The sequence below is a fragment of the Panthera tigris genome, chromosome F3, assembly GCF_018350195.1.
Source record: "Panthera tigris isolate Pti1 chromosome F3, P.tigris_Pti1_mat1.1, whole genome shotgun sequence".
Taxonomy (NCBI): Eukaryota; Metazoa; Chordata; class Mammalia; order Carnivora; family Felidae; genus Panthera; species Panthera tigris.
Genome location: NC_056678.1, coordinates 48,311,853 through 48,456,031, shown reverse-complemented (window position 1 = coordinate 48,456,031; position 144,179 = coordinate 48,311,853). Strand labels below are relative to the sequence as shown.

General features: G+C 37.8%; 3 protein-coding genes across 13 annotated transcripts; 1 reads left to right on the top strand and 2 right to left on the bottom strand.

Annotated features, from left to right (window-relative positions):
- Positions 1-64,597: 64,597 nt before the first annotated feature.
- On the bottom strand, positions 64,598-103,966 carry UCHL5 (ubiquitin C-terminal hydrolase L5). 5 transcript variants are annotated; one of them, XM_042977011.1, is made up of 11 exons: positions 103,528-103,966; positions 94,785-94,848; positions 93,733-93,838; positions 80,499-80,624; positions 80,346-80,407; positions 80,140-80,270; positions 79,268-79,331; positions 74,357-74,459; positions 73,144-73,257; positions 70,290-70,388; positions 64,598-64,850 (listed from the first exon to the last, which is right to left on the bottom strand). In XM_042977011.1, the coding sequence occupies exons 1-11, from the start codon at positions 103,946-103,948 to the stop codon at positions 64,806-64,808; spliced, it is 1,335 nt and encodes a 444-aa protein (XP_042832945.1). In that variant the 5' UTR covers positions 103,949-103,966; the 3' UTR covers positions 64,598-64,805. The 5 variants fall into 5 exon arrangements, with proteins under 5 accessions (XP_042832945.1, XP_042832946.1, XP_007072901.1 ...); XM_042977012.1 differs by having other exon boundaries at positions 73,144-73,254; XM_007072839.2 differs by lacking the exon at positions 103,528-103,966 and adding an exon at positions 103,079-103,272.
- On the top strand, positions 103,425-129,212 carry RO60 (Ro60, Y RNA binding protein). Of its 4 annotated transcripts, XM_042977010.1 has the most exons (11): positions 103,558-103,661; positions 108,149-108,222; positions 113,299-113,898; positions 118,375-118,595; positions 119,094-119,240; positions 119,495-119,632; positions 120,421-120,537; positions 120,846-120,959; positions 121,239-121,385; positions 122,937-123,015; positions 123,732-129,212. In XM_042977010.1, the coding sequence occupies exons 2-11, from the start codon at positions 108,216-108,218 to the stop codon at positions 123,782-123,784; spliced, it is 1,623 nt and encodes a 540-aa protein (XP_042832944.1). In that variant the 5' UTR covers positions 103,558-103,661; positions 108,149-108,215; the 3' UTR covers positions 123,785-129,212. The 4 variants fall into 4 exon arrangements, with proteins under 4 accessions (XP_042832943.1, XP_042832944.1, XP_007072899.2 ...); XM_042977009.1 differs by lacking the exons at positions 103,558-103,661; positions 123,732-129,212 and adding an exon at positions 103,425-103,447 and having other exon boundaries at positions 122,937-123,374; XM_007072837.3 differs by lacking the exon at positions 123,732-129,212 and having other exon boundaries at positions 103,561-103,661; positions 122,937-123,374.
- Positions 121,281-141,409, bottom strand: GLRX2 (glutaredoxin 2). 4 transcript variants are annotated; one of them, XM_007072836.3, is made up of 5 exons: positions 141,043-141,409; positions 137,274-137,337; positions 134,480-134,656; positions 133,461-133,572; positions 121,281-121,367 (listed from the first exon to the last, which is right to left on the bottom strand). In XM_007072836.3, exons 1-5 carry the CDS (start codon positions 141,162-141,164, stop codon positions 121,321-121,323), a joined length of 522 nt encoding a protein of 173 aa, XP_007072898.2. In that variant the 5' UTR covers positions 141,165-141,409; the 3' UTR covers positions 121,281-121,320. The 4 variants fall into 4 exon arrangements, with proteins under 4 accessions (XP_007072898.2, XP_042832948.1, XP_042832950.1 ...); XM_042977014.1 differs by lacking the exon at positions 141,043-141,409 and adding an exon at positions 140,596-140,906; XM_042977016.1 differs by lacking the exons at positions 121,281-121,367; positions 141,043-141,409 and adding exons at positions 126,260-126,294; positions 140,596-140,906.
- Positions 141,410-144,179: the final 2,770 nt, after the last annotated feature.

Genomic DNA, 144,179 nt, shown 5'->3' with positions numbered 1-144,179 from the left:
TTATGCCAATTTCCTTTGCCTCAGAAGTCTTGGAATGAAAAATTCTGCTTGTGGAAGCACATATTTTTAGATAATTTTAAAATAAATTGTACTTTTATTTATTTTTTTTATTTCAGAGAGAGAAAGCAAGCAGAGAAAGGGCAGACAGAGAGGAGAAAGAGAATCTTAAGCAGATTTCACACTCAGTATGAAGCCACATGTGGGGCTCAATCTCACAACCCCAAGATCATAACTCTGATATCACGACCCTGAGCTGAAATCAAGAGTCAGACGCTTAACCAACTGAGCCACCCAGGCACCCCTGTAAAGTTGTACTTTTAAATAGTACTGGTCTCCATCACTTGAGGCATTTCATCAAGAACATAACCACTAAATAAATTTGTTGTTCTGAAATGCAAATGTACTTTTACCAATTTCATTCATTGACAAAGGAAATTTTGCAACCAAACAATATGAATCCAGCCTATTTATTCATGATTCTTTGTTTGGCACTATGCATAATTAAAATCAAGATGTTACTGTCCCGCAGAAGACATATACAGACATTTCTCCAAGAAGACATACAGATGGCCAACGGACATGTGAAAAGATGTTCAGCATCACTTATGATCAGGGAAATACAAATCAAAAACTATAAGGAGATACCACCTCACACCTGTCAGAATGGCTAAAATTAAAAACACTAGAAACAACAAGCATTGGCAAGGATGTGCATACAAAGGAATGCTTGTGGGGGTAATGCAAACTGGTGTGGCCACTGTGAAAAACAGTATGGAGGTTCCTCAAAAAATTAAAAATAGAACTACCCTGGGGCGCCTGGGTGGTTCAGTCGGCTGGGAGTCCAACTTCGCCTCAGGTCATGATCTTGTAGTCTGGGCTCAGTGCTGGCAGCTCAGAGCCTGGAGCCTGCTTCCGATTCTGTGTCTCCCTGTGTCTCTGCTCCTCCCCCACTCACACTCTATCTCTCTTTCTCTCTCTCAAAAATAAATAAAACATTAAAAAAAATTCTTTTTTAAATAGAACTACCCTATGAATGAACTCTTTCTATTTTCAGGGACATGGATGGATCTAGAGGGTATAATGCTAAATGAAATAAGTCAGTCAGAGAAAAACAAATATCATATGATTTCACTAATATGTGGAATTTAAGAAGCAAAACAAGTGAACAAAAGAGAGAGAGAGAGAGGAAAAAAACAAAAAAACAAAAAAACAGACTTAACTATAGAGAACAAACTAGTGGTTACCAGAAGGAAGGTGGGTAGGAGGATGGGTGGAATAGGTGAAGGAGATTAAAAGTATACTTACCATGAGAAGCACTGAATTATGCATAGAATTGCTCAATTACTGTGTTGTACACTGAAACTAACGTGACACTGTACATTAACTATACTGGAATTGGGGGCGCCTAGGTGGCTCAGTCAGTTAAGTGGCCAACTTTCGCTCAGGTCATGATCTCACAGTTCATGAGTTTGAGCCCCACTTCAAGGCTCTGTGCTGACAGCTCAGAGCCTGGAGCCTGCTTTGGATTCTGTCTCCCTCTCTCTTTGCCCTTCTCCTGCTTGCGCTCTGTCTCTTTCTGTCTCTCAAAAATAAATAAACTTTAAAAATACTATACTGGAATTAAAAAAATTAAAACTAAAAGATAAAAGTTTATTCCATCAACTAAAGTAAAAAAAAAAAAAAAAAAAAAAAGTCACTGTCCTGTCCTGAAATATTCAGTAGAGAATTAATTGAACACACTGTGACACATTCATAAAATGGAAGACTGTCTATTTAAAAATATATTTTAGAAAATAATATATATTTTTATAAATGACAATGTTCATTATTAATTAAAAAAACAGGTAACAAGCTTTTTGCACCCTATGATCCCCATTTTCTAAATCTGTGTATAAAATTCTAAAAATAGATTACATGAGAAAATTCAAGTCAATTTTGAGCAAAATGTTTTGCCAAAAATTTTTTTAATATGACATTGTTTTTTCCTTCATCTGGAAAAATTCATTCCTGTCATTCTCTTTCCCCATTTTATTTCCACCCACTCTACAAAAGTCACCACTTCCTTTATCCTCATCACAATTGATAAGAATTTAAAACTGCATCTTTCCATTTTTTTTACACTTAAATTTAAAAGCTTCAGGGTTCAATTACAGTAAGAGAATCTGAGAGTCTAAAGTAGATTTGTTGCTGGTTTGTTTTTCCACTTAATAAGGAAGTATGAGGTTCTGATAATATAAAAATGATTCAATATGAATCAATTTTCAAAATACCATAAATCATAGATATTGCAGCTTCAAAGCCAATGTTACTTTCTTGTATAACTGGAAGAGCGGAAACCTTACACACAGTCTGTCCCAATTCCTGACCCCTGGGGCTGTTGTGTACTGAAGAAATCATAATCACTTTGCTGGGCTTACAGAAAATGGTGTTGGGACATCCTGACTAGCCTAGAAAAGCCAGCAGGAAGGAAAGGAAAAGAAATGTCAAAGTTCTGGCCTTGTCTTTGTGCCTCTAACAATAGAAGGTTTTGTGATGGGCCCTGGTTTCTTGTGTTAGATGGACCTTGGGACCCGATCTGGGCCCAGGTAGGTTGGGCAGGATGAAGAGTGACTTCGAAATGCATAAGAATCAAAGTCCCTGTATAAATATTGTGTTAGATGCTGTGGGGTGCCTACCCAGCTCTGCTCACAGTTCTACCCAGAACTGCTACCCAGTTCTACTGGGCTTATTCATCCTTTACCCACAGCTAGGAGTGCTGGCTCCCCATGGTTCACAAGTGCTCCCCTCCTTCAAGTCCTCTGCTGACCAGAGCCAAGCCTAGGAGCTCACTCTGTTTTCTCCTCCCACCAGAGCCTGTAGCCCAGATCTGACAAAAACCACCTCCCCATTTCAAGGAAGGACACTGTGCAGTGCCGTCTCATGCTCCACAACCCAGTCCCATCATTCCACTGCATCCCCAGACGGGACCAGGGCCACACATCACCATGGATCCCATTTTTTTTCCCCGCTTCATCCCTCCTCTGCCTTGTGTATTCAATCACTGTGAGGTTTCTCCTGAAGAGCAGAGAACAGATCACAGGAACCCCAATCCCTGGCTCAAGCTCTGCCTCTAGGGAGCGCAGCCTAAGACAGAGATTTTGGTTTGAGGAAATGATTTTATTTCCTGACCAAGTATCTGGATTCTTGCTGTAGATGATCAGCAGAGACACAAGGATTGGAGTTATTCATTTTAGACTACTACCTACCTGTTGGGGACTTGTTTCTGCCCGACCCTCCAGGGTGGCCTGCACTGTTTATGGATTGCACTATATCCAAGAACGAAGGTTGACCTTTGGATCTGTGTATCTGAGCATACCCGTGTCTGCAAATGGCTGTGGGTGACTCACTAGTGGGGTGACCCACTAGTTGTCATGGTAGGTGACAAATTGTCTTTCTGTCTTGCATATTTGAAGGTATGCCAAAGGCCAGGCTGGAGAGTCCAGCAAAACCCCCCATCGTGGTAGCAGTCTAAAGTGAATAATAATAATCACTCTCCCTGCTGATCATCTACAGAAGGAATGACACCCAGGGCTAGACTAAACTCATGGCAAGGAGCTGGGAGTTCTTTAAAATAAAACTGGACAGGGGCGCCTGGGTGGCGCAGTCGGTTGAGCGTCCGACTTCAGCCAGGTCACGATCTCGCGGTCCGTGAGTTCGAGCCCCGCGTCAGGCTCTGGGCTGATGGCTCGGAGCCTGGAGCCTGTTTCCGATTCTGTGTCTCCCTCTCTCTCTGCCCCTCCCCCGTTCATGCTCTGTCTCTCTCTCTGTCCCAAAAATAAATAAAAAACGTTGAAAAAAAAAATTTAAAAAAAAAAAAATAAAACTGGACAAAGATTCTGTGTGTTGTGGAATATTCCTCAAATACCATGGGCAATCTGAACTCCCCTCATTTATTTATTTCCCTCTCTGAAAAGCATTTCCTCCTACATCTTCTCTAAATCACACACACTTCAAGGCACCGCTGTGTTCTATGTCCCCATGCTCTACGTCATCCCAAAACTCTGCCACAGCGATCTCTCCTCTCTCCTGCTTTATACAGCCCTTGTTGTTTATACCATCCTTTTAGTGTATATTTTCGTGCACCGTTCCTGTTATCTTTATGTTTATGTTGCTTCTCTCCAACTTACTTAAAAGTCCTTGAGGATAAAGACTAGACCCTATGCAGAATCTCCCTAAATATTATGCACATTACAGGATACTAAGTAACTATTTATTAATGATGTTGACATGTATCTTCATTGCCGGGCCTGGAAAATGATATGTCTTAACGTGGATAACAGGATTTTGTGAGGTCTGCTAATTAAGATCTTTTCCTGCCCTAAGAGATTACCAAATGATTGCGGGGTTGAAGAGGAGTTAGTGTTTTGTCGAAGGTAGAGATAGTAAATTTAAGTTCAAAGAGGGCTCAGTTCTTACAAGTAGCCCCCTGTTCTGCCCCAGATGCAAGAGAAAATGAACTGGTTTGACAGCCTTTACTCACAAGAGATGTAAGTGGGAATTCTGTGTCCCCAAAACAGGGTGTTTTGAGGGGGTGGAGTAGGAATACTGTGCTCGTAAGGAGAGGACATCCTTTTCCATTAACATCCTTTTTTGACTGGTTTCTGTCTCAAAAACTATAGTTCTAAATTCAAGAGACTTGCTTTTGAAGTTTTTGCATAACCAAGAGGTGGTGACAATGGTACTTGGTTCCCATCCCAGTTGGATGTCCTCTGAGCCACCAGAATGGCCAGTCTGCCCCAGTGCTATTAAAGCATAGGGGAGAACTAATATGGCAGAGAGGCACCAAGTAATCTTGTAGAGGTACTTGCCTCTGCCTTTAGGGTCCAGAGTTTGGACCACAGAGGACAGACTGGGGGCCTTGGTTGATAAACACAGTGCTGCCTGCTTCAGATGAATGCTTTGCATAACTACCAACCAGACATCAATAAATGTGATAGCCAGGTCCTGGAAGAGACTACTACTACCTAGAAAAGCTCCTTGAGGCTGAGTCCCTTCTCAGCAGTATTGCAAGAGCCTCTGCTTGCCCACCCCAAGTGGACAAGTTGCTAAAGCAATTACAGTAGTTCCCCTTATCCATGGGGGATATGTTCCAAGACCCCCAGTGGATGCTTAAAACTGCAGATAGTACCAAACCCGCTATACACTGTATACATCCATAGTTATGATAAATTTTAACTTAAAAGTTAGGCACACTAAGAGGTTAACAACAGCAACAAATAATAAAACAGAACAATTACAATAATGCACTGTAATAAAAATTAAGTGAATGTGGTCTCTCTCAAAATGTCTTTTGTACTCTACTCACCCTTCCTCTTGTAATGATGTGAGATAACAAAATGCCTATGTGATGAAGTGAGGTGAACGACATAGGTATTGTGATGTGGCATTAGGCTGCTATTGACCTTCTGACCATACGTCAGAAGGAGGGTCACCTGCTTCAGGACTGCAGTTGACCCTGGGTAACAGAAACCACGGATCAGTGTAACAGTGGATAAGGGGAAACTACCACACAATGGAAAACAGAGAGCAAACAGAAACCTCACCATCACTGACATGGGACTGTCCCACCACACCCACCAGATACACCTTGCCCTTCTCCATCCCAACACTAGAAGAGCAAGCATGGGAGAGACTGCCGGGGGGGGGGGGGGGGGGGCGGGTGGGTAGTGGAAGCACTCTGAGTTGAACATGACATTGGAGTTAGTACAAGATTAAGATGATTAAAGCACAATAACCAGTACTGGTTACATAATTTTCAGGACCCAGTGCAAAATGCAAATGAGAAGCTCCATGTCCTAAAGCAAGAAAATTCACCCTTGGAGATACTCACATTTAAAACTTTTTTCCTTTCACTCGTGGTGTCTCAACTGGTCATTCAGGTTTTTTATTCTTGTCTAATGTCACTCTCCCTCAGGCACAGGCATACGTGTGGCCAAGTGTGGACCCCTGCAGCCTTTGGCGGACCCCACAGGAGTGCATGCTGCACCTGGGCCTGATAGGTCCCAGATTCCCCTTCCCACGAGCTGCTAGATCTATAAGGATATTGTAACCTCAGCTCTGGTATGCACTTGGCACCTGAATTGGGGGTAGTGAGAGGCCCACTCCAGCCATGGTGCCGCCCAAAAACAGCACGGTGCTTCTAATGCAGGCAGCTATGCTCTGCAGAGACTGTGGGGGTGCGACTCCTCAAGGCCCCCACTGGGGACAGGGTCAGCAGTGGTCACAGGGCAGAGACAGAGAAGGGAGTATTTGTGTGGAGCTAGGACTCTAAGGAGTGGGGTCCCTGTCCCAGGGAACTAACAGGAGATCCAGCACGAGATCCTCAGTGGGACTGAGCCTCCAAACCCCTACTGCCTGCTCCATTGTCTCTTCAGACTTCACTTACAAAGCAGGAACCCAAAGAGAACATTGTTAAGAATTTCAAGATGGCAACTGCAGAGTATTCAACTCTAAGCCCTGGGCCCTTCTGAGAATGAGGCCCTGGATAGCCATGCTGGGCCCTGCACACCGCCTGCAAAGCCAGCCCAGACAGTAAGTGAAATGAGATTTTGCTGACTCTAAAACTGACAGAAAACTTACTGACTAGGCCAGATGTTGAAGGAACCTGTTAGCCAGCAGGAAATGCTGGTTTAATGTTGGTAGCTTTGGGAAAAAAATAAAAGTTTCTATTTATACAGCAAAGAGGTAAGACTCCTCAGGCAAATCAGTAACATTTACATTTCTTCACAGCAAATTTTAATGTGTAGTAATTTGATTCTTCCCTTCCTTCATCCCCTTTCCCACTTTGTTGCCAAGCTCTGATATTTTTGCTTTTATTTTTTTTTTGTAAGTTTATTTATTTATTTTTGAGAGGGGTGTGGCAAGGAGCAGAGAGAGGGAGAGAAAGAATCCCAAGCAGGCTCTGCGCTGTCAGCACAGAGCCCCATGAGGAGCTCAGACCCTCCAACCGTGAGATCATGACCTGAGCCGAAATCAAGAGTCAGACGCTTAAGCAACTGAGCCACCCAGGCGCCCCTAATATTTTCTCTTTTAAACTGTCTCTGTAGTTCTTTCTGCCTTCCACCTCCATCACATTGCCCCATGGCACCATGCTAGAGTAGACTAGCCCTGGAACAGGGCACCAGATAGCAGACCTTCCCCAACCTGCCCACATTCCACTGCTGGGAAGATCTGTGCTCTAGCAGTTAACTTCAGCTCCTGCCTCTGCCCCTTACTGGATTTTTCATTTCAGGGAAGTTACATAGCCCTTTTGTGCCTTATGTTACTCACCATATAAGCTTATTTGAGGATTAAATGCGGTAATATGTATAAACTGGACTTTACCCTCCTCTTTGCAAATCTAGGCAGGCCAGGCTCCTCTCTGCCAGGATATAAGGAATAGGGCATTTTATAATTGAGTATAATTTAGTAATTTTCCTAAAGTGCAGATTGCCTGGACCTAATAGATGGTTTCTCCAGCAGTGCTGCCTGCTAAGATTTAGTCTCATCCCTCTTATATGGGAATATAATGTTTATCCACCAAGAAGGCTTTGGGCTGGGGCCCAGAAGTGCTGTAACGGGCCAGAGAAGGACCTTAAAAGGACAAGAATGGAGAAGCCCAGGAGATAGATAAAATCAGAATTGTACCCAGTGAGAGACTTTCATAATGTCCAAGGACACATAAGGCAAGCCACTATTATTTTAGATACATATATATATTAGATAATATATGATGTATTTTATAATATAAAAAAATATGAGTACAGTACAGAGTTGCTCTTATAAGACAGGTTTCTCTTTTTACTTAATAAAGTACCCAACAGAAAATCTTATTTAAAGGACATTCTTAATATATTCGAGCATTTACACCAAGGACACTCAATACATGTTAGAATGCAGAATATTTGAACACATATTTGGAGTCACAGATAGCTATAACAACAACAAAACAGAAGTCCTTAAATCAGTCCTTTTTTAAGACTTTGAAGGAAATTTGTAAAGTAATTCAAGCCTATTATTCTATTAAAGTGGTTATTAAGGGTTAGTGAGATAAGTAACTTGCCTAAACTAGGTTATGATAGAAGCAACTATCACTGAGTCTGCTGCCTCTGGAGAGAGTCCACATTCACTACCCCCAAAGTGTGTCAATTGATGTAGACAACTATTTGACATGATTGCTAAATTTATACATAAATTCTATATATAGCTGACAACTATTGAACAACATGCATTGACCCCACAAGCAGTCTAAAATCCATGTGTAACTTTTGACTCCCCAAAAAACTTACCTACTAATAGCCTACTATTGACCAGAGCCTTAATGATAACATAAACAGTCAATTCACACGTACATATTTGTATGTTATATATGTTATATACTGACTTACAATAAAGTAAGCTAGAGAAAAGAAAATGTTAAGAAAATTATAAGGAAGAAAAATATATTTACAGCACTGTATGGGAATTATTGAAAAAGTCTGCATAAAAAAAAAAAGAAAGGAAAAGTCTACATATAAGTGGACCCATGCAGTTCAAAATGATGTTGTTTAGTGATCAACTGTATATATCTCTTAGGGATGTGAATGTTTAATATATTGTATGTGCATAGTCTTCACATGTATCCTTTTATATTTGTTTTATGTTGTATATAACAATTGCAAAGAAATAAAAATTTTCTGCCTCTGTATTGTAAGAATATATATACTACATATACAATATATAGAATAATATAGACATACCTGTTCATGAAAGACATATGATGTAATTTACTTACAGCACTTAGCAGGACACCTTACACAAATGACATACTTGATAAATTTAAGAAGTCAGTAAATTAAAGTTAACCCTCTTTCACAGATTTACTGCTTAGAGGAACACCAAAGAAGTAGCAGAGGGCTCTCCAGTCTCCACACAGGCCCTACTCCACTTCTGTATGCTCTGATAAAAAAATGGAAATCCAGGGACCCCGAATGGCATGGCCATTGTTACATGGCATGTTAGTGCTAGGACTACAGCTAGGGCACAGGTTCCCTCACTTTAAACACAATTTATCATTTGGAACTTTTTACTTCAAAGACATTCTTGATTATCTTTTCTTAGGAAAGCATTACCTTTTCTAACTAGATTGTAATCTCCCTGAGGGCAGAGATAGTCTTTTCTCTTTTTGTACACCTGCTTCCCCCACCAACACGCATACAAGACTTTGCTCATGTTATTAATTAATAAAGAGGTTATGAGGCTTGGAGAGCATGACGGTTTTGAAACCTTCCATAAAAAGTTGGAGGCTAATTCCTTCCTTGAATACAGGCGACCATAGTGACTTGCCTCTAATGAACATAACACAGCAGAAACTATGCTGTATGCCTTCTGAGTCTGGGCTGGGAGAGGGGATATGGCTTCTGCCTGGCTCTCACTCTCAAGACACATGCCTTAGGCACCTCACTGAAATGCAAGAAGACCATAAATCTCACTTAAATCTTGACAACACCTCTAGAAGTTTAATGGTACTATTATCCCCACTTTGGAAAGAAAGAAACTGAGTTAAAGAAACAGTCAGTTCTCTAGGGTCACACATCAGACCAGTTATATCTGACCCTTCATCACATACATACTTCCTCTAATGTTAACCTCAATCATCCAATTAAGTACTCTAAATCTCAGTTTGGTCATTTGTAAAGTAAAGTGATTATAAATAATCTGCTTGCATCACAGGATTCTCACAAGCACCAAAGAGGAAGATAGGCAAAGTTATACATTATAAACTAATCTACAGTTAGCACTTAAATTCAGCTAAATTTATAATCATGGTTGTCAAAAAGGCTTTCAAATTAATAAGTATGTAGTCTGTTATTATTTCTGACCTATTTCTTATAAAACTCATAAAAGCAAATTAATTTCAAAGATCTATGTGCTATGTTTAAATGAACTTGTCAGAAAATACTATTTCTTGAAGCATGATGAAAAAGCATCTTTAGTTTCTGATGAAGGCTTTAATTATTCAAACCCTCTGCAAGCAAGAAATAACTCAGAGCAGTAGTTTCCAAAATTCTATCTATGGAGACCTAGAAGTTCTGCCCCTGGAGCTGTTCTCTTTATATCTATATTGTACATTGATTGCAGAAGTGAATGGTATCAATGTATGTTTGTTTCCGGAATAGAGCTGATAACTTTTATTAGAGTCTAAAAAGAATTCAAGACCCACAGAAGGTCAAAAGCCACTATCCTATAACATAGAGAAATAGAAGATATGTGAAATGTCATCTTCTCCAATTATCCAACTGGGAATTAAACCTGTCCAGCCTATGCTGGCACACCTTCAGAAACTGTGTGTGCCCTTTCCTCAGAACTCCAATTCTGTCCCTGGGGGATTCAGACATTTGGAAAGAAATCATTCTTCTGCAACTTCATGCAACCTTAGGTCTGAACTTCTGCACTTTCCAGCAATGACACTTGGTCCAAATTTTACCACTTGACATTTATCACAAAGCCAAACTCTTGTCCTTCATCCTCACCCTTAAAATATTTGAAAGCAGGTATCATGTTCTCTCCTCTTCCTGATTTCTCTGACTTTCCCAAGAGAAGTCTCACAGGAGGAAAACTATACTCACAGGAGGAAAAAATATACTCTGCATATTACCAAGTCTACATGGAGAGGATGATTATAGTCCTCCCCATAGGCCCCATTCATGTATTAATACAACTTAAAATTTAATTTGGATGGAAGTTCTCTGCTTCTCTCATCCCTGAAATGCAGCTAGATCAGCATCAAACCATTTTGCACACCTAGAAAACTGATCTGAGGATTAACACAACAATCTGCATAACTTGAGCCACAGAACTCAGCAGGTATGCAACGAAGAGAGATGAACTGGGGGAGAGAGAAGTCACAGAGGATAGGGAGCAGTATTTGAGGAGAAAGGACAGAGAAAGGGGGGAGAATACAGGAAAAGCACTCCCCCCAAAATTAGTTACAGAGAAAGAGTGGGAACACCCACAAGTGACTGAACAAGAAAGAGAAAGGGAGAAAGGAGAGGGTTTCAAAACCATTAGGACTCTATAAAAAGGGGAGAGCAGCATCAGAAATTCCACAGCTCTATACCTGGCAGTGCTCTGGTGGTAAGGGTGAATCCCCAGCAGCAGGGAGCAAGGTTTGAGGGGTCCCTGGGACACAGAAGCAGTTCCCTTGATAGGAGGGCATTCAGTAGAGGCCTGACGACCTCCCCACAGGCAAAGGTCCCAGCAGATGCCAGAGAACATGATTGCTGGTATTAGAACAAAGACACCAGGGTGCAGTGGAACCTGGAGCTGGTTGTGTTGTGATTTACCATAGTCCATGAACCACTGCCGCTATTCAATCACATGAACTTATTCTGGGGCAAGCCAGCATCTGGCCATTGCTCAGAGAGACCCTCCCCTAGAAGGCCCCCTGAGGGACAGAGTGGATCCAAGCCTCAGGACCCTCAGAAGTTTGGAAGGGGTTTGGAAACACAGCTCCATCTGAAATAAAATTCAGGAGGGAGGTGCTGCCTGGGAGGCTGATAGCTTGGACATGGACAGTGTAGAAGTGGGGAGTAGACAGAAGCCAGAGACAAAGAAGGGGAGCTTGATTGTGGTTGGTGAGAGTACAGAGTTCTGATGCTAGGGACTGGGAAGCTGGGTGATGCCACTTTCACCTCTCTTGCACCTGTGCATACACGCACCATAGGGATCCACCCCAGTAAGCTAAGCAGCGCCACCTAGTGGAGAACAGAGCTGTTATACCAAGCCCATCCAACTGTGCCAACAAAGCCCAGAGGATGACCACAAGTCTCTCCACCTGCTTAGGGTACCAACTATAAAGTGCTTCAGTTTGACTTTTAGGGGAAACTGTATGTAATTTCATTAGGATTTCATTCTGTTTGCTGGTCCACCTGGTCCACCTATTCATTTTATATTTTTTCTTTTTCTTTTCTTTTCTTATTCTTGATACAGAAAGAGAAAAATATTATTTTTATTTTCCATTTTTATACAATTTTTTTGAATTTTTTAGTATATTTTAATATTTTTGTATATTTATTTTTATTATATTTTACCTATTTCATTTCATTTTACTCTATTTTATTGTATACCTTTTTTTAATTTCTAAATGTTTTCTTACTTTTTTTTCTTTCTTTTATTTCCCTTTTTTTCTCTTTTCTAACAAGCTTCTTTCAACAACCAGACCAAAACATACCTAGGATCTAGCTTCCTTTATTTTGTGTGTGTGTGTGTGTGTGTGTTTGTGTGTGTTTCTTTAAATCTTTTTAATTTTCTTCTTTTATGTTATTAATTTTTTCTTCCTCCAAAATGACAAAATGAAGGAATTTACCCCAAAGAAAAAAACAGGAAGAAATGACAGCCAGGGACTTAACACAGATATAAGCAATATGTCTGAACTAGAATTTAGAATCACGATAATGAGAATACTATCTGGGGTTGAAAAAAGCATAGAATCCCTTTCTGTGGAGATAAAAGTAGTAAAATCTAGTCAGGACAAAATTAAAAACACTATAAATAAGATGCAATCTCAAATTGATGCCACAGTGGCAAGTATGGATGAAGCAGAACAGTGAATCACAGATACAGAAAACAAAACTATGGAGAATAATGAAGCAGAAAAAAAGAGGGAAACTAAGGCAAAAAAGCATGATATAAGAATTAGAGAACTCAGTGACTCACTAAAAAGGAATAACATCCAAATCATAAGAGTCTCAGAAGATGAAGAGAGATAAAAAAGGGGTAAGAGGTTTATGTGAGCAAATCATAGCAGAAAACTTTCCTAACCTGGAGAAAGAAACAGACATTAAAATCCAAGAAGCACAGAGAACTCCCATTAGATTCAACAAAAACTGACCATCAACGAGGCATATCATGGTCAAATTCACAAAATACACAGACAAGGAAAGAATCATGAAAGCAGCAAGGGAAAAAAAGTCCTTAACCTATAAGGGAAGACAGATCAGGTTCACAGTAGGCCTATCCACAGAAACTTGGCAGGCCAGAAATGAATGGTATAATATATATTCAATGTGCTGAATTGGAAAAATATGCAGCCAAGAATTCTTTATCCAACAAGGCTGTCATTAAAAATAGGAGAGATAAAGAATTTCCCAAACAAAAACTAAAGGAGTTCATGACCACTGAACCAGCCCTGCAAGAAATTTTAAGTGGGACTCTCTAAGGGGAGAAAAGATGAAACAAAAAAAAAAAAGACCAAAAGCAACAAAGGACCAGAGAACACCACCAGAAACTCCAACTCTACAGGCAACACAATGGCAATAAATTCATATATTTTAGCATTCACTTTAATGTCAATGGACTAAACGCTCCAATCAAAAGACATAGGGTAAGAGAATGGATAAGAAAACAACATCCATCTATATGCTGTTTACAAGAGACCCATTTTAGACCTAAAGATACCTTCAGATTGGAAGTAAGGGAATGGGAAACCATCCATCATGGTAATGGTCACCAAAAGAAAGCTAGAGTAGCCACACTTCTATCAGACAGTTTAGATTTTAAAATAAAGACTGTAACAAGAGACCAAAAAAAAAAAAAAAAAGCACATTATATCATAATTAAAGGGTCTATCCACGAAGAATATCTAATAATTATGCCTCCAACACGAGAGCACCCAAATATATAAATCAATTAATCACAAACATATAGAAACTCATTGATAATAACACCATAATAGTAGGGAACTTCCACACCCCACTTACAGCAATGGACAGATTATCTAAACAGAAAATCAACAAGGAAACAATGGCTTCAAATGACACACTGGCCTGGATGGATTTAACAGATATATTTAGACCATTTCATGGTAAAGCAGCAGAATACACATTCTTTTTGAGTGCACATGGAATATTCTCCAGAGTAGACCACATACTGGGACACAAATCAGCCCTCAATGAGTACAAAAAGATCAAGATTGTACCATGCTTGTTTTCAGACCACAACGCTATGAAACTTGAAATCAACCACAAGAAAAAATTTGGAAAGACAACAAATACTTGGATATTAAAGAACATTCTACCAAAAAATGAATGGGTTAACAAAGAAATTAAAAAAGAAATTAAAAAGTGCATAGAAGCCAATGAAAATGATAACACCACCGCTCAAAACCTCTTGGATGTAGCAAAGGCAGTCATAAAAGGGAAATATATAGCAATCCAGGCCTTCCTAAAGTAGGAAGAAAGGTCTCAGATTCACAACCTAACCTTATACCTTAAAGAGCTAGAAAAAAAACAGCAGATGGGAAATAATAAATATTATTAGATAATATATAAATAAATAATAAATAAATATTAATAAATAAATAAATAATAAATAAATATTAGAGCAGAAATTAATGCTATGGAAAAAAAAAAAGAACAGATCAAATGAAACAAGAAGCTGGTTCTTTGAAAGAATTAACAAAACTGATAAACCCCTAGCCAGTCTGATCAAAAAGAAAAAGGAAAGGACACAAATAAATAAAATTTAATTTGCTTTCACAAATCTATAGATATGAACCAGGTACTCTCACATTCTCGGTATTAAAATATGACATTTCCTCAAACTCCTCACCACCTAGATACTAAATAAATAAATGAAAGAGTGAACAAAAATTAAAAGATCCTGAGGATTTACAGTTAGCAAAAAGGGCTCTAGATAAATGAGGAAATGGCCATTTTATTCTCATATCCCTGAAGTCAAAAAATGGAATCAATAGAAGGATAATTTGGAGGGCTGGAAGAGGGGAAGTAAATATTTGTGTAGAACCAAATAAGAAAAGAACTTCCCATGACTCATATAGACATTTAGTAATTTTTTTAAAAACAATTTCCACCTGTACCACACACACACACACACACACACACACACACACACACACACACACTGCATACCACACACACACACACACACACTCCACACATATACATTCACCTTAATACCACCACCGTCATCATTTCCATAATAGAAAACACTACTGAAGCATTTAAATGTATCTGTTTTTGTGAGTTAAAACAGAACGTTTTAGGGGCACCTGGATGGCTCAGTCAGTTGAGTGTCAGACTTCGGCTCAGATCATGATCTCACAGTCTGTGAGTTCGAGTCCAGCATCGGGCTCTGTGCTGACAACTCAGAGCCTGGAGCCTGCTTTGGATTCTGTGTCTCCCTCTCTCTCTTCCCCTCCCCCCCTTCTCTCCCCCAACCCCTCAAAACTACACAAACATTAAAAAAAAATTTTAGGGGTGCCTGGGTAGCTCAGTTAAATGTCCAGCTTCAGCTGGGGTCATGATCTCACAGTTTGTGAGCTCGAGCCCAGCATTAGGTTCTGTGCTGACAGCTCAGAGCCTGAAGCCTGCTTCAGATTCTGTGTCTCCCTCTCTCTCTGCCCCTCCCCCCACCTCTCTCTCTCTCTCAAAAATAAATAAACATTAAAAACATTTTTTTAATTTTTAATAATTTTTTTAAAAACTATGTTTTAGCTGGGAAATAAGGGACAAAAATTGACAGTTTATGGGCAACAAATAATAGAAATATTGTGCCTTTATAAAACTCTTAAATACAACTCTTGGCAATAATAACACTGACTCCTAGGGGAAATTTTTTTAATTAAAAATTAGTATGCCCCCCAAGGTTTCTTGCAATTGCATCTTAATCAAACTGTTCTATCTTCTTTTTCCTTCTTAGGTGGATTTTTCTCCTTCTTCTTTTCATTTCTCTGGTATTACAACACTTTGAGGACTATGTCAAGTTCGTGACCTCCTCTTGCTATATTAATTCTGTCTTATGTGTTTTTTCCCATAAGCAGTAAGGGATTTGTGAGCATTGTTTCCCTTTGACATTGTTTTACTAATAAATTAAATTGTTTCATTGGCCCTGTTCCCAAAAATATATTCCAGAAATCTCCGTGCCATTGTCCAGGGACAGGAGAGCACTGAGGATGTCAGAGGGCTCTGTGGCTCCAGCCACCTAGTGACTCCAGCCAAGAGGTTAGTGGCACCAGATACTTGGAGCAGCTACAAATTTGTCACTAGTTCTGGCAACCAATTCATATGATATGTTTTGTGCTTTTAATTTAATTTATTTTGAACATAGTCACATGGCAAAAAATTCAAAATATTTGTTTACAGAAACAGTAGCACTATGGACACAGTCACTTGTACATCCCTTTTATGCATTTAATTTTTGGATATCTGTATCATGAAGTAGGAAAGTGGTAGAGAATGGTATCCTGAAAACCATTTAAAAGCAGTATTTGAAAGAGGAGGGTGTTCTCAGCTGTGTGAAATGCTTAACTAAGATGAGGATTGAGAATTGACCACTGGGTTTGGCAAAAAAGGAGGCCATTTACGACTTTGGCAAGAACTGTTACTAGGGAATGGTGGGGACAATACCTAATGAAGTGGATTCAAGGGAGAATGGAGGAAAGGAAGTGTAGACAACTCTGTGAGACAAATTCACCATTGAAAATTCCTAAGGAATTTTGCTAAAATGGAATGGAAAATCGTGGAGGTGTAGCTGGGGACACAAAAGGAATGTTTTTAAGATGGGAGAAATTATAGCTTGTTTGCACGAAATGAGGAATGATCCTCTAGAGTAGGAAGATTGAATGATGGAGGATACAAAAGAGATGGTAATAGGAGCACTGTCCTTCAGCATGTGAAGGAAAGGGATTCAGGGTGACCTAAGGGAGCGCTGGCCTGTGATGGGCGTGCAGAAGACTCATCCACAGGGACAGGCAGGCAAGCAGAATGTGTGGGCAGGGAAAATGGCAGATGTGGTCATGGGAGCATGTGAAGGCCATCCAGCACTTACTTCTGCAGTCTCACTTAAAAAGTGGAGAGAAAGGGATACAGGAGTGCTGATGCATAGGGGCACTTGTACCCCAACGTTTATAGCAGCACTTTCAATAGCCAAGCTATGGAAAGAGCCTAAATGTCCATCAACTGATGAATGGGTAAAGAAATTGTGGTTTATATACACAATGGAATACTACATGGCAATGAGAAAGAATGAAATATGGCCTTTTGTAGCAACGTGGAAGGAACTGGAGAGTGTTATGCTAAGTGAAATAAGTCATACAGAGAAAGACAGATACCATATGTTTTCACTCTTCTGTGGATCCTGAGAAACTTAACAGAAGACCATGGGGGAGAGGAAGGGGGAAAAAAAAGTTAGAGAGGGAGGGAGCCAAACCATAAGAGACTCTTAAAAACTGAGAATAAACTGAGGTTTGATGGGGGGTGGGAGGGAGGGGAAAGTGAGTGATGGGCATTGAGGAGGGCACCTGTTGGGATGAGCCTGCGTGTTGTATGGAAACCAACTTGACAATAAATTTCCTATTAAAAAAATAATGATAATAAAAAAGCAGGGAGAAGGTAATAGAAAGTTAGTGGGGTGGGGGGAGGGTTCATCTAGAGGAGGAAGAGAACAACTAGACCAGATAACTGGAAACCCTGAAGGCCCAATTGAAGTTAGTGGTTGTTTGTGGTTAAGAATTTAAAGTGAGATCGATCAGTGTGTTTGTGTTTTCCTCAACCATGTAAATATATATATTCAGGTGAAATGTTAAATATAACTAGGGGCTGGTGTTCCAGTGGAAGTGGACAACAGTGTGATGGACAGAATAACATGGCTCCCAAGATTCCCTGCCTCCAGGTGTACATGCCTTTTGTGGCAGTGCTTGTGGGTATGATGGGTTACCACTCTCATGATTACATATGTTATGTTCAGAAGGAAGAGATTTTTCAGGTCCCTCATCAGTAGACTTAGAGTTCTTCAAAAGGGATTATCCAGGGTGGGCCTGACTAATCAAGCCTTTGGAGAAGGGTTAGGTCTTCCCTGAGCTCAGAGGCTTTTAAGAAGCAAATCCTCTTAGGAGTGCCCAGGTGGCTTAGTCAGTTAAACATCTAAGTTTGGCTCAAGTCATGATCTCATGGGTCATGATTTCAAGTCCTGTGTTGAGCTCTGTGCTGACACCTTGGAGTCTACTTTGGATTCTGTGTCTCCCTCTCTCTCTGCCCCTCCCCTGCTCTCACTCTGTATCTCTCTCAGAAATAAATAAATTTTTAAAAAAGAATCAAATCATTTTAGGGGTGCTCAGTCAGTTAAGCATCCGACTCTTCACAATCTGTGAGATCAAGCCTTATGTCGGGCTCAATGCTGACAGTGCAGAGATTGCTTGGGATTCTCTCTCTCTCTCTCTCCCTCTCTCTCTGCCCCTCCCCTTTTTGCATTCTAAATAAATAAATATATAAATAAATAAGGAAATGTTAACACTTTTTTTAATAAAAGCAAATCATTTTAAGAAGTAAACCATTGTGAGTGCTACAGATGCAAGAAATGAATTCTGTGACTTTGGAAGAGGACTCCATGCCTCAGATGAGAAAGCAGCCCGTTGATATCTTGGCTGATTGCAGTGTTGTAGGACCTGAGGAAAGGATTTGGCTAAAATGTGATTGGACTCCTGACCTTCAGAGATAGTGTGATACCAAATAGGTGTTGCCTTGAGCCACTAAGTCTGTGACCATTTGTTACTGCCACTTACAAATCTGAAACAGATGACAACTGATTATAATGAAGGATCACAGAAACTAAGCTGAGTGGGGAGGGAAATGGGAACATCAGGAGGGTAAGGTACAGTCAAAGAGTGTGAGCATCAGTACATTTACTGTTTGAATATCAGTTGAGGGTCTAAAACATGCTATGTGGCACGATAAGGGAAAGCCTGCTATACACGATGTTGCGGCAATTCTTACTGGCCTGAACAGCAGGCTCCATGTGGCTGTAGAGACATCCTGCAGTCTTGTGTGGTTTCGAGCCACCAAACATGGAGGTGAGGGGGTGGTTCCCCAGAGACGCAGGTCCCGTGCCATGACACTGGCCAGAATGTTAACAGGTTTGCTGGGCCTCCCTGCAGGGACCTCAACTCAGGTCCCAGAGCCACAGGAAAGCCTAACTATTTGACTTGATGCTCCTTACTCTGACCAATTATTTCAGCTGCCAGTGAGGAAGCATCCTTTGCAAAGGCCCTGAGGAAGGAAATTGGACGGCACTTCAAAAAGACTGCTGGAATGCAGAGACCCAGGAAAAGAGAGGTGTCAGACAGAGCTAGAATGAGAATCTATGTATTTGGGGCAAGACAGACTTCCCTATATCATAGTCTAGGACGGGGCAAGAATACTGTTCTGAAACCCTTAATTAAGAGATGAGGCTTCAAAGTGATTCAAATGGCACCAAATCCTAAGAAGTGCTCTCAAGTTGGAATGGATCACAGGCCCCACTGTGCACTTCTTTTTCCTCTGAGCCCAGCTATTCCCTTTTGCGGTTTCACAACACCGCGACTATCTTCAATAATCTTAAGTGGCGTCAGAATGTTCAAAACAAAATTATATTTAATTCAAACAGTAAAACTATCCCATTACAGCTTTTATGAGAAAGACTAGAGAGTGACAGATGAAAAAAAAAAAAAAATCAAAGGCTGTCACAACACCAAAAGGTTAGAAACCATTTGCTCAAACCTCTAGTTAATAAATGCATAATGAAGTTTCCGATCTCACCACTGTGCAATTGTTTGTGCCCTATAATGTGGGATTTTATTGTCATTTCATGATGTCATTTTATAATGGAAATGATGCAGACCAGGCAGGGTACTTTAGTAAACAGTATTTTCCTTAGCTGTACCGAGGTATCATCTTTTGTTAAACCCTTGCTGTTGTCTTTCAAGAGCTATCCCTTACACAAGGATAAAAAAGAGTCCATTTAGTGTTGACTGGTCTTCACTGTCTATACAACCTGTGATTACAAGGGAACCAGCAAGAACAAAGAGGAAAGACATTCCAAGTAAGAAAAAAAGAAACTGCACAGCTGCAATATTGCAGCTAAGGTATTGTTTCTAAGTAATCAAGGGAACTAAATTAATACAACTATCATTTTAGAGAGTTTTCTATAAGAGCTAACCCTTGTGGCTGAATGTTACCTCTAAACTTTGTTCACACAAGACTTAGAGGAAGGCTTTCTGACAAGTGCCATCCCGGCCTCCTCGAAGCATGCTCTTCTCTTGGCATGCGGGACATGCACCTCTAATGTTCTCTCCCGCCTCTGGCTGCTCTTTCTCAGTATCCTTTGTCAGTTTGTCCTTCTCTCCCAGAACGGATGGGCCCAGACTTTCTGCCTGCACACTGTGCCAGGATGAGCTTATCCGATCCTGCAGCTACAGTACTAACTGTATCCTGACTAACGCCTCGAGCTTTGACCTCTCCTCTGAGCTCCAAACTAAAACTAAACAACCACAATGAGTTTTTCTATTTAAGTTAATTTAAGTTATGCCTCTGTTTACATCTTTCCAAGACTTCCTCCTGCATTTAGGATGAAATGCAAACATCTTGAGTGACCTCGAAAACACTTGAATCATTCCGGTGCATTGTCATCTCCACCCCCCCCCCGCCCCCCCACCTCGTCTCCACCCAGCTGCACTGGCCTTCCTGGAAGTTCCTGTCCCAGCCAAAGGAAGCACCACAGGATGTGTCATTTCCTCCCTGGGAAGTGCTTCCAGCCGATCTTCACTGGGCTGGCACCTCCTCCAGGTCTCTGCTCAAGTGTCCTTCTGCAAAGAGTCCCTGAACACCCCTGTAGCATAGACCTGCCTGCCCACACCCACTCACACTCTCTCATCTCTTGATCTGTTTTATTTCTCCACAGAACTTTGTACTACTTTAAAATCTTTTCTTACTTGTTTTCTGTCTATCCACTATAATGTAAGCTCCCTCGTGGCACAGACTTTGTATTATTCAGTGCTATATCTTCCAAGCCTAAAGTAATACCAGACATAATAAGTATTTGTTATATAGCATTATTACTGTAGAGATAAGAAACTAGAGCTTGAGGTATGTATTGGTTTCCTACTACTGCTGTAACCAATTACCACAAACTTAGTAGCTTCAGACAACATTTGTTGGCAGGGCTGTGCTCCTGGAGGGAGGCTTCAAGGGAGAACCCATTGCCTCTGCCTTTTCCAGCTTCTAGAGCTGCTTGTATTCTTTGGCACGTGGCTCATTTCTCCATCTTCAAAGCTCATCATTCCAAAGTCCAGTTCTCTTGACACATGTCCTTTTTCTGACCCTGACTCCTCCTATGTCCTGCGTATTCAGATGCACGTGATAACATTGAGCCCTCCTGGATAATCCAGAATATTCTCTCCACCTCAACGTCTTTAATCACATCTGTAACCAAAAATCCCTTTTGCTGTGTAAGGTAACATATCCACACATTCCAGGGATTAGAATATGGATATCCTTGGGGGAGAGGGGCATTTTTCTGTCTACCACATGACATTTAAGTAACTTTCTCAAGGTCGATTAGCTAGCAAGTGGCAAAGATGAGCTTTTAACTGGAGGTTTCTTGACTCCACCGTGAAAATTCTATGGCGTGTGCTGTGAAGCCAAGACATAGCATCACCTGTCCAGCAAAACCTGGTAGGAGAACTCAGCCTGGAGTGGTTCCAAGACTCTGAGGGAGAAATCCTGACATTACAGTAAAAGGGACAACACTGGTGTTCTCTCGGATGCTCTTCCCCACCGAAGTATCTTTACAAAATGTGACAAACGATTCCTGTCACTCTGGAAGAGTTTAACATAACAAGTCAGCTCTAAATGTACAAGTTATACACACTGATAAATACGTCCCAAGGTTTGCTGAAGAGAATTACTTTTATGATTCTGAACTGTATGGAAAAATAATAATACTGATCATAACTACTATTTTCTGAGCACTGTTATTTCCCAGATACCTTCACATGTTCGTTATCTCATTTAATTCTTACTACAACCACTAATGATAGGTATTATCATTTTTGTTGATAAAGAAATTGATGTTTATAGGTATGGAGGAAATTACCATATGGTTTCAAGTGTTAAGAAGAAATTCAAAGACTGATCTTCCTGCCTCCGAAGTTCATACTCTTCCAAAAACCCAAATATCTTCCAAGAAGAATGAGAGGTTTCCTGCTGAATTCTTCATTCACTATCAATAACCAGAGGGGGGAAACTTGAAATGCAGGGCACTAGTGGATTTCTTTCTGGAAATTTTTTCTTGGGAACTTCAAAGGCAAGATAGTGGCTGTGTGAATTTTGCAAGTTACAGCATCCTTTACCCCTCATGTGGGTTAGCATAGTGCCCAGAACATTATAAATACCTCGTAAATATGGGTGAACGTTACTGAATAAACTTAGACGCAAATTTGCAACTGTTTTCAAAGGATGAGCTATTGCTCGTTTCTTCCATGAGATCACACGGGATTTGGTTGGGAGAAGAGAAGATAACCCCAGGTAGTGTACTAATAGCAGGATCCCTAGACACAGAAGGGAAGGGATGCTGTCAGTGCAGCACTCCACACCCTGATGGGAATGATAGTTTTCAAAGAGTTGGTTGCAGGGTGGTAACTACCAATGCACGCGCTACCAGGTTAAGCTTTAAAATCCTTTAACTCTTGCCAATTTATTTTCGGAACCTCTCCCCCGCACTCCTCTTGATTCATTTATTTACTCATTGAGCCAGCATACATTGAATCCCTACAATGAGACAGCCTCTCTGCTGAATTACAGGGATATAAAGATAATTAGGAATCAGCCCCTGGCCTAAAGAGGGCAAAAACAGTAACAGGATAAAGATATATAAAATAAGTGCACGAAAGGGGCCCCTGGGTGGCTCAGTCTATTAAGCGCCCAATTTCAGCTCAGGTCATGATCTTGCCTTTCATGAGGTCGAGCGCACCCATCAGGCTTTCTGCTGCCATCAGGGAATCCAGTTCAGATCCTCTTGTCTCCCTCTCTCTGCCCTCCCCCCTCTCAAAAATAAACAAACATTTTTTTAAAAGTGCACTAAAGTGTTACAGGGGCTATACATATTTACCATGCACAGTGAGAAGCTCAAAAAGCATATTGGTAAATTCTCCCTAGTGACAGGTTGATGTGGGATCACGAAAGACTTCAGACAAAGGAAGCCTTTAAGGACTGCTTAGGCGCTCCTAAATTTAGAGGAAAAAGTAGCATTCTCATGGGGAAAAAGAACGTTTCCGAGTAAAAGGAATAACATGAGCAAAGGTGTAGCGATATTGAGCCACTGTGTTTTAAAGAAACTCAAAACTAAAGGCTGGTTTAGTGGCTACTTTTCATTGTGAAACAATGGCCATCAGTCAAAACCAGAAGTCGGTGTAAGCCAACAAGCATTCATGGGTGCTTTCCACTTCTGCAGCGTGTACTTGTTTGTCCCGAGCTGCAGGCGGCCTGCCGAATTCCCCTGCCACGCCTGCTTCTACCCAAGCACACGGGCATTCTGCTTCAGCAGTGTCAGCGCTGAGGCCTCCGCTTCCTGTGCCTGGTCAAGGACTAGACAAGCTTCTCGCTCCTACTTTTTTACCTCTTGCAGCAACTTTCATGTTCTTCCTCCTGTTGCTTCCTCCACATCTCGCCTCCATTTCTTCCCTTCAGTGAAACCTTCCAAGTGGCTAATGTGCACCTAGCTACCACGTCTCATGTGAGCCAGTAGACCTAATTGAAGCAGTGGTGGAAAAACAAGCAGAGGTTTTACCCATCATTAAGCTAAAACAAAACACGGAATCTGGAACAAACTCTGGAAGTTTTGCGTGTGTGTCTTTCCTATGTTCATAAACCTTACAGATGAGATGAAGTAGGTAATTAAGGGATAAGTTTTAGTCCTTGAACCTTCCATACTTTTCCCCATCTTGTATTAATTTGTACCCATTACTTAATCTACTCAGAGAGAAGTCCACAGTAGACAAATCTCCTATGAAAGATAATGTTAGCGGATGATTAATACTTTGACTTGATGTACTTTTACATCTGCACTGCAAGCTTATCCAAGGATAAGTATCTTGGAAAAACAAAATTTCCAAATCTAAATGTCAAAGTAAGTTCAAAAATAGCCCATTGGAGTGCTTCCCTTCAGCAAAGCAAATCCCCCTCCAAGCCCAACATGTCAGGGGTGTGCAAAGTTTAAAACAAGGGTGCATAACTCTACCACAAAGCCCAAAATATTGGCAGGCTGTAACAGATCTATGATTGGCCACGTATTATGAGAGACTATTTTTATCACTTTCTTCCCAAACAACGGGACTTTCTGCATTTGCAATTCCGGATAGTCATCCAAAAGTAAATATCATAAGTAAAGATCTCCAAAAATAAAAGGACAGTTTCAAAAACACTAATCTAAAAAGAAAGTGTTTCATCACCACCCACCCTACAGTTTTCTTTCTTTTTCAACTCTCAAATTTCTATATATCTCTAAGAATCATGGTTTCGCTTCCCTTTAGACATCATCAGCACTGTCCCTTAGAGTCAGAAAGGATCCTAAGTATCATTTAATCCAATCCTTTCATTTCACACATGACCAGCTTGACATGGCTACCTAAGCACCTGCTACCTACGAAGCCATGTAGCAGGAGAGATACTAACATGAAAAATGCGTGACTCCTTGAATCATGTAACAAAAATAATTTCATTTATGACTTAAAGAAGTCTTATATTTATTTGAAGAAACTGATACTGTATATACGCAGAAAAGGCTAATTGCAAAAAGATGGATTCAAACAAAGTGCAATATATCAATAGAAGGAAGTTATTTTGGCTGGTAGAATGTGGGAAGTAAATAGGATTTGGACTAAATTTGAAGAATGGGTATAGTTTCACTAGATATAAGTGCAGTAAAAAGCTGTTTCCCATAGATGGAATTGTGTTGGTAAAGATTAATAGTAAAAACAAACAAACAAACAAAAACCATGTGTGGCCCAGGAGCTCTCCAATCTGAGTTGATAGAAGCAATGGAAAAAGTATCCTGGGGCACCTGGGTAGCTCTGTCAGTTAGGTATCTGACCTCAGCTCAGGTGATAGTCTCACAATTCATGGATTCAAGCCCTGCATCATGCTCTGTGCTGACAGCTCAGAGCCTGGAGCCTGCTTCACATTGTGTGTCTCCCTCTCTCTCGCCCCTCCCCTACTCGTGCTCTCTCTCTTTCTCTCTCAAAATAAATAAATAGATAAATAAACTTAAAACAAGAAAAAGAGGGGCGCCTGGGTGGCTCAATCGGTTGAGCGGCCGACTTCAGCTCAGGTCATGATCTCGCAGTCCGTGAGTTCGAGCCCCGCGTCGGGCTCTGTGCTGACAGCTCAGAGCCTGGAGCCTGTTTCAGATTCTGTGTCTCCCTCTCTCTGACCCTCCCCCATTCATACTCTGTCTCTCTCTGTCTCAAAAATAAATAAACATTAAAAAAAAAAAAAGAAAGAAAGAAAAAGAAAAAAACATCCAAAGTTGGGAAGGTACACAATTAGGCCAGGTGGGGAAGTCTAACTACTTTTTCACTATTTTTTGTAGTATTTTGTATTAAGTGGAATTTTTGATTGGAAAAAGGAGAGGGAATAGGTATTATATATGTAATAGCATTGGAGTCAAAAACTGACTGAGTTGCCAAGGGTCCTAAATCAGGATTAGGGCCTCCTAGTGTTGAAAGCTTAGCAGTAAGGACGTTTCTGTCTGCAAGAAGCAGACAACCTCAATTTCAACAAATCAGTCAACTTATTATCTCATGTGCAAAAGAAGTCCAGAGGTAGGTACTTCCAGGATATGTTTATTCAGTGGTTTGTCAAATTTGTCAAGAAATCTTGTTTTTTCCATTTTTCTGTGTTCTGCCATCTTGCCATGTTTGGTTGGACCTGTCTTCATGTCACAAGGTGGCCTCTGCAGTTCTTGCCATCACTGCATACACCACAGCATCAATATAAGAAGAGAGACTGCTTCATCCTAGGCCTCCTTTTAAGAACAAGGAGATCTTTCCCATGAGCTGTCCAGCTGTCTTCTCATTTGGCTTGAACTACATCATATAATCATTCCTAAACTAATCTCTGAAGGGGATTAGGATTACCAAAAGCAAACAGGATTTGATCATTGAGTCAAGTGGGGAGAAGTAAACAGCTAAACAAGGCCAGGGCTTCGCCAGCAAGGAAACAAAGAGACTGGCTTTCAGCAGACAACTCATACTTTTAAGCGACCACAGCTATTTTCTAAAACCTCTTTCGGGGAAACGTTAAAGTAAAGGCCCTCCCTCCCTCTTCCCAAAAATGGCTCATCCACAAAGCCTGGAGAAGATGAAGGCTGGGGGTTCCTTGAGGCAGCAGCAGGCTTGGTATGATAAATAATGGTTTGGAACTGGGGCCACAGCGGCTTCACATCCTATTCAAATCACTAGGCAGTCAGGTGCTGAGGAGAGGACCAGAGGGAGGAGGTAGTTCAACGTGTCAAGCAAAGGTTCAAAGAATTTAAGGAAGACATTTGGAGATAAAGTAGGATCTTCTCTGCCCGCCTGATGTTGGGCAAGATTGCCCCATCACCTCATTAACCAGTCTTAACACTTGGAGGCAGGTCCTTCCCAACTGCACGCCTCTAGCCAGTAATATAATGTTCAGTACATATATTTAAAGATGTCTCAAATTAATTTATTATTCTCTCCATTACTTTATTTCATAACATGATGTCAGAATTCTTAACACCTCAGTAAAGGTAATGTTTTGGTTAAGGTAACTGTTGCATCCTGCGTCAAAGGCATACAATCTGAGGACCCAAATCAATTTTCATAATCATACGTTGCTACATTGTCATTTCAGTAAGGAAATGATGATGATGTTTTGTGAAACCACGTCTTTTTTTTTTCCACTGTTTTTTACTTATGATAAGAGAGAACACAAAAACAGAATGAGTCACTCCATGGCTGCCACTTCCCTTTCATTTTCCTTCCGGTTTTCCCATTGGAGGCTGTTTGTAAGGTCACTGATGGGCTCATTAGATTCTCAGATCAGTGTTAAATAAAAGTATTGAACAGACATTTCGTCCTTCATTCAACAAATATTTTTTCCAGACACTGTGCCAGAGAATAAAAAAATCCAAATAAGATACAGACATCTACTTTATGCAGCTACTAAAAACAATAAAATAAAAGCCCATTTCTTGGCATGGAAAGATGTTTACAATAAATGAAAATACATATCTATAAGTATAGTTTACTTTGGTGTGTAAGTGTATAATATCAAGATATTTTTTAGTTCATTATTTATATATATGTGCATATATATATACATATATATGCATATATATATATATACATATATATATGTATAGATACATGTGGAGGTGGAGAATGTTATTTTAAGAAAACAAAAACACTTGACTGTAGTCATTCTGACTTCTAAGGGTTGGTGGGGGTGGTAAGGAGTGGCAGAATTTGAGCGGGGGGGGGGGGGGGGGGGAATAAATCTCTGTTCTAATTCCTTTTGCTTACACAAACCAGTGCAAACCAGTTTTGCCTGAGAAAGATAACAATCAAAAGAAAGATTATAATTTCAAAACACACAGGTAGATTAATTTTGCCTGATACATTTTAACTTTCCAGCAATGTGCACTATTTGTATTACAAGAATCTAAAATAATATAATTTCTATCTTCAAGGAACTCTTCTAGAAAAGAACTTATAAATAAAACATTGCCATACAATATGATAGGGGGCACTGGAGGGGAGATACATATACAGTGTATATTCATGAAAGCCCAGAGGGAGAAGCCACCAGCTCTGCCTGGAGGCTCATAGAAAAGCTTCCCCTAGGATTTGGCTTCTGAATTGGGTTTTAAACCAAAATCTCTCAGAGAGAATACCACATGTTAAAGCACAAAGAAGCCTGACAGCCCAGTAGGACTGGATCACAGATGGGTGTGTATGGAGACTCACATAGGGAGGGAGGAGAAGTGAGAAAAAGGAGAGGCTATAATTGTAGATGGTGACCAGATAATGAAAATACAACCTTTACTTCATGAAGAAGCCATTGAAAATTATATTTTTAACCTTTTTTAAGTTATTTCTTTTTGAGAAGAAGAGTGAGTGAGCACACAGGAGAGGGAGAGAGAGAATCCCAAACAAGTTCCACACTGTCAACACAGAGCCCGTCACAGGGCTCGAACTCACGAACCATGAGATCATAACCTGAGCTGAAACCAAGAGTCAGAAGCTTAACTGACTGAGCCATCCAGGTGCCCCGAAAATTATATACAAAAAAGTAAGCACAGGTTTTAAAGTTTTTTAATGTATATTTTTTTGTAATCATAGAATAAAAAGAGAATTAACTCTTTTCATAACATAAAGCTTTTGATCCTTTAGACTAATTCTTTCAGATTAGAGTAGTATATCCAAAGTGGGTCCCCCGATTAGGATCAGCCAGTGATAAATTTTCATCTGTCTAAGAAGCAATAAGAGAAATAAGTACAATGTAGTGAATTTTGTATACAACTTAATCTCTTCAATTTTTATATCATTCATTAACAACAAAAAAATTTGACAATCCTATGTTAGGGCCCCGAGTTTGTTTTTAGTTTCTCATCCATGAAAGAAAGCTTAAGTTCAGTAAACCACTAGAGTATAGTTGTCTAGTTTCACTAGACACTGAAAATAACCAGAAAAAGGAACATAAGCTGAGCAAAAACACAGGAAAAACAAGAGAGGAATCAAAGAGTTAGAGGAAATTCCAATGGTCTAGGAGAAAGTGTGGAGGGGGAAAAAGAACTAAATTTAATAGCAAATAGAGCAGTTGTTCCCGGCATGGTTGGAATAAATCTTTAATTTTATTTTAAGAGAGACACAGTACATCTTTCTTTTAGATTTTTCATGCCAAAAATCTAGTTTACACATTTGTATTTCTAGGAGAATCATTCGGGGCCTGAAATACAAGGCAGCGGTATAAATTTCCTCTTTAGGAGATATGTGTCTTCTGCACAACTGGCTATCAGGAAAATTTTTTACCACATGAATCTTTATTTGCCCATTTTTTTAATGCTGAAAAACCTGCCTCAGTAGATTGTGTTGACAGGTCTCACAGGAAGGAATTGTTCTGGCTTGTGGAGTGCAGCAGAATGGCAGGGTATTTGCTGGGAGTTTCACCCTATAATTCACTTTTCCTCTGCATGGTCTTTTTTCAATGTTGTTCGTGTTCTTCATTCTGTAGTCCATCTACTTGTAAGGGCTGGTTTGTTCTTGACTGGTTGTATTCTGCCTGCTACTGGCAGGTAAACCCCTTGAGGCCACTTACCTCCTCTTCTGTTTGTATCCCTGCAGGGCACCCAGGTCCACAGACTCGTGTAAGTCTGTTTGCCTTTTTCTTCCCACAGAGAGCAATAAAGACAATGACCTTAGCTCCATAATCCTCATCCCTGATTTACAGACTGAGGTTAAACCATGAGTGGTTTTAATTTCAATCCTATCAATCAATGTGTTTTGGCAGGATATCTCAAAGTCAAACATCATAAAGATAGATTTAATGTTAATTTATTGTTATATAAATGGAAATATCCTTTTCATATTTCACTTTCCATTTATGTTAGATCATAATAAAAATTAAATCCATCTGTCCCTAGCATATGCATGGTATGTTTAGTTAGAGACAAGAAGAATAGAAATTAGAAGGGTAGATTTGAAGACAGGTTTGAAAAAGACAAACAGATTTTCAAATTAGATTTAGCCTTTTTTAATATCTTTTTTTTTAATGTTTACTTATTTTTGAGAGAAATAGAGACAGAGCGTGAGTGGGGGAGGGGCAGAGAGAGGGGGAGACACAGAATCTGAAGCAGGCTCCAGGCTCTGAGCTATCAGCACAGAGCCCGACGCAGGGCTCGAACTCACAAACTGTGAGATCATGACCTGAGCCAAAGTTGGGTGCTTAACCAACTAAGCCACTCAGCCACCCCACCAATATCACTACTTCTTAAGATTAGTAATAACTACCATTTAATGAGTACTTACCATACAGAGGGCACTATGCTAAAAACTTCACAGACACATATTCATACATACATAACAGACATATGTAATTGTGTTTATTCTTTATAATGACACTATAAGACAGGTGCTTTTAATGCCCCCATATTACAGATAAGGAAACTGAGGCTTATTGAATGGAGGCACTGGTTAGTAAGAGACAAAGCCAAAAATGAAATCCAGGTCTGTGTGTGTAACTCTGAAATCCGTAGGAATAGCCTGGATAATTATAAAACATGTAGGCCTACCTATTGGTAGCCCTAGAACTCGTGGTCACTCAACTCATATAATACCAACACTGTCTGACAACCTTATTATAAATTCTTTAGTAAGAAAACACCCTTACCCCTTGCAAAGACCATTTCATACTTCCTCAATGTTTGGCACACTGGAGCCTCTCTCAATAAATAGTTGTTTAATAATAATAGTAGTAGTAGGGACGCCTGGGTGGCTCAGTTGGTTGAGCGTCCGACTTCGGCTCAGGTCCATGATCTCATGGTTCGTGAGTTCAAGGCCCACGTTGGGCTCTGTGCTGACAGCCCAGAGCCTGGAGCCTGCTTCGGATTCTGTGTCTCCCTCTCTCTCTGCCCTTCCCCCACTTGCACTCTGTCTCTCTCACTCAAAAATAAACATTAAAAAAATTAAATAATAATAATAGAAGTAGTAGTGATAATAATAGCAAGCACTTCGATAGCACCATACTCCAAGGACTTTTCTAATTTCATGTATTTTAACTATTTAATCCTCACAACAAACTTACAAGGTAGGAACTGTTGCTATCCCCATTTTACAGATGAGGAAAATGAGGCACAAACAAGTTAGAAAACATGTTTTGGGTCATATAAGTAGAACGTGGCAGAATTAGACTTCAAGCCCAGCAGTCTAGCAGTCTCTGTTCCATAGATCCATAATCTATAGCCTAACTAAATAGATGAATGAACCAGAATGATTTCTGTCAACATAAATGAAATTATATCATTGCTTGCTTTAAACCCTTCAGAGACTCCCCATTGTATGTGTAATACAAATGTTAACTTCTTAGCCCAGCCTGTAAGGTGTTGCATGATCTCCTAACTTCATCTTTTGCCTCACTTGTTAGGCCCCTCATTCTCTTCAGTCAGAGACAACAGATTTCATTCAGTACTTTCTTCCCAATTCAGGCACTTCACACATGCTGTTTTTCTTCTCTCTTGGAAGCTCATCCCCATACTCTTAACTGGTTCATTTCTGCTCATTATTCAAGGCTCCATCTAACTTCTTATGAGAGGCTTCTCTAATACACCAATATAACACAGATGTACACTTTTGTTATATAATCTGAGAGCATTTAAAACAATTTCAAGTTGTATGTGTGTGAGGGTGTGTGTGTATAGATCTGATTGTCTTTCTCTTTTGACAGCCTATAAATTTGATGAGGGCAAATACCATGATTCTTTTTTTCTATATATGGCCTATACTAGGTATTTGATAAAGGGTGATGGAAGTAAGAATGAATTCATGAGTGAGTGAATGAATGAATGAATAGCTCAATGAAGAGCATTATTCACAATGAATTCTCATAATATCGTATGTGTATGTGTGTGACAGCCAACCAAATGTATCTTGCCAAGCACTAACTTAAAAACCAATACATGCTGAAAGAATGTCTACCGTGTGTTTGAGGAGCTAGGATTGAACATGGTGATCAAGTCAAGGATAGAATGAAAACAAAGGCAGATTTACCCCCTCTTCTCTTTCTCACGATGCAAAATATGGTAACTGTCATTTTATCTGCTAAACCTGCAGTAACAGCACACTCCCTCTTCTTGGAGAAAGATCTCTTCCATATCACAGGACTCTGCCCCAGGTGGGAGCAAGGGATCAAGTCAAACCAGTCAGGGTCTCCTATACGTCTAGCAGCAGTGATTCATTCAGAGATGAGCATAAAGTCCCCCCCATGGGCCAATCAGAGCCTTCCATGTGCCTGTTAGGTTAGTTCAAATAAGGCACATTCCTCTTTGTCTTTGGAGTCACAGATATGGGAAGATTTAAATTTCAGCCTGCTTAACTGTCATCTTCCCAAGTCACATGGTGGAAATCTTTCTATATTACAAGAAAAAGAGGCCAACGTGCTAACATAAATAGAAATGAACAGAGATAAGAAACAGAGAGAAGCTGCCAGTGTCATTTAAACCCTTGTACCCAGCTATACCCGAAGTCAGCTGTATCCCAGACTTCCAGGTATGTGAGCAAACAAATATCTCTTTTTTAAGAAATTGATTTGGGAAGTCCTTTCTATTACTTGCAGCCGTGGGCTCTGATTCACACAAAGTCCAACCAACAACAGTTCTAACACTTGAAAGCATAAGACCTTGAAAAGAACTGTTTTCAAGATTTGCAAATAACTTAAAGGTTATTGTTTGGATTCAGGTTTACAGTGAGCTTACACACAGTGTATAAAAACAGAAAATACTGTCCCAATCATAATATCATACCAGGCCATACAAAGGCAGAGAAAGTAGAATATCCTCCCTGGGGAAGGAAGCAAGAAGGAAGAAAGTACCCCTTCCAGAGAAGAGCTTCTGTCTCCCTCTCCACTGAGGGCAGTTGCTAGTGCAAGGAAGGATCCTGGAAATCTGCTAACCATGGAAAGAGTTCAAATGTCCATTGACAGATGAATGGATAAAGAAGATGTGTTATGTATATACAATGAAGTATTACTCAGCAATCAAAAAGAATGAAATCTTGCCATCTGCAACAACACAGATAGAACTAGAGGGTATTATGCTAAGTGAAATTAGTCAGCCAGAGAAAGACAAATATCATATGATTTCACTCGTATGTGGAATTTAACATACAAAACAGATGAACATAGGGAAGGGAAGCAAAAAGAATATAAAAACAGAGGGGGACAAAACGTAAGAGACTCTTAAATACAGAGAACAAACTGAGGGTTGTTGGGGGTATAGTGGGTGGAGGGATGGTCTAAATGGGCAAAGAGCATTAAGGAGGACACTTGTTGGGATGAGTACTGTGTGTTATATGTAGGGGATAAATCACTGGATTCTACTCCTGAAATCATTATCGCACTATATGCTAACAAACTTGGATATAAATTTAAAAAATAAAAGATGAAAAAAAAAAAAAAAAGAGTTATCGTAGGGGTGGCTGGGTGGCTCAGTCAGTTAAATGTCCAACCCCTGGTTTCAGCTCAGGTCATGATCTCCTGGTTCATGAGTTTGAGCCTCACATTGGGCTCTGCACTGACAGCTTGGAGCCTGATTGGGATTCTCTCTCTCCCTCTCTGCTGCTCCCTCACTCTCTCTTTCTCAAAATAAATAAATAAAAACACTTTAAAAAGTAAACAAATAAATAAAATGAGTATTATATAAAATTCGTACCACATATCTGTGAAGGTAGATCTCCATGTCCCTTCTTCCCCACTTTTGACCTCCAATTAACGCAAGACAGACCCTTAAAGAATAATTTAATCAAACCCTTGCAAAAAGGTAGTTTCCCAACTTCTATTTTGTCATTATGTAGCTAGAGGTATGCTGAAAAAGAAATACTCAGTAAATGGTCATCTACCTATATTTCTAACAGACTCAAATCTGCACAATTCAAAACTTGGGACCAGAGTGGGATTAAATGAAATACTCTATGTATAATATGAATTATACATTTGGAGAATAATTTGAATTCACAAATTTGATAATAAGAAAATATTTTTCTTCTTTCTTAAAGGTTTAGTCTGTCTTGGAGGGGTTCATGTGGGTCATTTTGTTTTTTGGGAGGAAGGAGCGGATTCAACAGTTATTTGTGAGACAAGGGAAAGAATAAAGAGAAGACTACAACTCACACTAGTGGAAACCTTAAAGAGGACCAGTCTTGAGTGTCTGATCAGTTCTTCAGGGTTCTGGGGTACTAAGGTATCTGATGCAGCCATTCTCACTCCCAGAGTGCCCTAGGGACTTAGAGAACACCAACATCCACCAAAGACTGTCCTGCATGAGTCCTACCAGATTTTATTCTGAACGGATCCATTCAGATTTGGCCAATGATACTGCTGAGAAGGAAAGTGTAAATCTTGAGGGGAATGTCACTCTCATGATTAAGGACAGAATTACCTAAAACTATATGCAGAGTGATTATGGGTTCATGAATGTATACTATCCCCAAACTCATAGAGTTGCATACACTAAATATGCACTTTAAATATATATATATATATATATATATAATGGAAATAATTCCAAATACATCAAAAATCACACACCCAAAAAAGCACATGGAACACCATGGGCAGACTTAGAAGGTAATGCTCCTGCAAAGAGGGGAAAAGGATTGATGACAAACTCTAAGGTAACTAGTCCATGACAGATTCAATTTTGTACATGCTTTTCCTTTGGACATGAAGAAAAGTCACATTCAGAAAGGTTTTTTTCTCATCCTACCCTATAATTTCCATTCATCACCCAAACTCATCAGTAAAATCTAACATGCCTCCAAAGTCTTCTGTGTGGTATACAGAGAACAAAGGGGCAGGGCAGTAAAGGAAAGTATGATTTGCCACACATCTCATGAGTACCTTTTGGTACTCATAGGAACAGAGCTGCTACTGCTCTAGAAAATTGGGTTAAGAGGCAAAATTTGGCTTGTAATAGAAGTGGAGATGGCAAGAAGGAGAACATGATTTGGAGAATATTTGCTGGACAGAAACCTGAGAATACATATAAAACACTCTCCTTTTTGACCCTCGTATACCAGCATAAGAGGACATTTAAGGAGAAGCAAAAACTGGCACCTGAATTACAGCAGTTATATTGAATGATCTAGAATATGGCATTCTCCCAGTTCTTACTCACCAAGGTACTGGTGATCACAATTAAGTGGTTTGGGTTAAAGGAACTGACTCTGGGCTCAGAGGATCTTTGGTTTCCCTCAAGCTGTTCTGTTAAGATTTTTCTGAGATATTTTAATCCTTCTTTGAGACCCTTTGCAGATTGGTCTTTGCTTATTAGCCCTGGAAGTGACTGTGTAATATTCTGTTTTCCTCCCACTGGAGTGACCTGATTCGTTATCACATGTGCTCTCTTGAGTAATTACCTTCTCTAAGCAGAATTAGCACTCTGATCTGACCCCTTTGTTCTCTTGTTTGTTGTGACAAAGGGAGACATTTCAAAGGTTCTCTGGCTAAAAGAGACTATTCCTGCCTGCAAATGAGTCCAAATGAAATAAAATGAGTCCAAAATGAAAACACATCTAACACTTGCATAGTGCCATTAAATGTCCTTCAGTAGTGGGAACTGTGGTGACCACTTAGGCACTCACTCCAAGACTCAGGCACTCACTCCCTTAACTCCTGGCAGTGCTGTCTGCTCACAGCTGAGAACCTCCCAGGGAACTGGCCTCAGCTGAGGAGGCTGCCTTGACTATGTTTGTCTCCCCACCCCAGATCAACCTGCTTCAAAATAGATACAAAGGCTTGGCCCCCTTGCCTTAATTGGGACAATTTTGAAGGCCACCCCAGTTCCAGAACTCCTGTAGGATGGGCTAAAATCATGGCAGATCAATTTCTTGCTCTCCCTGCCTTTTTTATAAAACTTCTACATGCAACCATTCATCTCTGAGTTGTTCCAGGGAACCCAACCTAAAGACTAATACTACTAAGGTTTAATGATCACTCCATTTTCAGTATCTTATGGGTTAGATAGATCTCTTGAAATTCATTAGACCTATTGAAATGTGGAAACAGAAATTAATAACTGAGGGCAGATTCTGCCATTAGGAAAGAAATACATAATTCATAATTAAATATTCGTCCAAATTATTGGTCATTTTGCATTTAGTAATTTGTATTTACCGACATTTAGCTCTTTTAATAATGAGTTTATAGGAAATATGAATTAGATGAGAAGATCTCACTGACTCGTTTTTTTCAGTTCTGAATATTTCATTTGTCCTAATTTTAGTGCAAAGCATTTCTATATAATTCAAAAAAGCTTGTGCATAACTTACCTTTGTTTTTAGTTTCAAAGCTTTAGCTTCACTGTTAAATATGAAGATTTTTTTTTTAATCTCAAGAGACACTTCAAGTGTACTTCTGATTTTGTCTGTCCAGCATCCCTTCCTATGGAGAAATTCCCCATCCCTACAACTTATGGTCCCGATGGGGTGTCAGTCATGATGCTGCTCTAGCCCAAGGCATAAGCAGTGATCTGGGCTGTGCAATAAGAGTACTCTATCTCCTTAGCAGAGTGAGTTTATGAACTAAATAAGGCAAAAGAGAATCTTCCCTGGGATTGATATACACATGATAGAAAAGAAAAAGGATGTAGCCATGGACCTTCCTGAGCCACTTTTTCCTCCACATGCCAAGATCTTGCCAACAAAATGAAGCCAAAGCCCAGGGAGAAGCAAAGCTGAAACATGATATCATTCAAGCCCCTGGTTACAGAGGGGAGGGTGGAGGGATCCAGCCTGTCTTTTGCACTTCCCAATTATATAAGCCAATAAATTCTATTTTACTTGACAAGTGAGTTGGGTTTTTGTCACTTCAAAAGCCACCTAACACAAAGGTTTTTTTTAATGTTTATTTATTTACTTTTGAGAAAGAGAGAGAGAGAGAGAGAGAGAGAGAGAACAAGCAGGGAAGGCACAGAGAGAGAGAAAGAGAGATAGACCGACTGACAGAATCCAAAGCAGGCTCACAGTGCTCAAAGCCACAAACTGTGAGATCATGACCTGAGCTGAAGTCACTCAATGGATTGAGCCACCCAGGCGCCCCATACATCACCAACTTTACACTCACAATCATCCCTCTGAGGACTCAATTTCCAGAACCTTTTTTCTAAGAACAAAGGCAAGGGCCACTGCATTCCATACTCAACTAGACTTTCCCAGTCTTTTTTCCACCCTCCTCTAGCTATTTTCCTTATGCAGCCATAACACTTGATACTTTTAGTCAGCTGGTGCTTACATTTATTCATAAAGCATTACTTTACCATTTTGCAGCAAAAATCATTCCCCATATTTGAGCACAGACCAGTTTCTGTTCAAGAGACTTAGGTCCTGGTGTGCTACATTTTCTTTGACTTAGTAATTTGTCTGTGTGCAAATGAGCTTTTGGAGTGTGAAACTGCAACCAAAGCGCCGTGGTTTCCCTGATGGCAATTTTTCCCAACTGCTGACATATTGCTTAGCAAAAAAATAGCCTCTGTAGTTGCTAAATTTGCAAACCTCAATCTGTTGAGGCAGCAAATATAACATGCTTCATTAGAATAGTGAAGGGAAGTCAGTCATAGGACAATTAATTATGGAAACCTGCCACTCAAGTGCCTAATACATAAGCATCCCAACGACTGTAGTGCTGGCTTTTTAAACCATTTTAAATCTGTTCAAGAATCATAGTGACAAGATTAGCTCATCAAACAAGTGATTTTTGCAGCTCTAGAGTAAAATTATTCTACAAATGAAAAGCCCACGACTTGGGTTATAAAGTGAGTTTAAGTTGATGTTCAACACATCTGTTAACTGCTGACATTTTCATAGGTGCTCAAGAAGCGTGAATATGGAGGCTCAAATAGAAGCGCAAGCAGAACACACAGAGTAGACATCTCTTTGGTAGTCACAGGGGAGGCTATGGAGCTTATATAAAGCATGATTTGTACCCTATTTGCATAAGCAATTCTCCATGACAGAATCACAGGATGTTAGAATCAGGAAGCACATAACAGATCATCTAGTATAATTCCTTGAAACTGAGACTCAGGGAGGTATAATGCTTCACCTAAGATTTCACAGCTAGTGAATGACACAGCCAGGAGCGAGCAGATCCATTTCCTTACAATTTGTCTGGAGCCACCTTACTACCTCCCTTCCGTAAGCTGTTTCTGCAGCATAAATCACTGGTTTGCTCCAGCCTCTAGCTGTGATTTGGTGGCAAAAGCGTTGGACATCGGGTGAGAGAGCCTGGATGTAAGTCCTGGCCTTGACACTCTAGATTTACGCCCTTGCTCAAATCACGTGACCTTCCTGAGCTTCATTCTCTGCATCTTCGTCTTTTCCTCTATCTTACAGGGCTGTTATTAGAATTAAATAAAATAACACATAAAGGTATACATAGTTCTGGTGAACTATAAGTCACTTAGCAAATATGAGGTATAATCTATAACCAAATTGCAACTGTGGTTAAAAGAAAAAAGTCGTCATAGTAATCATCAATAGCTGTTCAGTCACTGTTCCTGGCATAGCATTGAGCTAATTTTTCCACAAGGAAATTTCCAAGACAGTGAATCCCTATGTACAAGCAGCTGATATTCCAAAGAACAACAAAGGAGCAAATGAGTTTATGTTCTTCGGGTTATGCAAGTCAGAGTATTTTGCCCATTAAACAAAGATATAATGAATCTGGGAGACTGTCACTTAGGAGGCCTTTGGCTGTGAGGACCAGGAAGCCCTGACTCAGAGTATCCAAAAAAATAAAGGTAGGACAACTTCAGCTATAGTTTCTCAGGGCCCCAGTTCAGCTTCTTAGCAATTCTCTTGCTCTGCCCTTCTTCATATGTTGCTTCTTCCTCAGCTGGTAGCAAGATGACTATAACTTTTCTGAGTATCACATCCCAACAGGATAAAGTTGTTGAAAAGGTCTACGTCTTTAGTGTCTCCTACTTAAAAGCAGAGAAGCTTTACCAGAAGCCTCCAGTACCTATATCTCTTTAGCTTGAAATGGATAACACGGAACTACTATGAATGGCTTCGGATAATTAGGATGCGTTTGCCTGAGTGGCAGATGGAGCCACCTTTTCTTTGGGCTTAAGTTGTACGGTGAAGAGTTGGATACTTTAGCAAAATCAGGAAGAAGAGCTGGGAGATTCTGGTGCCATACCTTCCTCATTGTTCTGTGTCTCTGTCATTAGTCATGCCTCCTAGGCAGCAATTATCAATAAAGGTGGTGGCCCTGGCAGAAGCACAGCTTGTCAATTATTAAACAGTGGGGAGTCCCTAGAAACTAAATCAGCTGGAGTTTGGTCAGTATTTTGTTTCTCTGTTTTACGTTGCCTTGCTGGGTGGCATTAGGAGAACCATGCTGAAAACATAAAAGCAAGGTGTAAATACATATAAGTTTAATGGAGAAAACAGATTTTCAGAAATCTAGAAAGAAGAGCAGCATCAGTTTGGAAATTGTGGAAACTTATTATCTGAGGTAGAGAAAATGGCATCAGATGGATCCAAGAATGACATAGGAAATGTGTTTGAACACATGAGGAAGGTCAAGCAAAAAGTGAAAAATCAAAGAGCAAGGTTGTCATGACAGTCCAAATGGAGAAAGACATTCACATTCAAAACAAGCTTGAGAAAACTGCAAAAGCAGGGGCACCTGGGTGGCTCAGTCAGTTAAGCATTGGACTCTTGATTTCGGCTCAGGTAATGATCTTGGGGTTTGTGAGTTAGAGCCCGGAGTCAGGCTCTGTGCTGGCAGCATGGAGACTGCTTGGGATTCCCTCTCTTCCTCGCTCTCTGCCCCTCTCCCTCTTGTGCTCTCTCTCAAAATAAATACACTGAAAGAAAGAAAGAAAGAAAGCTAGCTGTAAAAGCAAAAAGAAAACCACTGGAGAGCCAGATCTGGCTCTTGGGCTGCCAATCTTTGACTATTGGTCGAGAGGACTCATTTGAAGATATCTAATTTCTAATATTCAAATGTAGAAACATTTGCAGAAGCCTAAAGTTTGGTAATTTTTTTTTCTAAAACATTTCCATCCTTTATTGTTTTTATTTAAATTTTTCATATATCCAATTCTTTTCTAAAAAAAATTCTATTTGGTTCTATTTCATTTGTATGGATTTCACATATCATATCAACTGTATGATATGTAACTGTACATACATACATGTATGATATGTAAACTGTAAAGAGTTTATCTAAATTATTATCCCAGACAACTTTATGTTTTGAAGACTGATTCTCAATATAAGTAAAATAGCCCATATTCCTCAGCAGTAAGATTCTTAAATAACCAGGCAATTCAATCATCCTGTCCATTTCTACTCAAGTGGCACTGAATTGAGCAGGAATTTAATGTACTTTTGTTCTATCCAGTGAATCAAAGATGGCTACTTTCCACCTCTCTTTTAAGCATTCTTAGCTCTATGTGCCAAAAGTATTCAAAGAGAGTGGATGTTTCCTACACGATTTTGTACAGGGTTTTGTTTTACAACCATAGTGCTAATAGTCACCCTGCAGCTCAGCTTTGCAATCTTATTTCTTCTCATACTATTCTTCACCCCAAATTGAATTACCATAAAAGACAACTGCAGTCACTTTCTCAACCATGTCAGGAGACCAGGGAGATGACTGCATAAATGTCAAAATAAGTCAGCGTTCATAAATGCATTGAGACAGGGCAAACGTACCTGAATCTATTTTTGGCTGGCGAAAACTCTTACCATTTTTGGCGGTGTGAACAGTCACGCGCCTGCAATCTCAGCTCAATGCAAACGCCGGCAGTAGCTTTGATTTGTTTCTATGGTTTCAAATCACTGCAGATGACACTCATGATGCAGCTTACAGTAATGTCTCCTGCTAAAACTCAGGTTGTGACACCCTCCTTCTCCAGCTCCCTTTAAGAAATACTGCCACAAAACCAGCAATTCTGATTTCTGAGTTGTTTTTGTGTTTTTTTTTAAATCACTACTTTAAGTGCTTGATATTTTGTTAATTATGGTCTACAGAGAAAAAGAGTTTGGGTTGGGTTAATGAAATATCTAAGTGCTAAACAGGAAAAATGTGAGTTTTGAATTTCAAGAATAAAGCACTAAGACTCCTTTTATGTTACCTGGCTGATTCTCCTGACTCAATAATCATCATTGATATTTAATGAGACCTCAATGCACCTGCTCCAATCTTTCATTTGGTTAGTATTTTGTTATGTAACTATTCAGTTTGGTCAGTTGAAAACATTTAAATGGAACATTATCAGATAAGTCAAATACATAAGGGTATCTCTAAGAAATTTAACAAGCCAGGGGCACCTGGGTAGCTCAGCTGGCGAAGCAACCAACTTCAGCTCAGGTCATGATCTCACAGTTCATGAGTTCAAGCCCTGCCTGGGGCTCTGTGCTGACAGCTCAGAGCCTGGAGCCTGCTTTGGATTCTGTGTCTTCTTCTCTCTGCCCTCCCCCTGCTTGCTGCTTGCTCTCTCTCTCTCTCTCTCTCTCTCTCTCAAAAATAAATTAACATTAAAAATTTTTTTAACAAATTTAAGGAGTTGCAATCAAAGTTAGATGTATTCATTATGATGAGGGTAGCAAGAAGAAAAAAGAATTTATTATGATGAGGATAAGAAGAAAAAATTTGGGGGGGATTCTAGACCCACAACCTCCTGCCATAATCAATTTGTGAGAGACATTTGCAGAATGGATACTCTACAAATATATATACTTTATTCTATAGGGCTTAGACTAAAAATTTCTATGAGACTCTCACTCTTAATGCAATGGGTTGAATAGTGTCCCAAAAAACTTCATGTCTGCTCAGAACCTTGGAAGTTCATTCTATTTGGAAATAAAGTCTTTGCAGAGATAATTAGTTAGGATGAGGTCATACTGAAGCATGGTGTTGGGGACCTATATCCAATCACTGTGGTCTTATAAGAAAAGAACAGACACATGAGCAGAAGAAAAGAACAGAGCAACACATGAGGAAGAAGTCTATGTGACAACAGAGGCAGATATTGGAGTTATGTAGCTATATGCCAAAGAACACTGAGGATTACCAGCAACCACCAGTAGCTGGGACAGAGGCATGGAACAGATTCTCCCTCAGAGCCTCCCGAAGACATCAACCTTGATAACCCCGTGATTTCAGACCTCTGGCATCCAAAACTATGAGAAAAGAAATTCCTATTGTTTTAAGTCACCCAGTTTGTTGTACTTTGGTTACAATAGCCCTAGGAAATTAATACACCTTGTAGGGGGCTGAGCTGTATATGCCATAAGAAGTCCCTTTGCCCATTTTCCTAAGTCCTAGACTAAAAGTTGTCCCCGTAGCTCCTTTCTTTAAGCCTACATCCCACTGTTAGCCATCAAAGTCTTCTACCTTCCACAGAAGAATGACCAACTCAAAGAAAAGAGAGTTTTTTCTTAAAGTCTTGAGCATACACAACCTAATAGTCCATCCCATACCTCCATTCCCACTAGATTCCACCTTGACCCTGATAGACAGCTAGAGGATCCCTTCCAAGTCAGAGGCTCCACCCATACCAAGGCCTTCTTATGATATCAGCTAAAGGGGAATTTATTTTTTTTTATTTTTTTTTAACGTTTATTCATCTTTGAGAGACAGAGAGAGACAGAGCATGAGCGGGGAAGGGGCAGAGAGAGAGGGAGACACAGAATCTGAAGCAGGCTCCAGGCTCCGAGCTGTCAGCACAGAGCCCAAGACGGGGCTTGAACTCATGAACTGCAAGATCATGACCTGAGCCAAAGTCAGACACTCAACCGAGCCACCCAGGCACCCCAGCTAAAGGGGAATTTAAAGAGCAGTCCAAGTTAAAGAAAGGATTCTTATCTCTTTGGGTTTTTTTAATTTTATTTTTTAAAGGTATAATTGACATATAACATTATATTGACTTCAGGTGTACAAAAATTGATTTGATATTTGTATATGTTGCAAAGTGATCACCACAATAAATCTAGTTCCTATCTGTCCCCATACAGAGCTAACCTTTAAGATTTACTCTCTTGGGGTGCCCGGGTGGTTCAGTTGGTGAAGTGTCCAACTCTTGATTTTGGCTCAGGTCACGATTGCATGGTTCGTGAGATCCAGCCCTGTGCTGGACTCTGAATGACAGTGCAGAACCTGCTTGGGATTCTCTCCCTCTCTCTGTCTCTGCCTCTCCTCAGCTCTCTCTTTCTCAAAAATAAATAAACTTAAAAAATATTTACTCTCCTGACAACTCTCAAGTATGTACTACAATATTACAGACTATAGTCACCATACTGTATATTATATCCCATGACTTATTTACTCTATAACCAGAAGCTTATACCTTTTGATCCCCTTTACCATTTCACCCATGCCCCAGCCTCCCTCCCCTCTAGCATTTGCCATGCTCTTCTCTACGAGTTTTGTTTTGTTTTTTTTCATTTTTGTTTCTAGATTCCACATATAAGTGAAGTCATACAGTATTTGTCTTTCTCTATCTGACTTATTTTGCTTACCATAATACCTTCAAAGTCCATCCATGTTGTCACAGATAGCAAGATTTCATTATTTTCTACGGCTGAATAGTATTACCACATCTTCTTTATCCATTTATCCATCAATGGATATTTAGGCTGTTTCCATGCCTTGGCTATTATAAGTAATGCTGCAATTAACATAAGGGTACATATACCTTGCCAAATTAGTGTTTTCATTTTCTTTGTATAAATACCCAGAAGTGGAATTTCTGGATCATATGGTAGCTCTATTTTTAATGTTTTGAGGAACCTTCATACACTGTTCCCCAGTGGCTGTACCACTTTACATTCCCACCAACAATAGGCCATTGTACTCTTTTCTCCACATCCTCACCAATACGTATTTCTCGTCTTTTTGATAATAGCCATTCTAACACGTGTGAGGGAACATCACATTGTGGTTTTAATCTGCATTTCCCTAATGATAAGTGATGCTGAGCATCTTGCCATGTGACTATTGGCCATCTGTATTCTTTGGGAAAATGTCTATTCAGCTCCTCTGCCTATTTGTTAATTGAATTATTTGGTTTGTTTGTTGCTTGCTTTGTCTGCTGCTATTGAGTTATGTGAGTTCTTTATACATTTTGGATATTAACCACTGAGGTTAGGTCATCAGTTAACTTGAGAGAACAGTTTCCATGCAGTAATGGCAAGTATCTGTTGCCATGGTTTTAAGAGAAAAGGAAAAGAGAGAAATTGATGACAGCCAGTACAGGCAGTGCTTTTAAGGAAGTTTGCTGCAGAAGGGAGAAAAGAAGCTGAGTGTTAGTTATTGAGGAAACAGAGTCAAGATACTTTTTTTTATAAGCTAATTGGAATGATCTGGTAAAAAAAAAAAAAAGGAAAAAAAATGATGATGTAGGAGAAAGAGGAGAGAATTTCTGGAATGCTGTCCTTGAGTAGAAAAGAGGGGATAGTATCTAAAGACAAGTAAAGAAGCCAGCTTTAGATTGGAATATGGGGAGTTCATCTGCAGGAACAGGTAAGAAGGCAGACAGAAGTGTCAATGCTTTTAAGTAAGTAGATGTGGTGGTGGAAGTCTATGAAAATTTTCTTCTGATTGGTTCCATTTCTCAGTAAAGGATGAAGTATGACCATCAGCTGAGCACAAGAGGGATGATGAGGTTTAAGTAAAATGAAGAAAGCTCCCACATAATCACCTAGAAAAGAGAGATGAAGTAGCCTAGGAATGTATAGAATGTTTACCTGATAGAATTAAGGGCCCACTTGAGGTTCATGATCAGAATTTCAAGAGAGCCGAGGTAACTTGGTTTAGTGTTTTTTTCTTCAGTGGATCAGATGCAGGTTCAGAAAAATAGTGATTTAGACTTAACCAGAATGTAGTTTTGCCAAAAAAAAAAAAAAAAAAGCACAAAGAGAAGGGAAAAAGAATGAAGGATGTATGCAAGAGAGGGCATGTAATAACTGACCATTAAACTTAGGCTGGGAAAGGAGAGAATAAAGATATCAAAAAAAAAAAAAAGGAAAATTGGAAATGTTATGGAATTGATGGAAATGAAGACTCCAGTGGAGTCAAAAGATTGCTGGAATTAAAATGCTGGAAGGAGTGAGATAAGGAATATAAGAGGTGGTGTTGAGAAAGAGGGACATGAAATTCAGGTTAAAGACATGCAATTATTGGTGATAAAAAAAAAATCAAGGGTATGATTACAGCATTGAGTGGCTTGAAGGCAAGAATAGAGAACACCACTGAAGGGAAAGACTTCAAAGCACTGAGATACCAGGCTGCTGTACACTGAAACCATCAAGAATTGAGACAAGAGTTGTGTAGGAGTAAATAACATGATTCAGTAGTTAAAATTACAAAAAAGTGAGGGGTGTTGACAGCAACAATGAGTCATATAATTTGATGACATGAAATTCAAAAAAATCAAGTTTCAAGGAGGAAAGAGGGAGAATGAAAAGAGTCAATGGTGAACAAGGAAGATAAGACCTACTCAATCTCCAGACCAAGTGGAAGGAAGAGATAACCACCACTGTTCAGCACTGGAGAAAGTCACATTTTCATTAGAGAAAGAACGTGCAAGAAATGTTGAAAATCCAGATTGAGGACACAAATGACATAAATCACACTGTGGGCACTATGGGTTTCTGAAGTTGGGGAGGGTGGCAAAAGGACACATAGAATCTAAAGATGATTACAGAGAGGAGGATAGGGAAGCAGGAGTATGTGGAGTTTTATGGTACATAAATAGGTATAAAGAACATCGTGAGCACATGCTTTATTTGCCCATTCTTTTCCAGATCCACATTTGCACGGTCTTTATCAGTTCTCTATATCACAACAAGTGTGATCTTATACAAATGTTAATTTGACCATATCATTCCCTTTCTTAAATCTCTTTAATGGTATCTACTAATTTTAGTATAAAGACTAAACTCCTTATTGTAATTCACAAAAATATGCACAAGCACTGTTAGCTCTCCAAACTCAACACATGCATTTGCTTTGTGCACCCCAGTCACGACATTGCCTTTTTAATATTCTAAAACACTCTAAACTCTTTCCTATCTCACAGACTTTGTACTTCCTTCTGCCTAGAATACTTCCCTTCCCACATAACCCCCAGGTTTGGTCTACTTAATTCCCACTTGTCCTTCAGATTTCAGGTCGAACTCTCACCCAGTATGTCAAGCTCCCCTGTTTGATGATCTCACAGAACTCTTTGCTTTCATAGCACTTATAATGGTTTACAATTATGTATTTGTGATTATCTGGTTCATGTCTGTCAACCTCACTAGATAAATCCCATAAGGACAAAGATAATATCTGTTGTTTTTACCATTACATGCCCAGAACCTCATTAACCTGATGCTTAGTGCATGTTCAATCAATATTTATTAAATGACTTGATCCAGAAGACATTGTCTCTAGGGACACCTGGGTGGCTCAGTTGGTTAAGCGCCAACTTCGGCTCAGGTCATGATCTCACAGTTCATGGGTTTGAGCCCTGCATCGGGCTCTGTGCTGACAGCATGGAGCCGGGAGCCTGCTTCAGATTCTGTGCCTCCCTCTCTCCCTGCCCCTCCCCCACTCACGTTCTGTTTGTGTGTGTCTCTCTCTCTTCCAAAAATAAATAAACATTAAATTTTTTTTTGAAAAAGATATTGTCTCCAGCAGTACAATGACACGAATATCATTAGCCTTAAGCCATCCATGTCAATGTTCCTCCTTCCTATTGATCGAGAAATCAATAGATTTCTATTTCTATTAGCTCCACTAATAATTAAGGAACATGGAATCACAAAGTATGCCATTACTACAGATATAAAACTACATGTTATTTTTATATTTTTATTTGAAACTAATAAAGCTTGATAGTTTTTTTATTTGAAATTAATAAAGCTTGATAGTTTTACATACAGAAATGAAAAGAGAGGGAACTTCTTTGTCTACTAATGCTGTCCTGGGAGTGGCCTAGATCTCCTGCTCACAGTAACTTTAAAGCTAAAAAATGGATGAAATGAACGAAGTACCAACAAAATAGTAAGGAATTACCAGACCAAAAGAAAAAAGAAAAGAACAGTTTAAAAGAGAAAAAAAACAGAGGAGCCAAGATGGTGGAACAGCATGAAAGTTCTTTTGTGTGTCTCGCATCCATGAAATACAGCCAGATCAACTCTAAACCATCCTGCACACCTAGAAAGCTGATCTGAGGATTAACACAACAATCTGCACACATCTGAACCACAGAACTCAGCAGGTACGCGGCACTGAGGGGTGAACTGGGGGAGAGAGAAGCCACGAAGGGCAGAGAGCTGTTTTTGCATCCAGAGAGAGGATGGAGATGGGGGTGGGGGGAGAATACGGGAAAAGCACCCTTCCCTTGGCCAAAAGCAGCTGGAGAGAAAGTGGAAAAGTGGAAACAGCTGCAGGGACTGAACTAAAAAGGGAAAAAGGAGAAAGGAGATGGCTTAAATTCCATTAAGACTCTATAAACAGAGGGGAAAGCAGAGTCTGAAACTCTACAGCTCCATACCTGGTGGTGCTCTGGTGGGAAGGGCAAATCCCCAGGAGCAGAGTGAAGTCCGGGGCTTCGAGCCACAGGAGGAAAAGCGGTTCCCCTGCTGGGAGGACGTCTCATAGAGGCTGTGTGGCTCCCCCAAACGCAAAGGCGCCAGTGGACCCAGGAGAACAACCACATTCGCTGGTGCTGGAACAAGGTCATTGAGGGTGAAGCCTGGTGCCAGATGCGTGTTGTGATTTGCCATAATCCCTGAAACGCTGCTGCCACATGATTGTGTGAACTTTTTCTGGGGTGGACTGGCACCTGGCCGCAGTCTCTGGGCCTCAGCAGCAGCACTGTCCCGTGAATGTTCCTGCGTGCGTCCGGCAGCTGGCCATTGCTCGGTGAGACCCTCCCACAGAGAGGCAGAAAGGGTCAAAGCCGCAGTCCCACAGAAGTAAGGGGTCGGGGGAAAAACAGCCGCATCTGAGACGAAACTCAGGAGAGAGGTGCTGCCTGGGGCTTGGTCACGACAGTGTGAAAGCAGGGAGTGGACGGAAGCCGAAGGCAAAGGACAGGTGCGCGATTGCTGGTCGGGAAGAACAGAGGTTCGATACTAGAGGCTGGTAGGTGGGCGACGCCATTTTAACCGTTCCCGCGCATGCGCATACACACCCACAAGCACCACAACAATCCACCCTAGTAAGCTAAGCAGCTCCATCTAGTGGAGAACGGAGCCATTACACCAAGCCCCGCCAAACTGGGCCCAACTCACTCTTCAGGAACCCAAGTCTCTCTGCCTGCTTAGTTTACAGACTATAAAGCGCTTCATAGTTTGGCTTCTAGGGGAAAACAAAGCAATTTCAATCATATTTCAGTCTGTTCGCTGGTCCATCTAATCAATTTTTTTCCTTTCATTTTTCTCTTTTTCATTTCTTTTCTTTTTCTTGAATACAGAAAGAGAAAAAAAATTTTATTTTCAATTTTTATTAAAAATATTTTTCTTTCATTTTTTCCTATATTTTTTACTTCTGTGTAAATTTTTTCAAATTCTATTTTACTTTCATCTTTTCATTTTACTCTATTTCAGTGTATTCATTTCTTCAAATATTCAATGATTTCTTTTTTTTTCTTTCCCCTTTTTTCTCTAATCTATCAAACCCCTTTCAACACCCAGACCCAAACACACCTAGGATCTAGCATCATTGATTTGATTTTGTGTGTGTGTGTGTGTGTTGTTTTAACTTCTGAATTTTAATTTTTTAAATTTTAATTGTCTTTAATTTTTTTTACCTCAATAATTCCTTTCTCCCTTTAAGATGACAAAACGAAAGAATTCACCCCAAAAGAAAGAGCAGGAAGAAACGACAGCCAGGGACTTAACTAACACAGATACAAGCAAGATATCTGAACCAGAATTTAGAATCACTTAAATAAGAATACTAGCTGGAGTCGAAAATAGATTAGAATCCTTTTCTGCGGTGATAAAAGAAGTAAAACCTAGCCAGAATGAAATAAAAAATGCTATAACAGCTGCAATCTCTAATGGATGCCACGGTGGCAAGGATGGATGAGGCAGAGCAGAGAATCAGCAATATAGAGGACAAACTTCTGGAGAATAATGAAGCAGAAAAAAAGGGGCAGACTAAGGCAAAAGAGCATGATTTAAAAATTAGAGAAATAAGTGATTCATTAAAAAGGAATAACATCAGAATCATAGGGGTCCCAGAAAATGAAAAGAAGAAAAAGGGGTAGAAGGGTTATGTGAGCAAATCATAGCAGAAAACCTTCCTAACCTGGGGGAAGACAAAGACATCAAAATCCAGGAAGCACAGAGGACTCCCATTAGATTCAACAAAAACCGACCATCAACAAGCCATATCATAGTCAAATTCACAAAATACTCAGGCAAGGAAAGTATCATGAAAGCAGCAAGGGAAAAAAAGTCCTTAACCTACAAGGGAAGACAAATCAGGTTCACAGCAGACCTATCCACAGAAACTTGGCAGGCCAGAAAGGAGTGGCAGGATTCAATGTGCTGAATCAGAAAAATAGGCAACCAAGAATTCTTATCCAGCAAGGCTTTCATTCAAAATAGAAGGAGAGATTAAAAGTTTCCCAAACAAAAATTAAAGGAGTTCATGACCACTAAACCAACTCTGCAAGAAATTTTAAGGGGGACTCTCTGAGGGCAGAAAAGATGAAAGGAAAGAAAGAAAGAAAGAAAGAAAGAAAGAAAGAAAGAAAGAAAGAAAGAAAGAAAGAAAGAAAGACTAGAAAGGACCAGAGAACACCACCAGAAACTCCAACTCTACAAGCATCATAATGGCAATAAATTCATATCTTTCAGTACTCACTCTAAATATCAATGGACTCAATGCTCCAATCAAAAGACATAGGGTAACAGAATGGATAAGAAAACAAGATCCATCTATATGCTGTTTAAAAGTGACCCACTTTAGACCTAAAGACATCTTCAAATTGAAAGTGAGGGGATGGAGAACCATCTATCATGATAATGGTCAACAAAAGAAAGCTGGAGTAGCCATACTTATATCACACAATCTAGACTTTAAAATAAAGGCTGTAACTAGAGATGAAGAAGGGCATTATATCATAATTAAGGGGTCTATCCACCAAGAAGACCTAACAATTGTAAATATTTATGCTCCAAATGTGAGAGCACTCAAATATATAAATCAATTAATCACAAACATAAAGAAACTCGTTAATAATAGTACAATAATAGTAGGGGACTTCAACACCCCACTTACAACAATGGACTTATCATCTAATCAGAAAATCAACAAGGAAACAATGGCTTTGAATGACACACTGGACCAGATGGACTTAACAGATATATTCAGAACATTTCATCCTAAAGCAGCGGAATATACATTCTTCTCCAGTGCACATGGAACGTTCTCCAGAATAGACCACATACTGGGACACAAATCAGCCCTCAACAAGTACAAAAAGATCGAGATCATACCATGCATATTTTCAGACCACAACACTATGACACTCGAAAGCAACCACAAGAAAAAATTTGGAAAGGTAACAAATACTTGGAGACTAAAGAACATCCTACTAAAGAATGAATGGGCTAACCAAGAAGTTAAAGAGGAAATTAAAAAGTACATAGAAGCCAATGAAAATGGTACAACACAACCCAAAACTTCTGGGACGCAGCAAAGGCGGTCATAAGAGGGAAGTATATACCAATCCAGGCCTTTCTAAAGGAAGAAAGATCTCAGATACACAACCTAACCTTACACCTTAAAGAGTTGGAAAAAGAACAGCAAATAAAACCCAAAACCAGAAGAAGACAGGAAATCATAAAGATTAGAGCAGAAATCAATGCTATCAAAAACAAAACAAAACAAAAAGTCCAGTAGAACAGATCAATGAAACCAGAAGCTGGTTCTTTGAAAGAATTAAAAAAATTGATAAACCACTAGCCAGTTTGATCAAAAAGAAAAAGGAAAGGACCCAAATAAATAGAATTAAGAATGAAAGAGGAGAGATCACAACCAACACAACAGAAATAAAAACAATAATAAGAGAATATTATGAGCAATTATATGCCAATAAAATGGGCAATCTGGAAGAAATGGACAAATTCCTAGAAACATATACACTACGAAAACTGAAACAGGAAGAAATAGAAAATTTGAACAGATCCATAACCAGTAAAGAAATCAAATTTATAATCAAAAATCTCCCAAAAAACAAGAGTCCAGGGCCAGATGGCTTTCGTGGGGAATTCTACCAAACATTTAAGGAAGAGTTAACACCTATTCTCTTGAAGCTGTTCCAAAAAATAGACATGGAAGGAAAACTTCCAACTCTTTTTATGAAGCCAGCATTACCTTGATTCCAAAACCAGAGACCCCCCACTAAAAAGGAGAACTGTAGACCAATTTCCCTGATGAACAAGGACACAAAAATCCTCAACAAGATATTAGCCAACCGGATCCAACAATACATTAAAAAAATTATTCACCATGACCAAGTGGGATTAATACCTGGGATGCAGGGCTGCTTCAATATCCACAAAACAATTAATGTGATTCATCACTTCAATAAAAGAAAGGACAAGAACCATATGATCCTCTCAATAGATGCAGAGAAAGCATTTGACAAAATACAACATCCTTTCTGGATAAAAACCCTCAAGAAGGATCATACTTCGAGATCATAAAAGCTATATACAGGGGCGCCTGGGTGGCTCAGTCGGTTAAGCGTCTGACTTCAGCTCAGGTCACGATCTCGCGGTCCGTGAGTTCGAGCCCCATGTCGGGCTCTGGGCTGATGGCTCAGAGCCTGGAGCCTGCTTCTGATTCTGTGTCTCCCTCTCTCTCTGCCCCTCCCCCGTTCATGCTCTGTCTCTCTCTGTCTCAAAAATAAATAAACATTAAAAAAATTTTTTTAATTAAAAAAAAAAAGCCATATACAAAAAGACCCAATGCTAATATCATCCTCAATGGGGAAAAACTGAGAGCTTTCCCCCTAAGGTCAGGAACAAGACAGGGATGTCCACTCTCACCACTGTTATTCAACATAGTATTGAAGTCTTAGCTTCAGCAATCAGACAATACAAATAAATAAAAGCATCCAGATCAGCCAGGAAGAAGTCAAACTTTCACTCTGCAGATGACATGATACTCTATATGGAAAACCCAAAAGATTCCACCAAAAAACTGCTAGAACTGATTCATGAATTCAGCAAAGTTGCAAGATATAAAATCAATGCACAGAAGTCAGTTGCATTCCTATACACCAATAATGAAGCAACAGAAAGGGAAATCAAGGAATCTATCCCATTTACAATTGCACCAAAAACCATAAAATACCTAGCAATAAATCTAACCAAAGAGCTGAAAAATCTACACACTGAAAACTATAGAAAGCTTATGAAAGAAATGGAAGACACAAAAAAATGGAAAAATATTCCATGATCCTGAATAGGAAGAACAAATATTGTTAAAATGTCAATACTACCCAAAGCAATCTATATATTCAATGCTGTCCCTATCAAAATAACACCAGCATTCTTCACAGAGCTAGAATAATCCTAAAATTTGGATGGAACCAGAAAAGACCCCAAATAGCCAAAGCGATCTTGAAAAAGAAAACCAAAGCAGGAGGCATCACAATCCCAGACTTCAAGCTATCCTACAAAGCTGTAATCATCAAAAGAGTATGGTACTGGCACAAGAACAGACACTCAGATCAATGGAACAGAATAGAGAACCCAGAAATGGGCCCAGAAACGTATGGCCAACTAATCTTTGACAAAGCAAGAAAGAATATTCAGTGGAACAAAGACAGTCTCTTCAGCAAGTGGTGCTGGGAAAACTGGACAGCAACATGCAGAAGAATGAACCTGGACCACTTTCTTACACCATACACAAAAATAAACTCAAAATGGATGAAAGACCTAAATGTAATATAGGAAGCCATCAAAATCCTTGAGGAGAAAGCAGGCAAAAACCTCTTGATCTTGGCCGCAGCAACTTCTTACTCAGCACGTCTCTGGAGGCAAGAGAAACAAAAGCAAAAATGAACTATTGGGACCTCATCAAAATAAAAAGCTTCTGCACAGTGAAGGAAACAATCAGCAAAGCTAAAAGGCAACCGACGGAATGGGAGAAGATATTTGCAAACAACATATCAGATAAAGGGTTAGTATCCAAAATCTGTAAAGAATTTATCAAACTCAACACCCAGAAGACAAATAATCCAGTGAAGAAATGGGCAAAAGACATGAATTGACACTTCTTCCAAGAAGACATCCAGATGGTGAAAAGAAATTCCAATAAATCTAGATTTTTGGCTCTCTCAAAAAAAAAAAACAAATATTTGGCAATACTAGCCCTATTTTTACCTGGAAATAATCAGCTACAGCTGAGGAATAGCTGTTCCATTTAGATAGAGTGGAACACTCTAGAGTGGAGTACTCTCCTGTTTCCTAGAGTCTCTGCCACCCTGGCCAAGTGTCCCTTGCTATTAATCTGTATATGTTCTTTCTTTCTCCCTCTTAGAGTAAACTTGAAGAAAAATAAAATACTTGTTCTATCTCTCAGATGGAGGAAAACAGTAAATTGGACAAAGAGTGGTCTATATGTTACGAAAAATGGAGGAAAGCACATAACTGGTGGTAATGGCGAGTATCACTTTGTGGTTAGTATGCCAATATCTGGTCAGTTTCACTCCTTTATATTACTCACCTAGCTAGGTAGGTGTTGTTAATGACCTCTCAGTTACAGTCACATCCAAGTGGTTTGGGAGCAGTCTGTCACCTTCTAGGAACTTTCCCAATTCATACTCTGTTATGTGATGACTTTACAATTTAACTTTCAGAATACAATCTTCTCTACTTCCCAAGTTTCTGGGAAGGACCTCAGTAACCCCCGAATGCTAACAGAACTTAAAAGTTGTAATTGCTACTTATTCTATACCTTAAACTTTAACTGAAATTCAGCTAAGACCCCTATTCTATTTTCTCATTTCCTCCTCCCAAAATAAGCTGTTACTGAATCTTAAAAAAGAAAAAAGTTGACAGGAATATTCATACTGTGACCACAAAATATACTCGTAAGTTGATATCTCAAGTGTAAGTCAATCCTCATAAATATTTGTCCAAACATTATTACTGTATATGGGGCAAAATAGACTTAAGATTCTTTTGTCTAATGCCCTGGCAACAGTTACTTACCATAATGTTGTCCCGGCTCTTTGAGGAAGTTATCACCAGTGAGATTTATAATCCTACAAGGCTAAATCCCAGCCTAAACCCACAGGAGCAAGACTATGTCATTTCACCCATGTATCCCCAACCCAGCATTAAAGCTGACTCATTAATGAATGAACAAGCAGACACTGAAGCCTATCTTCAATCTTGCCTCTTCTACTATAACACTCTCATGTGGTATTTATAGTCGGGCTTCTGTCTGTCCTGACATTTACTGATGCTAAAATATATCATTCCAAAGTTCTTAAATGGTAATTCTAGCATAAGACCCCAGAATTGTCTACATTTGTTTAAATATGTTTCCAGAAAGGAGTTGATTTTCCTTTTGTGAATAAAGATTGTGTATACAAATGATTAGATTTAAAATTGGAGATGCTGTGTCAGAGTACATAGTTTATACAGATGTTCCCCAACTAATTAATTCAACTTACAGGTTTTCGACTCTTCCATGGTGCAAAACCAATAAACATTCAGTAAATTTTGAATTTTCAGCTTTTCTTGGGCCAGTTAATACACAATATGATGATCTCTTATGATGCTGGGCTGCTCCCAGTCAGCCACGTGATCACGAGGGCTAGCCCAACCGTAGGCTAATAGAAGTGTTGTGAGCACATTCAGGGTAGGCTAAGCTATAATATTTAGTAGGTTAGGTGTATTAAATGCATTGTAGACTTACAATAATAGGTTTATCAGGACTTAACCCCATCATAAGCTGAGAAGATGTATACTAGCTTACAATCTTCACACCATCTTAGAGATTAAAATTAGCAAAAGAATTGCTTCAAGATAATAATACAAATTAGGTGTGTGAGTTTATAAGGTTGTCAGTGTGGAGAGGCAGAGAGGTCCCCAAAACATAGGGATAAAAGCTTAGGAAACTTTTTCTGAACACCATCTGTGTTTTAAAAGAAAGGCACATAAGCATGATTTCTTTTGTTTAGACTCAACCATGAGAGAGAGCAAGAAGGGCCAGAAGTGTTTGTGTCTAATCCAACAAAGCTTTAATAGAGCAGTATTTGTTTTAGGGGTAGTCGTATAAACATATGTGAATTATGTTTGCTCTTTAAGTGCTACTTAAATATATAAGAAAGGATAAAGTACATTTCTGCAGATAATAGAACATAGGCCAAGATCATACACTGGTTAATAGCATAGCAGGACTAGACCCAGGTCTCCAAAGTCCAAGTCTGGTAGTCTGCCCTCCAACATACTGCACCATTAGGTTACAACTGGAGAACAAATTGGTATGCAGAAAATTCAGTGTTTCACCTGTGACACTGTTGCCAACTTCAAGAAAGTTCTTACACGGGTAGTAGAGGCTAGAGTGACCAAGTCACTCATGGGACATATAATGAGGCTACTTAAGTTGACACACCATTGTTTTGTGTTTTTATTTATTTATTTTGAGTGTGAGAGAGACCGTGTGTGTGTGTGTGAGGGGAAGGGCAGAGAGAGGGAGAGAGAGAGAGAATCACACGCAGGCTCAGCACTGTCAGTGCAGAGCCCGATGTGGGGCTGGATGCCACAAACTGTGCGATCAGGACCGGAGTCAAAATCAAGAGTTGGACACTCAAATGACTGAGTCACCCAGGTGCCCCAACACACCTTTGTTTTTTATCGCCAAGTGTTAATTCAAGTAGATTTTGGCCTAATATCTGAAAGAGTAACTGCATCACCCAAGGCATTCAGTATATTAGCAACACAACTACCCCAATAACGATCCTGTGTGCTCTAAATGAAACACTTCCCATCATTGTAAGGGTGCAAGTCATTCCAAATATGTAAGTGAATTATAAACTAGTTCAGGTGTGCAATATTAAGAAAGGTCGTATTGGCGATATTACAATAGAAACTGATTCCTCACACACAGGTGTTAAACAAGTTTTGGAAAATTATCCCTTTATTTAGAGGCAGTTTAAAAAATTAAATTATGGAGGCTATCCAAATATCACGAAATAAAACTGAAATGAGTATAAACTGAAATTACAGCATTTTAAAAAACCATTTGTTGATATGAGAAGGGGAATAGGAAAATATCAACCAGAAAAGTGGTTGTTAAAATTTTGTCATTATGCCTGTAGCAACATATAGAAGGATATGCAGTAACATTGTGACCAAGGGTGCGTGTAGTGTACGAGGCACATTTGGCTGGTGTGTTGTCTGGCAAAACATCTCATAGGTGGTCACAGCCAGTGTCTCTAAAAAATGAATAATTTCCTTTGGACCAATTCTACAGTTAACCAACCTTCTGGTCTTAATTTGGTTTCCTTGGTAAATTTATCTACCAGGGAGAGAATGTATTGATAGGAGTGTCTGGTCTAATTGTAAAGTAAATTGGTGAAGTCTCTTTCAGGTGTACATTAGTCTACAAGTTTTATTAAGTTGTCTCAACTACCCAGTGTCCTTATCACCTTCCGTGAGTGTACACTCAATGCCTCCAATCATAAGCTGAAAGGGCAGATCCTGGACTTTGGTAACTTCACTAGGAGACACACCCTGGGAGGCCCAACCTGGAGCCTGTTAGTCTCTAATCAAAATCGTAATTACCAGCCCACACAGAACCCCTGGATCCCAGAGCTCACGATTACCACTTACCCTATGTATTCCTTAATAATTCAGCGAAGGTAATTACTGTCTCTTATAAAGCTTTTAATAAATTTTCACTGTATGATTCTGTCCATAATGCAACTTTCACCCCTAAGAATGTGGGGCGGGGGGGGGGGGGGAGGTGGAGGAAGAAGAGAGCGAAGGAGGGAGGAGGAGGGGAAGGGAGAGAGAGGGAGGGAGGGAGGCAGGGTAGGTGAAAGGGGGATGATAGGGAGAGAGAGGAAGGGAGAGAAGAAGGAAAGGAGGAGGGAAGGTAGGAAGGAAGAAAGGGAGGGAGGGAGAAAGGGCTCAGGAGCCAGTTGGTTGAGTTTGAATCCTACGTTTACTGCTTACAAGTTGTGTGAACTTGAATAAAATTACTTCCTGTTTTAGTGCTTTAGTGTCCTCATATGAAAAATGAGGCTAACAGGATCTACTTCACAGCTTATGAGAATTACACAATATGTAAAAATACTTAGAACAGTACCTGGCACATTGTGAATGGTTTTGCATTTTCTTTTTTTTTTTTAATTTAATTTTTTTTTTTTTCACTTAAGTAGGCTCCACACCCAATGTGGGGCTTGAATTCATGACCCTGAGATTAAGAGTCATAAACTCAGGGCAAGTGGGTGGCTTTGTCAGTTGAGCATCTGACTTTGGCTCAGGTCAAGATCTCACAGTTTGTGGGTTTGAGCCCCATGGCAGGCTCTGTGCTCACAGCTCAGAACCTGGAGCCTGCTTTGGATTCTGTGTCTCCCCCTGACCCCGCTTGTGCTCTCTCTGGTTCTCAAAAATAAACATTAAGGGAAATTTAAAGAATCATGTTGTCTACCAAATGAGCCAGGCAGGTCCCCCCCGCCCCGCCGTTTTTTAAAGATTTGTGTCTTAAGTAATCTCTGCACTCAATGTGGGGCTCAAACTTACAACCCTGAGATCAAGAGTCACATGCTCCACTGACTGAGACAGCCAGGCACCTCTTGCATTTTATTTCTAATCAATTTTCTAATCCATTGCGCTTTTGAATTTTGCTACTGAAACTGCAAATATCCTAAAATCAATAAAATCAAGTTCTTAACTGCAGAAAATATAGCACACTGCCCACTGATTATGAAAACATTTCCACAAATATAAAAATAACCAATGAGGCTGTGCTTAAGTCTGAGCACAGAAATTAACTGGGCATCTTGTTAAAATGCAGATTCTAATTCCATTCGCTTGGAATTCTGCATTTCCAACAAGTTCCCAGGTGATGCTGACATTGCTGGTCTAAGAACTACACTTTAAGTAGCCCAGTTATAGACGGTTTGACTCTAAATAAATAAATAATAAATAAAATGAACAAAGTAAAATATTTAAAATGCTAGGCACTGGGTGTTATACGTAAGTGATCAATCACTAAATTCTACTCCTAAAACCATTACTACATTATTTGTTTACTAACTTGGATTTAAATTAAAAAATAAATAAAACAAAATGCTAGGGATGGAGCTAGAGAGTATTATACTAAGTGAAATGAATCAGCTAGGGAAAGACAAACACTATATGATTTCATTCATATGTGGAATTTAAGGGAAAGAAACAAATAAAAATAGAGGAAGGGAAAAAAAGAGGGAGGTAAACCATAAGGCTTGACTATAGAACTGAGGGTTGATAGCGGGGAGGTGGGCAGGGGATGGGTTAAACGGAGGATGGGGATTAAGGAGGGTACTTGTGATGAGCACTGGGTGTTACATGTAAGTGATGAACCACTAAATTCTGCTCCTGAACTAATATTACACTATATGTTAATAACTGGAATTTAAATAAAAACTTGGAACTAAAAAAAATAATAATTAATTAAAAAAATAAAATGCTAGGAGAATGGCTACCAGTGAGGAGTACCCTGTAATCATCAGTATTATTATTGTTAGGAAGACATTATAGGTATGCCTCAGATTGTACAATAAATGTATTACTCAAATGTGTATGTACATATACATATATATATACTGCATTTATTTATGTTTTGTTCATATTTAACTGCATTTTAGGGACATCTTATTAAAAGAAATTATAACAATACTTTCGTCACAAGAATAATTGGCTAGCTTACTGATATGGTTTATTTACTTATTGTTTAGAATACAAAAGTAATATATTCTGGTAGGAAACATTTCAATCATCTCAGGACCCTATAAATTTAAAATGAAAAATTCCCCACTTCAACCTTCCACTTCCCTGGGCCAGTAACTGTTAAGAATCTGGTGTGATACTCTCAAAAAATTTTCTGTTCTTACATACACACATTTAAGTTTTTTCTTCAGAAAATGAAAATGGATTTATACTATACCACTATAGTGCAACTTCCATTTTCCTCAAAAATATATCAGACGTCCTTCCATGTTAACACATAGAAATTTATCTCATTATCTTCAGTGATTTGCATAGTATTCCAACAACATACTATAACTTATCCTCCCATTCCTTTTTTCTAATGCTTTTAGGTTGTCTCTAATTATTTGTATCAAGAATAATCCTATGATGAATTTTCTTACACGTCTGTATATAGTTTATAAATATGTCTTTATATATAGTTTATATAGTTCTGCAAATACAAAGGTAATATGGTTCTTGGAAGTGAAATTACTGTAAGGATATGTACCATCTAAAGTTTGAGAATTGCTGAACTGTTTTTTTAAATTTTTTTAAAGTTTTATTTATTTATTTTGAGAGGGACAGAGACAGCACTACACTTGGGGAAGTGGCAGAAAGAGAGGGAGACAGAGAATCCCAAGCAGGCTCCATGCTGCCTACACAGAGCCCGATGCGGGGCTTAAACTCATGAAACTATGAGATATGACCTGAGCCAAAATCAAGAGTTGGATGCTTAACTGACTGAACCAGCCAGGTAACCAGTTAAACTGCTTTTCAGAAAGACTTCCACCAACTGGGTCATGAGCCTGCCTCTTTATACCCACCCTGTAAAGTGGGAGTTTACAATCACTCTAACTTCTTGATAATCCGACAGGAAAAAGGCATCCCTTTAATATTTTGATTTGCATTTTCTTGATCACTTGACCACAAAAGATTTACCATCTTTTATATTGCCTCTAGCCATTTTAATGTTTTCTATGAATTGCCTGTTCATATCACTTGCCAATTTTTCTCCTGAATTTGGGGGAGGGGGTGGTGGTGGTGAAAGCTCTCTGTATATTAGGTATTAATTATATTTCTAATATATATCTTACATCTTGTTATGATGAAATTTTATTGTCTGGCTTTTAAGTTTTTGTGGATAGAAACTTCTATACAGTCAAGTATTTCTCTTCTGGATTTTATGTCTTATTTCTTGCTTAGGAAGCTTTTCTCTATCCCCAAATAATAAAATATTATCCCATATTTTTTTCTAAAAACTTCAGTGTTTTAGTTTTCATGTTTACTTCTTTAACCATGGTATATATCAAATTGTTTTTAAAATATACTTGCATGAGACTTTTCCCACTGGTTTTATGGCTTATGTAATATTATACTACAATGCTACAAGAAAGTGTCACATAAGTTTATTATGGGGAATATCTGGATAGCCTAAAAAAGCACATAGGCCAGTGGTCCTAGCCTTTTCTATATGCAATTTTTATTCAACCTATTTTCATATTGAAAATCAAATCAATCATCACAAATCAACTTTCATAAACCAGTTAACTATCATGCATTATTAAAAATTAATATTCAAAATTATTGCATGTTGGTTGTATGAAATCCTCTTTCATACTGCTGAGTCAGTACTACAGAGAAAATGCTCTTCATTTAGATCTCTGTTTAAATGTCATCTCTTCAAAGGCATTTTCCATGGCCATCCCATTAAACCTCAGCTCCCTCCATTCTTTTGAGCTGCTTTATTTACAGTTTTGGGGGTTTTTTTTGTCTTTTTTTTTATAGTTTTTTAGTTTTTACAGGGTTTTGTTTTTGTTTTTGTTTTTTATAGTTCTTACTACTACCTGTAGTAGTAGGCTTGCCTATTACCTGCCTCACCACAAGGGCAGGGGCGTGATCTTGTTCGCCAATACATCTTCAGCATCTAGAACAACTCAGATATATGTTGAATACATTATCAAAGAAAGTTCTCAAGACATTAATATAATCAAGTCAAAAATAAAAAGAAGTACTAGTATGCTAGAAGTGGTGAATCCGTCACCTATCAGCCACTGGATTTAGGCCAATTACCCACGAGCTAAGGAAAAGAACAAACTGAAGAACCTGCATGTTTGACTGATCTAGGAATTCATATCAGTTTAAAAAATAAATTCCTGCCCCCAAAATCAAACTATCCAGTTTGCCCATTTTATTTCTATGCTTTATCCCACACTACTGCAAGCCTGTTAAATATAGCATACCTACATAATGGAATACTAAGCAGCTATTTTAAAAAGATGTAATACAAGCATTACTTTTCAACATGAAAGGTTTGTGGGGAGAAAAGCACGCAACGAAATATTTAATTGTAATTCCGCTTTCATAAAAATAAAGTATCTATTATTACACATGTGAGTGTAATAGTGCTGATTATCTCTGGGTAACAGGATTAGACTTGATTTTCACCATTTTTTTCTTCTTAACATTTTCTCATTTCTCCAAAATAAACATCTCACTTCAGTAAAAAGAAAAACTGTTACTGTATAAGAATGTAATAATGTGTGCTTTAGTGGATTTACCAGCCTCCTCCTAGAATGCCTTCCTACTCTGCAGAGCCTGGAGAGCTAAAAACTAATTTCCTAGATTCCCTTGCAGAAAGTTAAAAGTAAGGCAGAGGCCATCCGACCTGGTGCTTTACCTATTCTGAGTGGCATCCTTAGCCGTGGAGAGGTTGACTTTTTCTCCAGTTCCAGTGTCTAGTCACTCGGTGACAACACACAGCTGCACCACATTCCTCACTGCCGGACCACAGCTCCCACAGCACGTCCTATCATCAGCGACTCCAATCGTGAACCCCCTGGACTGCTGCGGATGCAGCAGTTCCCCCGATATGGGCGAGGAATAGATGTTTTGCTAGGAGTCCTTTCTGGAGACCCAAACTCGAGCCTGTTCCTCCATACCTTCCAATGACTTTATAAGAAACTAAGTAGTTTCAAAATTCCCAGTATACTCCCCATTCCTCTTCAAATAGCTGGAGTGGCCTGTTTCCTGCAAGTAAGTTGTGATACAAAAATGATAAACTGCATATCATGTGCTCTAAAAATAATTTATACTGAACTCTACTCCTGAAACACATATTGTACTGGCATGTTGGCTACAATTTAAGTTAAAAAAAATAAAAATAACTTATATGACATCAATCTATTTTGGAATACGGGGAGGACATGCAAGACTAACACACAAAAACATGCACACATATGGGGAAAAAGGATCACACTAAAATGTCAATGTAGGCATCCCTGATGGTAGAACTATGGGTGATTTAAATTGTATTTTTGCTTATCTTTCTTTAATTTTTTTTAAAGGAAAAACCTTAAAAGCCATTGTTTTTCCTCAAAAGGCACAAAATCTTCTAGAGAAGGAAAAAAATGGAGTAATTTCTGAACGCATCTTGAAATGTTTTAGGCAACTAGGTTAACTAAAGTTATTAATCTGCACGTAACACCATATACACACTGAAGTATGGATCATGGTCTAAAGAGGGGAGCAAGTCCCAATGGTTCATGATCTCAGAACAAATATTTGTCTATTCTAGTGGCACAGTCAAGCTGACTGCTCTCTGCTAGAAAAAGGGCAGCTATCTTGGGAACTAAACATATGAGGTGAGACTACCCAGTACTGCAGCTGTTGGCAAGCTTTCTTTGTTTATAACAGCAAAAGTTTATTGCTTACAGTTGGCTAGCTCTTTTAAAAGGCACACAACAGAACGGAAGTGCTTTCACCTACTGAAGCATTAAGTGAGATTTTAGAAAAGAAAGGGCAAAAGTGAAATGAACAAAGAAGACTTTAAACACTTTTTAAAAAAAAATTTTCCACATTAAGTAACATTTATATATTTCTGGATTGCTCTTTATTTGTCCATTTTCTCTACTTACCAGCTTCATGACTTAAGACCCAGACAAAGGCAAGTCATATTTCTTTATTCACTGGCAGACATTACCATGAAGGATCAGATCACAAAGCATTTACAGTCATCAAAGAAGCAGATAAAATAAATCGTTCTTAAGCTACGGAAATTCCTATCAAAGAATTTTATTAGAATTAGATTAATAAGAAAATATCCTTATACCTATTAACACAGTTTTATAAAGCTATTTTTAAATATCATTTGATACTAGTCGCTCTTGTTAAAAGCATCTTTCAATGACAAGTTTTTAATTCCTATAAACACTGATTTTGGATCTTTTATGGTTATTGTTTTCTGTGACCTAAGAAACCTATGGCTATCCTCAAGTCACAAAGATATATTCACCCATGTTTCCCCCTAAAAACCTTTGTATTTTAACTAGTACATGAAGGCCTATGATCCATCTCAAATTCATTTTTGTGAAGAATGGGGGAGGGGCGTCTTGGTTCATTTTTTTCCACATATGGATGTTTAGCTGTTGTGGCCTCATCTATTGAAAAGACTTTCCTTGTCTGTCAGATTGCTTTGCTACCTTTGTCAAAAATCAAGTAACCATATAAATGTGGATTTGTTTATAGGCTCTCTCTTGTATTCCACTGATTTAACTGTTAATCCTTATGCTAGAATCACACTGTCTTGATTAATGGATACTACTGACTACAATAGTCCTTGTATTGCTTTACAAAATTTGGGCCTCTATAAAACAGGATATATACGGGCACCTGGCTGGCTCAGTCAGGAGAGCATGCGACTTTTGATCTTGGGGTTATGAGTTCAAGCCCCACATTGGGTGTAGAGATTACTTAAAATATCTTAAATACAAAAAAACCAGGATATATAAATTAAGTTGAAATAATTGAATGATCTCAAGATGAGCCTAAAATAATCCTTATGAAATCATTTTCTAAAATTGTATCATGGTTTTGAAAACACTCCATAATTACTATTGTATCCAGAGCAAAATACATTTACCCACAAACAAATGAGAAACTACAAATTCTTCTTTATTACCTTCAACTGAAATTATGTATGAAAAATATTCATTAACTTTTCTACTCAATTTCCCACCAGATTTTCTCACATTAGTTTTTTAATAATACCACAATGTAGTTAAGTTTTAAAACAATCCTTAAAAAACTCATGTGTTTGAAGCTAGAAGATGAATACACAGTCCCCCTACATATGCTTAAACTTTTCCATAATAAAATGTTAAAAAGTCATGTATCAATTTCAGAAACGTATCTAGAAAAAAAAAAAAGTAGATAATTGCCTTTATAAAAAGAAGTTTTATAAAATCTCCTTTAAAGTTTAACTTGGAAAAGATTAGGAGCAAGAATACAATTATTTCATAGAATCAAAAACAAAGCAAATTCCAAAAGCAATTTTAAAAAATCCATTGTCAGCTAACTATACATGGTTCTTGGAAACTATTGGCTACACCAATTTTATTCAAATTGCCATAGAAGGATCCTCCACCATGACATCATATTTTTTTAAAAAGCAGATAGCCTGAATTGTCAAACCTCTGATTTTCTTATAGATACATACAGCTTAGCAGTTTGAAAAATGTTGCCAAACTGAGAGCAACACCGAAAGTCTTGAAAATTTATCATTTGTTCTTAATCTGAAATTCTGTTTTGAAGAATACTCACACCTTCCTAAAATAATTCTATAATACATAAATAAATAACCCCAAACACTTAAAGAAAGTCTGCTAAAATAATTTGGACGTTTATTACTTTTTCTACTGGCAGCAATGAAAATCACTAAAAACTATACTTTTGTCTTTTTCAAATGGTCTGCATTAAAACCATACTTTCTCAAGATAAAATTCAGCTTTAAAATCCTCAAAATGTTTAGATATCAAAGACATATACCAATTTTCTTTTCATGATGAAGAGAAAACAAGAGATCCAGTTTAATCAAGATCTGACATTCATAAATTTTAAGCTTGTAACTGAACTAAGATTAATTTTAACAATTACAGGTAGAGAATATCATTTGTGCAATTTCTAGGTTCATTGTGATAGTATACATCCAGAGAACCAACAGAAGTTCTCAGATCCAATGTCAAATAATGGGATCTGGGCAAGCACTCTCAACATCACTTTTATTTAATATGCACCACATGCACATGATGCAGGTAGGGAAGGAATCCATGCATTAAAGACAAGACAGACTGGTACTACGCCAAACGTGCACTGAGTCAATTAGGATGTTGCTCAAAGTTCTTTATACTTAATGGTTTCCATGAAAATAAGTGCAGAAGCAGAAATGTGGACACATCCCAAAGCATCTTCTTCATTTGGTTTCCTGCGCTTTCTTTGCATTCTGTTTTTCTTTTGCCTAGAAGTTAAAGATTGTATTCTATAAAATCTTACAAGTCCATTTTAGGTCACATTAAAATTTGTGTAAGAGGGTATCCTTAAGTTAAAAAGATTGAAACGCATCGTTTTTAAGATTTCTAGAGCATTATCTTTCATAACTCGAGACTTACAACAAACTACTGCGGACAAATTATAGTTATGCTTTACCCTCAGTAAAAAAGGATCATGTTTGGTTTGTAGTTCTTTCCTATCTGAAGTTAAAATGTATTATTATAATGATCTAAAAATACATAATTACTAATTCCATAAAATCATACTCATTCATAAATATTTCAAAACAATATATTTACATATGTGTCCATTTCTCATTCAAATTGAGTAAAAGAAAAGTCTTACATTAGTTTCTGCATATTCGAACAAATGAGTTTAACATCTCACTAAAGGATTATGTATCTGTAGTATTGATAAACTTTATTTATACAACCCAAAAAATGCTCTCACACTTTATTTCATTTATCCTCATAACAATTAGATAGCTTGAACCCAGTAATTCTATTTTATTTTCAGCAGATGAAGAAGACAGAGCTTACAGATAACAAACTTGACCTAAGTCACACAGCTAGAAGAAAATAAAACCTCGAGAGGTCAAAGACACCTGTTCTACAGCAGTGCTTTTCAATGTACATACCAATAACCTGGGGTCCCTATTATAATACAAACTGATTCAAAAAAATAACTGAGTTTCTAAGTTTCTAACAAATTCTCATATGATACCAAGTCTGCTGGTCCTCAAATGATACTTTGAGAATAATTCAGAGTACTAGAATATAATATTCTTTCCACTATGCCACTTGAATCAGAAAGGAACAAATAGAGTTTTGCTATTATACAACTAAGAAAAAAATGTCCTTAGATTAAAAAATAGGGTAATTAGGACAATTACAATCTTTTTTATAATTCATTAGGTAGGGGTGCCCTTGTGGCTCAATAGGTTAAGTGCCCGACTTGGGTTCAGGTCATGATCTCACACAGTTTATGAGTTTGAGCCCCACAACGGGGCTCTGTGCTGACAGCTCAGAGTCTGGAGCCTGCTTCAAATTCTGTGTCTCCCTCTCTCTCTACCCCTCCCCCACTCACACTGTTTCTCTCTCTCTCTCTCTCTCTCTCTCTCTCAAAAATAAATAAGCATTTTAAAAAATTATAATGCATTAGGTAGTATAATTATTATACAAATAGTGTATTTTATTATGATAAAATAGAGTGCTATGACTTAGAATATTAAGAGGAAATATGTTATGTGTATCATATAAAATAAAACTGCTGGGGTGCCTGGGTGGCTCTGTCAGTTAAGTGTCCGACTTCAGGTCAGGTCATGATCTCACGGTTTCTGAGTTCAAGCTCCACATCAGGCTCTGTGCTGACAGCTCAGAGCCTGGACCCTGCTTCAGATTCTATGTCTCCCTCTCTCTCTGCCTCTCCCCCACTTGTGCTCTCTCAAAAATAAATAAAATGTAAAATAAAACTGCTTGCATGAACATTTTTAGTTAACAAGCATAACTTGTAATTTGATATGTATACAATTTTTACGATAGAAATTCTGTTTCCAAATAATGAAAATACAATTCAACTTCAGATATAATTTGAAATTAAAATACATATTTTTTCCTTATTGACCCCTGAATATATAGAATGTTTAGTTGGATTAACAAAAATAAATTTATAGTTTATGACATAAACTTTATAACATAATTAAATGAGCAAAGACATAATGCAGAGCATGTCCATATAATTATTAAAATATATAATTCAGATAAAATTAAGAAGAAGTTAAGTAAGTTTTATAACTATGTATTTTTAGGTTACATCCTGAGCAGTGTTTATGTAATATATATTCAACGCCTCAGATAAGAGTAGAAGCCTTATGTAACAAAAGTGCTTATAAGCCAAGATCTTAACCTAATTCATTATAGCCATATGCCCTTGGAACAAAGTCTTGATCTTTTCTTTATTATTCTGTAAAACAAAAAGATTTCCAAACCCAAACACTTTCATGCCATCACAGGCTATATAAGCAACTGTCTCAGTTACTCTGAGATCTGATCCTGGACAGGTTTGGCATTCAGCATCACTGCCGAGAGTAGTCTCATCTTTCCTGTTTGGTTCCTTCTACCCCTTTTATGCTTTGTTCCTTTATTCTACTTTCCCTTGGCATGGGGGTTTGGGGGGGGGGAGGGGAGGAGCATTTCAACTTACTAATTTCTTAGTTAACTTCAACTTATCCATTTCTGAATTCTACATGTAATTTTTCTTAGAAGTATTACCATTAAGCATTTATCACTATTAAAGCCCTTGTATATAATTATAAAATCTCATCTTTATTCTTTCATTTGTAACATTAGCAGAAAGTGATATTCAATATGATACAATAACTCCTTTTTTCAAAATAAGATGAACAAAATATATTTGTGCTTAAGGAAGCGGACTTATTGGTAGACAATAAGCATTTGATTCTAACTACAGATTTAAAATTTTGTGGATGTGAAACTTCAAGGGGCATAGCTATTTAGGAGCCCAACTGTGCTCCCCCCTGATCTTCAGCATGAATTTATTCTGGCACCTATCAGAACAATTCTATTCAACACGATACTATAGTTGTTTATTCCTTGCCCCAACTATATCATGAATTGCTTAAGAGGGAAGACATCTCTAGACTTTAAGAGAGGTCCAGGAATAAAGCTGCAACTAGATAAATGATGAATGATTTTAAAATTTCAAAAATTTTTATCAAGTAATGCATCTGAATTCCTTTAGGGGATACTCCTTAAAGGATATATTCCTTTAGGGGAATCCCTTAGGGGATAACAGATATCGCATATACACGAAGAATAAATGTAACCTCAATATTGCTTATGCAATATTATTAATCAAAAAACAGTTGGAAGAAAGAGGCAAGAGGTAGAAGATCAATAACTACCCCCTCAAAAAAACAGATGCAAACACAAGAACACACTGAGCTGGTGTTCCACCAACACCAGACGCTCATACTGCCACCCTGTGTCCAAACTAACGTCAACTCAGAAATTACAGTTCCAATGGAAAAGCTGAAAAGCTGTTCCAACTACACTTTCAAAAAACTCTGGGGATATACGGTCTTTAAAATCAAACAAGAATGGTCGTTTTCCTAATTTGCACCAAAAAGTTTATTCACAGATCAGTTTTGAAGCAAAATACATACATATTAAATTTCCCTAATAAACATTTGTCTGGCCTTTAATAACATTTATGTATATTTAGAATCTGATGTAACATGTTTAACATAACAGCCTACATATTAATATTTTAATATTTTTAATAGTGAAATATTTCATAGTGTTGCATGCAAAGAACACACTATGGAGGTACTTCAGAGACTCACAGAATCCTAATTGTTAATCTGAAAATCTAAAAATCAGTTTCCCATCTTACACTTTTATAGCTTTAATACCCTGGGATACATGAATAGAAAACCTATATGGAAAAGAGAAGATTGAGGGTGCCCTGGGTGGTGGCTCAGTCGATTAAGTATCCGACTCTTGGTTTTGGCTCAGATCATGAACTCACAGTTCCTGAGATTGAGCCCCGAAATGGGCTCTGTGCTGACAGTGCAGAGCCTGCTTGGGATTCCCTCTCCCTCTCTCTCTCTCAAAATAAATAAATAAACATTTTTTTTTAATTTTTATTTTTTAACGTTTATTTATTTTTGAGACAGAGAGAGACATAGCATGAACAGAGGAGGGGCAGAGAGAGAGGGAGACACAGAATCCAAAACAGGCTCCAGGCTCTGAGCGGTCAGCACAGAGCCCGACGCGGGGCTCGAACCCACGGACCGTGAGATCATGATCTGAGCCGAAGTTGGACGCTTCACCGACCGAGCCACCCAGGCACCCCAATAAACATTTTTTTAAAAAGGGGAAGACTTAGCAGTTTTCTGCAATAATTTGTGTACTTAGTGCTAAAAGCAGAAGCACACGTTTCAGGATCTGGGTAATAAGGTATACACAAAAACCATAACTTTCACTTCGTATCATTTAAAATTTTAAATTTATGATGATATAAAAAAGCTGGGTTGAAATGTATCTTTGCTTCATACTTCAATTTTTTTTTTTTTTAACGTTTATTCATTTTTGAGAGACAGAGAGAGATACAGCATGAGCGGGGAAGGGGCAGAGAGAAGGAGACACAGAATCTGAAACAGGCTCCAGGCTCTGAGCTGTCAGCACAGAGCCTGATGCACGGCTCGAACTCACAAACCGTGAGATCATGACCTGAGCCGAAGTTGGACGCTCAACCAACTTGAGCCACTCAGGCGCCCCTCTTTGCTTCATACTTTAAAATTAATAAGAAACACATACCTACCATGTGCTCTGCTCTTAAGTTAATGATCCAAAATGTTATTTGCCTAGTACTGTCTTCTCAAAGTGTTTCTCAAAACGTGGTACACAAACAAGCTGCATTAGAGTCACTTGGGGTAACTCTAATTAAAGATTTCTTCCCCTATATCAGAATATCTGGGGAGGGGCCAGGTAACATGTATTTTAAAGAGTATCCAGTGATGGTCACTTTTAGAAACACTGATTTACAGTATAAACTTAAAAACAATTTAATTGCATTGCATTTATTCAATAAATATTTAAGTGCCTTGTTCTGAAGATAAAAATCTTAGAAATCAGAATTTTTCACAAACCTTTGTTAGTTTTTCTTCAGCAGAAAGAATACTAGCTTAGGAATGAATACAAAAAACCCATTTCTTAGTCTAGGCTATGGTTATTTTTTCCCCCTTCAATGTCCATTCCAGTTTTAAATTCATCGATAATTCAAATTTTTCTTAAACTAAAGAACAAAGAATCTATTATCTCAATTATTAACATTAAAAATTTGCTTTCAGAGGCACCTGGGTGGCTCAGTCAGTTAAGCTTCCAACTTCAGCTCAGGTCATGACCTTGCAGTTCATGACTTGAAGCCCTGAGTCAGGCTCTGCTGACAAGCTCAGAGCCTGGAGCCTGCTTCAGATTCTGTGTCTCCCTCTCTCTCTGTCCCTCGCCTGCTCACATGCTGTCTTTCTTGCTCAAAAATAAATAAACATTAAAATATATATATATTTTTTAAAATGTTGCTTTCAGCTTAAAGAAAGGAAAATGTTTTAAATTTTATTCTAATATATTAGGTACATTCTGAGTTCGTAACACTAAGGATTCTGGAAGGCTAAAGCAGTAGGGCAATTCCTTATTTTTATTTTACAATATCAGGTTGAATTAATGCTTAGCTAGAATACAAAACAATAGGAGAAAGCCAAAAAAATAAAATAAAAATGCTTCAACAAATTTCACCTCTACTCAAGCCAAAAAAAAAAAACAAAAAACAAAAAACACAACACTGTTTTGGGGAATCTAAATCTAATAAGTATTCACCAGTAACTTACCTTTTCTACTAGTGGTATTAACTGCTGGTGTTCTGCTAAAGTCTTTAATAATTCCATAATGAAAGGCAGATAATTATGCTTCCTTCTGATATTTTCGATCTGAAAGTAAAACAAATATCAAAACACACTAACTTTACATTTCTAAGTTCCTAATATTGTAATTTTTGCATCCTACTCAATAGAAATGGGAAAAAAATCTTCCATTCTCATGAGAAAAAATATTAGAAATAATGAGATTATATCCCCACTGAGAATAAAGACTAATACAATAAAAAATACGAGGAGTTTCTTGGGTTATGGTTTCCCACCCTTGGCTTAGCAAATAGCAGAGGCTTTTAAAAGTCTAAAATTATTTATGAAAACTTAACTTATGAAAGCAAACTTAAGAAGGCCCACGTGGTAAATTAACTTGCTATTTGCTACTATAACTATGCAAATAATCAGGAAAGCCTAATGAAAGCAGCTTTATTTTGTGATCAAGAATAATTTTTCTCCGAATTACTTTTAATCAAAATAGGGTGGACTATAGGGAAAGACCTGTACTTCAAAGGAAAACTATGCATTGTCTAGGACACCTCTCCCAAGTTACCCAATTCGAGTTTTTCACTGCCATTAAGCTATTAAATATTCTGTCTAGCAATTTATTTCCCTTCTCCCGTAGAGAAAAGTTTCCATCTTTAGTAAATTCATTTCAATATTCCTTCAGATAAACTTGAGCTTCTTGACTTCTCACTTGAACTAGCTGTGACATCTTACGGGTTCCTCAAATTAAATAATGAATTTAATAAAATCTTAACATATGCTCATTTTATATCAGTAGGAGAATCATTTTACCTTTTGGAACAAAGCATTTCCAACAGTGTAGCAGGTAGAGATTCTGAAAACCAAGTGTGTGTTTTACTTTAGGCTAATATTAAAACTTGGTTAATTATGGAATAACCCTGCATAAGAATGCATAAGTGGTGGGTAGTTATTTTGTGTACCACATAAAATGGAAGATAAACATTCAAGCTTTTATTCCTTACCTCCCTGTCTCTATGAACTTGGCCCACCTTTTTCCTGCCTGGAATACTCGAGCCAGCCCCTACTTCCAACTAAAGAAATCTTACTAGTTCCAGGTTCATTTATTTTATTTAACAGTTATTTGTAGACTGTTAAATATGTTGCAAAGCACTATGCTAACACTGTGATGATCAATTAAAAATTTTTAAAAAGACAATCCTTGCCTTCAAAGTGAGATTCAAATGAAAACCAATGCTTTTCCTACTATGATACACATGAGAAATAATATAACTACCATTTCCAAACTCACGCAAAATTCAGAGCTCCCTTCACACTTTTTACTGTCTCTGAAAAAAGCTTATCAGATTGCAAATGAAGGAGAATGACATTATTAAAGATCACATTGCTTTATATTTGCCTTTCAATTACATAAATGTTTGCCATAATTAAAATTAAATCAAAAAAATTTTAACAGCCTAAAAAACTAAAAAGGAAAATAAAACAAATGAATCCAACTGTGTACCAAATTGGTGATAGAATCACACCAAGAGAAAATTTTCTGAAATAACTTTAAAAACACAGTAATTTAATTATATATCCAAAATGGGATATATCCTAAGAAAAAACTTTTCAGTTGTTATTAATGCTACTTACTACTATTGCTGTTTCTGTACCTTTATATATATACACTTATAAATATATGCACATGTTATATATATATAGCATAAGGCAAATAATTATTTGCTTATACATGAATATACTATATATATATATATATATATATATATATATATATATACAGCATAAAGCAAATAAGTAATTACATTAATATTGTTAGGAATCAAGATTTTCAGCTTAAGAGAAGAAATGTGAGGTGCCTGGGTGGCTCAGTCAGTTGAGCACCCGAGTCTTGATTTCGGCTCAGGTCATGATCTCAGGATTCACGGATGGAGCCCCACATAGGGCTCTGCGCTGATAGCACGGAGCCTGCTTGGGATTCTCTCTCTGGCCCTCCCTTACTCATGTATGTACTCACATGCTTTCTCCCTCTCTCTCTCTCTCTCTCTCTCTCAAAATAAGCATTTAAAAAAGAGAGAGAGAGAGAAGATGCAAATAGTTAATTTCAAGTATAAAGCCATTTAATTCTTTCTTTTTTTTTAAGTAGGCTCCACATGCAACATGGGTCTTGAACTCATGACCCTGAGATCAAGAGTCCCATGCTCTACCAGCTGGGCAAACCAGGCACCCCAAGTCCTTTAATTCTAAATTTGAATACTGAATTCACATATTTTCTCTTCAAACTAAAACAAGCAGCAAACAAAAATGTATTTCTTAGCTCTGAAAAGGCCTAGATATAATGACCAATTGGTATCACTGTGTACCCAAAGAGTGGTTTCTAAATACCATTTCCCAACAATAGGACACAGAGCTTCTTGAAAAAATGGCTAATCCAAGTCTGAAGCAGGAGATCTACAAGGTGATTCTGAAACATCTAGTCATGCTAGAAAGCAAGGAAACTATCAGAGATGACGAGAATCCCATCAAAAGAACTTAGGAGACAGCCTGAAGTTGATCCTAATGGCCAAAGATGAAATAATCTGATCATCCATAACTGCAGTGAACTGAAGCATCAAATCAGTTAAAAAATCTGTTCATAATAACACTTCAAAAAAAAAAAATTAAAAAGAAAGAAACCTCACTAGTTACCTTTGTGGGGTGCCACGGAATCAACTCATTATTCTGAAAACTAGTAATTGATGGGGGAAAACAATCAAGTATTCAATATACTTTCATGTTAAAATATACTACTCTATATTAAAACAATAAAGGAACAAATAAAAGGAAAACATACCTTATATCTTTTTAGTTTCTGTACTTCTTCTTCAATAAGCATCTGATTTTTGGCAACCTCTGACTGAATAGCACTTAACATATTATTACCCTGATCTGTATCCATGGGTTCCTCCTTAGGGTAAAGAAAAAGAAACACCATACCCTAATGATTGAGGCTTGAGTCCAAAATATTTTAAAATTATATACATAGTACAATTATTTCCAAATTTTACTCTTAATATTGGTGACAGAATTCCAGCCTACTAACTGCAATATTAAAGGACAAAAGCCCTAAGTAGTACCATCCATATTTCTATGTTCTACAATAACACATATGCATTTTTAACTAAAAACAATCTATACTGCAATATGCTGTGTTGCTATAATCTTTTGTTCAGCTATAAAATAAATATGCTTAAATATGTTCTTAAGAATATGGGATCAAAGAATGTAAAAAAGGTACTATTACTAATTATCTTCTCCAATCATATTTACTACAGAAAGATAATCAATCATATAGGCTAGTAAAGATTACATGTATCTAAATGTCCCCAGGTAATTCTTTGAGAAATATATTCTAACTTGCTTAATTATATAATGAAATTAGTTAATTGCTAATTCTTATATCCATTTAATATTTGTTTTAAGTGGCTTACATACATCATCTCATTTAATCCTCACAACAGCCTTATAAGGTAAATACTATTTTCATTTGACCTTAAGAAACTGAAGCACAAAGAAATATTCCAGTTCATGCATCCATTAAGTGACAAAGCCAGGAGCTGAATCTAGGCAACCTGACTCCATAGTGTATTCTCTTAATCACCACTCGGGACACTTGATTAAATCAGGAAGGAAGGAATGAGGAAAGAGAAGGAGGTAGGGAGGGAGGGAAAGAGAAAGAAAGAGAGAGAGAGAACAAAGGAAGTAGAGCAAGAAACAAAGATAAAGAATACTTTCCCTAAAATAACTAAACTAGAACTTTGCACTTAAAAACATGGCCAAAAGGGGTGCCTGGGTGGCTCAGTTGGTTAAGCCTCCAACTTCGGCTTAGGTCATGATCTCTTCAAGCCCCGCATCAGCCTCTGTGCTGACAGCTCAGAGCCTGGAGTCTGCTTCAGATTCTGTCTCCCCCTCTCTCTGCCCCTCCCCCACTCATGCTCTGTCTCTCCCTCAAAAATAAATAAATGCTTAACAACAACAAAAAAAAAATTTAAAACATGACCACAAACCTCAGCAAGTTGTCTTTGTAACTCTGCTATCTTCTGTTCATATATCATTTTTCTGTCAGACACAATGGCCATTAAGTTAAATCGAATTTCACCTTCACTGTACCTACAAAAAAGTTAAAGTTTATAATGTAATAAAGAATTGTAACACTATTACAATTAAAATAATCTATTGTGATTACCCTATGGCTCTCTAGGATAAACACAAATCTATCAACAGCTAACAATGAAAATAGACATTTAAAAAAGGCTTTCACATATGAAAGGGTACAACTGCAGTTAAAAAAAAAAAAAAAAAAAAAAAAAACAACAACAAAAAACACCTAGCTAAATTTAATCACAAACTTTTAAATGTTCTGACCTCAGAAAAAAATAACTAAACTAAGACCTCACATTTGTTAGATTAATTATACTGGCATTTTTATGGTAATTAACCACATTCCTAACTTACACTTTTTTCTAAGTCATTATATAGTTGCTATTTTTAATTAATATATTTTTAAATTTCACTTTATACTTTATATTTCATTATAAATAAGTTGTGAAATATTTATGTATTTTATTAATGTGATTATATCTTGTTGTAAAACTTCTGAATGCTATTTTCGCTACTCTGATACCAGAGTATCACAATGATATAAGCTTGTTGATGATAGGGATTGACAGTAGAAAAATTACTGCCAATATTACATGAATGGTGCTTATTCAAGATGTATATAGAAAATGTAAACCTGTCTTTGCATTATTTACCTCTAACATTTTCTCATACAAAATTCTATCCACTGGAAAGCACATAGCCCAATATAACCTATAGTGCTTTGAACTACGTACAAATGTTGTTTATAAAACTGCTATGGAACTTCCATTTCCCTATTCCTCCCACTAAGAAAATAACAAACCAAAATACTAGACATAATATATACATGTATATATGTATATATATACATATATATATATGTATATATTTTAAAGGCAAGGAAAAATGAAAATTCTGAAAGGTGGAGAGAAGGCAGGCAAGCTAGGGAACCAGGACCCAAAAATGACACAGTGGTACACTCATTGAGTTATCTCATTTGCCTTCGTATATCCTAGACTTGGAGAAGAAGCCAGCAACCAAGAAATGCCAACAGGCACAGACCAAAAAGAAGTACCAAAAAAAGTCTGTCCTTTCTTATCCAAATCGGAAAGGGGCAATTCATGAGACAGAAAACCTTTAGACAATAACCACTCTACCAGAGCTAAACACAGTGGAAAAACTGTGGCCCCAACCCTATCTACAGCAAAGGCTGAGCAGGGAGATGGGACTTTCATCCCTGTGGGTGTAATGACACCTATGTGCAGTGTCCAGAGGAGACCAAATGGGAAGCCAAGTGGGAAGTCACTACCATACCGTGGTGAAGAAGCCTCCCCCACTTTATCGACAGTGAAGCCACATAGCAAGCAGTAACAAGGCAAACCCAGCCAGGGTGGTATCAGCAGATACTCTTTTAGGGGCCAGAACTCCCATCCCTGCCTAGCATAACAAGGAAACCCTCCCACCTTAGGTATCAATGGAGGGACAGTGAGGAACCTGAATTTCTACTCCCACCTGCAGTAATGAGGTAGCATCCCTGATATACCCTGCCAGAGCAGTGCCCATATAAACCAGCTTAACAACAAGTTTTATTATACAGAGTCCAGACACTTATATAAAACCCCAAATGTCCAGGTTTCAATCTATAATCATTTGTCATATTAAAAATGATGAAAATCTCAACTTGACTGAAAACACTAATCAAAAATAAAAAAGCAAGACTGGCTATATTACTATGAGATAAAGTAAATTTCAAAACAAAGAAAATTACTAAAAAGGGACATTATGTAATGATAAAAAGATCAATCCACCAAGAAGAAATGGCAACAAATGTTTATAACTCCAAACAACAGACCTGCAAAATATGTAAAGGAAAGCTGATAAAACTGATAAAGCTGATAAAATCCTTGGGGCACCTGGATGGCTCAGTCAGTTAAGATCTGACTCTTGATTTTGGCTCAGGTCATGATCTCACAGCTATGAGATCGAGCCCCATGTCAGTCTCTGCACTGAGCTTCGAATTTCCTCTCTCTCTCTCTCTGTCCCTCCCCAGCTTGTGTATATGCGCACGCTCTCTCTCTCTCTTTCTCTCAAAATAAATAAACATTTTTAAAATTTTTTTTAAAAGTAGACAAATCCATAACTGCCCTTATTTGCATATGGCATGATTATCTGTGTAGAAAATGCCAAGGAACTCATAAAAAAACCTTCTAAAGCTGGTGGGTAAGATCAGCAAGGTCAAAGGATACAAGAAAAAGAAAGAAAATAATCAACTGTGTTTCTACATATTAACGATGATCAAAGAAATCCTATTATTTGTAATCACTCAAAAGACTAAGAAATGCTTGGCTGTAAATCTGACAAAACATGTACAGGATTTGTATGCTGAAAACTACAAAATGCTGATGAAATGAATTAGAGAAGATCAAAGTTAATAGAGAGACATACCATGTTCATAAACTGGAAGACTCATCATAGAAAAGACGCCAATTCTCCCCAAATGGATATAAATGTTTGACACAATTCCTAACCAAATCCCAGCAAGAATTTTTATAGATATGAACAAGATTATACTAAAATTTATATGAGAAGACAGAGGAACTATAAAAGCTGAAACAATTTTGAAGAAAAAGAATAAAGTTGTAGGTGTCAGTTTATCTGATTTTGAGACTTATAATATAGCTAGAGTAATCAACACTGTGTAGTACAGGGGCATGTAGGTGGCTCAGTCAGTTAAGCATCCAACTCTTAATTCTGGCTCGGGTCATGATCTCACAGTTCGTGGGATCAAGCCCCATGCTGGGCTCTGTGCTGTCAGACAGGCTCTGCACAGAGCCTGCCTGGATTCTCTCTCTACCCCCCCACTCTGCCCCTCCCCCACTCATGCTTGCACTCCTTCCGCCTCTCTCAAAATAAACATTCAAAAAAATTCAAAATAAAGGTGAAAAAAGACTGTGTAGTACTGGCAAAGAGCAGACAAATAGGTCAACAGAACAGAGTAGTGAACCCAGAAATACCCAACACAAATATACTCAAACTGGTTTTTTACAATTCTACCCAAATTTCTACAGGAAGGACAGCCTTTTCAACAAATGGTGCTAGAGCAACTGGACATGCATAGGCAACAAAATGAACTTAGACTTACTTTACAACATATACAAAAATTAACTCAAAGTAGATCACAGGCTTAAATGTAAACTGTTAAAATATAAACTTTTTAGAAAAAAAGACCAAGAGAAAATCTTTAGGATCTATGGCTAGACAAAGAATTCTTAGACTTGACAACAAAAATACAATTCATAGTAGAAAAGATTCATAAATTAGACTTCACTGAGATTAAGAGCTTTTGCTCTGTGACAGACTGTGTGGGAGAATTAGGGGACAGGTTACATACTAGGAGAGAATATTTGCAAGCAATGTGTCTGATGAAGGACTAGTACTATCCAGAGTATGTAAAGAACCTCAAGGCTCAACAGTCAAAAAAAAAAAACAAAAAAAAAAAAACAAAAAAACACACACACACACAATCCAATTACAAAATAGGCAAAAGTCATGGAAAGATTTTCAACATCATTAGTCATTAGAGAAATGCAGATCAAAGCCACAATGAGACATCACTATCCACCTACTAGAATGGCTAAAATAAAAAGTTTTGACAAAACCAAATGCTAGTAAGGATGCGGAGAAACTGGATCACTCATACATTGCTGGTGGGAATGTAAAATGGTACAGCCACTCTGGGAAAGAGCTTGGCAGTTTCTTAAAAAATTAAACATGCGGGGCGCCTGGGTGGCTCGGTCGGTCGGGCGTCCGACTTTGGCTCAGGTCATGATCTCACGGTCGGTAAGTTCGAGCCCCGCGTCGGGCTCTGTGCTGACAGGTCAGAGCCTGGAGCCTGTTTCAGATTCTGTGTCTCCCTCTCTCTCTGCCCCTCCCCTGTTCATGCTCTGTCTCTCTGTCTCAAAAATAAATAAACGTTAAAAAAAAAAAAAAATTAAACATGCATTTACAACTCAGCAATGGCACTCTTGGGCATTTATCCCACAGAAATGAACTTCTGTTCACACAAAAATCTGTACAAAGGTTTACTGCAGCTTTATTCATAATAGCCAAAAACTGAAAGCAATCCACATGTCCTTCAATGGGTAAATGGACAAAAAAAAAAAAAAAAAAAAAAAGGTATATCCATACCATAGCTATTACCCATCAAGAGAAAAGACTGAACTACTTTTAACAACCTGGATAAATCTCCAGAAAATTGTGCTGAGTGAAAGAAGCCAGTCCAAAAAGTTTATATATCGTATGATTTCAATTATACAACATTCTTTAACGGACAAAAAATTATAAAACTAGGGATTAAGGAGGCAGGAGGAGTGGCAGCAGAGGGAAGCATCGGTGGCTCTAAGAGAGGAAATCCTTGTGGTAATTAAATCATTCTATACCTCGACTATATCAATGTCAATATTCTGGCTGTTGACACTGGACTAGTTTTGCCAGATGTTACCACTGCGGATCAAGGGTGCATGGGATCTCTCTGTATTATAGTTATAACTGAATATGAATATATAATTATCTCAAAATAAAAGTTTTAATTTAATAAAAAAAATAGATGCCTAAAAACAAAACTCTACAAAACTATACAAAATATCTAAATGGAGATCTGCATGTCTAACTTTTATAAAGATGACATATTACTATGTAGAATTTAGAGATTTCTTCTTGAACACATTAATCCAATCCAAAGTAGATGTTCAACAAGCATTGCTAAAATAATAATAAAAGTTGAAAAAATAAGTTTAAATTCCAGAATACTATGCTAGTAAGATTAACTGAGCATTTACTTTTGTATCCTTTTTTCTATGACTGGCCTCACTGCGCTGATCCAGTCATCTTGATTGCATGCACCTAGAAAGAAATTTGAAAGCAATTAAATCAAATAAAATCAATATTAAAATTATTTCAAAAGTTAGTCTAAAAGATCTTTTTATAAAAATTTTGGCAAATTCAGGATGGTAAAAATCCTTTTAGGATTAACTATCCTTATAAGCTTAACTATGTTAAGCTTCAATTCTTATTTTCTTAGTAATGGTAAGGGTAAAAAGCATTAATATAATTTGCATTACCACATTATTGTGTCACTTAGTAAGTGCTGAACAACTGTTCAAAAAGGTCACGAATCAGGAAGTTATCCTATTAAAATTCACAACTTCGTGAAATAAGAATAACTACCTCCATTTTAGTGATAAAACTGACAGCAAAGAAAAATCATCATCGTACTAGTAGCAAAATAATCCTGACTCCCAACCATAATAACTATAAATTAAAAACTGAAATTCACACATAATGCAAAACCAATTTTATCCAGTTGTTTTAATCCTCTTTTGCATCTTAAGTTTTAGCATAGCTGCCAGTTTTATAGCAAAACTGACTGTTCTGTTTGATCTTTTACTTCCTTTATATTTGATAGGCTCTAAGGAACACAGAATGAGTGCCCAGATAGAAGCCAACAGAGAAAATGTAGAGATGAGCAACATGTCCTTCCTGTGTTATTTAACTTCATAAAGTAATGAAAAACTTAAGACTGATGACATTATACTACCTCACAGTTACCTTCCCCTTCAAAATCTAAGCAGTACCGTGGCTAAAATGAAGGAGAATACCCAATCTTTTTTCCTTGTCAAAAGTGAAATACCAGGAACAGGAACCAGAGTACCTAAATCAATCGGTCCTTCTCTTAATCCATCTAATTCATACAATCTTCCGTTTACAGGAACATAACTGACAAAATGAAAAGCATCTTCTTCTTTTGCGGACGTCTTTGCATCAAATTCAAACATTTGCTGTCTACAGTGAAGAAAAAAATAGTGAGACACAGACAAGAATGAAAGAAAGTGTTTATTTAACAAAAAGTCTCTTTACCTGGCAAAACTGTTGTGTACTTGTCGAATCACATCTGAATTGCTCAGTGCCAAACCTTTCATCTAAAATAATTTTTAAAGTAGCCTATTAAAAAAAGAATTATCACAAACTATCAAAAATGGAGCATTTTAGGAATAATATGATTATACTCACAGCTGCATCAAAACTTTGTGAAAATTCTTTAAACTCTGACAATGTCTCTCCTAAATGGACATCTTGATGGGTACAGTTCAGTAACACACTGACTATAGCTTGGGTAGCACAAGCATTGTTAATAACCTATAAAATATAAAAGCAAAATATTATAAATTTATGGTTTAAAAAGCAGCTTTTAAATGATGACAATGCCCTCCAAAATATGAATAAAGCTAATAGTTTTCAAAATTTATTTCATATAGTCTTAACATAAGCATAATAAATATGTCTAATTCGGGCACCTGGGTGGCTCAGTCAGTTGAGCATCCAACTTTGGCTCAGATTGTGATCTCACAGTTTTTGAGTTAGAGCCCCACGTCAGGCTCTGTGCTGACAGCTCAAGAGCCTGGAGCCTGCTTCAGATTCTGTGTCTCCCTCTCTCTCTGCCCCTCCCCTGCCTGTGCTTGCTCTCTCTCTCTCTTTCTCTCTTTCAAAAATAAATAAACATTTTTTAAAAAAAAATTTTAAATAAACATGTTTAATCCCATTCTAATATATTTTTTAGGAATTTACTGCAATTCTGCAGTTGAGAATTCTAGGAAACCAAATAAACTCAGAACATCAAGAAACCAATCCAGTTAGGGTAGCAAGGCCAATCTTTCCTGATCTAAACTCAGCTGATGAAACCAACAGAACTTGTCTTCCCTCCTATTTACGTCTTCCTACATTCATTTCTACCTATCCAAATTTAACCCATATTTCAGTACCCAGCACAAGCTCCAACTTACCTATGTGGCTTTTAGAGAAATTATCCAACAACTGCTATTTCTACCCTTCTTTGATTTCCTAAAAAGGATATACATTGTCCACGCATTTTTTCATCTCAGTCATATATAGTCTTTACAGTGCTGTCATTTAGCTGTTAACTATTTAAAAAAATAAGTGGACCTTACATTCTAATCAGAGTGAAAAAACATTCAGATAGCTCCTTACTATGTGCCAGGTACTTTTTAGGCACTTCATACGTATTAATTCTTTTAATTCTCTCAACAACCTATGAAGAAGGAGTAATATTCTCATTTTACATTTGTGGAAGCTAACGTACAAAGAAATTAAGTAACTTGCTCAAAGGGTACAGAGCTAAGCAAGAGGCAGAGTCTGGTTCTAGAATTTGTATACTTAGCCACCATGTTAGGCTGGCTCTGTACATATATGTGGTCTCTCTAACCAGATTATAACCCACTATGGACAAGGGCTTCTTCCATATTCCCTATAGCTCCTACAGTGTTGAGATTATAGAGCTGGAAAGAACCTTAGACGATTACTGTGAATACCACAGCAACATTAACTGTAAAGTTGAACTAAATTTGGTAAATTATTTTTAAAAATACAACTTAGTCCTATTTCTATACCTTATTACTATGTTATCATTAAATACTATTTCTTTTTTTTAATGTTTATTTTGAGACAGAGTGCATGCATGCTCAAGCAAGCACAAACGGGATGGGGAGGCAGAGAGGGAGAGACAGAATCCAAGTAAGCCCCACACTCTTTGCGGAGCCTGATTTGGGGCTCAATCTCATGACAGTGAGATCATGACCTAAGCCAAAATCAATAGTTGGACGCTTAACTGACTGAGCCACCCAGGTGCCCCTATGATTAAATGCTATTTTGGAATTAGTGTCTTTCCAAAAGGCTAATTCACTTATGATTTTACAATTTAGTAAACTATTTACATCCTGCTTGATTTCAGAAGAAAAACTTTCAATTATCTTCTCTTTTAAATTCTTATACTCTTCTACTTTTCATGTTGCCAGAGGCTTTTGAGGTCTTGCGAAATCCACCAATTCTTCAATTTTTTCCTCCTGTATGTTTGAAAAACTCCTTAGTAAGACTGCTTTCTCCACTAGGGAACACTCTCTTACACCCAATTCTCAAACAAATATAATGATACAACCATGCTTCTGTTATTCCTCTCTAATAATATCTTGTACTCAAAACTATCCCATAATTGACAAATAAGAAAAAAAGTAACAGGAAATCTAAAATCCAATTAATATTGCTGATTTATTTCAATATGTATTTTGTTCTGAATCACAGTTCTTTCATAAATTTGGATAAAAAATTTTAATGATTAAAAGAAATTTCATAAAGGTGGTTAACTAAAAACTTTGTTAAGACTCAGTGCCCCCTTATCTTGGACCAAAATTATGTGGGGTGAAATTATCTGGGAGTGGGTTGGTAGAAGTGAAGTCAGAAGAAGTTAAAATTTATACTCATTCACACATTCTTTCAAATTCACACATTAAAGATATACTACGTACCCAGTGCTAGATGCTGAGGCTCTAACAGACAGGCTCAACTACTACTATGACCTAAGGACTTGAAATCTGTAATCCATCACTTTAGAAACATTTTCTAAAGAATCAGAAACAAAACTCCTTCCAAACTCACCAAATTATATACATTAAATGTGTGGTTTTTTGTATAATCAATCAAATCTCAAGGTTTTTTTTTAAAAGGTAAAAAAACCCGGTGGTTAATGATATTTCTCCTTCGATGTTAAAATGATTCACACTGTCCACGATTTATTACAACTCATTCCGTGCGTATACGAAGAATAGTAATCGTGGTGTGCAGAAGTATAAAAATGCCTTTCAGGGTTTAAAAATGAGGTTAGCGCCACCAAGTGGTTATATTACATATAGTACAGAATTGCCAAAATTTTGGAAAGAAAAAAAAAAAAAAAACTTAAAAAAGATGCCAGTCACTCAAATATTTACTAAATATCTATAGTATCCCAGACATTGTGGTAAGTGTGGCATGCACAGTGAACAAGACAGTTTAGAGAGGTTTTTTGCCTCATGAAACTCCCATAAAAATTACCTTATATACATCTATTTGGGAGAACTTTAACTTTAGTTCATGTCACAAAAAATTCATTGCAGCATAAATTATTTAGTCCCCAACTTCTTAAATCTTTAATTTTTAAATCTTTATCCTGGGTATTCTAATATATGCTCTGGCTTGTAACACGTTTTCAAACAGAGTAGTAGAGTTTGACAGTAAAAGGAGGCTAGAGTAAGAGGTCACAAGCAGGGCTCCCTTGGAACCTGAAGAATTTGGTTTGAATTCCTTTGAGAGAACATATATTCTTTAGTTTGTCCAGGCCCTTCCACGCCCTTTTCTTACACATGACCCGAGTCACACACGCACGCTGCCACCCTGACATTGCAGCCATGTGACCTGCAGCCCCTGGACCAGAGAATAACTTCTTTTCAGAGTTGCTACAAAAGCATATAGTGGATGCTCAGAGAAATGCTCTTGAAATAGCGCATTATAAATTACCATCAAGCTTCACTGACGTATAGCTATAAAATAAATTAATACATTTTCAATATTTATTTATAGTCAAGGAAAAATAAGGTTGAGAATAAAACTGTGACTTCCTAAAGAGAAGACGACTCTAGAAAAAAGACAAAACAAAGAAAGGATACAATAAATGTCCTGCCTGTGGAGAATTTAGGGAAAAACAAAACAAAATCCATACATGAAAAAGAGATGAGTAGAAAACCAAAATGATGAAGGAAGAAGTAATTTTTAACTGAAGTATCAGAGGTTTCTCTATGAATGTAAAATTTTAATAGAGCTTTGAAAGCTTGACAGGACCTAGGGAACAGAGAAGGAAATTCATTCAGGGAAGCAAGAAGGGTGTGAGCAAAGAAACAAAGTGACATGGTGCCTTCAAGAGAGGAGCACGCTGGTTCGTATTAGTATGGCTGTAGTCGCCACAGGAGGATATTTGCTACCTAGAAAATCACTGACCTTGTGCAATTAGTAGTTTGCCCTAGGAATAAGAGATTTTTCATGCTGAAATAACATAATCAAAATAGATTTTTTTATTATGAAAGATTCAGCTTGACGATTTACAGCAAGGACTCAAGATGGCTGAAAACAGAAACAAGATCAGCTGGACTTCCACCCTACTACAGATAGGAAATAAAAGGTGATAGATTAATAGAGTACATAAAACCATTATTACACAAATATGCTAGTCAGAATTCTGGGAGTCAGGAAAATAACTAAAAATAAGATTAAAAAGAACAGGGGAATACTAAGAACAACCATATGAAACACTTTCATAAAATTAAGTTAAAATGGAGAAATTTCAAAAGAAAAAAAAAATCTTACCAGAACTAAATCAAGAAGAAATAAGTAGCCTGAATAGCCTTTTAACTATTAAATTGAACCAGTAGTTAAAACATATACTCACAAAGAAAATATCAGGCCCAGATGGCTGTACAGGCCAATTCTATCAAAATATAAAGAAACAGCCCATCTAAATTTTATACAAATTCTTTGAAAAATAAAAAAAAGAGGTAATTCCAACTCGTGCCTTGAAGCCAGCAAATCCCTAATACTAAAATTAATCAAAGCCTTTACGAAAAAAGAAAATAACAAATGCAAAAATGCTAAACAAATACTACTGAATTAAATCTGACAGTGCATAACAAGAGAATACATCCTGACCAACTGGGTTTATCCCAGATATGGAAGGATGATTTAATATTTTAAAAAGTCATTAACATAACTGACTGCATTTAACCTACAGAAAGAAAATAAACATGATTATTTCAATAAGTACAGAAAAAGCATTTGAAAAAATTTAATAAAGACAACTTACTAAATTAATAACAGAACATCCTTACCTGAAAAAGAACATTTAAAAAATAAAAATAAAAACTAGAGTAAACATCATCCAGCACAAGAAAATGGTGAAAGTATTCCCTGTAAAATCATGATGATTTTACTGAAGGTCTTAGCCATGCAATAAGAAAAGAAAAATAAATTAGAGGCATAAGGATTTGAAAGGGAAAAACAAAACTGTTATTATTTGATGTGATAATTTAAGATAGAACCCACTCAAAAAAAAAAACCAACAAATTATTAGAGATAATAGGAGAGTTTAGCAAGATAGCTAAATATAGTATTAAAACATAAAAGTGAATTGCCTTTTCATTTCACCAACACTGAACACCTAGAAAATGTAACTGAAGAGAAGACAATTTATAATTGTAACAGAAATATCAATGAATTAGGATAAATCTAACAAATGAATTAGATGTAAAAGGCCTCTACAGAGAAAATAATGTAACATGTTAAAGATAATAAAGATCTAAATAGATAACATACTATGTTCATGACTTAATATGAAGATATACATTCTCCCCAAATTGTTATATTCAATGCTATTCCAGTCAAAATTTCAACAGAATGTTTCATACAACTTGATAAGATGCCTCTGAAATTTATATGAAGAGCATAGAGCCAAAAATAGAAGGATATTTCTGAAAAAGAGCAAGGAGAGGAGACATGACCTATTAGATACCAGACCTTATGAAGAAGTGAAAAAAATTTAGACCGTGATATTGTGATATTGGCAGAGACAGACAAAGTGATCAATGGAACAGAGTACAGTCCAGAAAACACACACATACGTATGGAACTGATACACAACAGATGTGGAATGTCAGACAAATAGGGGAGACAACAGATGTTTCATAAACAGGATAGAAAAAAAATGATGATCCATATGGAAAAATATAAAATTGAATTCCTACTTCACATGATACACCAAAACCCAACTCCTGATGAATTATGGACATAGATGTCAAAAATTAAAATTTAAATACACAGGTCAATATCTTCTACAACCTCAGATAGATAACAATTTCTTAAACAAGGTACAAAAAGCACTGGCTCTAAAATAGAAAATTCTATTCACCGAAAGACGCCCAGAAAAAATAAAACAATAAGACGGTAACTTAAAGAAGTAATATCAAGAATACATAAACAACTCACACAAATCAAAAAGAAAAGCACAACTAACCCCATAAAAAATAAAAATAACTTCAACATAAATTTCACAAAAGAAACAGTTCAGGCCACTAAGGATATGAAAACGCTTTCAACATGATTAAGTGACCAGGGAGATGTAAACCAAGACCACAATGAAGTACCATTTTAGAACAACATGGCTGGCAAAAATTAAAAAGGCCTGACAACACCACACATTGGAGTATGTGGCTACATAGTAATTCAGAGATTTCTAGTGGAAGTATAATTGCAGCTTTGATGTATTTATGTAGTATACTCTACTTCTATATACAAGAGAAATTTGCACATTTACAACAGGAGACATGTACAAAAATGTTTATAGCCACGCAATTGACAATGACTCAAATGTAAAACTCAAATGCCCATCTAGGAAGAGAAAGCAAATAAACCCAGCATTTTCATGTAATTGATATCAAACAGTATGCAAAATTAAGGAACTACTACTATGATTAACAACTTAAAGGAGAAACTTAATGATAGAATATTAAGTCAAAAGAGTAAGTCCCCCAAAATTACACAGAAGATGTGAGAAATGAAATGAAATCAATCACTTATGTCAAAGGGTTATAAAATGGAGCCAGGAGGCCATTAAGGAAATGGGCCTTAGGTATCCTCACGGGATAAAACCAGGAATTTTGAACTGGGCCAAAAGGCATAAATTCCAAGGACTCTGCCCAAACACCTGCAACTTGCTACAGTTAAAATTTGCTTAGTGATAGTCTTAGCAACCAATTATATTCAGCCAAGATTAGTTTTCTGTGAGCCAACACCAATCAAAATTCTTTGCAAACAACACAACAAGCATTAGTTTTGTTTTTTAAAACCCTTGGCTTTCATTCCTTGGGGGAACACGATTTGGGTTGCTACCCAAATCTACACTCCCTGAATTGCAATTGAGACCCCAAATAAATGTTTTTATTTCAGCACTGCTTTTCTCAGTTGAGAAGTATGATACTTTTTATCTATTAAAAATTTTATATACACAGACCCTTTTTAGTATTACAATACATAAAAGGGAAAGCAAAGAAATAATATACCAAATTCAACATGAGGATTACGATGGATGAAGGGAGGGAGGATGAGAGTTTTGCTGAACAATCAGTGAGAGAGAAGGAAATAACTAGATGAAGTTTGTTTGGGTAGTGAGTTCTTCAGTGCTTACTATATTACTTACAATAACCAAACAAAAGACAGGAGTCATGAGTGTGTGTCATCAACCAAGGAATGTCATAATCCCCTTCCACGTACCTACTGTGTCTGCTGCCTTCATCTCCACATCCAACCCATTACCTATTAAGGGTGCTACTTTATCCACTAAGTATTATTCAGATCTGTTCACATCCATCTCTACCACCAATCTTTTATCTACTCTTGCATATACTTCTGCAAAAGCCTCCTGATTACTAGTCTTATATTCTATACTACCACCTTCTCCTCAAATGCATTCTCCACACTATGGCTACAGGGATCTCTTCTAAACAATAATCTGACTGTGTCACCCTTCTTTAAACACTTTAATAACCTTCTTTTACTCTTAGGATACAGACAGAAGTCTCAATCATGGCTTAAAATACCTTACATGATCTGAATTTTGTCAACATATGTGGCAGAAGGCTGATAGTTATTCTCTAATAACCACCTTCTCCTTCTTCCATATTCACAAAGTAACCCAATTTTTATCGGGGTTCATGGCCACCTAGAATGAAGACAACTTTCCCACTCTCTTTTGCTGCTAAGAACAGCAATGTGGCTAAGTTCTGGCCAGAGAAGTAAGCATGTGACATAGACAAATTCTAGAAAATGTTCATTAAAGGAGAAATGTGCTGTCCCCTTCTTGCTGTCTGGAATGTAGAATTGAGGTAGAATGGCGAAGGCTCCAATAATCATCTTGAGCCACAAAGTAATCTTTGGAATAGAATCCACACACAAAGGAACAACAACAACAAAAGAGCCTGTAATCTTGACAGTTCTTGGAAGTGAAAAACGTCTATTTTTTATAAGTCATTGTATCTCTACACCTAACTATACCCAATTCTGATTAACATATGCCCTGCTCAGCTCCATATCATATGCCATCCCCCTTCTTGCTATCTATACTCCAGTTATACTGACCTTCTTCTAGTACATTTTACTAGTATTACTTCCTTTTGCTATAAAGCTGTTATTAATCTGGGATGATCCTCAACCTCTTTCCCCCAGTTAATACCTACTTGAACTTTAGACTTCAGCTGAATTGTCACTTACACAGAGCTTTCTCAGATCTCCTTGAAAAGGTCAAGTCCCATTGTTATATATAATAAAAAATTTAATCTTGCCCAAAGAGAGGCCTTGCCTTTGCCCGTGGCTCCTGGGAGGTATACTTAGCTCTTGAGAAGCCAGGCCCCATAAGAACATCTTTGTTTACCTGAGGGATTTGGTCCACAAAGGCAGGCTAACACTGTGACTTAGGGTGGAATCTGGGGTCAACAATATCAGCTCAGCCTCCAGGGTGCCGGGAGACTGAGGTCAGCCACGTGGGTGGTCAACCGGGTCTGCGTGACTAAGGCCAAATAAAAACTCTGGATACCAAGAATTGGTTGAGATTCCCTGGATGACAATACTCTGCACATATTGTCACATATCGTTGCCAGGAAAGTTAGTGCCATCTGTAACTACTGGGAGAAGACAACTGGAAGCTCTTAGCAAGGGACTTTCCCAGACTCTGCGCCATGTATCTCTTCCCGTGGCTAAATTTAATCTGTATTTTTCACTGTCATAAACCATAACAGTTTTCAATAAGGTCTATGAGTTTTTCTAACAAATTACAGAAACTGAGGGTGGTCTTGGGGACCCCCTAACTAAACATGCAATTGCCAGAAGTGAGGATGGTTTGGGGACCCTGAACTCCATAGCCAGTGTTGGGAGTGAGCATAGTCTCACAGATTGTTCTCAAATTTTGCAATATAATATGGCCCTCATTTCACTCCAGGAAGCACTTATCACCACCACAATTGTGCATTTCATTGATTAAGACCGATCTCTTCCACTAAACTCTAAGCACGTTGCAGGCAGGGATTATGACTGCATATCATTCTCCAAGCACCTAGCACAGTAAGCAATCATCCTTTCCTGAAAGACTGAACAGACTGGAGTCAGACAAACCCAGTACCACTAAGGCACAATCTTAGCAAGTAAATCAGTGAATTGGTAACAAGACAATGATGCTTTGCAGAGAAGTATTACCAAAATGTCATTCCTGGCATTCCTTAAACACAATTATAATTACTAGTAATTACAATTACTACTTTATTTCTTCAGTGAACCACGTACGTGCACACCTGTAATTACAGCATATGAATGATCAGTTTAAGACGGCCCGATTAGTATTACCTTTCTAAATTGATGCAATTCCATCCATAAATACCAAAAATATGTATTTAGTTAATATGTATGACCGTATCATAAATAAATATAATTTTAATTATACTTTTAAAATTTCTGAAAATAGGAGACTCCTGGATAAAATCATTATTAGCTCTTGAAGCCTAGAATTAAGGATTATATTATTTATGTAATATAAAGTTTCTGGCATAGACTCATAGGAGGCATACACTAAAAAGACCAGAAGATATTATTGGGGAATTACAATTAAAAGATATTACTGGGGAATTACTGATAGGTCAGTTCAATAAGAACTGTTGACATAATATAGAACAAAAACCACCCAGGATTATTAGAAAATCACTAATCCTACACATTAATAAACATGGCAAGTATAATACAAATAAACCATTAAATTATAGTTAAAACAGAAATACAGAACTAGAAAACTATCAAGGAACTCCAGAAATTATAAATTGAAACTTTAGTAACATTTATTTTCTTTATAGAGCACTTTCTTTCACTTTAAAAATACCTAGACCTCTATAAATCAGACATCATTAATGTCTTACTGTTAGTGAATACCACTGTTAATTGTAATATTCTTAGAGATGAAGAACTCAGTCTACATTTATTGGATATCTACTATGTACCAGGAACGGTACATAAAAATAAAATCCCAGACTCTTAGGTTCACAATTCAGTGTGGAAGAAATATAGCATGGAAGAAATTAAACACACACACACACACACAAATTTGGAAGAATATAAATGATTTTCAGTGGCTATCTCTGAAGCAGGGATTATAAAAGGGACTTTTATTTTCTACATTATATATTTATAATGCTTCAATTTTATAAAATGAGTGCATATTTTTATATACCTTAAAAAATAAAAACTGTCTTTAAAAGGAGAAAAAAACACCTGAAGGACTTTTAAAATTGTCTGTCCCCTACTTTTTCTCTACTATCTAGATCTTGAAAATCAAACTGTGGTTTTAAAATTATAATAATTGCCACACACAAATATTAGTACATTAGTAGTACAGAAGTACACAAATATTACGATATACAAATTATTTGTGTTAGGGGAAGAGTTAGAAACTCAAAATATTGATCACTAAGAGATTAAATAAATTATAGGACATTTATACCAAGAATACTTTTAAAGAGTCAGTGTTGTGATGTGGTTGAGAGCAGACACTTCAGATATATAGTGCCCAGGTTTGCACATCAGCTTTGCCAATGACTAGCTGCTTAACTTGGGCAAGTTTCATAATCTCTCTGGGACTCAGTTTCCACATTTGTGAAATAATAAGGAATCTGTAAAAACCACAGTGTTATTGAGGATCAACTACTACAAACAAATTAATAATAAAAAAAAAATAATACATATTGGGGCACCTGGATGGCTCAGTTGGTTAAAGCATCAACCCTTGATTTCAGCTCAGATTATGATCCCATGATTCCTGGGCTCAAGCCCATGTCAGCGCAGAGCCCTTTTGAGATTCCCTTATTCCTCTCTCTGCCCCTCCCTCAGCTTGCACACATGCTCTTTCTCTCTCTTTCTCTCTCTCTTTCTCTCTACCTCTGTGTCAAAACAAACAAATAAACACTTAAGGGAAAAAAAAAAAAAAAAAAACCTCATGTGACCTCAGGAAAATAAGGTCATTTCTCCAGGCTTCAATTTCTTCATCTGAATTTCTTCATCTGTGACATGAGGATAACAACCTCACAGAGTTGTTGCAAGGATTAAATAAACAATATATCTAAAGCACAATATCTGCTACCCAGTAAGAATGATAAATGTTGGCTACTGTTGGCATAGTTATCATTATAGTTCTTATTAAGAAGAGACACGCCTTGTCTTGTTGACCATTATATATACCTAGTACCTAATACCTAGCACAAAGTGCTCAATAACGACTTGTTGATTAAATGAATGAGTCAAACCATTAAAAGTAGTTGGTAGAAATGGGTGTAGGATTACAAAGATATTCACTTTTATCACTATGTATTTCTGTAGTTTAAGTTCTATCATTAAAAAAAACAACACAATAATGTTTTCTTAACCTGTAAAGTAAAAGCATGACAGTGTTAATTTCTCTAAAAACACTCAATTTTAAAAAGTTGGGGGGAAATGGAAAGAAGTAGTAAAAGAAAAAGGGAAAACAAGTTACTAAGTGGAACAGCAAAGCCTTGAGCTAAAGTGCAGTAATGAGAATTAGCACTTTTATTTTTCGACCTTTCTAAAGGTTAAACAGATTATCCTAAGCAATTTTTTGAGTCTCAGAAATAAGTGCAATTTTCAAACAAGTGCAATTATATTTAGCTTAGTTTTAAATATCAAACCTCTCTTACTTACTCTCTCAGTTTTCCAAACAATGGACCAGATAGATATACGGCGGCACCTAATACTAAACACTTCACTGTATGTCCTGGAACAGCCCTTGTCAAGTGTGGTCCATGGAACCCTGGGAATTCCTAAGACCCTTCTCAAGATGTTCATGAGCTCAAAATCATTTCTATAATAATTCAAAGACAGTCCTTGCCTACTTCCCTGCTTTCATATTTGCACTGATAGTCAAATAGCAACCAATGGTAGATAACACTGCTGGTATTTTAGCACCAATCTAGGCAGTGGCATTAAACTGTTTCACTGACACAGATACACAGTTTTAAAAAAAAAAAAAAAAGCCAATTTTACTGAAGACTGTCTTTAATGAAGCAGTAAAAGTTATTTTTATTAAATTCTGACCTTGGAGTACAAGTCTTTAACAGTCTATCAAATTAAATACGTAGCACAAATTAAAGCACCTTCTGCTGCAAACCAAAACATGCTAATCATTTCAAGGAAGGGCAGTGGTATGATTGTTTTGAGTTGTGAGTTAAGTTGGCTGCTTTTTTCTTGGAACATCATTTTCACTTGAGAACACAAATGGCAGACAAATACGGTTTTTCAGACAGGGCATGTGGCAGATATTTTTCTCAGAATTGTGCAAAATGAGTCTGTTACTTCAAGAAAAAAACCTGACAGTATTTATTGTCTTGATAAAATTTAAACTTTCAAGTGAAAACTAGAATTTGGTATGACTTAGATCCTCCATTGTGAGTTTAAAAGTTTCCTGATACTTAACAACTTTTCTAATTCTACAGATGGTAATATTAATACATGTGACTTGTTGATAAGGTATGTAAACAAATGTGGCAACATTCAGAAGATCTGTAGAAGTCGGTGAATATTTGAAATGACCAATGCACAACGTTGCTGAATGCTGAATGAGTATAAGATCCATTTGCAGAGAAAGATAAACCAAAAAAAAATTAATATAACAAAGAACAAAGTTCACTGATACTGTTTCAGATTTCACATTTAAAAAAGAAACATTTTTAGAGTTTTGATATAATATCAAAGAATAGAATTCCCTGAAAAAGATTATTAAAATACTCCTCCCTTTCCAACTACATATGTGTGAGACTGAATTTTCTTCATATACTTCAACCAAAACCAGAACAAAACAAAAACACTGCAAGTAGGAGTATAAAGAAGTAGATAGGAGAATCTAGCTATGTACTATTAAGACAGACATTAGATTTGCAAAAACCATATTTACAATTTGCAAAATATTTACAATTTGCAAAAACAACATAAAATGCAAATGTAAAACTTCTTGCTAATTTTGTTTTGGTAAATGTGATTATATTTCATTAAAAAATGTGTTATTTATGTTATCATGTAATGCATTTGTCATTTTTAAATCAATTAATAAGTAACTCTCAAATGCCTTAGTCTTAATGTCTAATATAATAAATATTGATAAATATAATCCATATAAACAGAGAAGCTCTTGGAGACCTCAATAATTTTTAAGAATGTAAAGGGATCCTAAGGCAAAAAAGTTTGAGGACTACTATACCAAAGACACAAAAGTGAAATACAGTTCTTTTTATCAAAAGGATTGCTCTCAAGACTTCAGAGTATCCGAGGACCATACCTGCTTGGCAAAAAATATTGTGTCAAGTCTGGAGTCCTGAACTACAGAGCCTGCTGGTTCTTCTCCTGGCTGCCACTTGAAAAGAAAAATTAACCCATGAACTGGCCTACAAAAGAAAGTACAAATTAGTGACACCAAACCTTTCTTGTTTTTTAACACACAGTCAATACATCACATTTCAGTCAGTTACTTACCAAATATATTGCGAATGAAGTAAGTTTGAGAAATTTTTTAAAGGTCTCTATTGTTATTCATTGTCATTAAAATGTTGCCTAAGACAAGGCTAATAAACCTTAAAATTACATCAGGTAAAACAGAATTATAATGAAAGGTTTATTCTCAAATCTGGATTTTCACTTCTACCTTGTATCACCTCTCTTAAAAACTGAAAATAAGAACATAGCAAAACTAAAAGAAGCAGTTAACCCTATACTAAATTCCAATATAGATGAATAAAGCCTACTCCTCGTCATATTCCAAGAATCCAACAACTCTCCCTCCAAAGAAAATTTCCCTAGTCCTCCATTTGCAATACAGAGTCCATTCTTATGGGCACAAGGTTGGGGATAAGAAGAGGCTCACAAGTCAGAAGCATGGGAGAAAGAAAGAAACTTCCTAGCATCTACATTTGGAATCTGAACTTTAACCTCACCAAGAAGCAAGGCGATAACACACAGACAAATTCTGAATTACTATTAATATATGTTATGTACTAAATATGCTTTGTAGACTAATCTAATATTCAGGTATTCACATTTTTAATGTGAAAATGTGTTCTGTCTTCTAGTCCTATTGATCTATAAGTGAATATTATAATAAATTAATCAACCATCTTGATATGGAATTACAGAGACTTAGTTTTTAATCCCTTGCAAGTTACTTATATGAGTCTCAGGTCTTGACTATGATATGAGAGTAATAATACCTCTCTCACAAGATGGAAAAAAGACTTAAGGAGATGACATATGCAGCCTACTGTAATCCAAGTAAAATAGACAACAATCTGCTTAAAGTACAGACATTATTTTTAACACAACTAAGATAATACTTACTTTAATTTTTCAAAATTCTCAGGCTCTAAACTCCATATTTCTTCTACTTGGGCTCCTCGGCAACCTGAAATAAGAAATTATTTCTTCAGAAAACAAAATAACTCATTTTTTCCTTCACCATTAAATAAAATATTAACTGAAAGGAACGTACATTTAGCGGCCATGAGACATGACAAATTAAAATGGTAAAACTGATAAAGCTCACAGACAAATCCTTTTAATTCCTTTACTATTTCCTAATTATTTATAATGGGAGTATATTACTTTTACAATTGAAAGAGGTTTCAAGTTTATTTTCACTGAAACACCACCCCGACTTCTCAGTCCCTCTCAATCTGTCTCTTTTACAATCCACTCTTTCTACGCAATTGCTGTTTCCCTTTTACTTACACTTTTTTTTTTAAGTGGTAATAAATAACTACCACTTACCAGTGACTTTCATATCACATATTTAGCTCTGACCCTTTCCCTAAATTCCAATTCTATACTTTTTAATTTATTTATTTAATTTTATTTTATTTTCAACTACCTCAGAGTCCGCCAAACATACCCTTCCTTAGGACAGTGGTTCCCAATCAGGGAAACTTTTCTTGTACCTTGCCTCCCTAAGAAAGGTTTTACAATGTCTGGAGACATTCGTCACAACTGTCACCAGTGGGAAGGCCTTGCATCTAGTGGACAGAGGCCAGAGATGCTAAACATCCTACACTGCACAAGACAGCCAAACAGCAAAGAAATATCTGGCCCAAAATGTCAACACTGCCAAGACTAAGACACCCTGCTCTAGTAGTACATATCAGAGGAACAGTGTACTGGTTAAGAGGTTGGCCTCAAAAATGCCAGGGTTTGCATCCCAGCTCCTCCATTTGCTAGCTATATAACCAACCTCTCTGTTCCCATATTCATGGAGTTGTTGTGAGGAATAAATGAGATAATTTTGTATGCATGAGATACATTTAATACAGTGCCTGGCACACTCTAAGGGTTTACTAAATGTTAGCTAGTATCATCAAAATACAAAAAAACAGCCATATTTACCAGTGCCTTCTATATGTAAAGTGCTTTAAATGCATTTTCTCTAATCACTGCAAGGCAAGTATTATACAGAAGAGGGTTAGGGATGTTAAGTGGCTTGCCTAAATTCACTACAGCTAGTATACACACACACACACACACAAAAAAACTAATTAAAATCCACATCTGGTTCCAAAGTCTGGACAGTTTTTAATATTCCAGATTATTGTCAAGTAAAATCTAGAGAAGCCTTTGGCCTATCTGGAAAAAACAAAAAAAAGAAGTTACAAAAAAAATTCAGTCAACCAACTACATGACTTTGGGCATTCATATCATTCCAGGACTCAATTTGTTATATTCAGCAACTATCTATTAAGAATTCACTCTTGTATTAAAGATATATATACAAGGAGAGTTACTAGGCTGTTTGTAGTAGAAAACATGTTGATAGACATTTACATATAGGAAGCTGGGGGGAAAGAACTTACAAATGTAAACCTGTATTTATGAGCATTGAAAAGGGCACAAAAGGACACTAATGCAATTGTTAATACTGGTTACTGCTATTGGAAATCAATTGTAAAAAGGCCAAACATTAAAACACAGTATACTAAAAGAACAAAAGTCCACTGCATAAAAGTGTCCCCAAATCTTTTGCACGGGTAGAATTTCAAGTGATGACGCCTGTTTAAACAACTTTAAGCTAAACAAACACACAACTTTTGGGGTACAAAAAAACATACTACTCAACTCTTAATATCTATCTCCTTATATACATTCAGTATCTAATAATTCCCTTATGTACATTCAATTTCAAATAATGCATGGTATAGCAAAGAGAAGCAATGATTCAAGAGGCATGGTTCCAATCCGAGCACTGCCTTAAAGTTCTTAAACTTGAGCAAGAACATAATGTCCTGGAGCCTCACTTTCCTCATGTATAAAACAAGAATACTTCCTGCTTCATCCAATCCACACAATTCTTGTGAGGTATACATTATCAAACACTAAATACAAAGAATCACTTAATGCAGACTCCCTAACATATATTAAGTAAAAAGGTGGGTGTGGGGAGAAGACTTTAAAAAGTTAACAAAATGCTGGTATTTTACAAATACCTTTTATGTGCCAAGCATGGTACTAGGTCCTGGCATGGACAGAAAATAATAAACAATAGTCGCAATACTTAAGAACTTCACAACTAAGGGGAGCCTGGCTGGCTCGGTCAGTAGAGTATGTGACTCTTGATCTCAGGGTCCTGAATTCTAGCCCCTCGTAGTGGGTAGACTTTATTTAAAAATAAACAAAACATTGGGGCGCCTGGGTAGCTCAGTCGGTTGAGTGTCCGACTTCGGCTCAGGACATGATCTCGCGGTCCGTGAGTTCGAGCCCTGCGTCGGGCCCTGTGCTGACAGCTCAGAGCCTGGAGCCTGTTTCAGATTCTGTGTCTCCCTCTCTCTCTGACCCTCCCCCATTCATGCTCTGTCTCTCTCTGTCTCAAAAATAAATAAACGTTAAAATTTTTTTTTTTAAATAAAGAATAAACAAAACAAAACTTCACAACCAGTAGGAAACAGGTATATACAACTCAAAGTGCAGCATGCATAACATGCCTATGAGAGGTACACCAGAGCTTTCTGGAAGTTAAGAAGCAGGAGAGATCATTACTACCCCTGCTGATCAGAGCAACTTTCATGGATAGTTGAACTAGGTCTTAAACAGGATTAACATAGGATTTGTCATCCAAACCAGGACTCTGCTCCAAAATGAAAGGAAGTACTGAAATGAAAACGTTTGAGATATTTGTGTATTGACTAACACATTTGTATTATGATACTGGTGGCTCTGTAAAATAGTTCTATTCAAAAACTAATTTCAAAAATAATTTTCTTTAAAATATACCTGGAGCTTTTCTCCTGAAGAAAGATAACTCTGGGAGGGCCCTCTGTTGCCAATGCTTTAAATTTAAATGTAATGCTATCTTCCAAAAGTTTTGACAATTTGTTATTCCCCTAACCTCACCAAATCTACGAGAAGTAAAGACATGGCCCTGGCTTCTACACCTCCTACAAAAAATAGTCCCAGATATCATCCCTAACCATGTCATTCAATGGTACGGACAAATGTCATTTAGTTAGCAATGTCACCAAGTAGGAAAATCTGCATTGTGGACAATCACCCCAAAAACAAGGACTAGACTCAAATATTTGTGAACCCCAAACTGGAGAGCTGTTAATTTGTATCCCTAATGAGAAGGCTCCATTTTGGGGTCCTCAACAATTATAAGCAATACTTGCTTCTAAGCATACTAGATGCACTCTCATAAGTATACTTTGACTTTCTGTATGAAAGCCAAGCATTAACTTGCCTCTCTCTTCCAAACAAGGGAATATGTACCTCAGGAGAACTCCTAACAGAGCTTCATGTCAAGGAAACACTATATTGGCACCAAAAGTCATTCAGATTTATCTCAACTCCTGGGCCAGAGTTGCTGTGAATGATGGAATTCTGCAAGACTCCCTCCTGGCAAGCCCAGGAGGAGTCTGTGCAATTACTACCTATACCTGAGTTATGGCCTTCAGCCAAGATGAAAGGTCAAAACAAAAACTTAAGGAGAAAGCCACTGCTTTCTAATGTAAACACAATAAGAGATAAACAGATTCGGTACCAGCTCTGTGGGTCAGGTCAGATTAATCAGAAAAGCTGAAGGGATGGCATGTTTGGGGTAGAAAGGAAAAATGGATTTTATTGGGAGACAACTCTCAATGAGTTTCTCCTGTTTCTGCTTATCTTCTGGGAGGAGTTCTGGACTATCTTTTCAAGGATGTTATTTCAATAAACAGACTTGAAAGATAGATAATGTCTCCCCCTGGTGCAAAGACAAGACTTACTTGCTGTCCATAGTATCTTCCTAAAGCCAAAGGCCGAGCAGGTTTGCTAGCAGCCTCTTTAATAAAATTGGAAGTTCCCTAAACTCAGGGTTCCTTAGCTATGACACAGACCCATGTGTGCAACATCCACCTCTATCTACTGCCACTCCCATGGATTTATAGGACAAGGGATCCAATGCAAATGTGAATCTCCTGTTGCCTACTGTGCCAAGGCTAATACATAATACAGTCTTTTATCCCTTTATCAATATATCAATAATACAATCCTTTATAATATAAACAGGCTAACTTGTTAGCTGGCAAACAGGTTAAAATATAATAGTACATATTTCTTAACAGATGTTGGATTTTATCAAATGCTTTTTGTGTCTATTAAGATAATCATATAGGGGCGCCTGGGTGGCTCAGTCGGTTGAGCGTCCAACTTTGGCTCAGGTCATGATCTTGTGGTCCGTGAGTTCGAGCCCCACGTCGGGCTCTGTGCTGACAGTTCAGAGCCTGGAGCCTGCTTCCAATTCTGTGTCTCCCTCTCTCTCTGCCCCTAATCCACTGGCATTCTGTCTCTGTCTCTCTCAAAAATAAATAAACATTAAAAAATTTTTAAAAAAAGATAATCATATAGTTTTTTGGGTTTTTTGTGTGTGTGTTACTTTGGTGAATCACATTGAATCCCAAATATTAAACCAACACTGAATTCCTAGGATAAACCCCACTCAGTCATGACATATTGTCCACTTAATAGATTATTAGATTTGATTTACTAAAATTCTGTTTAGAATTTTTGCATTTATGGAGTGCCTGAGTTGTTCAGTCAGTTAAGCATCCAATTTTGGCTCAGGTCATGATCTCATGCCTCAAGGGTTTGAGCCCACATCCGGCTCTGTGCTGACAGCTCAAAGCCTGGAGCCTGCTCTGATTCGGTCTACCTTTCCCCACTCATGCTCTATCTGTCTCTCTCTCTCTTTCTCTCAAAAATAAATAAACATCAAAAAAATATATTTTTTTAAGAATTTTTGCATTTATGTTGATGATGGAGTTAGGTCTGTAGTTTCCTTTTCTTGTAATGTCTTTTCTGTATTGGGTGTTAGGATAATGATGGCCCTCAGAGAATATTGGGAAATATTCCTTCCTCTCCATTTTTTCTGGGAAAAGTTTGTATAAAATTGGTATTACTTAATCCTTAAATATTTGAAATAATATACCAGTGAAGCAATTTTGGCTACAGTTCTCTTTGTGGGAAGATTTTAAGTTACAATTTCAATTTATTTAATAAAGTAAGGCTATACTGGTTATCCATTTCTTCTTATATAAGCTTTGGTAATTTATGTCTTTAAAGATATTTATACATTTCACCCAAGTTGTCAAATTGATTGGCATAATAATGTTTAGAATATTCCCTTATAATCTTTTTAATCTACAGAATCCATAGTGGTATCATCTTACTCCTAATATTGGTCATTGTGTCTCCTCTACTTTTTCTTTTCCTTTTTTTTTTTTTATTTTTTTTTATTTTTAAGATTTTATTTTTAAGAAATCTCCATACCCAACATGGGGCTTGAACTTACAACCCTGAGACCATGAGTTGCATGCTCTACTGGGGCACCTGGGTCACCCAGTGGGTTGAGTGTCTGACTTCAGCTAAAGGTCATGATCTCATGGTTGGTGAGTTCAAGCCCCACACTGGGCTAGCTGCTGTCAGCCTGTCAGCACAGAGCCAGCTTCGGATCCTCTGTCCTCCTCTCTCTGCCCCTTCCTGGCTTGCATTCTGCCAAAAATAAATAAATATTTAAAAGAGTTTCATGCTCTACCAACTGAGCCAGCCAGGTGCCCTTTTCCTCTCTTTTTTCTGACCAGGCTGACTTGGGGTTTGTCCATTTTATTGATCTTTGACAAACCAGCTTTTAGTTTCATTGATTTTCTCCACTACTTTTCTTTTCTGTTTCACTAATTTCAACTCTGATCTTTATTATTTCCTTTCATCCGCTTACTTCAGATTTCATTTGCTCTTTTTTCTAGTTTCTTGAAATGAAAGCTGGGGTCATTGATTTGTTATGGAAAAGTAAATGCAGTCCCTGCTATTCCATCCTGGCTAGAAACAGAAGTTTATAGCTTCTGTTTTTAATTGGTAGACCATCATAGTTTGTTTTGGTGCATTCATGAATTATGTATGCGCCACACCAATTAAAAGTATGTGTCTGCTCCATCAGTTTCTTAATAAGGATTTTGTTTTATCATGATGCTATAGTCCACTAAAATTTGTATTTATATATTCACTGACTCCACAAATAATTTCCCTTCCAATGAACTACCGTTTAAAATAAATTTACATTTGCATTCAGAACACAGTAAGATTGTCCACTTTTGAAAGAATGAACTTCAAAAAACTTTTTTAAAGCCAAGAACTGGCTAAGAAAAAAATGGAAATGATTGAAATACACTTGTTTTCTCTTTGAAACTATCTGATGATGATATACAACTACCATCATTTAACTTTTTGCAACATTTTTCTGCTAATGTGGCCAATCCATTAATAGCAATTACTTTTAATTTGTGGTAGTGTAAGAAGACGCAGTTACATATTCTTTTATGCATGACTTTTATAATCATTTTCAATTCTAAGTTTTCTATACGTATGGGACTGAAGCAATAACTGTTAATGGAGTGGATTAATTTAAAAACAAACTTGCCTAGTATAGTATTTCTTAAAGTTAACTTTACTATGTCATAATAGCTAAGGTTTTAAAGGTAAGTTTTATGGCTAAACCTACAGACATCTCAAACTCAATGTCCAAAACTGAATTTTCTCATCCATCAAGCTTGTTCTCTTATACTTCACCTGCCAGTCAAGCTAGAAACTATGGAGTCATTTTCCCCTTTTCCCCTACATCCAGTCAGTCAGCATTCCTATCGATTTAAATATAGCAAAATTAGTGCAATTACCTCCTCCTCTTTAACCTATTAGTTTATGTCAAGCTAATCACCCGACTCCAACCATTTTAAGAGACTTCTAGCTTCTCTGGCTTCATTCCACTCCACCCTGCACACTACACTTGGTAAACCTTTTTTAATTATAAAAATGTCATTTCAGCATTCCAATATCTTTGACAGTTAAGTCCCCAGTAACCACAGGGCAATCCAAACTATACAACTCAGCAAACAATCTAGCCTCAGTTTACTTTTCAACTTCAGATTGAAATATTCCTCTGGTCTGTCACATACATTTTTAGTCACTTTGCTAGGTGTTTCCTATGCCATATACTTTAACATTACTACTGTTTATGTTTTTCCTTCTGCCTGTGCTCTTCCGTGACCTGTGTTCCCGTTACATTTTATACACACTCTAACACAGCAATTAATACACCATATTAGTTGGAGTGTCAGATCTTTAGAGGAGCACTCGTGGTTCATTCACAATGAAAATTCCCAAACCCTCCCAGTGTGCCTAAGAACATACGCTTGATAGGTAAACATACGTAGGTAAACAAACGTAGGTAAACATATGCTTGATAAATTATATTCCAAACATTCAGCTATGTACGATAGTATCTATATCAACGTTTAATTTTCATCTCCAGTACAAGTTTTAACATAATAGCTAGAATTAATAATACTTGAAAAAAAAAAACAAACGTAGCCATAAAAATAAACTTACTGCCCAAAGAAAAGGATGGGAACAAGAAGGGCAGGAAAGGATAAAAAGTCAAATACGCTGACTATTTAGGATGTAAGACAAGGAACACAGCCAGAAAAAAAAGCTGAGGAAAGCATGTGGCCTCTGGTCTAGAGCACTAGCTCAAGAAACCACTTTACCGGAAGCCAAAAAACGATCAGGGAGAATAACCAGCGAAGTGGCTCGTCAGTCCCACGCAGTGAGCCTGTGGGAACATCCGCAGAACTAATCACACACTCAAGGTGTTCGGCTTTGAGTAACTAGAGTCTCGGGTTCCTGCGCGGCTTGGGCCATATACCCTACCGTGGAGGAGGCACACCCTAGGTTTTCTTGCAGAACTGATGGCCCGAGACGTGCACCTGGGCACACCTGCCGGGTATAGGGAGCGCTCCGCAGAAGAGCGATGGTAGAAAGGGAAAGATACACACGGAAGGGCGGGGGCGGGGGGAAGCGCTCCAGTCAATTAAGCAAGAAACTGACTGCCGAGTCCTGATACGACAGTGCACAAGGCAGATACGATCCCTGCCCTCGTGATGTGGAATCACTGCGGAAACGCGACTGCCCAGGACTGAGACGGGGACGAGAGTCCTCCGCGATCCAGGTTTCCAAAGTCGCTTCCCTTCAGACGCGAGGCGGCGGTGACCGCAGAGAACCACTCTATGCCCAGCCTGGGCCTCCTCCCGTGACCCCCGGCCCAGGACGGTCCCCTTGGCTCTCACCGAATCCTTTAATGAGCTCGGTGAAGACCCCGGGGTCGCTTTCCATGAGGCACCACTCCCCGGCATTGCCCGTCATGGCCCCGGCCACACACCGCCCCGCTCCACCTAAGGCTCTGGCCGCCCCCCGCACCAGCTGCCGCCGGGCACTGATCTCGGCAAACCCGCCGCTGAGCTCGTCAACCCCACGTCACCCCGCCTACTTCCCGACAGCCTCCGGGCGCCGTCACCTGCAGCGCGACTAAGCGCGGGAGGACGCTCTAGCCACCCAAGAGACAGTGAAACTCTTCCTAGGCCGTGCAGGACCCGTAGCGGATTCGGAAGGGGCCGGGGCCTAAGAAGAAAGGGCGGGGACTCAGTACGCCGGAGGAGGTAACATCCGGGATCCTCGCCAGTCTGGAGCGAGGGCGGGGCAAAAGTAGAGGGGCGGGGCTCGTTCCCGGGAGCCGAACCTGCAGGCCCCGGCGGTGGTGGAGTTGGAGCAGTTACCGCCAAAGGGGTGCAGCTGCTTCTGGTCGTTTTCCCGCGCCTCGCAGGGCTTCTCCCAGTGGCGCTGCGGGTTCGGAGGGTCGGCCGGCAAGCACAGGTGAGGAAACTGCGGGAGGCCGACTGGGGCCCTTTGTGCGGTCTGAGCGGCCCCGGGGACGCGCAAGGTTTAGCTGATCCTCCATGTCCCTCATCCCGCATCCCTGCGACCGAGGCCGGAGCAAACACTTCGCCAAACCATCGTTCTCCACCGCCCTGCCTCCGCGTCCTGCCCTTGTTGGGTAACGAAACCAGCATCGCTGTGGGCACAACCTCGCTTGCCCAGGCTGAGACGCTCCCGAGGGTGGGCCCTTCCCGAATCCCGGACGCTCCGGCTTGTGCTTCCATAGCTTCCCACAGGCCAGCGTCCGGAGGTCCCGCTTTACTCCTCCTCTTCCTCCTCCTCCTCCCGCGGCTTCTGCGCCGGGAGGCGTTGCCCCGGCTTTGGGGTTTGGAAGAGGGATTTTGGTGCAAAGACAGAAGGCGAATTTATCCTCGAGGGAATGACGAGAAGAGTGAGATCTGTTCTGTAATCCGTGGGGACGATAGACAAGTGTAAGGGGATGCGATGCCTAAAAGAAAATTAGGTTAAAAAAAACGTATTAATCGAACATTTGTAATGTTTCTAAGATTAAAGGAGTTAAACCAAAAATGCCTATTTTCGCTAAACCGTGAAAATGCCCTCGTTCAGCAGACCTCTGTTAAGATTATAAATCTTTAAGAGTATGTGTATTTATGCATCACTCCTTAAAGCTCTGAGTTCCAAGAAGGGCCTTTGGCTTCCAGAAAAAAATATTTTAGTAGACAAAACTGATTCCTTGCTTCACAAACAGGTGTCCTATACATCGGAGTTAACGAGCACTGTGTTATGGACTAGGTGAAGCCACAAAATTAACATGACAAATATTACTGAGGGAAACAAAAGAACAGTTTTTATTGAAGCAAGCATGGTTATGGGGCGCCTGGGTGCCTCAGTCGGTAGAGCATCAGACTCTTGATCTCCTGGTTGCAAATTAGAGCCCCAAGTTGGGCATAGAGATTACTTTAAAAAAAAAAAAAAAAGGCCTGGCTATATTGTGGAGTAGAAATCAAAATTTGTATAAAATGTTTGTTTGTTTTCATTTGAAACTTTTGAAGTTTGTCCCTAGGAGACAGGAAAAAGTTTGTGAGGCACAGGAGTCTAGCTGCAGTTCCTTAATGAACCATACCTAGAATGAGTGTCATTGGAGTCCATAGCTGTTTGTGATAATGTGTGTTATTTTTTAATCTATGATATTGCCATGAACTTGAAAGTGTTTTCTGTGCTGAATAAATACATCATAACTAACATTTTTATGAACTTGGTGGCTGTGGTAGAAAGATCCCCCTAACTGAAAAATTAGCCCTTTACACGGCCTGGAAGTAACCAGAAAGGGAGTTTAAATTTTTTTTCACTTATTTTCACATTTAATCCTAAATTTGCATAAAAAATCCAGATTTCTGGGTCTTTGAGGAAAATGAGAAGATTTGGTAATACAAAGTGCATACTACATGGCGACCACTTGGCTGAAGATGCACGCCTTCAGGATGGCATGCTGTCATGTTTGCAACAGGTCGTCACCACTTTTTATTGCATCCCACATGACATGATCAACTCAGGTACACCACCAGTCTGAATGATAGTTGTTTGACTTTGTGGCCCCAGTTTTTGCAGTATTGTTTCTTTTAAGTTGTCTTGCACTCTCTCATAGGTGTACATCAGCTTTGACTTCATTTAAAAACGGTTAATGGGGCGCCTGGGTGGCGCAGTCGGTTAAGCGTCCGACTTCAGCCAGGTCACGATCTCGCGGTCCGTGAGTTCGAGCCCCGCCTCAGGCTCTGGGCTGATGGCTCGGAGCCTGGAGCCTGTTTCCGATTCTGTGTCTCCCTCTCTCTCTGCCCCTCCCCCGTTCATGCTCTGTCTCTCTCTGTCCCAAAAATAAATAAAAAACGTTGAAAAAAAAATTTTAAAAAAACGGTTAAGCTGCAAAACTTGTTCGACCTCATGGGATGAAACATTTTCAAGTAATAAACGATCAAGAGAGTTTGCAAAGATATTCAGATGTGTACATTCAAGAAAAACAGGAATCCTCAAAAACACTGTATTATTAGTACTGTTAAAAGAGAACAGTAAACGTTGTTCTAATGAATACAAAGCAGAAAGAACTGCTGTTACAGACATACGACAGTGCCCAAGGCAATATGTATATTGTAATATACAATATACATTTTGTATATTAATTACTGGCATTCGCTGATTTTGCAGTCAATATTAAGAAAGAAAGAAGTGGGCAATGTATAAAATGTCCACAACCAACTTCAAATTGTGGCTATGCCTCTAAAAATACTGTGACCTGTTTAATTCTTCCCCAAATTTTAATTTGCGGAAGTTTAAAATAACTTCAGCTATATTAGAGTCTTTAGAATGGTGTGCTTTAAGAGCTCTGGATAGGACAGGCCAACCCAAAGAATTAGCTGTCTTTTTTTTTTTTTTTTTAATTGTTAATCTGGATTTACAACACTTGATTATTCAGGAGTGGATTAATTGATGACCAGGCTCTGACCTCACTCACTGCCCAACTGCCTTCTAAATCACTGACAGTGGAGCTTAAGCTCCGAGGGGGGAGATGATTGGAGTTGGGGAGAGGAAAAATTAAGATACTGTATATATCTGTGTGTATCTCAAATTGCTTTCTAAAGACAAATATAGGAAATACCTATAAATAAATAGTTAAATAGATAAATAGTTAAATAGTTAAGTAATAGTTAAATATCATTTGAATTTCTATTTAAATAACTTCCCAAATATAGCCACTTTTTAGTTTTCGTTTAATGACAGATTTTTGAGAGAATTGACGTGTCATGAAATTCACTAATTTAAGTATGCAATACAGTGAATTTTAGTATATTCACAGACTTGTGTTGACATAGGCAGACTGGGTCCATGGACCCAAAAGGAGTTCTGCAGGACCAGCCAAGAGGATCCTTGGCCTTAGGAAGGATAGACATCAAGTGAGAGCAGAGTTTATTGAAGATACAGAGAGGAGACAGATACAGAGTATCTGAGAGACTCAGAAAGGAGAGTAGAGTAGTCTCAGTTTTGTTTGGGCTCTGGTGCTTTTATTAAGGATTGTGGTCTGGTCCATATGTCTTCTCAGGCATCCAGAAACTGGTCAGAACGAGGAGTGCTCAGGTGTCCTCCATAAGTCACTTGTGCCCTGGAGCCAGGGATCTGGCGGCAGTGTGCCTGGAGTCAGTGTCTGCAACCTTGCTCTTTCACTCAGATCTGTGCTGGAAGACTCCAAAGAAATCATTAGCTCCTTGACCCTTACAGAAAGGGAATACATTTTTTGTACTAGAAGTGTAAAGCGTGTGTAAGGTGGGGTACAGGTCCTAGCAAGTGTAGAAGCAGGAAAAGGAGCAAAAACACAGCTCATGGAGTCGCTTTAGTTTCTGTATCTCAGTGTGAGCGTTCACCATTGTCTAATTTCAGAACATCTTCATCACCCCGTAAAGAAACCCCTCACCACTTTGGCAATTCTTCAAAAGGTTGAATATAGAGGTACCATATGATCCTTCGTTTTACAATGTATGTGGGTCTTAATTTCTCCAGCTCCTCACCAACACTTATTATTATTGTCATTTTGATTGTAGCCATCCTGGTGAACGTGAAGTGGGATCTCATTTCAGTTTTGTTGTGCATTTTCCTGATGAGTAATGATATTCAGCATCTTTTTATGTATTTATTGGCCATTTGTACATCTTTGAAGAAGTGCCTGCTCAGATGCTTTGCCTGTTTTTTAATTGGGTTATTATCTTATTATTGAGTTACGAGTTTTTTATATATTCTAGATACAAGTTCCTTATGGTATGATTTGCGTGTATTTTCTCCCATTCTCTGGGATCTCTTTCCACTTTCTTGAGGAAACACAGATTTTAAATATTGTTGAAGTGCAGTTTATCTTTTTTTTTCTACTGTCCCTGTGCCTTTGGTGTCTGTTTTGACCCAGTTCTCTGACACAAACTCAGTGTTCTGCAGTTCAGTTCAGTTCAGTTCCAGAGTTAGCTTAAGATCCCACTGATGCGGTTTGAAGTGTTGGGGTTCGGAGCCAACAACCAAGAAAGAATTATTGAGATGTTTTCAGTGCAAAAAGGTGGTTTTATTAAAACGCGGGGACTGGACCCATGGGCAGAAAGAGCTGCACTGGGGTTGCGATGGGTGACTGATTATATATCTTCATGGGAGGAGGGGTCTAGTCTCGAAGGTATTTTGGAAACAAGGTTTCCAGGACCTTGAGAGGCTAGCTGCTGTTAGGAAAAGGTCATTTATTACTGTTTAGTAAAAACTCAGTAATGAGACCCTTCAGATATCTATCAGGGGACCATAAGCTTGGAGTATGATTGCCAAGATACATTTGGGGGGTGGGGAGCGGGTAGTAGAGGTAAAGGAAGTTTCCAAAGGAGTTTTTATATGTTAAGTAGACATACGATTCCGGGGGTCAGGCTAATAAGATTGCCTTTTGCCCTTAGCAAAGTCAACATCGAGGCAGCTGAGCTCCCAGAGGAATGTCAATCTGCCTGTCTTGAGGACTTGTCAATGGCCTGTAAGTTATAAGGAAATTTAATCTTTTATTCTTCTGCCTTTGTTTCCTACATCACCACAAGTTAAAGGGCAAGATCCCCAACAAGACTACCCTTTCTTGAGACACCTGTTATAAGTAGGGTCTCTAGTCTACGCAACCAACTACAAATTCAGGGCTTCGCACAACCCCCTCAGGGTCAATAATTCACTAGAATGACTCACATAACTCTCTAAAAACGCTATCCTAATGATTCCAGTTAAATGGTATGCCTGAGGACCAGCCAAATGGAAGACACCTATAAGCCAAAGTCTGGAGGCAGGAGAGGGATACCCTCTGTGTGGAATCCTGGCTTGTCACACTCCCAGCACATCAGTTTGTTCACCAGTTAGGAAGCACCAGTGAACTTTGATATTCAGAGTTTGTATATGGGATTTTATTACTAGGCATGATTGGTTATGATTGGTTGACTGTGTGGTTGAACCCAATTTTGGGCCCTACAGCCCTCCTGGGAGTTTGATCTGGCCCAAAATTCCAACCCTCTAATCAAATGATTAGTCTTTTTGGTGACCAGCCCCCATCCTGAAGCCCAGAATGAATCACCACATTAGCATAACAAAAAGACTTATCAATCTGGAAATTCCTAGGATTTTTGAAGCTCTGCCAAGAAAAAAACTAGATATTCTTTATTATACCGCTGTCTTACCACCTAGACAATTTTAAAGTTAATTTATATATCAGCACTCAGGTACCAGGAGAGTAGCTTAGAAGTACTGCCATTCTGCTTTTCATATTTAACTTTAAATTTTTGAGTCTGATAAATTTACACAAGCAAGTAGAGAGGGGCCATTCATGCAATCTGTCCCACTGTTTTATGTTGCATCCTGGAAAGAATAGTCATAGAACCGTGTGAAAAGCTGGGCATTTTTTCCTGTAAAAATGTTAAAAGGGTATGTCTTCATGGTTGTCATTAGTATGTGCAAAGGATAAGATTCCATTGACACAGCTGTGAATAAGTAACTACATTTCTTATGGTAGAGATTACAAGGGTTACATTTAGGGATTTTTCTTAGGCATCTTCCCTAGATTTAAAAGTTCATTTTGCTGCTTGCTCAACAAGATACTTATACCTGATACTAAATGCATTAGAAAAACTTCCAAAGAAATACTATTCTCAAAAGACAGTTTTACTTAGTATTCATTACTTCCTCTTCATAACTTCTCATGTATTACTTTTTATTGTATATCCATTTACTGCATATAGTACTTTTTTTCTAATTACCAAATTTATCTTAAAGGCTTGAATTATATTTTTAATTGCACATGTTGAGACTTATTTTTAAAAATGTTAGAGGAAAGAAAAGGCAATCATACATAATTCTTAGATGGTTCAGAAAATTACTTTAATATTGCTCTGTTATTCTTAAATATATATTACTAATTACTTAAAAGTGATATCCTAGGTTCAGAGAAGGGATACACAACTAAGACCCAGTCCCTGCTCTTAGTGGAACTAAAGATACCAGCCAGACATGCTGACAAAAAAATAATAAGGGAAAGAACTTTGAGATTTGAATTGGGACCTTTAAATCACACTTCTTGGGCTTTGGTTCAGGAAAGCTGTTGTATTAGCATAATTTGATATTGCATATCATTTCTATATTATTCAACTAATAAGCAGGAATAGCCAGGTGAAAGTACTACCCAAGGGTATTTTTGTAAAAGCTAAAGATGGGGCTAGCAATATCAAATGCAGTGCAAAGGTCAAAATAATAGAAAATTTTCTACTGGAATTAGCAGTTAAGGTGTCAGTCTTTGAGAAGCCTCTTATCCTTCTCAAAAGTTTTTTGGATTAAAAGGCAGCTAAACAGCCATGTTAAAGAGGGGGTAAGAATAAATAGCAGAAGCATCATTACTGCAGCAGCAGTTTCAGCCTATGCTGCACTCAGTAAATCAGTCCCTAATGACTAATATAATATGATCATTACACAGTGACACCATCTGAGGCCTAGGCCTCATAATGACACTGATTATTTCCAACACAATTCAAATTACTGTCCCCTGCCCCCGGTCACCTTCAAAATGTGAGGCTCTCCATTCTCCCATGCATTTATCCCCATATCATGATGTGTTCCCCTCTCTGAGACCCAACCTCATGGCTCCCTTACCTGCCAGACTTCCCTCAATCTCCTTATTCCTCTCGTTTCTCAAATCTGTCTACACCCTTAATGAAAGAGATGTCTCTCTTGCTGTCAGTAGGCCAGTCTCAACCTGGATGCTCTAAAGCTTATTCTGTTTGACTTCTTTTAGTGATCTCATCCCCTTGGTTACATCCTTTACTGTCTTCCACTCCAAATTGAATCATTCCACTTCAACCTCAATGTCTTCTCATCTCTCTTACCTTCCCTTTATGCTTCTGTAAAGAGTAGTCCACTTGTGAAGCCTTCCTCATTGCATACTCCTAATCTCTCTTACTTACTTATTTATTTTTAGAGAGGGCGTGTGAGTGGGGGGAGGGATAGAGAGAGAGAATCTTGAGCAGGCTCCCTACCCAGCACAGAGCCCAACATTGGGCTCATTGCTGGGCTTGATCTCACAGCTGTGAGATCATGACCGGAGCCAAAAGCAAGACTCCGATGCTTAACCTACTGAGAGACCCTTGCGCCCCTCCTAATCTCACTTTGTTCAGGCTCCTTCTTGCAGGATTCTACAACAGTTGCCCTTCTTCATTCACTCCTGTTTGCTAAATCCAGTAGTCATTTTCCAGACTTTACTTCATCTCTGGGCATTTGGCATTACAGCTATGGACTCCTTGAAATTCTCTTCCCTGTGGTCCGTGATACCACTGGCCCTGGTTCACTTTAAGTCTGTGTACCCCACCTTCTCTTTCTCCTTTAAAGGGCCCTTTTCTCACTAGCTCTTAATTGTTAATATTCATGAGGATTCCATCTTAAGCCTTCCCTACAATATATAAACGTGCCTAAGCTTGTATCATCTTTGTGATGATGTACAAGAAATACAGAATTTCTTTTACCTTGTGTTGCCCTTTAAGCTACTACTACCTCATCAGTTAACATTTCGTTACAGCTGTGCCAATATACTTAGTTCTTTTTCTAAAATCTAAAGACAGCAAGATTTCAGAAATCCCTTTCTGGAATACATTCCCCCAAACTTTATATACCAGTTTTTCAGTTTGCCTATTCTGCACAAGTCTTCCTGTATTATTGAGACAACATTATTTTATTCTCTGCTGACTCTCAGTACACTTTTATTAGAGCACTTAATTACAGTTTGCTTTGTATTATATGTATATTTCTACCTCACTGACTAGAATGTGGGTTTTTTTTGAGGGCAGGGAAAAACATTTAAAAAAAATCTTTTTAGGGACACCTGGATGGCTTAGTCAGTTAGGTGTTTGACTCTTTTTTTTTTTTTTCTTATGTTTATTATTTTGAGAGAGATAGTGGGCGGGGGGGGGGTGCGAGGGGGCAGGCAGAAAGAAAGGGATACAGAGAATCCCAAGCAGGCTCTGTGGTATCCAACTCTTGATATTGGCTCAGGTCCTGATCTCAGGGTCGTGAGATTGAGCCCTTCTTCAGGCTCTGCACTGAGCATGGAACCTGCTTGGGATTCTTTCTCTCCCCCCTCCACCCCCTTTCTCTGTCCCTCCCCCACATGCACATGTGCACACACACACACACACACTCTTTTTCTTAAACACTTAAAAAAATCCTTTTAGTGGAACAGGGCTCTCTTTCATGTCTTACATCTAATATGCAATAAATGCTGGTTGAGCTTTATTTTCTGGTCGTGTTGTTTTGTTTGTCATGGGGAGAAACCTAGTGCACTATAGTGGTATAGACAGGAGACTTGGGGCATCTAGACAGGCAGCTGTACTACAGTTAGAGTAGCAGTGGACTGATAAAGTAGTGGACAGTTGTGGTTCCATTAGGAGGATAAAAAATGATATTGTTGCCATGCAGCTAGTAGCTTTAGAGATAATGGAAGGAAGAAAGTACAGGTAGTTGATCACATAAATTACAAATGAGCACAGTTAATAGGATGTTAATCAGTATGTTCTCAATTACAGGTAACAGAAAACTTACAAACGGCTTAACTATACAAAATGTCTAAGTAAAGATACAAGGGTACAGAATTTCTAAGTAAGGCATTTCCAGGTTGCTCGATGATACCATGGACCCAGATTCCTTCTAATTTTTTTTCTGTTCTACCATCCTTATAAATGAGTGTGTCTTCCTAAACTGGCTCCCCTGTAGCTCAAGATAGTTGCCACACTCCAGGCATCACTTTAAATGAATGTCTCAGGGTAGAAAGGGAGCGTTCTTAGTAAGAGCCCAAGCCCACTTTTAAGAGTGAACAAAACCTCAGAAGTATTCTCTGCAGACTTACTGCACACGGGCCAGTTAGATGCCCATCCCCTATACTTGTCACATGGCAAAAGAAATGCGAGCATTACCTGAGAATTTGTGATCAGTACAAATGTGTAGGCCTCACCCCGGACATAAACTAAATTACGAAAGAAACTTTGGGGGTGGTGGGTGGAACACACAATTCTGCATGTTAACCAGCAATTCAATTACTTTGGATGCACACAGAGTTTGAGAACCACTGGCTTAGAGTAAATCAAGATTCATCCGATAGGTCTGGAAAAAGGTCTAGCCTCCCCTAAAGGACATTACTGCCAGGAAGAAAGGGGAGGGAAGGAACGGATGTTGGATATGCAACCAAAACTGTGTACGCAGTTATTCAGGGAGTAAGACCTTTCTTAGCCTCAGCTACCACAGCTGCTCTCCCTACCCCTTTTTATTCTCTCTCTGGGCCTTCAGACTGCCTGCTAAACTGCCTGCTTAGTCTCTGACGCAACAAACTTATACCTCCAAAATATAACCTCTTTGTTGTTGTTTCTGGTTATCATACTACCACTTAATGAGCCTAAAAAATGCTTTTAAGTTAAAAGACTTTGTAACAGATTTCAAAAAATATACATTAATAAATGTTTTCAAAAATAAATAAAAATAAATGTATTCCTTCTTACAATTTTATTGTTTCTAACTATAATAACATTTTGCTTTTTGATAGGTTTCTTAAAAGACAGAAGAATGGAGGAATCAGTGAACCAAATGCAACCACTGAATGAGAAGCAGATAACCAATTCCGAAGATGGATATGTATGGCAAGTCACTGATATGAATCGACTACACCGGTTCTTATGTTTTGGTTCTGAAGGTGGGACTTATTATATCAAAGAACAAAAGTTGGGCCTTGAAAATGCTGAAGCTTTAATTAGATTGATTGAAGACGGCAGAGGATGTGAAGTGATACAGGAAATAAAGTCATTTAGTCAAGAAGGCAGAACGGCAAAGCAGGAGCCTATGCTCTTCGCACTTGCCATTTGTTCCCAGTGTTCCGACATAAGCACAAAACAAGCGGCATTCAAAGCTGTTTCTGAAGTTTGTCGCATTCCTACACATCTGTTTACTTTTATCCAGTTTAAGAAAGATCTAAAGGAAAGCATGAAATGTGGCATGTGGGGCCGTGCCCTCCGGAAGGCTATAGCAGACTGGTACAATGAAAAGGGGGGCATGGCCCTTGCTCTGGCAGTTACAAAGTATAAACAAAGAAATGGCTGGTCTCACAAAGATCTATTAAGATTGTCACATCTTAAACCTTCCAATGAAGGTAAGCATAACAACCTTTGGGTTGGGGGAAGTTGCAAATACCGATAAATAGAAATATTTTATTTGAAACAGGCTTTCATTCTCAAAACACATTGGTTGACTAATTCAAATGTTTAATACTACCTTGGAATTAAACACCTACCACAGGCAATCCGGACATTACTAATCAAGAATCAAATGACAGATTTACAGATTAATTTAATATTCTAGATCTCACAGTGTCACTGTGCTGGCTAGAATGCTTACCCAAGTGATACGGACTATGACAGCAGCATGGACGTGATGAAAGCTGTAGGAAGCAAAGCTATCCTAGCCAGTAGACGGCAGATAGCCAGGCTGTACTGTTCCAGCCCCTTAAGATTTTTTCTTTCCCTCCCTGTCTTCCTAGGACATATGTTCCATGGAACCTAAAGGCTGCCTGAAATAGTGCTGAACTTAACAATTCAGGATGTTAATTGTCTCCAAGCAGTCAGCCAGGGGACATGGTAACTTGGGGCAGTTTTCTGTGTCTATGGGAAGAGACTTTTGAGAAGTTAGTTGGATGTACACTAATTACTTAGTCCTTCTTATAAGGGAAATAAAAACTTTTGGGCAAGAAGAATGTAAAGTATAAGCATCCACAAAAATCAACATGTCCAAAATTTGCTTTTTTTAATACCAGAAATGAAACTTGAAAAGACAGCTCCTCATGAATTCCTAATTTATCATTTTTTTATTATGAATGGACTTTTTAAAATGAAATTTAAGCAGTAAATTGTTGCAAATATTTACATATACAAACACCTGGATGTTTTGTTTTTTTATTAGAAATTACGTGCTTGTTTTAAATAGCTGGATAATACATAAAAATATAATACAGAAAGTAGAATCCTGCCTCTCAAAAGAAATTACTATATACATTGTATATTACTCCAGATTTTTCCTAAAATACATTGTTTTATTTAAAATTTTTTTATAGACCTCCTTTGGGTTTTTTTGTTTGTTTTGTTTTTAATGTTTATTTATTTTGAGGTGGAGGGGAGGGCCATAGAGAGAGGGAGACAGAATCCCAAGCAGGCTCTGCACTGTTTGCACAGAGCCCAGTGTGGGCCTCGAACCCGCAAACTGTGAGATCATGACCTAAGCCGAAATCAAGAGTCAGACGCTTAACCGACTGAGCCACCCAGGTGCCCCTAGACCTTGTTTCAGTTAAAAGCAGATTGGTATTTCTTCAAGTCAGTAGAAATAGTTGCAAATACACCATTGAATGAATATACTATAATTTATTTAGTCTCATTGAAGACAGTTAAGTAGCTTCTGGGTTTTCATACTATTACAAAAATACAGAGAAAAAATGTGTATAACGTAAATATTTTTATAAAGACTAAACCCACAAAGAGTATATAGAAGTGGCCAGTTTCCCGACATTTGAACAGTGACTATTACCAGTGGTTTTTAATCTTTGCCAATAGGATAGGTGAAAAATTATACCTTACTTGAATTTGTGTTTGTGGGCAAAAGTTTATCTTTCCATGTGCTGCTGCTGATTTGTAATTTGTTGCAGAGCATATTGTATCTTTGCCCTTTTATCCATTGAGTTGCTGTTCTTAATATTGATAGTCACTATTCATTCAACAAATGTTTGTTGAGCACCTACTATGTATGGGCACTGTTCTAAGAACTTGGGACACTTAGGAATTAATAACATGTTATCATGCACTTTTCCCCCTTTTTTTTCTTTGTCAGTTTTTTTGATTGGGGTTTCTGGCACACTAAAGTTTGGAATTTTAATGTAATGAAACTTACGTGTTTTTATTCATAGATTTTTGTTTTGTGTTAGATTTAGAGCAGCCTTTTCCAACATAAAGTCATAAAAATATTTACCTGTGTTTTTTTCCTTAAAATATTCATGCTTTAATTTTTTACTTTTAAATTTTTGATTCAGTATGAGAAGAATGTAGGGATCCAGCTTTGTCTGTTGAGACACCAGATGGTGGTGTGGACCTAAGTGCTAGTTCTAATTGGAAAAACTGGCTTCTGAATTTGTGCAAATGGTTATACTGGGTTTCGAATTCTTGGTCGATAAAAAGAAGAATTAGTAAATGTTTCCTAAACTTGTTCCCACAGACAGTATTCTTTAATTCTAAATTTTTTGAGGGCAGAGCTCATACTTAAAATCTGGCGGTCATAACAGTATGTTCAGGCATAAGAGATCCCTAGGCTTCTCAGAGTGAAAAGAATATAGCATCAAACTCTAAGCCACCAAGTAAGTAATATTTTAAAAAAAAAAAAAAAAAAGTTTTAGTTTATTCATTTTGAGAGAGAGTGAGCAGGGGAGGGGCAGAGAGAGAGGGTAAGAGAGAATCCCAAGCCAGCTCCACACTATCAGCACAGAGCCTGACATGGGCTTGAACTCCGGAAATACAAGATCGTGACCCGACCCAAAACCAAGAGTCGGACACTTAACTGACTGAGCCACCCAGGCGCCCCCCAAATAAGTAATGTTTTAATATTTTGACCAAAATGTGTATTTAAAATAGATAAAACAAGTCAAAATATGATTTAATTAATCAGGTATTTATTGTGTACTTAACTGTGTGGCCACCATAGAATTTGGGTATGATAAAAATAAGAAGACTGCCTTTAAGAAAGTTTTATTTTAGTTGGAAAGACAAAATAGAAGACATGCTTACATATGAAACATTTAGTAATTTAAGGCAATATAAGATTTTGGACTAAAATCTAGAAGGTAACAAGTCACAGTACTTTACAAGTTTCTACATACTAATGTTGACTTTTGATCAAATTATTTAAACTAGAGACTAGGGACAACACATAAGCTCAATCTGCCTTACAGATGGATTTTACTTGGCCTGCACAATATTTTAGAAAAAAATGAATTCTTTGCTAATATCACTTTTAAAAAATCAGAAGATACATAAAAATACCTATCCTGGATACTTTTGAAAATACCCTTTTTGGCAGCACTAAGCCAAAACTTCACTAAAACATTTGTAGGGCATACTCACTAGTCCCACAGTCTTTTTTTTTTTTTTTTTTTTAAGTTTATGTATTAATTTTGAGAAAGAGAGCGAGAGCATGCGTGAGCAGGGGAGGGGTGGAGAGAGAGGGAGAGAGAGAATCCCAAGCAGGCTCCGTGCTATCAGTCCATGTGGGACTCGAACTCACAAACCATGAGATCATGACCTGAGTGAAAACCAGCAGTTGGACGCTTAACTGACCGAGCCACCCAGACACCCCTCTAGTCCCATAGTCTTAACCACTCTTTATTATATAACCTGTTCCATTTGTTTATTTTACCAACATTTACCCCATAGACCTTTTTGAGTGTGATAACTCAAATCTCCCCTTCCACATTTTACAGAAGTAAAACCTAAGGCCTGGAATGATCACACAGCCATCTTTTGGCAGAATGTAGGCTAGAACCCAAATTTCCTCAGCCCCGCAATCAAGAACTCTTTCAACTATTAAAAGAAATTATAGAAGATGGGGTGCCTGGGTGGCTCAGTCAGTTAAGCATTGGCTCAGGTCACGATCACACATTTCGTGGGTTCAAGCCCTGCGTCGGGCTCTGTGCTGACAGCTCAGAGCCTGGAGCCTGCTTCCAATTCTGTGTCTCCCTCCCTCTCTGCCTCTCCACAACTCACGCTGTCTCTCTCTCTCAAAAATAAACAAACATTAAAAAAAATTTTTTTTTAAGAATTTATAGAAGAAATGAACACATTGTTTTCCTTTTTTTAATTTGGACTGTAATACTTTATCTTTAAAAAATTACAAATTACTGGGCGCCTGGGTGGCGCAGTCGGTTAAGCATCCGACTTCAGCCAGGTCACGATCTCGCGGTCCGTGAGTTCGAGCCCTGCATCAGGCTCTGGGCTGATGGCTCGGAGCCTGGAGCCTGTTTCCGATTCTGTGTCTCCCTCTCTCTCTGCCCCTCCCCTGTTCATGCTCTGTCTCTCTCTGTCCCAAAAATAAATAAAAAACGTTGAAAAAAAAAATTTAAAAAAAAAAATAAAAAATAAATAAAAAATAAAAAATAAAAAAATAAAAAATTACAAATTACCTACCTAACTGTCCACTTCCACTTACCTCTGCTATTTATAAATGCTTATTTATTTAGCAGCAGAAAGGGACAAGTGAAAGGAGATTAACTGAGACAGATCTGTAGTTTTGTGAATTTTCTGAGATTGTGAACCTGAGATAGGTATTGTCTACCCAAGTTTCTAATGCTGGTGTCTCAAAAAGAAAAAAAAAGGTTTATCGTAAAATGACTAATGGTATAAGAGACTTTTCTCCAGAGCTTCTTTTAAAACAATTATGATGGAATAAGCAAAATCATATGACTCCATTGGCTTGAATGTGTTTGTTATATCACAGAAAGCAGCCTCACAGCTTAAAAGGTTAAGCTCCTCTGTGTCTACTTATGTATATCCCATACCATATTCTCATGCTGTTTGACTTCTTTATTTTCTTAAAGGACTTGCTATTGTAACCAAATATATTACAAAGGGCTGGAGAGAAGTCCATGAATTGTATAAAGAAAAAGCACTTTCTGTGGAGACTGAAAAATTATTAAAGTATCTGGAGGCTGTAGAGAAAGTGAAACGCACAAAAGATGAACTGGAAGTCATTCATCTAATAGAAGAGCATAGATTAGTTAGGGAACATCTTCTAACAAATCATTTAAAGTCTAAAGAGGTAAGTGGCTTATAGTATGCATGTGATTAAGCATGAGTAATTTGATACGTATCAGGTATTAAAATTTATGCTATGTATAAAAGTAAATTATGACATGTGATTTATATGGATAACTATACATTCAGTTCTTTTTAACAAAAATCTAAAATATATCTTGAGGTTAATATTTATTTAAAACACTTAATACAATGTCCAGATGGAGTTTGCATTCAGTTAAGTGTTATTTCTGCTTCAGAAAGGCTGGTTAATTTGCCTTGTTAATTAAAAATAAATAAAATTCTTCTATGTGATTCCTTCGTAAAATAGACTTCACTTTCTTACTCTAGTGAAGAGCAAGTTAATTTGATAAGTCTTTGACCAATGCACACAAATTTTTATTTAGAAATACTTTGAACCCCATAAGAAAACCTTAAAGAATATATTCTTAATATTATACAGTTAACATATTGATTCATTTCCTCTCAATTCCTTACATTTCAATCTATGTTACTGCAATAGGTATGGAAGGCTTTGTTACAAGAAATGCCTCTTACTGCATTACTAAGGAATCTAGGAAAGATGACTGCTAATTCAGTGCTTGAACCAGGAAATTCAGAAGTATCTTTAGTATGTGAAAAACTGTGTAATGAAAAGCTGTTAAAAAAGGTAAGTATTGCCTTTGTTAGCTACTACTAATTGAAAAAGTCAGCACCTAAGTTTTGGAACTGTAGTCAGTAGAGTTTTAGGTGTTCTGAGACTTATCATACCAAATTTCATTTTGACTTTGAAATCTAAGATTAATATGTCCTCATTTTTTCTTTATGAAACTTATTTATTAGCTACAATAACAAAACCTAAAGACATAATGAGTATTTTTCATTTGATTTTTGATTTTCTTTTTGTCTCTGTCTTGTTTCTAGGCTCGCATACATCCATTTCATGTTTTAATTGCATCAGAAACTTATAAAACAGGTCATGGGCTCAGAGGAAAACTGAAGTGGCTCCCTGATGAAGAAATTTTGAAAGCTCTGGATACTGCTTTTTATAAAACATTTAAGGTAATGGTTTGACTTTTCATTTCATAACAAATGACCCAATTCGGACTTCATATATTTTATAAAAACACATTTTAAAGATGATACTTATAGTTTAACCATTTTTGATTAGATATTCATGTGTTTTTCCATAGTTCATGTAAATGTGGATATATAGTTAACATTGTAAGCTTAAGTAAAGAATTTCTCCTCACCTTTGGATGATACCCAATTATCTTATCACTTTGATAAGTTTTGAAATACCAAATTTAAATTTTTTTATTCCTGTAGAGTCCTTTGACTTGGTCCTCTGTCATTCTGTTAATCAGTAGGGCATCTCTTCTGTCTTTATGGGAAGTGATTTTTTTTTTTAGGACTGAAAATCCTACATTAAAGCCATAAGTTAAAATTTTTGGTTTTAAAATATTCTGGCCATTCAGCAAAATAGTAGCAACTAGGGGCATCTGGGTGGCTCAGTCGGTTAAGCATCTAACTCTTGATCTCAGCTCAGGTCATGATCTCACAGTTTGTGAGTTCGAGCCCCACAATAGGCTCTGGGCTGACAGCTCAGAACCTGCAGCCTGTTCCGGATTCTGTCTCCCTCTTGCTCTCTCTCAAAAATAAATAAAGTTTAAAAAAAAAAAAAAAAAAAAAAAAGGCCAGACATTTTCAAATACTTGTCAATTGGTAAATCAAAAATAAGACCTGTTATCTTAGAAGTCTGAGTGAAAGATAAGTAAATGCAAGTTTTAGAAATTTAATTTTAATTTCTATGGTTGTTTTTCATGATTATTTGTTTTGGTTTTCTTTAGACAGTGGAGCCTACTGGAAAGCGTTTCTTGCTGGCTGTCGACGTCAGTGCATCGATGAACCAAAGAGTTTTGGGCAGTGTGCTCAACGCTAGCACAGTTGCAGCAGCAATGTGTATGGTGAGAACCCCTAAGGCCATTTCAGGATTTTTGCCACCCTAAAAAATGTTTAATGTGGGACAAAACTATGAAGGTAGATAATGATCAAGGATTATATTTTCATTTGTTTCTGTCATTTCATTTGGCACATTTTCATTTCAGTTAAATATTTCATATCTAAATATAATTAAAAATAAAGTTTTGAGTATACTGTATGCATATGGTAATGTAGGTATATTTATAAAGCTTTCAAAGATGAATTTTAAGAAATTCAAGATACTGTATTTGTTTTACCCTAATCTGCTAAAACTCACCTTTGAATTTTTCAGGTTGTCACACGAACAGAAAAAGATTCTTATGTAGTTGCTTTTTCAGATGAAATGGTACCTTGTCCAGTGACTACAGATATGACATTACAACAGGTTTTAATGGCTATGAATCAGGTAAAGAACAGTTTGATTAAGTTTACTTAACATGTGTTATATAATAATCTTATATTGATGTCGTGACTGATACTAGTAAATTCATGAGAACAAATTGTTTCATCTCAATTTCTCATGAGCACAAAATAAAAATACACACACTTTGAGAAGGTCTGTGTATTGGCTCTAAGTAAAGTGATAATGTAAAAAATAGTATTTTTAAATATTTAATTATTTCAGACATCTCAGTATGGAAACTAGGGCACTTTTATTCTAATCCATGTTTTTGTTTTGCATTAGATCCCAGCAGGTGGAACTGATTGCTCTCTTCCAATGATCTGGGCTCAAATGACAAACACAGCTGCTGATGTCTTCATTGTCTTCACTGATAATGAGACCTTTGCTGGAAGTGTCCATCCTGCTGTTGCTCTGAGGGAGTATCGAAAGGTAACATTTTAAGTATTCTTTCATCCCAAAATAAGACACAGTTCTCAAATATTCACTGTTTTTCCAAAAACTGATACCGAAGATAAGTCTATAGCTTTGTATAGGAATACACGCCAGTTCTGGATGCAGCAGCACTTGAAATAAAAAGTATTGGCTATACATACATGATTTATTTCAACTAGTTCCAATTCTATACATTACTAAAAACATCCTCTTTAAACTGCTTTTGGTGACAATCAAAATAAAGTATCATTTGTGAGTTTTGTTAAAGGACGACATAAAATTAAAGCAAAGCTATAATCTGTGTTTTAAGTTTTATGGCTACTTCTTTGTTCTATCTCCGACTGAGCTCTCTGAAATCATGGAAATGTTATCTCCAGTATCCATTGTGGTAGCTACTAGTCACATGTGGCTGTTGAGCACTTGAATTATGGCTAGTGTGACTGGAAAAAGAAATAGCTGAGGAGCTCCGGTTCTCAAAATGTGTTTTTCCTACCAGCAGCTTGGCCCGGGATCTTGTTAGAAATGCAAATTCCTGGACCCTATAGGAGACCTGCTGAATCAGAAACTGGAGAGTCAGACTGTGTTTTAACAAAACTCTCCTAGGGATTCTGATGTATAAGTATGAGAACAAGTGAGAGAAGAGAATTTGGAGTCAAGGCAGCCTGGGTTTTGAGTCTCTTTTACCCATTGTGGATCTAAGCAAATTATTTAACTGATGTACGTCATAGTAGTATATTACTACTATAGTATAGGTCTTAGTAGTTAATAGTACTACTCACCAGAGTGTCTGGGTGGCTCAGTCAGTTAAGCATCTGACTCTTGACTACGGCTCAGGTCATGATCTCATAGTTGTGGGTTCGAGCTCCGCGTCAGGCTCAGTGCTGACAGCGTGAAGCCTTCTTGGGATTCTCTCTCTCCATCTGTCTCTACCCCTCCCCCCACAAAATAAATAAACTTTTAAAAAAAGTAGTACTACTTACCTTTTAGAGTTGTTATAACAATTAGATAAATTACTTAAAGAGCTAATTACAGTTTCTGACATAGTGCATACTCAGTGATTGTTGGTTTTTCTCCAAAAATCAATTATTTTAACCTTAAGTTATAGCTATAGAGAACAGGGTCTTACATGTGACATGTGTATGTTATATATATAATAAAATCATAGATCTAACATTGTTAATCATCAGGAAATACCTCTTTACATATACCCACACACACTGGCCCCACTGTTTGATATGTTGGTAAAAATATCTGATGCCCCCAAATAATCCTGACAGGTTTCATAAGTAGAAAGTCTCTAGGCTGCTCAGGAATGTACTCTGGCCCACAGAACAGAAGCAGGAATTTCAGGCAGATTGTTCACACAATTTTATTTTTTGTTTTTCTGAAATCAGAATCTGACTGAAAGATGAACAGATTTTATGGAGAGAAAAAAACACATCGACTTTGTAATGAAAAGCTAGATAGAATTTGAAGTGTTTTAACTTTGGAGGTTATTTGCTTTTGCTTGCATACAATTTTTTAATATGTATTTTGATCTTCCTACAGAAAATGGACATTCCAGCTAAATTGATTGTTTGTGGAATGACATCAAATGGTTTTACCATTGCAGACCCAGATGATAGAGGCATGTTGGATATGTGTGGCTTTGATACCGGAGCTCTGGATGTAATTCGAAATTTCACATTAGATGTGATTTAACCATAAGCACCAGCATGATCTAAGAGGTCCATTGCCATCAGTGATCTCGCTAAAAATATGTAGCTACTTCCCAGCTGATCTTACTTAATCCAGTGATGATAAGATGATAGTATAGGATGTGGGTATGTTACCAAAAAACAAAAACAAAAAGGAAGGAAAAATAAGATGAGCCCAAAGTTCTGTCTACTAAACTAGTTCTTGGGAAATAGCTTCAGCATACACTGTAGCTCCTTCTGTCTAACAGAGAACTTCTTATTGATAGATACCATAAAATAGTCAAACAGTTTTGCTGTGGTTAATAATTACATTTATACTTAAAAGAAGTAAGAGCCAAAAGTGTAAGTAGTTCCACATCATGTCACTTGTTTGAGAAGTGCTGAAAATTTTCTTAAATGTTTGCATTGGAAAAGGACAGCTTTGGTAATGTCCAAATACTCTGAAATGCACTGGACCATGTAACTGTGATGGAATATGAAATTCATCTGTAAATTTTTATACCAAGGGGTTTTAAAAAAAAAAAGACATTTGATTAAATTATGAATGAGTTTTACAGATTCCTTGGAGTTTTCTAAGATCACATAAATAGCAGCTTTCATACTCAATGAAAAAGATACTTTGAATCTGATATTTTTACACTTGTAGGATTGTTAACATTAACAAGAAACATGGTGGAGACCCCTGAGAAGAGACTATAAAGTTTGTGTCAGGTGAGGGTCTATCTGGTTTACGTTTTGTTTGTTTTGGTGCATTTTATTGCTGTGAGTGGGGCATGACTTCACAATTTTTGCTAAAATATAACATATCCACATGTAATTACACTTTTTTCTCACACTCTTAAATGAAAAGGACATACAATGTTTTAATCATTTAACTCCCCCACTCATAAATCTGAAAGTATGACCATTAGACTCTCAACTATAACCAGATTAGCTTTTTCCTTTAAAATAAATATGATTGTAATTACCTTTATTTTTTTAGCCAATTGTAAATGGGTTTTAGATATTTCCTAATTGTAAACATGTCAGTGACACATCTTTTTGTCCATTCATTTGTGACAAAACATTCTTTTTTGATAGTGTAAAAAAAATAATACAAGCTAGGTCTTTCAGGTTTGAAAGTCAGCTTTTGAGTAACATATCACTAGTCTGTAAGAAAATTTTTTTCTATTTTATTTGTGTATAAACCTTTTCACTACACTAAAGTGCATTATTTTCTGAAGCAAATGTCCCTTCTTTCTGGGGTGGTTTAACCTGTTGAAATGCCAATATCTCTGCTCATAATTACATCATGGTTGTTTAAGAGAACATAAAACTTCAATATTTATGTACTTTTCATAATAATGATTCATTGAGGATTTATAATGCTCTTCTCACTGTCATGGGAAAGTCAGACTAGTAAATGTAAATTATGGCCTTTTGTGTACTTAGGAATTACAGGTTTTGTTTGGAGCACAAAGGGGAAACTTTAGTAGTGTTAGAATTTGTGAAGAGATCTTCTGTTTTATAGGAAATTTGGGCTCTGGAAGTGACAAGAAAATGGTCCCTTTCAAACTTACTTGACATACTAATGCTGGCTCTATTACATAGCCATTCCGTTGGTAGCAGTTTGCAAGTATGATTTATCTGAGATTTTTTTTGGTCAGCAAAGTAGTGCACACACCCCACCACCACCTCTATACTTTGCTTCTGGTGTCATTCTGTTTTTAACCCTCTGCCAAGCATTAGATGTAAGGTGTTAGCTACATTTGATACATTAAAATATTATGTTCAGATTGAATTTAAAGTTTAAAGAGCCTAGTATATAATAGTATTTGGAGTTTCAAAGTAAACCCAAGATCTTAAATTAAAAATGACAACATGATCTAACTTTATTCCTAATAGAAATGTTAACTGGAATAAAGCATAAAAGTTTATTTCCTTCAGTTATGTACTGGTCATATAGTGCTTTTAGGTGTTCACAAGCTAATAGTAATATTCAGTCCATCAGAGAAGATTAGATGTCACCTTTTTGAAATATTTAGATACATACGATTAACTGGATTAGGGTAAGATTTAGGGAAGAAAAAAAATATAAAGGAGGCCATTGTAGAAGGTAACTTTATTTTCAAATCGTGAAATTTTAGAGCTGGAAGAAACCTTAGAAATTTTTAAAAGTTAATTTTTATCTGTAGCCTAGGGATCCAAGGTCTAAGAGAGTATGGCTTTGGAGCACTAAATCTAGCAATCTGGGCCCTTCATTCCCATTCCAGAATTCGTCTCCCTACAAAATGGGTGACATAAAATTATTCAAGACTTATCTTTTTAGGTATTAGGAAATAATGTATATACATGATTGATTTAGTAGTAGAAACACAAATTGTGAACATGTATACTTTTATAGTTCATAGTAAATCTCAAGCACAATTAATGTCTTAATAACTTGTGTTGCTATATATAACATAGTCCTATAGAAAAAAATTTAAAACTTTACCTCATTATGAGTAAAATGTACTCAAGTGATAAAGAAGTTTTATTTTCTGAATTACTTTTAGGATTATTGCTACATTAACATTTACGGAAATGTTGCTTTTAAAATAAATCAATCCTAAGAAAAACAACTAAACTTTATTTCCTAGAAAATATGTAAATATTTTCAGGATATAGTTGTAATTAGTGAAACTAAAACTAATCTTAAAATCCTACCGTTCCTTATTAGTTGAAACCTCCTGAAAATTCCATTAACACTATTATATATTATTTAGTTTAGTTTTATGGGAACATTAGTGAGGAAGATGCCAGTGAATGGAATTTAGGGTTACCTCTTTAGAACCTCTTGCTTTATCTAATTTACTATGTGAATGTAGACAACCAATTTAACTTACCAATTTTGTTATCTTTAAAATGTAACCTAGATGATGATTGGATCTTAGAAGAATCAACTATTTAATATCTATATAGAAGTTTAAATTAGGAGGAGGGCTTGCAATACAAATTAGAAATTTTTTTAATTAAAAGCATTCTTCACAGGAGTTAACATATTTTGAACAAATGTTTAGAAAAATCATTCAGTAGGCTCAATAATTTGTCATTTTAACAAATTTCCTGTTCTGAATGGGAAAATGTGAAAGAAAAATGTTTATAGTGAAGGTGAGTGTTGACTAAGAAGTCCGTATTCTCTGGTCAAGAGAAAGGAACACATTCCGAGTCTCAGATCCGCCTGGATAGACCTAGAAGAACAAACTTATAGTCTAAGTGAAGAAACTATTAATAAGCATTTGATTAATCTTTTAACAGGTAAATCCACAAATGATAGAATATAATTTTGTCAGGCTTTTCTCCTCATTTTATGAGATTTTGCAGAAATAATATAAGCTCGTTCTGGAAATTTAAGGCACAATTCCTGGATGAGTCAGAGGATCTGACATTTGAGTGCAGAACATTTTTAAAAGTACATCTAAACCGTAATTGAAGGGAAATCATTGTGATCACTTACTGGAAGTGCCGTAATTTGACCTAAAGATCTCATACCCACAAATAAAAATGTCTTAAAAAGTGATGCCCTTAGAGTTAAGTTACCAAAAATGAATTTCTGTTCTTGTATACCACAGGTTTGGGGTGACTGGTTAAGGCAGTATCCTCTCTAGAGAAATGTCATACGAGCTCATGGTAAACATACACAAGGAAGAATTAGAAAGAAAAAAAAGATAACACTATGAATTTAGTTGTATTTACTGTACAGATTTTATTTAGTATTTTCCTATTATCTGCTCCCTAATCTTATTTGTTGGAAGATTACTTTTATACCTCATTTTTTCTTTTAAAATTACTTTATTCTCACATTTGTGTCCTCTGTTTCTCATCCTGCTCTTACCTGGGTAATAAAATGAATGACACAAAAATCACACAAAGTTAGGTTTGGGATGAATCTTTTTGCAGATCTCCATTTGCTCAATATAGATTTAAGATCATATTTTTTCAAATTAATAATGGGCAGGTCTCTTGGAACAATAATTGGATTAGTATGTTTCCTCCCCAAATCAAGTTACATTGTATATCCTTCGTGTTAGATGTTTGCAGAAATTCTGTGGCCTTTGGGTAAGATTATTCAGCCATTGTTTGCAATTATAGATCTAATTTGCTCTTAGAAAAATAATTAACTGAATACTCTGAGCACATCTCCATGCTCATATTTCCATATAATGATCACTTTCAAATCTTTCATCTAAGTACTTCACTGAGCTTATATATACATCTTTTGTAGCATAAAAGATCTTGTAAATAACTTGTATTCACATTTAACATTTCTTTAATTGGTAAGTTTATTTGCTTTTGAAAAATTAGGAAGTTAATTTAAAATTCTATGGTAATATTTTTTCATGTAGAAATTTAATGTAGTTAAGCATACTGTTTGAATAAAATTATAATGTGACACATTTTCCTAAACCCTGAAAGTGTCAAATTATATTGGAAATTGGTAGAAAAATAAACTGAAGGAGTTACATTGCAACATCCTATTACTACAATTAAGGCATTTATTTTCAATGATTATGAATTTTGTAAATACAATGGAAATACACAAAAGCTGTTTCTGAGCCTAAAGAGATTTTTCCCTTTGCTTCTATTTAATTTAGCACCACCATGTATCATATTAACTTTATGAACACAATTGATACTTAATTTTAAAATATATTTAGATTTCTGTACTTTTAGAAGTTCAGTTAGAAAACCGAACAAAACAAATGGTAAGTTAAAACTACATTTCTGCTGGTTTCACTTAATGAACACTTGGATTGTTGAGGTAGTAAATGAGGTAAAACCTTGCTATTTTATGTATTATTACCACGTAAAATTGATAGAATATTGAAACTTGTTTAAAATACTTATTAGGCTTTATTTGCAATGTAAACTTTAGAATCTATATACAGCCAAATTAAGTTTAAAATATTATACAATGAATAGTAATCAAAAATGTTTCTGTTGCTCTATTATTTTAAATATGGACTATACGTAATGTGTCTTGGTATGACTAAACAAAGCTTTTGTAATGCATTTGAGTTACATTTTCTAACTTTATTGCCAGCTTCTGATAATGAAGAAATTCTCCAAAGGGATTGAAATCCTCTTTTTAAAAAAAATTGGTTGGGGGAAGGGTGTTATAATCTAGTTTGAAACTGTCCATTTGCTTTATATAAAGACTTTGATTTCCATAAATGACCACTTACTATTTAAATTACACAGAATAATGCCTGCATAGAATAACATTTAAGTATGTAAGAGCCTTAAAGTGAAAAAAATGAATCTTCTGACTGCCTTAAAATATGACTAGCTCTCCAACAGGCATATTAGTTACTTTCCGTAGGGTCTGTTCATTAAGTAATGCCTTAATAGTGTTAGTGTTTCTGAAGTACAGGAACTCTGAGGGTCTTTAGAGCTTTCATTGCATAATGAATGGAAATTTAACTGTTGAGTTTCATAACCTGATTGTACATTAGTAGTTTAAGCACCTATTAATAGGATAATCTGGGTACACTGATAAGTTCTACATACATGACTGTTAACATCACTAATATTTTGTGGTAGCTTAAGGTTTTTTATTGTTTGGTATAACAAATTATCCAAGAAGCTGGACTTTATGTAACATAATCTCCAAGGACCAAGCTGCATAAACACCATGAATGAAAAATAAGGGTGTACAGTTTCAAAAATGATTAATTTTTTGAGGGAATTTTTGAAAACAAAAGGCAAATACTGTTTCAAGCCTATAAGCAAATTCATTCAAAGAAGTAAAACATTGCAATTGTTGCAATAAAGAGTATCCAGGCCAGTGATTTGTTTAATTACATTCACATTTTTACATTCACTTTGCCTTTCAAAGCAGGAATATTTTATAAAATTGAAAGAAAACTTTAAATTGTCAAGCTGGTGCTTAAGGATACAAAGTTTGATTTATACAAGTTTCATTTCAAAGGAAGGGACCCTGGAAAGCGGGGTGGGAGGGTTCTTAGCTCTGTTGATAAACTTACTGATGCTTTGTTGAGTCTTCCAAGTTTTCACTGTAAATAATATACCTAACAATGTAATTTTGCTGTTTTTCTGATAGAAAATGGATGAAATACTAAAGAATTAAATTTATTTCATGATAAAAGTTTTCACCAATACTGTGAAATTTTGACTTTCTCTCCTTTTCTAGCCTTGCAAAATACCATACTGAATACATCATTTTAGACATGGGGTACAGACACACTGCGGGAACGGTTTCTAGTTAACTGTATTGTAGAAATTGATAGACACACCAAATAAACTCTATGCACATCAAATAATTGTCTTTATTTCTTCAACGAACTAAGAATTTTAAGGTTATATAATATGTCTTATAAAAGCTAAGGCACTTAGTAATGTTATAATACTTGAATAAGATGAAATTAAAGTTTGATAATTAACACTGGCTTTATAATGCCTCTAATTGTATATAATTATATTTAAAATACATGTGGTTGAGGATTCTTTTGTAGATCTCTGGATTTAACCAAAGTGCACATTCTAAAGGAGTTTTAAAATAGTTTTCTTTCGTGAAAAAATTACTCAGAGTTCCCTTTGGGAAAAGAGTAAGTTACATCAGAATGCACCTACGAAGAATTTGGACATTTTTGTTGACTTTATAGTTCTCTATTTCAAGATGACTGTCATTATACATGTCTTCACAGATGAGAAAACTAGACTTAAGAAGTAATTAACAATATTAAACCTTATCAAGAAGACGTGACTTAAAAAATATTGTTCAAATGCTAATTTTTATATTAGTAAACAATCCAGATACATTAAGACAAAATACCCCTTTCTTTTCTTAACAGCTTTCCAGCTTCCCTAGTAGCTATGTGGTTGATTCAAGTATAAATTGATCAGTGAAAAAATGAGAAACAAATGGCCCATGTTTTTAATATTGGTAGGCTACAGCAAACAGTGTATTTTTCATATCGTAACATGAAAAATTAAATAGACGGGGGTGCCTGGGTGGCTCAGTCGGTTAAACGTCTGATTTCAGCTCAGGTCATGATCTCACGGTTTACAGGTTCAAGCCCTGTGTCGGGTTCTGTGCTGACAGCCAAGAGCCTGGAGCCTGCTTCAGATTCTGTCTCCATCTCTCTCTGCCCCTCCCCCACTTGTGCTCTGTCTCCCTGTCTCTCAAACACTTAAAGAAATTCTTAAATAATAATGTTCTCTGAAAAGAGAAGGTATAATCACTGTTAACTGCTAGTTAACAGTTAACTAGCCCATTTCAGTTAAAACTAAAAGTCTTGGAGGGGGGTTGGAGGGGGGGGGAGCGGAGCCTGGGTGGCTCAGTTGGTTAAACGTCCTGCTCTTGGTTTTGGCTCAGGTTGTGATCTTGCAGTTTCAAGGGTTTGAGCCCCTCGTCAGGCTCCACACTGACACTTAAGAGCCTGGGATTCTCTGTCCCCACGCTCTCTGCCCCTCACCCACTCATGCTGTCTCTGTCTCCCTTGAAAAAAATAAACTAGAAAAAAAACTAAAAGTCTTGGTCAAACAGGATTGGCATGTCAGGGCAGCTGCTCAGTCCCCAAGGCTGCCCCTCAAACCCCCACTTCAGATACCAATCTGCCTGACATTGGTTGTCATCTGTTATTCTGACTGACCAGCTATAGATGGGAGTTCCAAGAACCCAGTCCCTGGGACAACTGATTTGCTAGGAAGTTCACAGCTCAGAGAAACATTTTACTTACTAGATTACTGGTGTGGCTTTTTTGTTTATTTGAGAGAGAGCGTGCTAGCAGGGAAGTGGTAGAGAGAGGGGGAGAGAGAATCCCAAGCAGGCTCTGCACTGGCAGCACAGAGCCCAACTCGGGGTTCAATCTCATGAACAGTGAGATCATGACCTGAGCTGAAACCAAGAGTTGGACATTTAACTAACTGAGCCAGCCAGGTGCCCCATTTACTGGTCTATTTTAAAAGGACATAGCAAGGGGGGCGCCTGGGTGGCTCAGTCAGTTGAGCGTCTGATTTTGGCTCAGGTCATGATCTCACAGTTCATGAGTCGAAGCCTCACAGGCTCTCTGCTGTCAACATGGAGCCCACTTCAGATCCTCTGTCCCCTTTTGTGCACCTCTCCCGCTCACTCTTCTCAAAAATAAACATGTAAAAAATAATAATAAAATAAGTAAAAGCACACAGCAAGAACAGCCAGGTGAAAGAGATACAGGGCAAGGTACGGGGAAAGGGTGGGAGCTTCTGTCCTCTTTCTGGGCACATTACTCTCCCTGAATGTCCGCGTGCTCACCAACCCGGAAGTTCTGCAAACCCTGTCCTTTGGGTTTTTTATAGAGGCTTCATCGCATAGTCATGATTGGTTAAATCACTGGCCAATGAGGGCAATCAATGTCCAGTCCCTCTCCCTCTCCCACAGTGTAGGAAAGTTCCTACACTGTAATCACAGGGTTGGTTCTCCTGGCAACCAGACCCCATCCTTACGGGTGTTCCCAAAAGTCTTCTCATTAACATAACACCTTTATGGCTCTTTATGGCAGCAAATTCCAAGGGTTTTAGGGGCTGTATGCCAGGAATGGGATTAAGACCAAATACATATTTCCTATTATAAATTACAATAGCACACAGGTAACAAGTATATTTTCTCTACTCTCTAACAAAAATTTTACAACATAGCAAATGTAAAATTTCTCATGACGTAATGCAGAATAAAGGACTAAAGGACATTCCATTCTCTGTTCCATTCCAGCATTGTAATTTACCATATGAGAATGAAATAGTCCAAATCCTTGTTTTATCAAGGTCTCCTAATGGCAATTTAATAAGTCCATGGAGGAAGCATCATTGATGGCTTATAGCCAAAAAAGCTATCAGCTGTCTTCTGCAGAACTATCCCAGATTCCTTGGTCCAGCTAGACCAGAAAGCAAAAGCACTCTTCTCTTACAGTGCATTGTCCTCCCACCTTTGAGAAGTTTTCTCTTCCCAGCATCTGGCAATCTGCCCTGGTGACTCTGTGGGATCAGCCAGGAAAATGCTTCCTAGGAAGTGCACTTAAAAAATTCTTGTTGAGGGGCGCCTGAGTGCCTCAGTCAGTTAAGCGTCTGACTTCAGCTCAGGTCATGATCTCATGGTTCGTGAGTTTGAGACCTGTGTCAGGCACTGTGCTGACAGCTCAGAGCCTGAAACCTGCTTCGGATTCTGTGTCTCCCACTCTCTTTGCGTCTCTCCTGCTCGTGCTCTCTTTCAAAAATAAATAAACATTTAAAAAAAAATTTTTTTAACTCTTGTTGATAAGCTTGAAACAGGGATGTGATTAATAAAGTATCCAAAATATTTTTAATTATTATAAAATAAGACTTCCAAAAGATACATCTTATTACTAAGATATAGTTTGAATTGGTCACAGAATCGAAGACTATCTACATCAGAAATTACTAGAGGGACAGTGTAACCTCCTACCCCATACTTTGATCTCTTATGGAACATTTCCAACACCCTTTCAACACAGTTTGGAAAGCAGAACTTTCCACCTTACAATAAATCTCAAGTACATTTCTGAACTATTTCAAAAGTTCATTTTCATAAAATGCTGAAATCTTCCTCCTTATAATTTCTTCCCCTTAGGTACAGTTCTGTTCCCTGGAACTACTGAGTCATTAAAGGAGTAATTTGGTTTCTCTGAAATAAACTTCATTCCATCTGACAAATTTAATATATTTCTCTTACCCTAGAAGTACAAAGTATGAAGGTTTGTCTCAATATAGTACAAGGATATCCCTACTGAGCTGACAACCATAACTGGGAGAACCTTACATTTTAAAGAGAAAAATTACAAAGCAGTCCTCACCACTGAAAGCCATAAAAGGTAAGGAATTAACTCCTTCTGAATACTACACAGAATAAAGAATCCCAAATGCTTAGCTTCTAGCTCTTGGTTGTAAAATTCATACATAAATTCCTAAAGGCTTTTTTTTTTTTTTTTTTTAAGTAGGCTCCACATCTGGAGTGGAGCCTAACACGGGGGTTGAACCCATGACCCTGACATAAAGACCTGAGCCGACATCAAGAGTCAGACACTTAACCAACTGAGCCACCCAGGTGCCCCATATTTAAATTCCTAATAAAATACATTCTCTCCTCATCTTTTGATACAACTCCACCCCTTTAGTTTTAAATATCATCCCCTTTGCTCAAGAATTGGCAAGTAGAAAGAAGAGATTTCCACAGCAATTTATTGCTCATTAGTTTTAGAACTTTCCCATAAAGATGATTTACATTTTTAAAACATCCTCAAACATTTAAAAGGCATTATCAGGCATGATCATTTTAAATCACTAACATTTTACTAGCAACATTATAAGCACCTACATCACTGAAATTCTTTCCTCTTACTTTTTTTTAAATAACACTGATGAACTAGTGGAAGCAGTTTCCCTTCTTTGTGAAGCCTATGAGTGTCAGTTGCACCTCCAATAAAAGTTCCATTGACAAATATTCTTGGTACCTGTTGGATAAACAAAAGATTAGGTCATCACTCTCTTGTTAGAAGTATAAGACCATTTCACATAATAATAGACCCTCACACTCTGGGTACTTTTATACCCCAGATGTCAGACTACCCTCTTTCACAAAGTATGTACTTAAATCTTCACAACCCTTGAGGTAGGTACTATTTTTAGCCTTATTTTGGAGGGAAATGAGGCACAGGAACTTGTCCAAAGTCACAATGATAGTAAATGACAGAGCTAAGATTTAAATCTAGGGCAATCTGACACTTAAGCCCCTCCTTCTAATTGCTATGGCATATAAAAGGTAAAATAATAGTCTATAGTTATTGTTTATACGTTTAGGTGGTTCTTTCGTAGGTGGTTCTTTGTTTACTAAAAGGGAAGATATGCTATTAAACATCTTCCGTGCAAACAGAAACAAAAAGGGAAATGGCAACATTGTATATTTTCCTGACAATGCATTTCACTGAAAAAAATGCATATTACTGGACAAATTTCAGGAATCTAAAAACATGAAGAACTAAAGCACTCTTATTAGCACAGTACCTGAAGACTGACCCCTGGTCTGTACTGTTCAAGTAAAGGGAGGAAGGATTTCATCTTAGGAGCTCCAGAAGGACCTTAAGGATTCACAAACACTCATGACAACACTATCACCCCACTCTTCCAGTCAAAACACACACACTCACACACACACGACGCCAAGAATAAAAATAAAATGAATGAACTCTGCTGTATCCAGTCTCTGAATCTTGTTCCCAGATCTGCCATTTCTTTATCAACACAAAATTCTTAGAGGATGAGTGAACACCTGGCCCACTTTTCCTCACACAACAGTCCAGGCTCTAGGTGACCCAAGTCACCACCTATCTGGGGGAAAAGCACCACCAAAGATATACTCACGGTTCTTTCACCGGTCATTTTGTAGAGAGCATCTTGAAATTGACTTCCATGTTCAAGCATGTCCAATTCCACTACTTTATAGTTAACATTCATGTCATGGAAAAGTTTTTTCGCCATCGTACAGTAAGTACAAGATGTTTTTGAGAAAATCACCACACAATTATCAGAAATTGTTTCCTGAAGTCAAACAAACAAACATTTTAATTCTAGGCATTAACTCCTGGAAAGAAATCATGATTATAGTGGAAAGGGTATGGATTCTGGAGTCTCATTACACAGTGCTCAAACTAAGCCCCATCATCTATTTTCTTATGTGTACATTGAGAATATTATTCATTTCCAAGGGATGTTTTTAGGTCAAAAGGATGTAACAGATGGAAAGCTGGCATGGAGTGATAACAATAATCACAGCCCATTCATATCCAGCAAACATGTCTGTGTGCCAGACACAATTCTTAACACCTAACCTTTACTAGCTCATTTAAGCCTCATTATAATCCTGAGATAAGGTCCAGTTATTATCTCTACTTTATGGATGGGGAAAGTGAGACACAGAGGAAACTAAGTGACTTACTCATAGTCCTCATCTAATAAGAGTTGGAAAGCTGGGATTTGAATCTAGGCAAATAAAATTCTACAGTCCAGGCACTTAAACTCTGTTACCTTGCCTCTTAAATACTCAGTAGGTATTCAGAAGTTAACTCCTTACTGTCTTTAACTTTTAATGGTGAGGACTGACACATGATTTCTCTTTAAAATGTAAGGCTTTGGGGCACCTGGGTGGCTCAGTCAGTTAAGCAGCCGACTCTTGACCTTGGCTCAGGTCATGATCTCACAGTTTATGAGTTCAAGCCCAGCATCAGGCTCTGCACTGTTGGTGCAGAGCCTGCTTGGGATTCTGTCTCTCCTTCCTTCTCTGTCCATCCTCTGCTTGTGTTCTTTCTCAAAATAAGTAAATAAGCTTAAAAAACAAACAAACAAACAAACAAAAAAAAAACAGCCTACCCCTCAACTTCCACTCCTTCCCGTATATCTTTATAGTAAAAAACAAAAAGACAAAACAAAACAAAAAAAATCTTATTACAGTATTGATAAGGCCTTCTTACACTGTTGTTCCTGGAAAACCCACTACCAGAAATGCTGATTCAACGGGTTTCATGCAGAAGTCAGAAACTACTTTTAAAAGGGGCGCCTGGGTAGTTCTTGATTTCAGCTCAAGTCATGATCTCAAGGTTCGTGAGTTCACGCCCCACATCAGTCTCTGCACTGACCATGCTTGGAGTCTGCTGGGGATTCTCTCCCCTGCTTGTGCATGTGTGCTGTCTCTTGCTCACTCTCTCTCAAAATAAATAAACAAACTTTAGAAAATAAATTAAAAAAAAAAGAAGCTATTAAAAAAAAAAAGTCCCAGATGATTCTAAGATCAGCCTGGTCTGGAAACGACTCTCCAGGCCTTTATCACAAAGACCATGAGACTTTGCTGTGCATTTGTGTCACCTGTGAAATTTGTTTTCTTTTTTGTCTCTAAATATTTGAATGTCCAGGTCCTTCAAGAGATTCTGAACAGACAGGTCTAGCACCGAAGCATCTGTCTAACTTGTTCTTATGTGGGTCATAAGCAACACCTTCAAGATGAAAGCCAAAAATCAAAGGGTAGAGTACCCAGGCAAAGTAATTCTAAAGGTACATCCATCCTTTGGGGTCAGGAAGATTTTAAGGCACAGTCTAGCTATCTGCAAATGGGTTTACTTTTATGCTTTCTCTTCTGCTTATTCATAATATTTAGTATAGAAGTCTGTCTCGGGAAAAGCCAGTCACACTGGAAATGTATTAATGAATCTATGTTATAGGTGAGAAAATTGAGGCTGACAAGTTAACAATCTAGGATTTTACCCAACCTGTCCCAACACCAAACCCAGTGTGCTCTTTCCTCCACCATGCTGCCTGAGGTTATAGGCACACTGAAACCGTCATTTAGAGGGAGCTGAGCACGCAGTAAAAACAGTGAAGAGATTCCAAAGTGAGTTGAAACTCAAGATGACGGTGACAGTTCCTCGAGTGATCCTTCTCACCTTCTCTCAAGCTCAACCTTGCTAAGTTTTCATGATTTTGTATTCTTTTCAAAGAGGCAATTCCCGCACAACAGGTTTCCAACATTGCTGTTACATTCATCAGCTGTTTTTTAGCCAAATAAATTAAAGGCAGAAATGTTTATATGTGGTGGTGGTTGGTGGTGAAGAACAGAAAAAGATAAACATGAGTATGTGTTGTAGACTCCAAGGGAAGAAAAACATACAACAAGAGAAGTTTTCTGAGGCAAAATTAACTGGGGCTTGCAGTGAAAGAGAGGAAAATAGTACACAGCAGCACACGGTGTTCCTGAGGGGATCATTTATAGAGTAACTACAGCGTACAAAGTTCTGTGTTAGGGAAGAAAGCTGTTAAACAGCTTCCCAGGCCAAAATCAAACACAATCCCTAGCTAAAAACAGCTTGACTGCTATCAAGAGTAGACCTGAGTTAGGTCTGATGGAAAGGAGGAGCTAACTTCACAGATCCAACTTAGAGGGAGTAAAGGCTCTATTAATAATAAATCTCATAAATTGTGACTACCAAAATGATCTAGAACTTTCCTGCCACATGGATTATTTTGAGAGCAGATTTTAAAATATATACTTAGTAATTCATTTGCTGAACTATGTCAGTTCGGATACTGAAAAAGCACATTAAATGTGTAACACATAATTCTTTTTCCACATAGGAAAGTTTTTTCCTACATCTCCCACATCACTCACTTGAATCTGATTCACAGGAGCAGTTGCTGACTTCCCCAAAGATGATGATGTGCTGTTCCCCATCCTAAAAAGAATTTTAAAAGGCAATGTAGCTTTAAACATTAAAGATAACATATCATTAAAGACAATATATCAGACGAGATCCATTTGAATAAAACCTGATATGCAGATATAGATCCAAATCTATGAAACAGAAAAAATAATTTTACTTATTATTAGTACAAAATACCAGTTTACAAAGTATTTGTTTACTAAAACCAAAAAGGACTGTGTGCTTCTCTAACTAGCCTCCTAATGTCCTTAATTATTTGGTTAAGTCACATTTACTGTGTTTAAAGCCTGGTGCACTCTTACTTCTGAACACCAAATTTCAAACAGACTGTCCTAAAGACTGACCTTATGACCTGACCATTAGTTTAAAAATACAGTTCCCATTTTCTTATTGAAACATGCTAAATCTCCATGCACACTCTGTGAAACAGAGAATCTACAAAGATTCAAAGATTTTAAGGAAACTAAGGTATCTCAACCACAACATCCATAACTGCAACTTTCCCAATCCATAAAATGGGAATAATAGTCACTCCTGCATCAAGGGTTTTACGAAGATTAAATGAATTGATAAAAAGTAGAACAGTGCCTTGATCACAGTAAATGTTCAATAACGTTTAACATTACTAATATTATTCCCTAATTACAGGGATCCTCTAGATATTTATTATCCAAAACCTAGCTGCTGGGAGCTTGTAAAAGGGGCATTCATTGTAACAGGAATATAGTCACTAAAAATTGACTAGTTTTGTATCACCAAATCTCTATGCCTATGCCTAAAACCTTTACCCATCCACCTATCTTTCATCATCAGCCAGGCCTTACTGCATTGTCCAAACCATATCCAGCATCCGGATGCAAACTAATTAGAGTAAAATTACAAATCTTACAAAAGAATCATAAAATAATCCAGGTTTCAAAAGAGAATTACTCAAATTATATAAAGATTAAGAGAGTAAGATAAAGAATTGAAGCTTCAAATATTTCAAAAAATATTTTCCTTATCATTATGTTGCAAAACTCAAGTTTTGATAGAAAAAAAATCTCCCTCTAAACATTTCATTCATTCACTGTGAGTGTTAAAATTTAAATGTTGGGGGCATCTAGCTGGCTCAGTCGGTAGAGCATGTGATTCTTGATCTTGGGGTTGTGAGTTTCAGCCCCACATCAAGGCATAGAACTTACTTCAAAAAAAAAAAAATAGATTTTTATATGTTATCCTTGGAGGATGAGTAACTGATCTATATAGCCATGCCTATGCACTTAGAATAAGGATGCTATAGCAAACATCACCTTCAGTAATTACAAAAAGTTAGAGGCAGAGACCACTCCAAGGGAACATTATAACATTAGAACGCCCCAATGTTTACAATCTATTATTCCTTGCTTCCCAATGGTTGGCAAGGAAATATTTAAAACAAAAAGGGCCTGTGCACTTATCTCAGGAAAGGGTTAGGAGTAGCAAACTAGGGAGACTGCAGCCAACTTAGGAAGACAGCAGAGGGTGCAAATCAAGAAAAAAGCAGGCTGAGTTCCTGGAGCCTAAACCAGGGAGGAAAAGAGGGGCAGGGGCAGTAAGTACCACTGACCTGGACCTAAGAAGGTGCTTTAATGTAATAAATCAGCAACCTGTCTGGTTTATCAACTAAGAAAACAAGTTCCATTCATCTCCAGTCCCACATCTAATTGTCACCCCCAAAACATCTATTACAATATTTACTATTGAAGCAGTTCCAACAGAACCTTCACAGGAATGTTTCCTTGGGGAGTGAGCGGAATTAGGAGGTGCATCTGAAATATCACCCTCTACCCACCCAAATAAAAGAATAAGTTTCTGGAAAGCAACTTTCTCCTCCAATTCTGGTTAAGCTTGGCAAAAGTTATTACCCAATAAAGAAAAGGACATCAACTGAGAAGTGCACAAGCAACTTTTCACTTCAGTACTCATGTACCCACTCGCCAGAACACATTTATGGAGCACCTACTAGATACTAAGTAGGCAACATGCTAAATGCTCCAGGAATACATATCATTGGAAACAAACACCCAAGGACCTGTCAGTCAAATAATTAATACCATGTGATTAGTGATTAGCACCTTCCCAAATGGGTCACCAACTTAGCCAATAAAGTTAATCAAAAGTTCCTGGAGTCTTGGGGCGCCTGGGTGGCTCTGTCAGTTAAGCGTTAGGACTCTTGATTTTGGCTCAAGTCATGATCTCAGAGTTCATGGGATGGAGACCCACCTGGGACTCTGTATTGACCACATGGAGCCTGCTTGGGATTCTCTCTCTCTCTCTCTCTCTATCTCAAAATAAATAAACATTAAAAATAAGAAGTTTGGGGTGCCTGGGTGGCTCAGTCAGTTGAGCGTCCAACTTCAGCTCGGGTCATGATCTCACAGTCTGTGAGTTCAAGCCCTGCGTCGGGCTCTGTGCTGACAGCTCAGAGCCCAGAGCCTGTTTCAGATTCTGTGTCTCCTTCTCTCTCTGACCCTCCCCCATTCATGCTCTGTCTCTCTCTGTCTCAAAAATAAATAAACGTTAAAAAAAAAATTAAAAAAAAAATAAGAAGTTTGTGGAGTCTTGCAGAACTGGTCAGAGTTACCACACCAAGTAAGCAGAAAGAGACTCCAAGACAGAAGGATGGATGCACCGTGGCAGGCACAGATATGCCAGCTGGCAGAACCACCTTGGAGCAGCCGCGGGGGCCTGTGGGTGACACAGCATCAGCCCAGGCAGTGGATCCTCCACAGCACCAGGGAAGTACAAGGAAAGCAATCCTCGGTCTAGCCAGAGGCGACATCAGCCTAAGTCACAATCCCCATCCTCAAACACTTGGCCATTTAGCAAGGAAGCGGCTCCTTCACTTCCTGCAGCAGCCTTGCCAGGTTTAGTTAGCAAATAAAAATGCAGAACGCTCGATTATATTAGAACTTCATATAAAGAGCAAGTGACTGTTTAGTCCAAGTATGATTCGTGCAACGTTTGGGATACACTAAGACTAAACAAATATTCTCTGTTTATCTGAAATCCCAATTTATTATGCGGAGGGGGGGGAGGGGGCAAGTGACCACGACTCGGGTATTTCCATCCTAAGAGTCACAGGAGCCGTCAGTCTACACAACCGCTTAGGGCACCATTCTCCCCCCACCCTTCCTGAGCTCCCGCCACTTTCGAGGGCCCCCCACCCCGGCGCCAGGGGAAGAGGCCCCCGCGCCCACCGCTTGGTCCAGACCCCCGCGAGGCCTCCGCGCCACGCCGACCCCGTACCCGGAGGCCGCAGCTCCGGCCGCCTGGCCGAGCTGGCGCGCGGAGCCGCTCCCGCGCCGGATCAGCTGCGTCCCCGGCAGCGCCGCGCGCCACCAGGACATGATCGGAGCGCCGGCCCGCGGCAAGCGGAGAGCGCTGCGACCGCGGCCGCGGAGAGCCCGCCTCCGCCGGCGGGTCCTACCTCCGCACGCCCGGCCCCTGCTCCGCCGGGCCCGCCTCGCCCCGCCCCGCCGGGCTGCCCGCGCCGCCGCCGGTCTCATCGGCGCGGCCGCGCGCGTGCTCCCAAGCCCCGCGGCCCCAGAGCGCAGAGTCGGGGTCAGCGCGGCCCACGTGTAGTTAAACAGCCGTGCAGGCCCACGCGACGACGCCTCCCCTGCTGGCCTCGAGGGTTCGGCCCTGCCCCACACCTGTTTCTTTAGGGGGTTAGGGACGCTCATGGAGACTCACTGGCCGGTGGAAACAGCGCGTCGGGACTGTAGCCAACATCCTGGCGAAACGGAGAAGAAAAAAAGACTGTCTGAAAGAGAATCGAAGTGCTTGGGATGTTTACATAAAGACGGTAGCGTCATCGCAACTTCCGGTCGGACAGGTGTGCCTCTCTCGGTGAAGTGAGGGCCTATGTCCTCTTAAAATTAGGTACTGATCAGGAACCCATATGAATCGTGTGACTGTGAGGTTTACATCCAGAATTGAAAGAAAAAAGGAACCGAACGCAGAACGTTCATTCCAAAGAAAACAAAAATTGTGTTTATAAAAAAAAGTGAAAGAACATAAAACTTGAAATAGTTCGGAGGTGTTTTGCCGTGGCTTTGAAAATAGGGAAGTGCTGTTAATGACAACATTGTGCCGCTCGTGGTAATAATAGCCCTTTATGCGTCGCTATGTAAGTTGAAGGGGTCAGGCCTTTATATTTATTTACTGAGGACATTGAGATCTATTTGTTAAGGGCAAAGGGCAAATACGGTATTTTTAAAAATCGAAGCAATTATTGGAACAACGCAGACCTTTTTGGATCCTTCATATTCAACTAGCTAAGTGTCAAATTTGTGTTACCAAGTTACAAAATTAGAATGTCTGTTTCTGACGTTTTTTTCCTATTTTCAGATGAGTTGTTTCATTACCTCATAAAAGGATGAAAGTTAGTTGCAAAAACAAATACCCCAAAAGCTGTGAAGTCATTCTTCATAAATCCAAAATTAACTTTAAAATTTAAGATATGGTATCTATAGTGTTGTGGGTTTTGATTTATTTTGAATCAAAGAAAGCTATTTAGGAAATTTACTTTGTTATTTTCGTTTTGAAGTAGAATTTTACCTTATTGTTTCAAATTGTTTTACAAAATAAAGGCCATTATGAAGTGAAACAATCATGTCACCATTCAATTTTAATATAGTACAGCCTATGGTAAGCACAGAATTCACTGGACAGATTTTTTTAAAGGGAATCCTCAAATGAAAGTACTTCAAACAAAAGTATTATGTCTGAATTAAGCGTAATCATAATCTTCCAACTTCATTATGCTTCATTGCTTAGTTACAGAAGTGATGATTTTGGTCATAATTGTGATGTCTATGATAGTACCTTAACAAGTATGCCTGCTGGCTGTTCACTGAAATGTATGGCGTGAACATAATGGGGGATGGCCAGTATAGGTAGATCAAGAATACGTGGGTAAAGGGGCACCTGAGTGGCTCAGTCAGTTAAGCATCCAAATTCGGCTCAGGTCATGATCTCCCCATTGGTGAGTTTTAGCCTGGAGTTGGGCTCTGTGCTGACAACTCAGAGCCTGGAGCCTGCTTGGGATTCTGTGTCTCCCTCTCTCTCCCTGCCCCTCCCCCACTGGTGCTCTGTCTCTCAAAAATAAATAAAAACATTTAAAAAAAATGTTTTAAGAATATATGGGTAAATGCAGCCTTACAAGTTCTATACTTTTTTTCATGACTCAATGTGATATCAATTAAAATAATTGACATACCTCTAGATATTCTTTCAAACTTTTTTTTTTGAGAGAGACAGAGAGTGGGGGAGAAGGATAGAGAGGGGGAGAGAGAGGGAGAGAGAGAGAAAGAGAAAGAGAGAGGGAGAAAGAATCTTAAGCAGGCTCCATACTCAGCACGGAGCCTGACATAGGGCTCCATCCCACAACCCTGGGATCATGACCTGAGCCAAAATCAAAGAGTTGGGATGCTCAACTGACTGAGTCACCCAGGCACCCCAAACTTGTTTTTTGTTGCTTAAATTGTCAAGTAAATCTCATACCTTTTCTTTTTGACTTCAAAACAAGTCTATCCCTTGCCTAGGGTTGAAAGCTACCGTTGAAAAACAAAATTCAGCTACATAGATTTGAAGATTTAACTGGCTTTATTCAACAATTCATAAATTGGGCAACATCTCATCCGGCAAATAGAAAGGAACTCTAAGATACCGTACAAATGGAAGGCTTTAAAAGGCACAAAGGAGGTGGGACAAGGAAGTCATAAACCTATCTCTGGGGAAGGGGGTCTTTCAGGCAGATCACCTCACTAGTGCTAACCAGGAAATTCCTGATTGACCTACCACGATTACATTCCTGGGAAAGGTTGAAACTGCAATTAGGTTAGATAGTAAGTCTCCGTTTGGTGATGTGGACTTAGCACCAGTGACTCCATTGGGACATGTTATTTCTTTTTTAACACTAAGATCAGTAAATTATGAGATCTTCTACATGAGAGGGCCCCTACGGGAGGTCCTCTATACTGCGTCCAGCCTGTGAGCCTTAGCCATGTGGAAAACTTCAAAAATTCTTCCTGCAAAGAAACTTTTTAAAGAAAAAAAAACAACCATGATTATGAACCCACAAAGATCAGCTATTGTATTTGTATCCTAAGGCTGCTGTAACAAATTACCACAAATATGAAAGAACAAAAGTATATTTTCTTACAGTTCTGGAAACCAGAAATCCAAAGTCGGGCAGCACCATGTTCATTCTAGAGGCTACTGTAAAGGAGAGTTCATTTCCTTTATCTTCTACCTTCTAGTACCTCCAGGTGTTCCTTGGCTTCTTTGACTTGCAGCCACATTACCTCAGTCTTTTTTTTTTAATATTTTTTTGGGGGAGGGGTGGACAGAGGGAGAAAGGGGGACAGAAGATCCACAGCAGGCTCTGTGCTGACAGCAGAGAGCCTGATGGCAGGGCTTGAACTCAAGATCTGTGAGATCATGACCCAAGCCAAAGTTGGACACTTAACCAACTGAGCCACTCAGGCACCCCATATATCACTTCAGTCTTTGCCCATATCTTCACATTGCCTTCTCATCTGTCTATGATAATGACACTTGTGATTAGATTTAGGCCATTCCTGAATAATCCAGGATAATCTCATCTCAAGGTCCTTAACTAAATTGTATCTGCAAAGAGTTAGTTTTCCAAATAAGGTAACATTCATAAATTCCAGGGATTTGACCTGGATATATAGGATCATTCTTTTAGCCTACCACAATGACAATACTCAAAAAGCCTGGATAAAGCCTGATATTTCATTATTGTCTTATGTAATTTGTTAAACTTCTGTGAATTTTATGTTATACTCATTTTCTGTTTTGGT

Excerpts from the sequence above, each read along its gene's own strand:
- GLRX2 (XM_042977014.1), bottom strand. The coding sequence starts at position 140,855 with ATGAGACCGGCGGCGGCGCGGGCAGCCCGGCGGGGCGGGGCGAGGCGG. Across the intron at positions 137,338-140,595 it reads GCCGGAGCTGCGGCCTCCGG|GATGGGGAACAGCACATCAT; the intron begins GTACGGGGTCGG and ends AATTCTTTTTAG. Across the intron at positions 133,573-134,479 it reads AAATGACCGGTGAAAGAACC|GTACCAAGAATATTTGTCAA; the intron begins GTGAGTATATCT and ends TTTATCCAACAG.
- RO60 (XM_042977009.1), top strand. Across the intron at positions 113,899-118,374 it reads TCTTAAACCTTCCAATGAAG|GACTTGCTATTGTAACCAAA; the intron begins GTAAGCATAACA and ends ATTTTCTTAAAG. Across the intron at positions 119,633-120,420 it reads CTTTTTATAAAACATTTAAG|ACAGTGGAGCCTACTGGAAA; the intron begins GTAATGGTTTGA and ends GGTTTTCTTTAG.
- UCHL5 (XM_042977011.1), bottom strand. The coding sequence starts at position 103,948 with ATGGAAGCACAAGCCGGAGCGTCCGGGATTCGGGAAGGGCCCACCCTC. Across the intron at positions 79,332-80,139 it reads AGAAGGACCGATTGATTTAG|GTGCATGCAATCAAGATGAC; the intron begins GTACTCTGGTTC and ends ATTTCTTTCTAG. Across the intron at positions 70,389-73,143 it reads AGAAACTAAAAAGATATAAG|ATCGAAAATATCAGAAGGAA; the intron begins GTATGTTTTCCT and ends TTTTACTTTCAG.